The sequence below is a fragment of the Neospora caninum genome, chromosome X, assembly GCF_000208865.1.
Source record: "Neospora caninum Liverpool complete genome, chromosome X".
Lineage (NCBI taxonomy): Eukaryota > Apicomplexa > Conoidasida > Eucoccidiorida > Sarcocystidae > Neospora > Neospora caninum.
The window spans coordinates 4,778,629-4,915,502 of record NC_018396.1 but is presented as its reverse complement, the minus strand read 5'-3'; the positions used below and the strand labels follow the sequence as shown (position 1 = coordinate 4,915,502).

The 136,874-nt window shown below is 51.9% G+C and overlaps 23 protein-coding genes and 2 non-coding genes across 25 annotated transcripts in view; 13 read left to right on the top strand and 12 right to left on the bottom strand.

Moving 5' to 3' along the window:
• Positions 1–689: 689 nt before the first annotated feature.
• Positions 690–10,431, top strand: NCLIV_050460 (hypothetical protein; the record flags this gene model as incomplete). The annotated part of the gene is made up of 11 exons (XM_003884599.1): positions 690–1,287; positions 1,588–1,674; positions 2,232–2,305; positions 2,867–3,001; positions 3,832–4,040; positions 4,171–4,320; positions 4,860–4,976; positions 5,464–5,553; positions 6,158–6,215; positions 6,808–9,353; positions 9,633–10,431. The coding sequence occupies 11 exons, from the start codon at positions 690–692 to the stop codon at positions 10,429–10,431; spliced, it is 4,863 nt and encodes a 1,620-aa protein (XP_003884648.1).
• A 6,443-nt stretch (positions 10,432–16,874) lies between these two features.
• Positions 16,875–16,947, bottom strand: NCLIV_t120006. Its single transcript has one exon. It is a non-coding gene; the product is annotated as a tRNA-Arg (tRNA).
• Positions 16,948–18,061: 1,114 nt separating this feature from the next.
• Positions 18,062–18,134, bottom strand: NCLIV_t120005. The gene has a single exon. It is a non-coding gene; the product is annotated as a tRNA-Arg (tRNA).
• Positions 18,135–18,822: 688 nt separating this feature from the next.
• NCLIV_050450 (conserved hypothetical protein) lies at positions 18,823–22,499 on the top strand (the record flags this gene model as incomplete). Its single annotated transcript, XM_003884598.1, has 6 exons — positions 18,823–19,099; positions 20,375–20,505; positions 20,667–20,702; positions 20,899–21,342; positions 21,933–21,982; positions 22,286–22,499. The coding sequence occupies 6 exons, from the start codon at positions 18,823–18,825 to the stop codon at positions 22,497–22,499; spliced, it is 1,152 nt and encodes a 383-aa protein (XP_003884647.1).
• Positions 22,500–24,235: 1,736 nt separating this feature from the next.
• On the bottom strand, positions 24,236–26,989 carry NCLIV_050440 (putative signal recognition particle domain-containing protein; the record flags this gene model as incomplete). The annotated part of the gene is made up of 1 exon (XM_003884597.1): positions 24,236–26,989. One exon carries the CDS (start codon positions 26,987–26,989, stop codon positions 24,236–24,238), a length of 2,754 nt encoding a protein of 917 aa, XP_003884646.1.
• Positions 26,990–30,275: 3,286 nt separating this feature from the next.
• Positions 30,276–31,985, bottom strand: NCLIV_050430 (putative signal recognition particle 9 kDa protein; the record flags this gene model as incomplete). The annotated part of the gene is made up of 4 exons (XM_003884596.1): positions 30,276–30,322; positions 30,888–31,017; positions 31,349–31,417; positions 31,914–31,985. 4 exons carry the CDS (start codon positions 31,983–31,985, stop codon positions 30,276–30,278), a joined length of 318 nt encoding a protein of 105 aa, XP_003884645.1.
• A 2,538-nt stretch (positions 31,986–34,523) lies between these two features.
• Positions 34,524–36,371, top strand: NCLIV_050420 (conserved hypothetical protein; the record flags this gene model as incomplete). The annotated part of the gene is made up of 2 exons (XM_003884595.1): positions 34,524–34,767; positions 35,650–36,371. 2 exons carry the CDS (start codon positions 34,524–34,526, stop codon positions 36,369–36,371), a joined length of 966 nt encoding a protein of 321 aa, XP_003884644.1.
• A 1,379-nt stretch (positions 36,372–37,750) lies between these two features.
• NCLIV_050410 (putative autophagocytosis associated protein) lies at positions 37,751–43,420 on the bottom strand (the record flags this gene model as incomplete). Its single annotated transcript, XM_003884594.1, has 9 exons — positions 37,751–37,925; positions 38,327–38,451; positions 38,957–39,045; positions 39,658–39,718; positions 40,338–40,391; positions 40,932–40,945; positions 41,461–41,677; positions 42,439–42,565; positions 43,059–43,420. The coding sequence occupies 9 exons, from the start codon at positions 43,418–43,420 to the stop codon at positions 37,751–37,753; spliced, it is 1,224 nt and encodes a 407-aa protein (XP_003884643.1).
• Positions 43,421–47,333: 3,913 nt separating this feature from the next.
• On the top strand, positions 47,334–56,314 carry NCLIV_050400 (hypothetical protein; the record flags this gene model as incomplete). The annotated part of the gene is made up of 15 exons (XM_003884593.1): positions 47,334–48,040; positions 48,349–48,519; positions 48,994–49,087; positions 49,582–49,933; positions 50,217–50,355; positions 50,691–50,763; positions 51,248–51,316; positions 51,787–51,926; positions 52,215–52,323; positions 52,600–52,741; positions 53,562–53,674; positions 54,206–54,332; positions 54,734–54,806; positions 55,396–55,675; positions 56,144–56,314. 15 exons carry the CDS (start codon positions 47,334–47,336, stop codon positions 56,312–56,314), a joined length of 2,760 nt encoding a protein of 919 aa, XP_003884642.1.
• A 2,882-nt stretch (positions 56,315–59,196) lies between these two features.
• Positions 59,197–62,203, top strand: NCLIV_050390 (Pyrroline-5-carboxylate reductase,related; the record flags this gene model as incomplete). Its single annotated transcript, XM_003884592.1, has 6 exons — positions 59,197–59,221; positions 59,746–59,903; positions 60,315–60,669; positions 61,286–61,340; positions 61,549–61,730; positions 62,151–62,203. 6 exons carry the CDS (start codon positions 59,197–59,199, stop codon positions 62,201–62,203), a joined length of 828 nt encoding a protein of 275 aa, XP_003884641.1.
• Positions 62,204–67,136: 4,933 nt separating this feature from the next.
• Positions 67,137–68,723, bottom strand: NCLIV_050380 (uncharacterized protein; the record flags this gene model as incomplete). Its single annotated transcript, XM_003884591.1, has 2 exons — positions 67,137–68,091; positions 68,596–68,723. Coding segments are annotated over 2 exons (1,083 nt in total), but the record flags the coding sequence as incomplete, so codon positions are not given.
• A 1,008-nt stretch (positions 68,724–69,731) lies between these two features.
• Positions 69,732–71,652, bottom strand: NCLIV_050370 (uncharacterized protein; the record flags this gene model as incomplete). Its single annotated transcript, XM_003884590.1, has 3 exons — positions 69,732–70,711; positions 71,143–71,248; positions 71,650–71,652. The coding sequence occupies 3 exons, from the start codon at positions 71,650–71,652 to the stop codon at positions 69,732–69,734; spliced, it is 1,089 nt and encodes a 362-aa protein (XP_003884639.1).
• Positions 71,653–73,546: 1,894 nt separating this feature from the next.
• Positions 73,547–75,398, bottom strand: NCLIV_050360 (conserved hypothetical protein; the record flags this gene model as incomplete). Its single annotated transcript, XM_003884589.1, has 6 exons — positions 73,547–73,598; positions 73,979–74,038; positions 74,305–74,406; positions 74,682–74,729; positions 74,848–74,900; positions 75,177–75,398. 6 exons carry the CDS (start codon positions 75,396–75,398, stop codon positions 73,547–73,549), a joined length of 537 nt encoding a protein of 178 aa, XP_003884638.1.
• Positions 75,399–77,115: 1,717 nt separating this feature from the next.
• Positions 77,116–78,687, bottom strand: NCLIV_050350 (putative BT1 transmembrane domain-containing protein; the record flags this gene model as incomplete). Its single annotated transcript, XM_003884588.1, has 1 exon — positions 77,116–78,687. The coding sequence occupies one exon, from the start codon at positions 78,685–78,687 to the stop codon at positions 77,116–77,118; it is 1,572 nt and encodes a 523-aa protein (XP_003884637.1).
• Positions 78,688–81,131: 2,444 nt separating this feature from the next.
• Positions 81,132–83,009, top strand: NCLIV_050340 (putative prenylcysteine oxidase; the record flags this gene model as incomplete). Its single annotated transcript, XM_003884587.1, has 1 exon — positions 81,132–83,009. The coding sequence occupies one exon, from the start codon at positions 81,132–81,134 to the stop codon at positions 83,007–83,009; it is 1,878 nt and encodes a 625-aa protein (XP_003884636.1).
• Positions 83,010–83,998: 989 nt separating this feature from the next.
• On the bottom strand, positions 83,999–87,010 carry NCLIV_050330 (putative 2Fe-2S iron-sulfur cluster binding domain containing protein; the record flags this gene model as incomplete). Its single annotated transcript, XM_003884586.1, has 5 exons — positions 83,999–84,048; positions 84,726–84,769; positions 85,333–85,412; positions 85,918–86,019; positions 86,318–87,010. The coding sequence occupies 5 exons, from the start codon at positions 87,008–87,010 to the stop codon at positions 83,999–84,001; spliced, it is 969 nt and encodes a 322-aa protein (XP_003884635.1).
• Positions 87,011–88,358: 1,348 nt separating this feature from the next.
• On the top strand, positions 88,359–96,137 carry NCLIV_050320 (conserved hypothetical protein; the record flags this gene model as incomplete). The annotated part of the gene is made up of 9 exons (XM_003884585.1): positions 88,359–88,590; positions 89,314–90,821; positions 91,248–92,022; positions 92,419–92,515; positions 93,162–93,431; positions 94,053–94,170; positions 94,570–94,923; positions 95,302–95,418; positions 95,757–96,137. 9 exons carry the CDS (start codon positions 88,359–88,361, stop codon positions 96,135–96,137), a joined length of 3,852 nt encoding a protein of 1,283 aa, XP_003884634.1.
• Positions 96,138–97,801: 1,664 nt separating this feature from the next.
• On the bottom strand, positions 97,802–101,993 carry NCLIV_050310 (hypothetical protein; the record flags this gene model as incomplete). Its single annotated transcript, XM_003884584.1, has 7 exons — positions 97,802–98,225; positions 98,580–99,341; positions 99,768–99,830; positions 100,307–100,515; positions 101,053–101,134; positions 101,577–101,686; positions 101,778–101,993. The coding sequence occupies 7 exons, from the start codon at positions 101,991–101,993 to the stop codon at positions 97,802–97,804; spliced, it is 1,866 nt and encodes a 621-aa protein (XP_003884633.1).
• A 3,364-nt stretch (positions 101,994–105,357) lies between these two features.
• On the bottom strand, positions 105,358–111,020 carry NCLIV_050300 (GH18750, related; the record flags this gene model as incomplete). The annotated part of the gene is made up of 11 exons (XM_003884583.1): positions 105,358–105,465; positions 106,004–106,150; positions 106,311–106,536; positions 107,015–107,151; positions 107,785–107,945; positions 108,541–108,610; positions 108,908–109,091; positions 109,233–109,370; positions 109,585–109,712; positions 110,165–110,227; positions 110,985–111,020. 11 exons carry the CDS (start codon positions 111,018–111,020, stop codon positions 105,358–105,360), a joined length of 1,398 nt encoding a protein of 465 aa, XP_003884632.1.
• Positions 111,021–114,714: 3,694 nt separating this feature from the next.
• NCLIV_050290 (hypothetical protein) lies at positions 114,715–116,778 on the top strand (the record flags this gene model as incomplete). The annotated part of the gene is made up of 2 exons (XM_003884582.1): positions 114,715–115,330; positions 116,213–116,778. 2 exons carry the CDS (start codon positions 114,715–114,717, stop codon positions 116,776–116,778), a joined length of 1,182 nt encoding a protein of 393 aa, XP_003884631.1.
• Positions 116,779–119,071: 2,293 nt separating this feature from the next.
• On the top strand, positions 119,072–121,002 carry NCLIV_050280 (hypothetical protein; the record flags this gene model as incomplete). Its single annotated transcript, XM_003884581.1, has 2 exons — positions 119,072–119,665; positions 120,427–121,002. 2 exons carry the CDS (start codon positions 119,072–119,074, stop codon positions 121,000–121,002), a joined length of 1,170 nt encoding a protein of 389 aa, XP_003884630.1.
• A 2,399-nt stretch (positions 121,003–123,401) lies between these two features.
• On the top strand, positions 123,402–125,137 carry NCLIV_050270 (SAG2 related antigen SAG2D, related; the record flags this gene model as incomplete). The annotated part of the gene is made up of 2 exons (XM_003884580.1): positions 123,402–123,898; positions 124,621–125,137. The coding sequence occupies 2 exons, from the start codon at positions 123,402–123,404 to the stop codon at positions 125,135–125,137; spliced, it is 1,014 nt and encodes a 337-aa protein (XP_003884629.1).
• Positions 125,138–127,467: 2,330 nt separating this feature from the next.
• Positions 127,468–129,078, top strand: NCLIV_050260 (SRS domain-containing protein; the record flags this gene model as incomplete). Its single annotated transcript, XM_003884579.1, has 2 exons — positions 127,468–127,803; positions 128,533–129,078. 2 exons carry the CDS (start codon positions 127,468–127,470, stop codon positions 129,076–129,078), a joined length of 882 nt encoding a protein of 293 aa, XP_003884628.1.
• A 2,106-nt stretch (positions 129,079–131,184) lies between these two features.
• Positions 131,185–133,143, top strand: NCLIV_050250 (SRS domain-containing protein; the record flags this gene model as incomplete). The annotated part of the gene is made up of 2 exons (XM_003884578.1): positions 131,185–131,731; positions 132,671–133,143. The coding sequence occupies 2 exons, from the start codon at positions 131,185–131,187 to the stop codon at positions 133,141–133,143; spliced, it is 1,020 nt and encodes a 339-aa protein (XP_003884627.1).
• A 2,134-nt stretch (positions 133,144–135,277) lies between these two features.
• NCLIV_050240 (SRS domain-containing protein) overlaps positions 135,278–136,874 on the top strand; it is a gene marked incomplete at both ends in the record, with an annotated part of 2,113 nt that continues 516 nt past the window's right edge. The window contains one exon of the mRNA XM_003884577.1: positions 135,278–135,827. Within this exon, the coding sequence (XP_003884626.1) occupies positions 135,278–135,827 (550 nt within the window). The remainder of the gene's footprint in view (positions 135,828–136,874) is intronic.

The window sequence follows — 136,874 nt, the reverse complement described above, 5'->3', positions numbered from 1 at the left end:
ACGCGACAGACACACGCGAGCTCGCTCGGTGTGCGTGTGTTTTGCAAGCAGTCGATTCGCGGGCTCTGCACAAACGAGAAAACCTCCACAGAGGCCTCCGTCTCTCGCCGAGCCTTCAGTTTTTTCTCTGGTTTTTCGCTCGCGCCTTCAGCGTTTGTAGTCTGACCTCAAGGTCACGCCGTCCAGACGCAGAGAGAGACAGAGGGAAGGAGAGAAGGAGGGAACGGGAGAAAGAGGGAGAGAGAGAAAGGGGGAGAGAGAGAAAGAGGGAAGGAGAGAAGGAGGGAAGGAGAGAAGAAGAGGGAGAGAGGCGTGTGCAGTCGCGTCTGACGAGGCTTTCGTGGCGCTCTACCCTTGCTCGACGAGTTGAGCGAGACGGCGAAGAGGGGAAAACGGCGAAAGATCGAGGGCGAGCTGACAGCGAGAGGGAGGCGAGGCAGTCGAGGTAAAGGGAACAAACCACGAAGGAGAAGACCAAGGAAGAGAAGAACAAGAAAGAGAAGAACAAGAAAGAGGAGAACAGGGAAGAGAAGGAGAAGAACAGCAAGAAGGGAAGAAGAAGGGGAAGACAAAGAAAGAGGAGGAGGAGAAGAACAGCAAGAAGGGAAGAAGAAGGGGAAGACCAAGAAAGAGGAGGAGAAGAAGGCTGGTCGGCAAGTGGAAGAGGCGACGACTTGCGGAAGGGAGCCATGGAGGCGGAGGCGCCGAGTCAGGTGTCTCCTGGAAGCCGACTAGGCAGTCCAGCCAGTGACGACAATGGATCGGAAGACGACAACGGAGCGGAGAATCGGATCCAAGAGGCAGAGCGCAACCCAGGAGAGTGTCGACAGACAGGGGCTGCGTCGGAAGGACCGTTTCCAACAGTCTCTCCTGGCGTCGATCCCAGCGACGGTCGAGACAGTCAAACACACTTCGCGTCTGCTCGCAACCCTCCCGGCTGCGCCGGTGCGTCATTCTCTTCTCTCTCTTCACTTGCCTTCAGCCAGTCCTCCTCCGCCTCCACTTCTTCTCCCTCGCTGACCTCCACTTCTTCCTCTTCTCCCTCACTTGCTTCCGCGTCCTCCTCTTCTCCCTCACTTACTTCCGCTTCTTCCTCTTTTGCTTCTTGTTCTTCTGAGCGTGGACGTCGGGGGGAGGGCGAAGAGCTGCAAAGGCCGGCGGGCCGACTGCATGCGATGAGCGCCAGCGTGGCAGATGGCGTGTGCAGTCAGCAAGTTGTCCTAGGGTTGAAGAGCATTTGCAAGGAACTTATCGAGAACGCGATCGACGCCGGGGCGACAACTGTTGGTGAGTTGCGCCGGATTCGCTTTCGTTTTCCGTGAACTGTGTTTTCCTTGAGTCTTCCCTCCTCCGTGCCTTCTTTGCAAGCAGTCTGTTCTGGTTTCTAGCCAGAAAGACGTTTCGTCCACCGTGACTGCCTTCCTTCTCAGTCGCGAGAACCCGGCGGTTCTTGCCCTTCTCTCGCGAGCTGTCTATTCGCCTGTCTCCTCAGCCGGACCGGGGTGTCGTCTGAAACGGGGGCTGTTTATCAGACGCATGCACTGTCACTTTCCACGCGTGTCTCTCTGTTTCGTCTTGGCGCGGCAGAAGTACGATTCGTCGACGGAGGCATGGAAAGCATCGAGGTGCGCGACAACGGCTCGGGCATCGGTCCCCAAGACTTCCCAATGCTAGGTGAGGGAAGAAGAGAAGAAGAAAGCGAGAAGAAGAGAAGACAGCGCGAATGGGAGGATAAAGAGAGGAGAGAGGGGAAGTCGTAGGACAGTGCGAATAGGTCCCACTGAACAAAGAAACAGCCGAGAGCACAGAGAAACGCGGAAGGGGACACGAGGAGGAGAGGAGGAGAAAGAATCGTCTCTGAGGAGGAGGCAACGAGTGAGGAGACACCATCCGAGAGAAAGAGGGAGAAAGAAGAGCGGCACGTGAGCACTTCGCGCGAGAAAAGGCACACCGGGGGGTTTCAGCCTCACGGAGGCGCTCATGGAACCACGGACCAGAGAAGAAGCGGCGAACAACTCGATCGACGCACGCGGTGCGAAGAACAGTAGGGCGGAGGACGCCCGAAAAACAGCAAGCGAGGGCCCGCACGCCAAAAGGGATTGCTTCCACCGTCTGTGCACGTTTTTTCCTGTCTGGGGGTTTCGTGAATCTCTCTTGTTTCTCTCTGGAAATGCAAGTGGCGAACATGCACAGAAACAGAGAGGGCAAGCGAGTCTGTTTTCGGTCCGCAGGCCGCCGTCATGCGACTTCGAAGATCGATAAATTCGAGGATTTGTACAGCGCGCTCGATACAATGGGCTTCCGAGTAAGTGCTTGGACGAGTCGTGTTCTCTCGGAACGCTCTTTTCTTTCACTGGACAACACCGTTTCTGCGCTCCCTGTCCCCCTCGAGTTCTCCAACGCTTCTCGCGAATCTACCGCTCTCGCGTCACGTCGCCCTTCCCTGTCGGGTTCTCCTGTTTTCCTCCCCGTGTCCTACTGTTTTCGCCTCTCTTTTCGTCCGTCTCTCTTTCCTTCCGGCTCCAACGCTCGCTCTTCTCACTCGGGCTCAGAACGAGGATCAGTCGTTTCCTCACGCCAGAATCGACTGGCAGCTCTCTCGTCTTCTCTTTCTCTCTTTTTCTCTCTCTGCCTCTCCTTTTTTTTCTTTGTTTTCTCTTTTTCTCCCTTCCTTTATCTTTCTCTCTGTGTGCGGCCGTACGCACCCGCGAAGCGGAGAGGTCTGTGTCACTTTGTATCGTTGTCTTTCGCCTTCTCTGATGCGTGCGCGCCTGTCGCCTTCATAAGTGTCGCCTGTCTCCTCTTACTCGGGGTCTCCTGTCTCGCCTCAATCTCTCTGCATCTGTTTCCCAATATCCGTTTTTAGGGCGAGGCTCTGGCGTCTCTCTGTGCACTGAGCGACGTGGTGATCCTCACGCGGACTGCTTCCGAGCCTTTCGCGTCTCGCCTCGTCTTTGACCACCACGGCAACATCGTTCATCAAGAGCCCGCCGCAAGAGAGGTACATCAGAAAGGCCCCGTGTCTCCGATATGTCTCCCTGTCTCCGATATGTCTCCGATGCCGAACTTTTACAAACGTGGGCGAGTTTGCTGCTCTCATGGGGATCTGCAGCGGTCGGCTCCTTGCATGCAGAGCTGTCTCTCTGCCAGTCTGTTCTCTACAAGACCGTCTTTCCCCTGTCCGCCGTATGTTTGCCCACACGCCTTTCTCGGGCGCCCGCGTGTGCTCTGGCGATTTCGCCATTGATTCCGCTCGCTCGCCGTGCGTTGTTGTCCACCCTTGATTTGGTGGAAAGGCTGAGCAGTGCCGAGACAGGACGCACAGGCGCACAGCCCCCGAGTGAAACCCAAGAGACAGCGCGAATCCACAGACTGGAAACGGAGACACATGGAGCGTTTCGTCTTTGAGGTCTACCGACACCCTGGCGCCTTTCCATCCTCGTCGTAAACGGGAGCTCGATCGGTCCCCCTGCCTCATCCCACCCGTTTTCTCTTTACTTTCGTTGCTTCCTATCTTTTTATCTTTCGCCTTTGTGCATGCGTTGAACAAATGGGAGTCCTGCGATTTCTCCTGTCCTCCTCGCCCCCTATACCCCTTTTGTTTTTTCCCCGTTCCGTCGCTTCTCTTCCTGGCGAGAACACGACTCCGCGCCGCTGCTGTCACCTTCCTCCGCCTTCGACACCTGTCTCGCCCTCTCGCCTCCTTGCACTCGTCGGTTTTTCTCTGCGTTTCCTGCATTCGATTGGGTTGTCTTGTCTTTCTTCCGTGGCCGTTCATCATGGGCTTCGCATGCGCGTTTCTCCGTGTGCGTCTCGTGAATCGCTCTTCAGGTTGGGACATCGGTGACGGTGTCGAATCTCTTCGCCTCCTTGCCTTTGCGACGCCGCGCACTCCGCCAACAGCGACAGAAGCATCTTCAGGACGCTCTCGCGTTTCTCCAGAAATTTGCCTTGCTGCATGCGGCTGACTGTCGGGTGCTAGTCACTGACTTCATTCCCGGCGACGCGAATCGAACGGGCGAAGGGTCGGGATCTCAGAGGTACGATGAAGCAAGCGCGTTTTTGGTTTGAACGAAACGCATCCTGGCGAAACACCGCGCTGCCTCGCCCTAACGCGGTCTTGCCTGTCGCCTGGCCTGTGTGGGGTGTCGGCTCTTCCGTTTTTTTCAGACGCAAAGGCGGAAGCACAGTAACCCTGCTAAACACGCGAGGCACGGCTGCGCGCTTGATCGACGCTGCTGTCAGCGTCTACGGCGCTCGACAGATGCAGCAGTGTTCGCAAGTTTCTCTCAAGGGAACAGAGCCCGGGAGAGAGTGGAGGTGAGAGACAGAAGAAACAACGGAGCGGCGCCGAAGCGAGAGGCAGGGGAGATCGCCGGAGAACTCCACACCTTGAGCGAGTGCACATGAGTGAAACGTGGCGCGAAAGAGAGAAAAAAAACGAAGAAGAGAAAGAAAAAGAGACAGGGAGAGAAAACGAGGCAGCGAGACAGGAAAAAACAGAGAAGAGCACAAGGAGGAAGGGGAAGCAAGAGGCGTGAGAGAGTCGGATCGACCGACTGCGTCAATAAGAGGAAGGTGGAGGGAAACTGAACACAGCGGCGAGAGAGCGGGTGGGGCCTTGAAGCTGCGTTCGCGTTCGTAAAACTGCGAGAGGCGGCGAGAGGCATAAACGGGCATGGCTGGCGAGAAGTGAAGAAGAACGAAGAAAAGAGATCGAGAAGGGACAGTTTGCGCATGCAGAAGAGAGCGACGGCGGACTGGAAAAAGACAGGATGGCCGAGAGCGATAAAAGGGAGAAATGAGGTGTTTGTTCCGGAGGTTGCAGACAAAGACGTTGCGCGTTCCTGTCTCTTCAGCCTCGAGGTTTTGCTTTCTCGCCCGCCCCTCGGTGTACGGACGTCTTCCCTCCAGCTGTTCTTCGTGAATAATCGCGTCGTGGATTTTCCTCCTCTCTTGCAGAAACTCATCAATAAGTAGGTTCGTCGTGTCGTTGCCGGTCGTCGCCAACGTGCGCCACTCTTCCCGGCTTCATTCATGCGTCCTCTGGGATCCCGTCTTCGCCCTCACTACGGTTTCCCTGATCTCTTGCTCTGTCGTCGTTTTCCAAATTCCTCTTCTCTGTCGTTCCTCTTCTTTCAGTTCTTTTCTGCGTGTCCCCTCCCCTTCTTTTCCTATGCCTTTCCGTCTTCCCCTGTCCGGCTTCCCTCCCCCAGCAAAAAACGCTCGCAGCATCCTCAGTTGTTGCCTCTGTTTCTTTTTTCTCCTGTTCTTTCTCTGCCGTCTGTTCTCTCACGCGTGAGGTCTTCGCGGCGGGGCAACGCTGTTGCTGTGTGCCGCCGTTTGCAGCGTGAGGTCTCTTCCTCCTTTCATGGATTGGTTCCGCTCCACAGAGGCGGCTCTGTGGGTGTAGCACGAGCGTTGGAAGCCTCTTGCGTCACAAATGCGCACTCTTTCTTTCAGAAAATACCGGGAAGTCTGCAGTCGCCAGTGCTTCCCGATCGTCATCGCCTTCGTCGCCGTCGCGCCCCATCTCCTCGAAGTGAACTTGAGGTGAGAAAGAAAAGAGCTCGAGAATGCGAAGCCCCGAAGCCTGGGCGTGCACACAGTCGCAGCGAGAGCCCCATGGGAGAGACGCTGCGAGCTGGAGAGAAAGCAGCTTCCCGCAAACATCTCGACGCCTTTACATTCTACCGATTCTATACCGCTGCAGTCGTATTTTCCGCTTTACGGGCATGGGTAGGCGTGCGCTCCCGTGTGTGTGCCAATTTAGTTTCATCCCGTCGTTTCGTCATCACATTCGCCACACACAGTTACGCCTACATGCATATATATATATATATATATTTATATAAACATGTGGATATATCTCTCTCTACATATATATATATATATATATATATATATGGCATTGTGTGTATTAACAGATACATGCAGTTCAAAGTATTTTTTCTCGGGCTCTCGGGTTTAAAAATAGAACTGGCTTTCACGCGTGGGGGCGCATTTTGCGGCCGGTTAGGGGCAGATGACATGCACGCAAAAGGCAGGAGAACCTGAGACGCTTTTGGACCCCGATCTGCGCACAGAGGAATGACGCCTGTCTCCCTGCCGTCTGTGGGCCCGCGCTCCATTTCGTTCTTCTCTGTTTCTCGTCCAGAAAAGACAAACAGGAAGTCCTGCTGGCTGTCGAGAAGGAGATCACGGAAGCGCTCCTGGTGAGTGAAACGCGTTTAGGGTTGCGCGCTCTCTCTGCGGTGCGCGCCTCCTCGAATCCTAACTTTCGCTTTTTAGTTGCAGTGGCGGTTGTCCTCCAAAAAACTCTACGGCGCCTCCCACTGGCATCTTCGATGCCTTCCTTTCCTCACTCTTTGGCCGTTCTGCGTGGCTCTACCAGGCGCACATGCAAGGCAGCGGATCGATTCGCTTCTCTCAGCGGTCTTGTCTTTGCGGTGTTTTTGCGCTTCTATGCGAGCTCCGTTTCAGATCTCCGTCTCGAGTTCATTGCCGTTTCCTTCTGCTGCATTCTTCTTTCTTCAGAAAACCATAACGGATTTCGTAGCCCCTACCATCCCGTCGTTCCAGGCAGGCCTTGGCGATTCGCAGGCTACGCGCGACGGTGCCTCTCTCTCGCCGGCTTCAAACACTCAATCTCAGCTTTCCTTTTCCTCTTCCGCCTTCACTCAACGTTCTCGTCCTTCGCAATCGTCGTCTTCGCTTCCTTCTCAAACGTCTCTTCCTTCGCTTCCTTCGCAGACGCCTTCTCCATCGCTTCCTTCTCAAACGTCTCTTCCTTCGCTTCCTTCGCAGACGCCTTCTCCTTCTCTTCCGGAGTCCACGCGACTACTCACCTCGTGTCGGTCCCCTGGGAGTTTAGGGAGAAAAGAGACATGGAAACAGGAAGATGATGGAGCTCTTCGAAGGGGGGAAGACAGGAAAGCCGAGCCCGAGAAAGAGGGAAGAGGCGAGACAGCTGCCGGGAGGCATCGCGATGAGAGAGATCAGAAAGCCCACGAGGCCTTGGTCGAGGACCGACGCGCACCGAGACTGGATGCAGGTTTCCCTGAAAAAGAGAACGTTGCTGAAGACATGTTCTTGTGCACCTCTTCTTTTTCCTCTTTCGCTTCACCGCCTCCCACGTCCTCCTCCTGTGCCCCGTCTGGCCCCCCCACCGCACTCGCCATTCTTGAGGCAGAAAGCAGAGAAGAGGCCGTGTCAGACGAAGAGCGGGGAGAGAGAAAACAAAGACTCCGCGACTCGTGCGCGTCTCCACGTTCGCCATCAAGTGACGAAAACCTCCCCCTATCTGTGAGGCTGAGGAAGAAACCCAGAGACCAGAGCTGTTTCCCTTCCTCTTCCTCTTCTCCTTCCTCCTCTTCCTCTTCTTCTTCCTCCTCTTCCTCTTCTTCTTCCTCCTCTTCCTCTTCTTCCTCCTCTTCCTCTTCTTCCTGCTCTTCTGCCGCTTGTCTGCAATCCTCATCGTTCTTTGCCAAGAAGAGAGGGAGACACTCGCTCACCGGAAAACAGGAGGATGCAGACGGCGCAGTGTCGTGTTCTCCTTCCTCTTCTTCCTCTTCTTCCTCTTCTCCCGTTTCTCTCCCTTCTCCATCAGTCTCTCCCGGCTCCGACACTACGTCTTCATGGGCGGCGTCGCGCATGCGCGCGCACGCGAAGGAAAGGAGACAAAATGCCAAAGAGTCGGGGGACTATGAAGATAGAGACACAGATGCATGTAGAGATGAACAAGAGAGAGAAGAGAGAGACGAAGAGAGAGAAGAGGGAGACGAAGAGAGAGACGAGGGAGACCAAGCAGAGGGAGAAGCGGGACACGAAGAGAGAGAAGAGGGAGAAGAGGACAGTGGAGGACTAAGGAGACGAAGAGAAGGAAGGAAGGGAAAGAAACACAGGAAGAAACTGAAGGGCGAGACGGAGGTCGATCTCGTCAGCGAAGCAAAACTTTTGCGGGAAACCATCGCCAGTGCTGTAGCAGAATGCCACTGCACAGAAGAAGATCTGGCGGCTCTGTATGGAGCCGAGGGCGACTGCCGAAATGACGAGTCGAAACACGATCCTCGCCACTCGGTCACTTCTTCTTCCTTTCGTTTTTCGGCATGTCCAGCTGCGTTTTCGTTTGCGTCTTCGTCAGACACGCGAGTGATTGGGGCCTTCGATCCCACCACCAGCAGTTTTTTTCTTGACAAACAAGCTTTCAGCGAAATGAAGATTGTGGGTCAGTTCAATCGCGGGTTCATTCTCGGCTGTCTCGTCTCTCACGCGGCCGGTAGCGATCACACAGCTGCGGTCGGCTCTCCTGATTTCAGAACCGACACCTCCGATGTACAAACGGAACACGTGGGTCTTTCCTCTCCATCTTCTTCCTTTTCTCCTTCGTCTTCCTCCTTTTCATCTACCTCCTCTTCATCTTCCTCCTCTTCATCTTCCTCCTTTTCATCTTCCTCCTCTTCATCTTCCTCCTCTTCATCTTCCTCCTCTTCATCTCCTTCCTCTTCATCTTCCTCCTCTTCATCTCCTTCCTCTTCATCATCCTCCTCTTCATCTTCTTCCTCTTCATCTTCCTCCTCTTCATCTTCCTCCTCTTCCTCTTCTTCTGTTTCGTTTCCAGTTTCGCGTGCGAGAGAAGTGCGGTCTCTGTTTATCATTGATCAGCACGCCAGCGACGAGAAGAAGCGATTTGAAGACTTGAATGCGGCGTTCAAACCTGCAACTCAGCCGCTGCTTCTTCCGCTCCGGCTCCACCTGCCTGTGGACATGGAGAGGGCTATTTTCGATTTCGACGCGGAAATCCGCGCGAACGGTTTCCGAGTGAAAGTCGAGCGCAAGCGGGCGCATGCACGGGCCGCGAAAGGCGAAGACGACGAACCAGGCGCGACTCCAGAGGAGCCCGAAGACTCCGGCGAGGAAACATTGATTTCGCTAGCGGGTCTGCCGGTCATTGAGGGCCGCCAACTGAAAGAGGAAGACTTCATTGAGTTTCTCGCCTCGCTCCTCCACGACGAAGAAGGCCACGCCACTGCGGCGCGGTGGCAAAGGAAACGGCGAAAGACGCGGCCCAAGCGGACTGCGCCTGCGCAGAGAGGAGAAGGCGACGCGCCCGACGGTCCCGATGGTGCGAGCCTCGGAGAACGCGAACACGCGCTAGGAAGGAAAGACACAGAAGGCGACAAACACGAGAGCGAAGAAACTGAAAAGCGTGAAGAAGCGAGCGAAGAAGAGCGCGAAGAAGCGAGTGAAGAAGAGAGTGAAGAAGAGAGTGAAGAGAGAGACGACACACACGCCTTTCACCATCGCGTGCTTCAGTGTCGACCCAAGAAGGTTTGGGAAATCCTGGCGAGCCGGTGGGTGCCAGAGAGAAGAACCTTTTTTTGTTCGTGTTTCAGACTTCAGCCCGCCCAGTCTCCTGTCCCAGAGAGGTCCGAACCCGTTCGCAGGGTTATCGCGTCTGTCGAGTGGCGTGGTTCCGGTTTCGTTTTCTCTCCGGTGTTCGTCTACGTGCGCTCCTGATCGCGCGCTTCGATGTGGTTCGTTTCGCCTCGTGTGGGTCGCACGTTGTGAGACTGAGGCTGGGTTCAACTGTTTTTCTGTCGTTTTTTCGCGTGGTTTTCGTTTTTCTGCAGAGCATGCAGATCGGCCATCATGGTAGGCGACACCCTCAGCGTCAGTCAAATGCAGAAAGTTCTCAGCAACCTCTCGACCCTTCACCTGCCCTTCAACTGCCCTCACGGCCGCCCAACCGTCAGGCATCTCTTCGACGTGCAACTACCAGCTGTCTATCCAGAGGACGCGGAGGCGAACGCGGAGCGCCGGGACCGCGAGGAAGCGAAGCAAACTCTGGCGAAAGAAGAAGCGGAAACGCCGGACAAGAAAAAGGAAGAGGAAGAACGAGAGGAAGGGAACGACGCGAGAGAGCGACAGTGCAGAGAGAGAGTGGGTGGTGAGAAGCACGCGCAGGAGACAGGAGAGACGGAGGTGGAACGCGAGAAAGAAGAGGAGAGAGACGGACTGGAAAACGAAGAGTTTGCGCGGGAGAAGCGGCGAAGGCGCGCGGCGAGAACCGAACAAGGAGAGCACGAAGACGCGGCGGTTCGAGAAGAAGCATGCAGGGAGAAAAGACCTAGAGAAGAGAAGCGGAAGCGAAGGGAGAAGAAAAAGACGAAGCGGGAGCGATCTTCGAAAGGCCGAGATGGAAGCCCAGCGAGGGACGAGGATCTCGAGAAAGCAGAGAGTCCTCGGGAAGGGGAGAACGGAAAGGCCATGCAGGAAGATCGCGTTGAAGAAGGACAGAGATTGTCTGAAGAAGAGGAGACGCACGCGCAGAGAAATCTTTTTACTGTGAGGGACTGGACCGAAGAGGATCCGGGCGCCGCCCCTGCGGCGTCGAGAGCCGACTTGAACATTTATGAGCTCTCCTTCTAAAGGTTTTGCGGGCTCCACGGGAGGGCAAGCTAGAACTCTCGCCGAGGGAAACAGAGAAAACTTGTAAAGAAATGCTTGTCTTTCTCGATCATCAGATGGCGTTCATTTCCTTCGAATCGCTGAGGATGAGAGAGATACAGTTGGTGTGTGTTGTACTTTTTATTTCCGTCTCCGTTGGGACTTAGAGGCTGTTGGGGCGTCCGGAGACATGCCCAGAAATATACACTTTATATATGTTAAGATATATGCGTGCATGCGCTTGGGTTTAAGAATGACCGGGTTCTCTAGTCCATTTTCAAACAAGACGCACACGGCGAACTGCGTTGGTGATCCGGCTTTCAACGGCACGCCCCCGCGAATAACTATGTATGTATATGTATATATATATATATATATATGTATATACATGTAGATACATGAGCATCAGTGTGTGTATATATATGCAGAGGCGCCTCTCTCTATATATATGAAGTATATGTAGACAGAGACTTCCCTGTTTACATATGTTTATATATATATATATATATATAGGTCCAAGCACACGAGTGGGACTGTACATATCCGAGCTTGGTTGTGGCGCGTTCTACGCCTGTATCGGTGTATAGATCTGGTTAGAGAGGCGTCAGTTTGAACAGGTATCCCTTTTAGTAGGTCGGTTTCGCTCCGCCTGACTGCTGGTGTTTGTTCAGCTCAAGGGGGTCTAGAGGGGAGGCGTCCTGCGCGTTCTCGAACCTGGTTTTTGTTTCGGCTGTCTGAAGGTTTCTTTTCGCGCCTCGAGCGTCTGCGGTCAGGCTGCATGCGCCGCATGCGCCACACACTCCCTTTTCCGTCTCTATCGGAAGACGTCAAAGAAGGGTTTCTTCCCGCTCGGTCCAAGTCTCTTGTGCGTGTCCAGAGAAAGGCAGAGAGAGAAAGGGTGGCGAGGCTTTCGCTCGTAAAACAAATCGTTCACTGGAAACAGGCAACTCTGGGCCGATCCCGTCCATAGAAAACGTGGAAGACCAAAAGAACGGAAACCAACGCGAATCGCAGAGACACGTGCACCAGAGCATATCGCGCGAGAGAGAGAGGTCTGTGTAGACCCAAGAAAGGTTTTAATCGAGGGCGAAAAGACAAAACCGAACGTAATAACTCGATAGATTCTTTGCTATCCGTCAACAGAAACCGTGTCCATCATCACGCAACGGTCTCGCTCGACTCACATTTACACTTTTCGCTGTTTCTCTTTCTCTGTCGCTGTGTCGCTGCGCCCCTGCCTCCGACTGTTCCTCTCTCTCATGTCTGTCTCTGTCCGCTTTTCCTTTCTTCTCGCTTCTTCGCCCGTCGTCGGCCTTCGCACGTCTTCTCTCATCCGCTCTCACTTCTCTTTGCGTCTTTAGTAGAGGTTACAGAAGAGTCTTTTGAAGAAGCCTTCGCGTCGGAGACGGAAACGAACGCGGCCGCATGCCGTGAGAGAGACGTCGATGGCCAGCTGTTTGGATTCGATTAGACTGGTGTACAGACCCTGTGGCACAAACGGAGAGAAATCCAGAAAAAAGGACGACTCCTGGGGAGGACACTTTCGTTGTCTGAAGACAGACGCGCAGGCGTATGCGTTTCCTCAGCCGTCTCTTCTGTCGTTTTTTGCGGCAAATGCGTTGCCACTCACCGGACGGCAGGTGGAAAGAAGTGAGTCGACATGTGGCAAGCAGCGATGAAAAAAGAAGAACGCGCGACAGTCCAGGCAAAAACGGCCGTGCAGATCCAACAGCGAGACCCGTTTGTCGTGACGCAGCCCCGCATGACCGCAAGAGAAGAGCGAACTTCACCGAAGAGCGAACTTCACCGAAGAGCGAGAGAAATCCAAGTGTCCACAAAAGAGCCACGTTTCACTCTCACTTGGACGTGGGGCTTCACGATTCGCAGTCTTCTTGCGCGGTTGCGTCCGTTGCAGAGAGACGGGAAAAAGAGTCGAGACAGTCTTCCCCTGCCGGCGTTTCCTTGATCCACAGCCTGCTCGCGTGCGTTTCCGCGCATCCACACCACAGACGGCCACGACACGCAACGAGGCTGTGCAGGCGAAGAGAGACGAAAAGAAGGTGAGGAAGACGATGAAGGTGACGGACTTTCGAGCGGCGGGCTGGCTTTCACTTTCCAGATGGAGTAGGTGTTGTAGACGTCCATCAGGCCGACGAGAGGGTGTTTCGAAGAAGCCTGGTTTTCCCTTGAAACTTCCTCCTCGCTGCCAACCTTGTCGCCCTCGGGTGTCTCTTCTCTCCACTCCAAGACGGAGACGGCGGTTTCGTCGTCTTCGAGCGCAGAGACACAGCCGCGAGAAGACGAACGCAGCGCTCCCAGGAACGAGAGACAAGGCTGAGCAACAGGATAAACAGGCGACACAGCAGAGGAAGAAGAAGAGGAAGAGGAAGAAGAAGAGGAAGAGGAAGAAGAAGAGGAAGAAGAGGAAGAGGAAGAGGAAGAAGAGGATAAGAGATGCGGCGAGGAAAGCGGTGACGTAGCAGTAGACAAGGCAAACAAGGACGCACGAGGAGGAGGAGAAGGGGGAGAAGAATACGGAGACGGCGAGGAAAAAGGCGATCTTGTCACGGGTGAACGAAGGTGCGGAGACACGGTTGACGCGGCGGCAAGAAGGAGTTGTGGGATGGAAGAGCGGTGAAGAGTCGTAGCTTTTGCTGCCAAGTGGAGGTCGAGAAGGGCGGAGATCGAGGCAAACAGGAAGGAGACACAGACCGCGCCGAGACGCCACAGCGTTTTTTTCCTCTTCATCTTGAGTGCGAAAACAACCCAGACGCGAGGCAGGAGACGGGAAGAAGTTAGAAAAAACGAACGCACTCTTTGTGAGGCGGAGAGAAAAGGGAGAAAGTGTCGTGAAATCTCACGCTCTCTCGCTCTCAGGCGACACACCGGCGTTGAGCCCGCAGAGACATGGTGATCGGCGTGTGTGTCCAAATCTCTCGTTCCGCTGCAACCAGATATCATAAACGGCCCATTTAAATGTCTCGAAGTCAGAGCAGGAAACCTCGAGAGGCATCCACGGGAAAGAATGAGAAGGAAGGCTCAAGAAGAGAGCGACTTGTTTGTTTTTTGCCTTTCATGGTGTCTCGTTCGGGTGCTGGCGTATATATCTCTGCTTGTCGCGCGCATGTGTGTCTCGCAGCGTGTGATTTTCACGGAAGAAAAGTCTGCAGCAGCGTTCGAATCAACTCCAGACGCGACGGTTTCCGTTTCTTCTTCTCTCACTTCTTCTGTTTCCTTCTCGTAAGCGAGCGTGCAAGAGGGACTGTCTCCGGCGTACCTCGGCTGAAATCGCCGCGGAGAAAGCCTGAAAGTCGCTCAGTGGAGACACGATTCTAAGCTTCTTCTCTCGCTCTCATCCGTTCCTCCGACGACGGTTTCCCTCTTCTCTCACGAAAGTTCTCCTTTTTTATCAAACGAGGAGAAAGAGGGACACTGGACTTCGCATGCAGATAGGACAGGTGTTCGGGTGTCTCTCTTTCTCTCCTTCCCTCTTCTTTGTCTTCCGCTCCGTCGAGAGAACCCAATGAATGCTTCATCAATTGTCTTTCACTGAAAAAGAACGTAGTTAGGACACAACGCCGACAACCCCAGACGAGGCGGCATCTGCAAAAAAACGAATGAACGCGAGAAAGATGCGCGTGAACACAGCCAAGACAGGACGGCGAGAAACCACCCGACACTCGACGGAGCGTCCCGGGGGAGAGACAGCAAACGCCAGAGAGACAGTCGCTCGCTCACTTCTCTCCGCATGGCCCTAGCGCAGCCAGGCACAATGTCGGTCAAATCTCTTCCGCGTTTCCGTGCGTCTTCTCGCGCGCTTGCGGCCTCGACTTTCCCTTCCCTTTCCGTCTCCTCTTCCCTTTCCGTCTCCTCTTCCCTTTCCTCGCGTGCCTCGCCGTCGTCTTCGCTTTCTTCTGCTCCGGGTCTTTTCCCGGTTCTTCAGTTCCTCTTCGCTCGCAGAAAAGGAGCCGCCGTGCATCTGGAGGCGACTGCAGCGAGGAACTGTCCGCCGGTCTTCATTTCGAGAGGGCTGAAGCCATCGAACTGCCATGCTCAGGGAGGAATCGGCGAGAGCGTCGGTAGCCTCCCTCCTCCTACGGACGTCTCGGCTTTTCCTTCGCAGCCTCTCTCTGGCTTCACGTCTCAGCCCCCTTCTCGCTCCGTGCTCCCTTCTTCTGTCGCGTGGTTTCCTTCTTGTTCTCTTCCGAGTTCTCCCACGGCTTCCATCTCCGCCAGTGTGTGGCAGGGAGAAATGTCTTCGCTGCGGCGCCACGTGTCTCCGCTGTGTTCTCTCTTCCATCGCCGCGGCGTTGTCTCTTCTCTGAGGCGACCTCTTCTCTCGACGTCTTCCTCGTCCTCGCCTGTCCTCGCGTTCTTGCCTTTCTCCGGGTTCTCGCAAGTCGCCTCTCGCGCGCTCTGCGTTTTTCGGTTTCCTCGTCGTCTCTCCGCAGCTTCTCGTCAGCTCCACGAGCCTCGCGCCCGTCCTTCGCCCGCTCTCGCTTTCCTGGAAAGATCTGTAGCACGTCGCTCGCTCCTCTCCGCTTCGCGGGCCTCATCGCTGTCTTCCTTGGGACACTTCTTTTTCCGTTTTTCAAAGGATTCGGCGCCTCGTTGGAAGGCGCTACGCATCGTCCTTCGACTGGCAGTTTGAAGATTCGGTCCTTCTTCTTCTTTCCCTCTCGTGGATTGCCGTCGGGATTGCTCTCTTTGCGCATTTTCAATGGTAGGAAGCGCAGAGTCTCCACGTTTTCCTTGATCCGCGCATTTCCTCTCCTTCGCTCGTCCCTCTACATTTTTCTCGCCTTCCGCGCGGAGCCGCCTCGCGCGAGCGCCTTCTCGTCTCTTTTTTCGTGTCTCCTTCCCTTTCTTCTCTTTCGTTGTATGTCTGTTCTTGGCCTGTTCGGTTTTCTGCGTGCATGTGCTGTTCACGCGCGGTCGCGTGCTGCTCCGGGTTCAGTTTTTTTTTCGATTCAAAGTCGAGTCTCTCTCCTCGGCAACTTGCCTGTACAGAGCTGCTCCCACCTCGCATCGCCGCCACCAAAGATGTCCCTTCCGTCTCGAGCTGTCTCCTTGTGCCGCTCTCTGACAAAAGGACTGCTTTCTTCTCTTCTCCCGTCAGGAAAACAAAAACCCGAGACCAAAGGCATCCCTATCTGGGCGAGGCGCGTCGACTTGTGAGGGTATGCAGAAGCGAACGAACGCCGAGGTTGACTGCGCTCCTCAGGGGTGTAAAGCGTCCCCTCTTTCCATTTCTCCTCGCTCTACGAAACCTTCACCATGCATCACTGAGATGAGACCAAATTCGCACAGACAACCTGCGAACGTCTTTCTTCAGGCGACACCCCACGCCCGTGTGCACGTCTGTACTGCCATCTATACATGCATGCATATATATATATATATATATATATATATATATATATTTGTATTTTTGGAGAACAAGTCGAACTTCTGTTTTGTGTGGTTCCCTTGTGTGTTTGCGCTCCGGTTCGCTTTGTAGAACAATGAGACCGTTCGGCAAGTCTTTGGAAGCCCTCTCGAGTTCCAGAATGCAGAAGATACAACCGACTCCTCGGGTTTGCACAAACGCGCAAAAATGTACCTCTCTGGACCCAAAGCGACGGGTTCTGTGAGTTCCTTTCCTCCCAGAAAAAGGATTATTATTCGCTTCTATACGTCTCCCCTTCTCAACACCATATATATATATATATATATATATATATATATATATATATATATATACGCGTTTGATCTTGGTTTACCTGTACATGTGTGTTCGTGTATACAGCACATTTGTATGTTCTCGATTTCTCTCTGTATACACTTTTTGTCCACTCGCATTTGTCGAGATTCGTCTCCGGGTGTTGCACTTTTTGTCTGTCTAACGCTTCTCTTTGTTCGTCCCGTTGCAATTCGGTTTCTCTTTCTTCGTTTCCGCGCCCTTCGACTTCTCTCCCACTTTTTTCCCGTGTTGGAAACTGTCTTTCTGCGCGTCTTGCAGGTTTTTGTGACCGCCTTGCTCCCCGACACCGTCGGCGAGGGCGACGAAGAAGACTCGCAGGTGAGCCTCGAGAAGGAACTTCTTTCCTCGTGTGTTTTCGAACCTTCTCGCCTTTCTTTACTTTCCGGCAAACGCGCTTGTCGAGCCCAGCGCACGCTTCACCGTAAGGAAGAAATCTGCAGCTTGCGGTCGTCTTTTTCTCTTGTCTCCGCGTGTGTGCCGATATCCCGCCGTTCTCTCTATCTTTATACCCGGACCAAAGGGGGAAGTCGGTTTGTTACTCGGGGTGTTATCGAGAAGTAAAGTTTATGAACGGGAAGAAGGGAAGAGCCTCCTTTGGCATTAACTAGGAAAAGACAGGAAAAAAGAGACTGCTCGTGGGTTCGGGTTTCAGCGAGAGAGAATTTAGGCCGTTCGAAGAAATCACCCCCGGCGGGACTCGAACCCGCAACCTTTGGATTAGAAGTCCAACGCGCTATCCATTGCGCCACAAGGGCTGGGAACCGGCGTCTGTTCCGTGTTTTTCTTCAATCGCGGCGGTTTCCGACGTTTGTTGAACTTTCCGGTCGCTTTAGACGAATTCGTTTCTTGTCGGTGTGAAAACGAGGACGCATTCGATCGCGCGCCTTTTCGTGTAAGAAGAGGAGCCCCGCACACGAGATCTAGAGACACCCTGGGGGGGACAGAGAAGTGTCTTTTCTAAAGGAGACTCTGGGAAACGAAAAAAGAGGAAAACAGACACCAGACAGGGAGATTCTGTTCGCTTCCGGAAAGATCCAAAAACGGTCACTCGTGGTCCCAAGGAGGAGGATCTGGGGCTGAGATCTTTGGGAAACAATCTCGCGTGACGCGCGCGCCACTGTATAGTTGTCGGGCAAAAAAGAGGCATTGAACCCCGTTGAGACGCAGTCGGTTTTTTCCGGATCTTCAAGTGCCTTCGGACATGCCGGATGTTCATGGTCATGAGAGGAAAGTTGAGGATTTTAGGGCGCCTCGGGTTTTCTGCTCCTGCCGAACTCGAGCCTGGAGGTGCCGACGACGGGGCCGAGAGGCGAGGCTGTCATCGCTGGCTGGAGATCCGTGCAAGTCGGAGAAGAAAATGCTCGAGTCCCGCAAAGTTCCGTGATTTCCTGAGCCGTTCCCCGACTGATAAACAACTGTGTGTGTCGTTTCTCGGAAAGAAAATTTTTCCGGGGCGGCGGTACCCTCGCCTCAAATCGGAGACACCGATGTTTAGGATCTGAGGAGAGACCTCCGCCGTGGGTGAACTCATTGACGAGGGAGTTCGAATCGTGATAGATCCCTGAAAATGTGCGGGGGCGAGAGACAGTTTCCCGTGTCTTCACCTTCCGAAAAGGAAGAACAAGAGTATCGTTGTTGTGGCGGTTCCTTTCGAATCCGTAGACCACGCGGGAAAAAGGTCTGTGTTCCTCGCGGATGTCGCGCGCGGCGCGGCGCGCGAGACACACGCGCCCTCACCCCAGTGTGGAGGGAAATTCCGACCGTTTTGTGGATGGTTTTCTGAGTCGCCTTAGCGCGTTTGGTCCTCGTTGATGCATTGGAGATGCCTAAAATGGGCTGTTGAAGAAAAAGCGGCCGATAGAGAAAATCCACCCCAGGTGGGACTCGAACCCACAACCTTTGGATTAGAAGTCCAACGCGCTATCCATTGCGCCACTAGGGCATGCATTGTCCTCGATGCGACTCGCCGCGATAACCAATGCAGTTTTCTCTCTATGCTTTCCCGACAAAGGCGCGTTCCTCGTTTCAGAAAGAAAATCCTTCTCCACGAAAAAAGGATTGTTGCTGAGCTCCTTTTCGTGAAACACTTCAGGGCGCTGCTTCTGAGCCTGAAGCTTGTCTGGATTCAGTTTCTACACGTGTGCATTTGCCCCTGTTGGTGCTGTCTGTACCTCCTGAATCCTATTTTATATTATAGGTACTTTTTTTTACATATCTCTCTGTGTGTATATTCGCCTTCCCCCATTTATTTTTCCAGCTGCCAAGCCTTGGAGAAACATCCGGTGTTTCGCATGAGGAACGTTTCTGGCCTGTGCGTTCACATTTCCCCTCGCAGTAGTACGCACACGCACACTTCAATTTGTACCTCTGGGTAGAGCCAAGATCTGTGTATGTATCTCGCTCGGGGGGGAGACTCCGTTTCGTCACAAGATTGCAGACTCTCGCCAACATGCTCAAGGCGCTGAAGTTTGTCCTCTCGAGAACAGGGCGCTTGCGGATCAGTTGGTTCTGGATTCTTCTCCTCTTTCCTTTGGTGTCTCGTTTCGCAGAGCCTCTTCGCGGGGGATAGCTTGGACTGGAATGCTCTCCGCGAGCGGCCGTATCTCCTCAAGTTGTGGCTGTTCGACCGGATGCGAACCCTGTATCTCGCGACCCGCAGTGTCGTCCTCGGCGAAGTCTACGAAGACGTCAAACGCGAACGCGGGGCGAGCGCGTGGACAAACGAGAAGGGAGAGGCCGCGGGCGAGGAAGAGGAAGAAGCAGGAGCGAGGTCCAGGTGGGCCATCGACTCGCTCTTTGTGCATATCGAGAAACGACAAGGAGAGACGCGTCCCGGAAAAGAGACAAACGAAAGAAGCAAGGTGTTGATTGCCGTAAAGGGGAATCCCTACGACAATCCTGACATTGGTAAGAAGGAGGACAGAAAAGAGAGAGATGTTTCGCCGCTCGGGGCGTGCCGGGTCTCTGTTGCTGCACACGAGTCGCGCACTCGTTCCCCTCGAGGGGTGGGGGAGGGAACGGGGGTTTTGGCAGCATCATTATTTCTCCGTATTTTCGCCCGTGTTTCCTTCTCTCTTTTCTCGACACTGTGTTGTCTCTGTTTCAACGGCCTTCCGCTTTATTCCGCCTTCTCTGTCATCGTAATCACGGTGTCTGAACGTCTACGCGTTCCACCTTCTCTGTCGCCTTGATGTATTCTTGATCTCCTCTTCATCTCGCCGTGTTCTCTTCTTAATCTCTCCGTGACCTAGTCTTGGTCTCGCCGTGTTCTCTTCTTAATCTCTCCGTGACCTAGTCTTGGTCTCGCCGTGTTCTCTTCTTAATCCCTGCGTGACCTAGTCTTGGTCTCGCCGAGTTCTCTTCTTAATCTCTCCGTGACCTAGTCTTGGTCTCGCCGAGTTCTCTTCTTAATGTCTCCGTGACCTAGTCTTGGTCTCGCCGTGTCCTCTTCTTAATCCCTGCGTGACCTAGTCTTGGTGTCGCCGTGTCCTCTTCTTAATCTCTCCGTGACCTAGTCTTGGTGTCGCCGTGTTCTCTTCTTAATCTCTCTGTGACCTAGTCTTGGTCTCGCCGTGTTCTCTTCTTAATCTCTCCGTGACCTAGTCTTGGTGTCGCCGTGTTCTCTTCTTAAGCTCTCCGTGACCTAGTCTTGGTGTCGCCGTGTTCTTTTCTTAATCTGTCCGTGACCTAGTCATGGTGTCGCCGAGTTCTCTTCTTAATCCCTGCGTGACCTAGTCTTGGTGTCGCCGTGTTCTCTTCTTAATCTCTCCGCGACCTAGTCTTGGTGTCGCCGTGGCTCAAGGTTCCCTTAGTGGTCTTGGCGTGTTCGCCTTCCTGTCCTCGTTTTTGCTCCGGCTCTGTCTCCTTTTCTTGCCTGCAGATGCTTTCCGTTTATAGTTGTGCGGCGGCTTTGCTCGTTTGTCCGTTTCTGGGTGCTCTGCCTCCGTCAGGAGTCAAAGTGTCATGTTTCCAAACGTTTTTGCATGCCTCGTGCGCCAGTCTTGTTTGTGCTTTCCCTCTTTCGACTGCGTCGTGTGCTTCTTGTCCTCTCTTCCCTCCTCTCGACGTGGTCCCCGAGTTTCTCGAATCGTGCTGCGCCTCTTCCCGGCTCTCTCCGGAGTAGTGCCCAGGTCTGCGCCTTTGGACTTCTGTCTGTTTCCTCTCTTGCCTTGTACTTGTCAGAACCCTTCATCAAAAGGGAAGGGAGCACGAGAGGACGCAACCGTCACCCGATCGGCGGCTTCCTCCTCTTGGCGCTTCTCGCGCTCCTCTGTCGTCAGACCTACTCCGAAATTCGCGGCGCGATTGATCGGGTACGTTTCTATAGTCTTTTTTCCACTTGTTCCTCCCCGACAAACCTCCACTCCGACGACTCAGGGAAACCCCTCACGTTTCGCTCCAGGGCGCATCGCGCCTTACAACGCACCAGGTGGGCATTTGTCTACCGGTCTGTTTTTGCTGCGTTCTCTGTCAGGCGGCGTGTTACCAGTATCTCAACTACTTCACTCAGGTTCGTCGCATCAAACGTCCTCCCGTTTCAAAGAAAAAGAGACCCAAACCGCCCGTCGTTCCTCTTTCTTTCGGAGTCGTCTCGATCCCTTCGCGGTTCCGTTCTTCTCCTGCACGCCGCGCGTTCTTTCCTGGCCGTTTTCACTCGCTGGCCTTTCGCGCTTTCTCCCCTGTCTCACGTTCTTCTCCTTCCTCAGATTCGTCTCTTCCAGAAGATGCGACACGCGGGGCGTCTTGTCCCTCTTGACCCCGCTTCGCTCCTGTCTCCTCACGCCCCCGTCCGCTGCCTTGTCGGGTTCTCCCTTTCCTTCGTGCAGAACCACCCCGACCTGAGGCGCATTCTCTGCTCCACAGCTCAGCGGAACGCGGCTCGCGTCAAGGCAGGGAAAGAGCAGTCAACGTCGACGGCAAAGGCGAGAGAGGACAACGCAAAATCACGCGAAGACCCCGCTGTGGAAAAACGCGTCAACATCCAGGTGTCGTACTTTGCGGGGAAAATGACTCCAACAAGCATCAAAGGCTGCGCGTCCTTGACCTTCACTCCAGGCGAGCACGGGGGTAAACCGGCAAGCGACGGCAGACAAACGCGCCAGCAAGACGTCGATACAAACGAGGAACGCATTCCAAACATCGCGGAACTTGTAAGTGGAAAACGCCACACACATCCGTTCGAATGTAACACTCTTCCCAAGAAACATGCCAAATCTTCGTTTATATATAGATATATAGATATTGACAGATAGATAGATAGACAGATAGATCTATGTATACGGTGCATGATTCTGTGGTTGTGTGTGCAAGTGGGTAGGTCTTCATAAATCGATATGTATCTAGGTACCTCTGTATTCCATAAAGTGGTTTCACATGCCAGGAGATGTCTCTACTGCCCTCAACCGCCACGTTCACGCATGCACAGAAGTCGGCATGCGTGTTTTTACACTAAGTTGTGAATATATCGATATAAACGCTTTTTATATAGTAGCACGAAATGAGGAGAGCCCACGAGTGGTGTCTATGTATTTTATTGCATGCAGAGATAGCCGGATGTTATAGGGCCGCAGATTGCCATGAAGCAGACGAAGGAAAAGACTTTTCGCCGTAGACGGTGGAGTGTATGTTTTCAGCTGGTATGACGTGCCTGCCTCAGACCCCTCGGCGGCTGGCCAGATTGCGCGGTTTTCTTTGGTTCATTCTCTCGTCTCTCCTGCGTTTCGATGGTTTTTTCATGCAGCGAATCGAAGCACTTCGCCCAAACACGTCGGCTCCGTTCAAGGCTCTCGTGTAAGGCCTGAGAAACGAATTTTCTGCTCCGTTTCCCTGCATGTGTACTCCACGCGGTGTGCCTGTCGAAACCGGTCTTTCTTTTACTACACCCACCTAAATTGTTATTTATTTCTCTACAAATATATATATATATATATATATATATGTATATATGTATATGTGTGCATACATATGTATATATTCATTTGTGTGTATAGGGTATGCTCACGTGGTGCACATTCCTCTCGTGTATACATGCACAGATAGGAGTTTTCTTCTGAATCGGTTGGGTTGGCGCCTTGGCGAACTTTTTCTTTTCAGGAGTTCGGTGCGGGTCATCCGGGAACAGAGCGACGACGACGTGGCTGAGGGAGTTCCCTTCCCGCTCCTTCTGTCGTATACGCTTCCCCCCACGCGCATCCCCCCGTTCAGGCCGTCAGTCTCCTGGTCGTCATTCTTTTCCGGTCCTTCGCTTTTCGGGAAGAAGAAGCGGCCGACCTCTGGAAAAGACGAAAGACGGGAGCGGAAAGTGTAGTGCCGGAGCGTGGCGACGACGAACGCCGCCGGATGTGTTTTTTAGGGTTTTGCCTTCTCTGTCGACGGGCTTGCGTTATTAAAGTGCTCCGACTGGTCTTTTCTCGCGGGGGCAAAGCAAATGCACTGTTTGCGTCCTTCTCGGGTCTCTCGCAGAGTCGCCTCGCGGCCGCGTCGTGTGTCCTTTGCATGCGTTTTGTCCCGTTTTCGCCCCGGTGTCACCGCTGTCGCCAACTGCGCCGGCTCCTCTCACGGAGCCTCGTCTCGCCTGTCGCGCGTTGCTGCAACTTGGCAGTCTCTCCTTGAATCTTGGACGTGTTTTCTCGCGCGCGAACGAGGCTGACGGCGTCTCTTTTGGCCGCTCCGCTGCGCTCGCGTGTACCTCGAAAGCTTAGCGAATACCTGTCTTCTGCCTTCGCAAATCCAGCTCGGTGCCGAGGACGGTGCAAAGGAAGGAAGCGGGAGAGAGGTTCACGCAGCACAGCGAGAGGCAGGCGTGTTGTCCTTTCTTCGCGTGCGACACAAAGGTGGAAAACCTCCTGGCGGCGCCAAGACCAAGCCCCGTTGATTGCTCCTGAACGTCGCGAAAGGCGTCTCCTAAAAACGCCAAAACGTCGCAAGGGACTGATGCCCAAGGCGGGTTCCACAGCGCGTCCGCACTCCAGGTGGGCTGTGCCGTCCGCCCACGCATGCATGGACATCTACAAGTCCAAGAGGCGATAAAGAGGTGTGCAGGCCTGCATCGCTACGTAGAAATACACGCGCATGCGTGTTTAGTGCCTGGTTTTGGTGAGGCTGCTGTCCTGTTTGCGTGGCGCTTTTTGATGCGGCGAAACGCGGGAAAAAGGCCACGAGCGCAGATTGACAAAAAACCAGACAGTCGACACATCAATCGTGCACCCGGCTCTCCCCATACCAATTCGCGAGAGTGCCCAAGACCGAAACTTCGTGTTTCCACAAGTTTCGGCGCCTGTGCTCGTGAACAACAGCAGCCTCTGTCTTCGCGATGTATACGTTTCCACGTGCACAAATCTCCGACACAGACTGCTTCCGCACAACGATCGGGTACACACGCGCACACATTTCCCATCGAACGGCGCGCACACCTAAAAACAAACCCACATGCTTACGCAGCACGGCTCCAGTGTCCTTCTACCCAACCAACCCTCTCGGAAGCTCAGCAGCCCCTGGCAAAGCGGCCCCGTCCCTACACTCAGGTTTGCAGAGTCTCAGCAGAATTGCACTTGAACACCCGATATAGCGTTCGGTCGCCCCCCACAGTCGCCAGATTCGGCCTCTCAGTTGAGAGTCCGTTTTGTCAACGACTCATTTTCGTCTGAAAGAAAAGTCGTGCGACGTTTCCTGCCTCCGGTAGATCGCCTTCTCATTTTCCGCCCGTCTCCTTTGGTTCTCCATCCTCTTTCCGTCGCGTCTGTTCTCTCCGGGTCGCAATTTTTTGATCCGTCCCTTGTTTGCTTGGTCGTCTATCAGGCTTTCTCGGCCTCGCTTTTCCTGGGCTGGTCTCACATGCCTCTCTTCTTGAGTTCTTCTTGCTTCTCGCCTGTCTCTCTCTGCGAAGGATACTCTCTCGCTTGCTTTCCCTAGTCGCCTCCCCTGGCTTCCCCGCTTTCTCCTCTCTTGCTCTTCTTCTGCTCTTTTCCTCCTCTCTTTCTCCGCGTTTTGCTCCCGCATTTCCTCTGTTCCTCTCTTTCTTTCTCCTGGTCCCAAGCTTCTCTTCTACTCCTCAGCGGGGGGGCTCGTGAGTGGCAGGAGGCGGCCCAGCGCCAGCAGGCCTCTGTCTATTTCACCAATCAGCTGAAGCAGTTCTGTGACTTGTTTGTCCAGTTCCGCCTCTTGTGTCTCGTCTTGCAAAACGAGATTCGCGCCCTGGCTCGCCCCCAGCCGCGCGTGCGTCTCCGCCGGCATCGGGCCCTGGTGAGCCCCGTCGCGAGCGAGATACGCCACGAGTCTCTGCCACACAGTTGGGTGCCTTTCCTGGAAGAGCCCCAACAGGCTCTCTTGAAAGCCACACACGTCCGCGAAGGAAACGCGATTTCGGTCTTGGCCGACAAACCACGGCAGTTTGTAGCTGGCTGGTCCCGCAGGCGCGCTGGGCGCTGGGACGCCTGCGTCGTCGGAGACCGGCGAGAACAGAAGTGTTGCTGCAGCGCGAAGGAGAAGAACCTGTTCAGCGGAGCTGAAGACCCGCCCCGGCAGTTGAGCTGTACATACACTTGATGCGATGTGCAGACTGACGAGGTCCTCTTCTTCCCAGATATCCACAAAGAGCTTCAACGCGGCCATCATCTCTTGCCGTTCCCTCTGGCTCCTCAGCACCTTTTGTTGCCACGCAAAGGCACTCGCCGCAGCAGAAAGGAGGGGCGAAGTTTCGAACCCTGCACAGGCGTTCTCTGGGTGTCGCGCCGCCTCGGCGTGTTTGCGGCAAAGATCTTTAAGAGCATCGGAGAGAAGTTCCGGCGGCGGAGGATTTTCTTGGAACGACGGAGAAAAACAAGAGGCAGATAGGGCGGCGCAAGCGTCTGCAGAGAGCAGTGCTGGAGACGACGCCAGGAGAAAGTCCAAATCCACCATCGGGTACACAGACCCGACACCTCCCATACTCTTTCGTTTCCCCCCTGAGGACGAGCGAAGCAGTGATTCCTCGTTTTGACTGCTCCTGCCCTCCGCCCAGGCTCCTTGGCTCCGCCGCCATTGGTACATTCGGTCTTTGTTCAGCTGGTCCTTGCTTTGCCTGTCGAGCTGCGCATCGGGGTGGAACACGACCGTTTTGTCAGCAGAAGAAATCAGCACTTCCTGGGCCGCCTCAACCACTTTCCGGAGAGTCGTTTCCCCCAACGACGAATCTCCCTGAATGGCGGAGCTTATCACACGATTCCACTGCTTCTCCTGTTTCGTCATATCCGCCCCAGCCCCTGACGCCGCCGAGCTTCCAGGTGTACATACACCTGGAGGCGTGTCCAGGACACAGACAAGGGACAACGAGGCTTTTCCCTCCTCGCCACCAGTTCCTGCCTGGCTCGTGAGTTGTCCGTAATAACTGCCTATGGAAGCAAACGGCAGAACCGGGAGTGTCCCGCTGTCGCCTCCGTCCGTCAAGCACGAACCTTGGCCGCCCAGCGACACCCTGCCTCCAGGTGTATGTACACCCCAACCGCCCCGGGGCTGGTTCCCTCCGCGAGACCCAGAGGCCGGAAGAACAGCGCGAGCACAGGAAGAAGCGAGAAGCTGTCCTAAATTCTGTTTCAGCTGGGCAGCAGCAGCTGCATGTGCGTCCATTCCGTCGATAACAAGAAGTACGTTTTGGCCAGCAGCTTGACTCGCCATAGCGGCCTTCAGAGCCAGCATCGGGGCGGTGTACATACAGCAGGACGTGGAGTGTGTGTCAGGGGGTACGTGGAGGAAGAGGACTCCAGGGGGAATACTGTTTTGAGACTCGGCATTTCTTCTGGAAGGGGTATCTCCTTCGACGTTCGGACCAAAGGATTCTGTTTCGTCACGTCGATTTGCAGCCGCCTTCGATTTCAGCCGCTGTTTCCTCTCTCCTCCCCACCCCTGCGAAGCTCCAGTCGCCTCAGACGCGGTTGTCGCCCGAGGAGACGAAGCTGCCGCGGACGGAATGGCAACCGACCGGAGGGTGTCAAGCCACTGCGCGAGGGCGGAAGGTGGAGACGTGCCCAGGGAGAGAAAAACAACAGACGGCGGAGTACTGTGTGCTGTCTCTGCCTCGACAGACGACGCGCTCGCTCCGAGGGAGGCGGAAGAAGAGACAAGGTGGGAGGCAATGAGAGGTAGGAGGGACGTCGACTTGCCTGTCCCCAGAGGCCCGACGACCGCAGTCGAAGAGCCCAAACGAAAAGGAGACAGGCTGTCCAGCACCGTCGAGCCGGTGTGGAGGACCGCCGGAGTGCAGCTCTGAGAGGAAGGGAAGGCGCCTCGAGTCGGCAGAGAAAAGACATTCCAGGTATCGGAGGAGACGCAACTTGGGATGGCGTTCTTTTCGGGAGAGGAGAGAGAAGAGAGAAGAGAGAGAGGCGAAAGCGGAGTGTCGGGAAGCTGAGCCAAACGGGTATGAGGGGTGTCTGCATCTCCTGTCTCCGACACGTTTCGAGCACCACCGCCTACAAGAGTGCAGATATCTCCTACGAGGGGGGATGCAGAGGACGGAGACAAAGGGAAACCTCCCGACAACGTCGCGTCGCCGCAGCGACCGAGAAGGCCCACAATGGTTAACTCTTGATCGAGGAGCTGAAGAACGACGCCGACGTTGAAGGCGGGAGTCGGTACATGCGACGCCGCCGTGTGTGTCTCCTCATCACAAGACAGCCGCGCCCGCGGCTTCTGCCCATCGTCGAAGCAAACAAGACTGCCGACAGAGGCTGCGCCGAGCCCGCGCACCAGCAGGACGTCCGCTGCATCGAGAGCCAGGAAAACGAGAAGAAGAGCAGAGCGACTGACGGCAAAAAGGTCCATGAGTGAACGGAGGAGCGCGGAGGCAAGTGGAAAAAAAGGAAAGACGAAGCAAGAAAGAGTCCGCCAAGACATGGTGAAAAGGACAGCCATCCAGTGTACGGCTGGAATTTCCCAAGTGTTTACCGCAGGAACTGGCTGTCAGCACCACTCTCTCTTTTGCCTTTTCTAGGTGTATATACACTTGAAAGGCGTTCCAGCATCTCCTCGCCTCCGGTATCTCTTCCTCGCCCCTCCTTTTCCCGTGAAACAACAGAACGATGAAGTGCGTCTACACCGAATGCTTTGAGTGCCTGGATCTCCGTTTCTTCCTAACTCTCCACAGCCCACCTGGCCAGGGGGCGGTGTCCATATATACACCTGACTTGCCACGCTCTCTGTTTCAGCACAGGGTGAAGATCTCCCGAACGCTTTCTCTCACCTGTTGTCGTGAGGACTTCGCCCTGGAATCTCGAGTTGTATCCGCACGAGAACCCGCCACTTGCACTGTCTCCCATTTCCAGTCTTTTCTCCAGTTCCTCGATGCTGGAAAGTCGTCGTCCGGATGCCCCGAAGCATCTCGTCGCACAGCGAGACCCGAAAGGCCCCGGCAGGCCGCCGGCTCCGGGGCAGTGTCTGTACACCTGAAACACGCCGCTTCGACGGAAATCTTTCGGCGCGGACGTGTTTCCGTTCGTTGCCTGCGCAACTTCTTCGACAGTAGCGGCGAGGTGGCGCCTGCCGGCTGCGATGGGACCTGCCGTACCCTGCAGTGGAGCATTTTCCCGGAAAGGGAACGCACGCTGAGAGGGGAGGCTGACGGAGACGGAAGAGAGGCGAGTTCGTTGAAGAACGAACGCGCTTGCTGGAGTCAGACCCGAAACAGAGAGAAGCCTTCGTCGAGTCAACATCGTTGAGGACGGATGGCCTCTCGGCGACAAAGGAAAAAAAGGTAGCACTGCATGCACACAAAAGGCGGCCAGCGAAACTCTGTACTGATCTCTCGCTCGGGTCTTCCTCCCTCAGGCCTGACAAACGGTTTCCTATGGAGTTTTAAGCAGAGCGGAAGACACGATAAAGTTGAACAGCAGAAGATGCATGCGCGGCGCGGCTCTCAAAACAGGCCGTCTCGTGCACGCTTTGCCACGCGCGAGTTGGCGACTCGTAGCGCCGTCCAAACGCTGGCATAAAAAAAGGCGCAGTGCTTCTGGACCGGTCTGTGAAATGGTTTCATCCCCAACGCTGCACGCAGCATCTGTTGTAGAAGCTAGTGTAAATATATAGTCCTTGGGTTTTCAGAGGATTCTCGAGGCGCGAATCCTCAGCGGTTTTGCCACGCTTTCTGCACTCGCCCTCCCGCGTCTCTCGCCAGCTGCGCGCACGGTAGACAGCGCACATCATGCCGGGGCGTGTTCTCTTGAGGCTGTTCACGGTTGACAAGGAAAAGAGAGTTCCTCGAGATTCCGCGTTTAAGATGTCCTCGGAGTTCCCCCACGCCTTTCGAGGACGGCTCATCCGCAGCTTTCCAGTTTCAGAGAAGCAAACTGTCCACACAGAGAGAACGAGAGAGTCGGACCGAGACAGTGAGACACGGGGTAGTAAATGGAGGAGAAGCCCAGTTGTGAAGAGAGACGAGAATGGACAGGAGGCGGCTCGAGGTACTGTTTTGTGGCGATGGCTTAACATTTGTGGAATATCCGAGTTGAGAAACCAGCGCCGTTTAACAGAGATCGAACGAGAGGAACCGCGGGTACTAAAGCGGGAGGGTCTCTCTTCTCTCCTTTCTCCTTATAGGGGTACGCGCTTTCCAACGGCTTTCTTAACGTCTTCGCCTCGACTGCAGAGCACGCACCTGACTGTGAATTCGTGATAGCATTTCACACAAGCAACTCTGGACCTTAAGACACTTTGCGCACTCGACCTCTGTGGCAAGGCAGGAAAGTACTTTTATCTGCTCACGTTCCGTGACAACCGCAGAGGCAAAACGTCGCCGTGTTGCCCACCTGGGTATGAAATATCCTAGTTCCCCTCAGGATCAAAGAGGGTCTCTAAACGGCGGCAGGCAAAAAATCATGCCCACTTCCCGCCAAAAAAAGCTCTGGGAATCCGTCCTTCTTTGTCTCTTTCCTTCTCTGCGTCTTTACACCACGCGCGCCCGAATTCGGGTGGTTCCTTTCTCGAGCTGGGCGGAGACACGAGAGACAGCGCACGGATGTCTAGGAAGGCGCCACGGGAAACCCAGCGGTTCTTCGGAAGAAAGGCACGCAGCGCGCCTGTCGCCGAAACGTGAAAACGAATAGGATCCTCGCTGATCTCTCACAGCAAAAAGTTACGCGACAGGGGTGCCGCGTGTCGCGAGAAAAAAGGCGATTCACGCGCAAGTTCAGGTTTCTCCTGGGTATCTCGCCGGCAGAGACAGTCTGCAGTTCGAGTGTACATTCTCCGCAAACACATCGGGGGAGTGGAGAGACGACTGGCGTTTCCAGTCCAGTGCCTACCGCGCTTGCGGCTATCAGGCGGTTCTCTGGAAGATACGATTGCTCCTGAACCTCGGCTGAAGGTGTTTCAAATGGCCTTTCTGCCGCGTTGTCTCATTCGCGGGCAACACACCAAACGCACAGTGCTACTGTCTGCTGTATCCTCTCGATTCTACCATTCAACCGAACATGTACTTGTTTTTAATGAAGATTCCGTAACGCACGGCTTTGCCCGTGTTCTTCCAAATTTAAACCCTGTCGCACGAGTGCCCCACATCGCACCACATGAGCCACGCTTCGCCGTCGCATCTGTTTCCGTTATCTTTTTTCTGCACTCTCTACTCACCCTTTTTCTCGTGGGTTTCTCATCCGTTTCTCATCAGCGGTTCTCCAGTTCTTCAATTCGTCCAGAGATTTATTTCGTCTCGTGGCTGAGTTTGTACGCCTTGGTAGAGAGAAAAAGTGAGCAAAACGAGGGACTCCAGAACAGAGTCAGTGGACATGCAGAGCCAGCAGAAAACCCAAAGTTTTTGCGAGAAGAGAGTGTACCAACAAAGAGCGGAAACGATTACAAGTGCGTTGCATGCTGCGCGTCAAGCGTCGTTACGCCCCTCGTCTTCTCCGTCGAGATTTCGCCTCTCGCTTGCCCGCCGCCGATTCGCTCGTGGCTGAAAAAACATTTATCACATGCATCAAGAGAACCGGATACAAAATCGCGGGAAAGTACAACAAATTGAGCACCAACATATATGTCGTTATACATAAATCAAAAGTGTGTAAACACTTCAGCGTGAAAGTATATGCATATGTAGTACCGGCGTTTTTAAGTAGAGTCAAAGAACTGCCGTAAACAAATAGTTACTCCTAGAGATAAATACATCTGAACTAAATTTTCCCATAACATATATATATATATATATATATATATGCATGCGCGCATTCACGTACATGCACTATATGCAAATACATACGTCAGTAGGTATGTTGAGACAACGAGTACATATACACGCATGTGCTTATCTACAGAGACGATCCCAAAGGAGATGCGCCAGGGCAGCAGACCCGATTGTTGAGTTAAACCCTCCGTTTACTCGAAAAAATCATGCATCCGATCATACGCGGTGAGGTTCATACCAGTCAAACCCGACCACGTATACATATATAGATTTAGCACAAGGCAGAGAAGGCGAAAAGGAAACACGGAGAAGGATAGAGATAGAGAGAGCGTGCGACGGAGAAACAGCAACATCGGCGCCGAACTATAGAGAACAAAACGGAGAGACACAGAGACCTAACAGACGTACGGCGAGAAAAACGAGGTGGAACTGGATAGGAGAGAGAGACGCAGACACTGATGTGTAGGTTCGAACGGTTGCTTGCGAGTATCCCACAAATCGCATGCGTTTTTCTTCGCAGGAATTCGAAAACGTGGAGGACTTTCTTACCGGACGGAAGGAAATCCAGAGGGAGGTTCCCCGAAGCCGAAGAAGGCTGCAGTGTCCACTGCATGAAGGACCGGCCAAAGCGGTCGACGTTCTTCAACTCCGCCGGATCTGTTGCTCTGTACTTGAGGCACTGAAAAGGAAACGAAAGCCAGGCGAATCTCGCTCCGTGTCTTCTCCTTACACAGACACGGAAGATCGCGTTTCTTCGTGCATTCCGCAGTTTCACACACAAAAAGGGATCAATTTACTTTTAGGACGGAATATAGAGATACAGGGAGATACAGATACGCGTAGTGATACAGGCTGATGGACGACACGGTTCGTAAGTGGACAGGAGCCATTTCAGCAGTAAAAAGGAAGAAAAAGATGCGGTCGTCACTTTTCTAAGAAGGGGTAGCGACAAGGACCCACGAGGGGAACGTTTGTGGATCAAAAACGCCCTCGAAGTTCTCGGTGCTCACCGTTACATTGTCGGTCACCTTCACGGTGAGCTCAGCGGATTGTCTCTTGTATTTCATCGTGCATCTCGTCTGAAGAAAACACCAAGTGCCCGTGGAAGCCGCGCAACATATTCTAAAGGGTCTTTACTCGTATGTCTGTATGTTTGTATGTATGTTTGTATGCATGTATGTATGTCTGTGTGCATGTCTAAGAAATATACAGATATATATATATATATATATAAAGTACGACCACGGATGCCTACATGCATAAATGGATAGATACACAGGTATGCAAAGATAGGTAGATGCAGATAGACAGGTATAAAACAGGTAAATATAGAAAACGACAGATAAGTACTGACAGGCAACCATACCGATATGGAGATAGAGAGGTGTCGGTATCTGGTCGCGGCGCGGCGCGGGCACAGGTTTCGTGCATGTGTACACCCAGAGCCAAGGTCGTGACACACGAAGGCATTTCTACTTGTTTATATTTAGATTTGTCTGTATGAAAAGGTATGCACTTCCGCTGTACAGGTAACGGTTTGAGGTGTATCGAGATCGTTTTGGAGGTTTTCCTTACCGTGTTTGGACTGTGGACGAACATGTCTCTGACTGCAAGCACGAACGCTTGCCAATCAGAAAGAAGCACCATGTCTGCGAAATGCACGTCGCGTTTTTTCTGGGAGCGCTCCCGTTTATGGATGCGATGCCGCTTCACGCCTAGGCCGAGAGTGTGGAGAGGACACCACGCTCGAGGCTCTCGCTTAAAGACGTGAGAAGCTCGAGCGAGGAGGGGGAGAAGGAAAAGGCAAGAGGAACCAAAAGCTACAAGAGAGCCCCTTCGTCAGACAGCAGCTGCAGAGGCGAGTGCATTCACCCGAAAGCGTGAAACAGAGCGACTATGCGAAAGATCCCATGCGTGCATGCAGATGTAGTCGGAGTTTCCGTCCCTGCGCCCACCTTAGTGGGAAAAAGGTCCCTGTGTGCTTCCGAAAAGACACGAAAAAGAGCGCAATAACAGAGAAAGAAACGTGGAAAGCGAGGGCGACTGGAAGCACGGGGTTCCTCCTACGCGCCGCGCAGATCAGGCTTCTCGACAAGCTGGCTGAGAGTGTTAACAGACGAAGGAGAGAAACAAACGAAAGAGGAAAAGGACGAGAAGAAAGAGGAGAAAGCAGACAGGGAAATGGCGGAAGAGAACAGGACTCTGTTACAACAGCGGCGCGTGACGGGCGGCGTCGATTGTTTCCGGACTGAACACCAGTCGAGAGGGACTCGCCTGCTGAAAAACAACGAGTCAATAGCGCAGCGGCCAGGCGGAATTCAATAAAATGAAATGATGTGGGGTTCCCGGCACCGATTGGTCAGGGCGGAAACGGGGCAGAGCAAGGCAGTCCCGTTTCCATAAAACTGGCACGAAAAAAGAGAGGCGAAATGCAAAAGATGCATGTGGGTTTGCGAAACGGGTTTCGCCGAAAATCGAGAGAATTTGTGTGGGAAACGCGGTGGGCTGTGGACCCGACGGAGACAGGAACGGCGGCAGTCTCGCGTTCACACTTTCACGTCTCTCTCTACTTCCCTTCGACGTGGATGTACACCCAACAGAGGAGGGAGGAAACCCGTTTTCGCCTGCGCAGCTCCACCAGAGAAAGGAAACGACCGGACTCAGTGGGTTCCTGGGAGTGACTTTCCAGTCGAATCCATCAGAAAACTCCAAAAACAGTGAAAGAATCAAAGTGGCATCTACGCCTGGGCACAGGGAAAAAGCACATGCATCTCAGCAGCCGCTGACTCTGCATGAGTAGAAAAAAACCCGCTGAACACACGCAGTTCGAGATGGCCCATACTGGAGGGGTAAGGTCGTCCAAGGAGAAGGAATCTGCCGTTGATGCAGAGTTGCCTTTCTTCGCCTTTTTCGCACAGAATTATTTCCCGAACTGAAAATTCACCTCCACCACAACCCCCATCGCAGTTTGCGATATGGCAAAAAAGGCACTTTGCTGAGAGCGCACCGCATGCTGGAGCCGGGAGTCACTAGGTCTTCCCTCTGCCGTAGTTGGAGATCATCTCCAAACCTACTCAGGATTCTTTCTTGGCTTTTAACCACCCAGAGCGGGCGAAGAGACCTCGGAGAGGCCAGGAGGCTTTCGAACCCCGTCGTACATTGCCTGCGTCTCTCTCTGTGCAAGCAACCGCCGACACAACGATCCCGGAGGCACGCAACCTCCAGATGTAGATCTGGTGTTTGTCTCGTTCCCCTTTAGCGCGCCCATCGTCAGTCCGGAAAGCCCTCAGCCTTTAAAATACACAAATGCGAAACCAGCTGACAGAATATCTCGGATAGGCACGGACTGCCTAATGTCTTGGGGGCTACTGCGCGACATTCCAGAGCCGTAGCAGAGTGATGGCGAAAAAGGGAAGTCGCCAAACTTGGGCGTTTTCTCAAACAGTCAAGCAAGAGTGGAGGAGGAAAAGTGGAGGATAACGGCGGAAGGCTACGGCGACTTTAGGATTTCCAGCTGAACACGTCTCGTTCAACTTTTCTGGCAAAGAAATGAGGTCGTGGCAAAGTGCCTAAACCCTGCGGCGGCCTCCGACTACGCAGGATGTTTCCTTGCGAAAGTTGGGCTGTTTTTGCCTTCCACAAGTTGTGCAGAACGAGATTGGAAAGATTCAGTAGTGTCTCTGCCTTCTGTAAGAAGTACACGTGTCTTGCTGTCCCTGCTACCGCGCGTCTCCCAGCGAACCCCCCGCTTGGTCGTGTTACCACTAGATTTTCTGTTGGTATACGCGCTTCTTCACAACTACCTTCCCTAGGTTGCTCTGAAAAACCTTTGCATATAGATGTATTCTAGTGGTGTATGTACACGGACACGCATCTACAGCTACTTTCAGCACAGAGCTCCCCGCAGGACCACCGTTCCCCTGTGGGACCAAAAAGAGGTTTTTGGATACGGGAAGTGGGCTCCTACCAAAACTGGAAGAGACTTGTGTCTGTTCGGCGCGGTGCTGGGCACAATTTTGTGAAGTCCTTGTGCACAAAAACGTCTTCTCCTTCGAGAGCTCGTCGTTCTTCTCGCGTCCGTTTACCTGCTGGCCCACAGGGGCACACACATTTGCCAGGACATCTGGAAGAGGAACTCGGAAACTGCGTTGTGCCTCGGTTCTCTGACACACCTGGAATCCCAAAATGGAGCGACGAACGCTCCTATGTCTGTTGGTTTGTTTACCGGCGTCGGCCGTGCTGCGCCCGGGATTTGGCGGTGTGTTCTGTTCGGCCATTTCTTTCCGAGACAGTGCGCTCGACAGCAGCCATGAGAGTCTAGACATTTCAAGCGAAGCAAGTCAGTTGTGGAGTGGAGAGGAGGAAAACGCACGCCGTCTCGAGGAATCGGGGGACGTGGCCGCGCTGTTGGACGCCGACTGGCGCATCCGTAAGACAACAGATCCGTTAGCACATGCGAAAACGCTACTTGCCTCGCTCAAAGATGCCGAACCTCGGGTGACCTGCATCTGTCTGCTTGGAGTGTGGAAAACAAGTCAGGGTGGATTCCCTGTTGAAGCCACTAGACAGGTTCTGTGTTTGGCGGTCTCCGGTGGTGATAGCACAGGCGAACAGAGTTGTCTTCACAGTGTCGCGTACAGGTCTCTGATAGGCAACCTCTCCGGGCGAACGGCATCCGGTAAACGCAGTTTCCTACCTGGAAATGCTTCCTAGTCGTAATATAAAATCTGCGTCGGAATCTCCTTTCCCTTTGGCGGTTCGGGTGGCGGCGGGAGTCCACGTTCCTTTCTTCCCTTGAATGACAGCGTCACGTCTTCCGGTCGCTTTCTGCAAAGAGACTCTCGCGTTGCCTCGTGTACCCTTGAATACGAGAGGATTGCTTACCTCCAGATGTGCAACCAGATACAGATCTATCTCGCGGTGTCTGTTTGGGACTTACTCTGTATGTTCTGAACGCGCCCGTCTGAAAAGCGAGGCAACCCATAGGTTCTGGATCCCGGAGCAGCGACGGATCCAGCAATCACGGAGAAGTGTCGGCGTGGTGGTGTGTCGAACAGACTCCGCCGACGCGCTTTCCGTTCTTGGCGTTCTGCCGTTTGAAAGCTGTGTCTTGCCTTTCTGACCTGTCTTCCTGGGTTCTCTGCTCCGCCTGGAGAGTCGCCGGCGACGAGGCGCCGCTCACGCGAGATCAAAAACCGTGTTTTTTCACAACCTCCGGTGCCCGCCTCCTCCACACACCCCCCTCGTACAAAGAAACGACGCTCTGGTTTGTCTTTTCACTGTGTCTTTGTCGATCTTCTTGTCTCTGCAGGCGGTACCTCTGGCGAAGAACCCGCTTCGCTGAGAGCGCTGCAAGACCTCGAAACGGCCGAGTCTGCTCTCCCTGCGTCGCCCGTTGCTGACGCTCCAGCGACCGGTGACGCGTTTCCTTCGTACATGCCCCTGGCGGAACTGAACAGCGAGGGCCAGCGCGTGTTTCCCAACGGGAGCGTTGTGCCGATTCCGGAAAAAGACTCCGACGGTCTTCCCGTGATAGGGTGGCGACCGAGCGAAGATGGCGAGGACTTCACTGTGACGCTGCTTACTGCGACGGGAGACCTGAAAGAAGTCAAGACGACGAAGCAAGAGCTCCAGGACAGCATCCTCAAAGGGACACCCCTCGATTTCAAGATTGTCGACGGCTCCGAAGACGAGGTGGTCTCCCCCCAACACCACAAATGCAAACTTCAGGGCTGTTTCAGTGCAAGTTTCAGCATGATGCCCATGCCAACCCCGATGCCCATGCCAACCCCGATGCCCATGCCGATGCCCGTGCCGATGCCCATGCCAATGCCCATGCCGATGCCCATGCCTTACCCAACTCCCGTTCCTACTCCGATGCCGATTTACCCGCCAGTCCATCAGAAAGTCCAGGGCGGCTTCACAAACCAGAACGCGTGGTTTTCGGGAGGGTCTTCGTCGCAGTCAGGGTTCTACGGAGCCTCGACTGGACCCGGGATGATGGGCATGGGTGGTTTCCCAGGCATGATGTAACGATCCGCAATGAAGAAGAAGCCAGGGCAAAAAGACGAGCTAGCGAACGCCACGAGGGTGCTACAGCTGGGCAAATGCTACAGTGTCACGAGTCTCTTCGAGACGTGGTCAACAGGGGAATGGGGCCACAGGTCCGACCGGATACTCTGGAAAATACACTCTACTGTGGGAATCGCTTGAGCCTCTTATCTACACAAACTCTTCGAGGGAGAAAACGCGAATACATGTATGTATCTTGATGTCATGAACGCCCTTGATTCACAAATCAGGTACTCGACGTTCCATCCTGTTGTTATTGTGTCAGAAGTCAACCGAGCGAAGCGAATGGCGAGTTAACTACAAAGAAATGCATATATCCGAACGTCTAAGTTTCCACAACTGCATAATGTATGCATATATATATATATATATATATATATATATGATTGCATGTCATGATATCTCGTGATGACTAGAAACGCTCCAACGTCCTTCGCACAGAGCGGGGAAAGAAGTCTTTTCTCTTTTTCTGGTGCCCAATTGTTTGAGGCCTTGATCGATTTGAGCCCGTCGCTCTCTGGCTTGTAACGCTTCTCTCCAGGCCAGTTGGGAAGGCAAAGAAGCGGAAAATGCAACTTCCGTCTACGCGGCTCTAGAGCGGAACGTGTGTTGATCTTGAGAACCGAGGCAACAGGCGTTCAGTGCATGCAGCGAGAACCTCCTTTCCTAGAGAATCGATCAAGCCCACACGAAAAGAGGTGTACTGTCGGATGTTCTAAAAAGAGGAAAAAACTGCCATCTTTTTTGCAGTACATATCTCTACTCTTTTGCAGATCTTTCGCATCGATGCTGGTCTCGTTCTTTTCAGCGTGAACACCCGGCCACGCGACGGCGAATACGGGTTTGTTGCAGAAACGAGAATTTAAGAAAACAGGAGCGCAGTTAAGTGAATAGCGACAAGCAAAGGGCAAATAAACGGCTCTGCCGATGGGAAGAGTGACACAACTCGGCGAGAAGCACCTAGGCAGTGGAGAATCCCGTTCCCCTCGTTTTCCCTTTTCCCTCTCTCGCTGTCCCGTCCCCGATCTCTCTTCTCCTTTCATTCTAGTGAAAACCCTCCTCTCCGGCACAAAAAGGGGAACTCTCAAACTGTTTTGTAGAGTCTGAAATGGTCCGTCTCTCCGCCTCGCCCCCTCTGCGATCTGACGGTGGGCAACCCCGACTCGTCTCTGGGAACCGAACTGGCCGCATCCCTTGCGATAAGAAAATGGTTCTTTTTGGCGTTCCTCTCGCGGCGAAGGGAGAAAAAACTGCCTTTCCTCGGCTACGCAGCGCGTCTAAAAAGCCCACCCCGCCGAGAGAGGCTTAAGGCCTTTTTGTGGCGCGTCTGTCTTCCCCGTCTACTTCTCTTTCGTGTGGTGAAAGAACATATCAACATCCATTGTGAAGTCGTACTCGATGGTGGGAATAACGCTCGACACAAATTTAAGCAGCACTAACAGCGCCAGGTCGTGGCGCGGTTTCATCCCACTCTCCAACCAGCTGTCCACCACCTTCTTCATCACGCTCGCGTGCCTGCACCGATTTCGAAACAGGAAAAAACGCCAAACAGCCAGAGAAATGCAGGCAGCAGCTCTTCCCTGTGCACACACACGCTAACGCACGAACGAAACACAGTGACACACAGGCACACGCGCCACTAACTATAGACTACGGATACAAGATACCAAACATACATACATATACATATATATTTCATACATATACATATAAATATATATATATATATATATATATATATATATATGCCTGTATGTATGTGAGAGAAGAGATGGATGGACGTGTTTGCTGTGGGAAGCATGCATACACATCCTTTTCTAAATCGAAACGCAGAGAACCGCGCAGGTAGGTGAAGAGAGACGCCACCGCAGTGCGTCGATGAGGAGCCTGAAAACAAGAGGAGACCTGAAACTCACCTGCAAGGGTGTATCGAGGCCGTGGGAATACCCGTGCACGGATGAGGGTCGACGGTGACTGTTTTCGCCGCGTAGTCAGTCAAAATATCCTCAAAAATCTCCTCGGGAAGCAACGGCACACCATTCTGTTATTCCAGAAACCAGAAAAACTTACGAGACACTCTTCCTCTTACTCAACGCCTACAAGCGCACAGACATATTTCCTGTCGATCTTATCCTAGCTGTCCTTCTATCCACATATACATATATAAACATTATACGCCTATTGCGGGAGAGCTAGAGGCGTATACACACTTTCAGAAGTGCCTGTAGATGTGCATTCCACATCGCGGTAGCCAACTTTGAAACAAAACGTCCCGTGCTTCGAGTAACAATCCGTGCGTATACACATGCATATACGTGTATAAATATAATGTAGATAGATGTGTTTAAATACATAAATATGCGTAGGTTTAGTTAGGCATACGTATGTGCACAGATGCATGTATACGAATGTATATGCATATTTAAGTATGCTTTTATATGTATATATGTATATATATATATACATGCATGTAGGTCTATGTGTCCACACGAATAAATATGTGCACAGGCGAAACAAAGAAGCATGGAAAGACTCTGAGGCCTCACCTCGCTGTAGCCGAAAAGCCAAATGCGGGGTGTCTGGAAGTACTTGTCGTAAGTAATACTCAGGTCGTAAGTCCGGGCGGCGACGATCTCTGCCACAGTTGGAAAGAAAGGAAAGTTACTACACATCTTTGCATAGCCCCTTGAAATTAGGCATGTTTTTCCCCATACGCAGGTGCATATGGATAAGTATATACATATCTACATATATGCAAACATATATATATATTTTATTTATCGTACACGTATCTGTATATCTACAAGTATATATGCGTTTGTGTAATACTATGATGAGACCGAACACCATCCAACTAACGACGGTCGCTCATACACATGTTACGGATATTACGGAATCAGAGTCTTTCTTACACAGTGTTCACGTGCACCCGTCTTATATAAAAATATGCACATGCAAATATCGATAGACATTTCTTAATAAACCGAATTGTGGATTCGTTCATCCTGCCTTTGTCTCCATCTGAAGAAGCAGTGTCCCCTATGCATGCAATCACCTTTTTTAACACACACATTCACCCAGATATCATATATATATATATATACATACATATGATCACACGCTCCCATATATCTATCTATCCCTATCAATATATATGTAGTTGTGTGTATATATTTTTGCAGAGAGGAAGGGCTGCGCTGTAGACTGTCTGAGTCGAAGAACTGGCGAAGAGTGAAACACTACGCACCGGCATCGGCGGAACTTCGCACAAAGGACGAAGGTGCCTCGGCTGCGGCTGGATCGTCGTCCTGCAACGTCGAGGGAGGCAAATCACGGAAAGGCGTCGCAAGAAACGAAACACGAAACGAAAAATATGCACGGCAGGGCCGAAGGGAAAAGTGACAAGCGACTTCCTTACTAGGACGAGCAACAAGTCGTCACACACGAACGAAAAAACATGCGTAAAATCAATATATATATATATATATATATATATATTTGTTTATATGTTGCGTCGACTACCTCAGAGTATGGTGTGCCATACGCCACGGACGCGGGGTGTACGTACACTGTCCTTCCTCTTCATTTTCCCTCTCAACACATTATACTTTGGAACAGATATAGCCACAAATAAATAAAACCAAGGGCATGCACGTGTAGGATTTTTGTCGGAATTGTGGAACGCAGAGAAATACCGGCAGAAGCATGGAGACATCAAAACACTTGCAGAGGGAGACCCATGTCGGCACCTGCATGCATCAGTGCGCATGCAGCTGCACTGCACACACCGCTTTGGTTCGAAGAAGGGGTGTAATTCACAGAATGGCACTGTTTGTTTGTCTTCAGTAGTGCACGTTGAAAGTGCTAGCAAAGAAGCCTCTTTCCCAAGCTTTCTTCCTCTCTGTTTTTTGCAAGGGAGATTCTCACCTCTTGCACGAGACCGTCAATGTCAGAGAAGTTTATTAAATCCGGCACGTCGTCCTGAAAAAAGAAATGGCTGATCACACAAAACAGCCTCAGACGAGGACTCCTAGGACTCAAGCAACGCACACCCTTGCAAACGATCCTTCCTGAAAGATATCTAGTTAAACATACACGCAGAAATGGAAACGTGCATGCAACAATCTCCGCTGAGAAACAAAAATGAGTCAACCCGAACCCCATTTCGACATTCACTTGTGTAGATCCAAAAACATGCATGCATCTCTTCGTCAGCAGGGTAATAAATGTGCATGTTTAGGTTTGCATATCGATATACATATATATACACGTATACTGATAGACAGAGACACTCAGGTCCCGTCCCGCGAGAGTTGCGTCTTGGAGCATGCAAATCCAGAGAAACGAGAAGTCACAGAGACACGAAAGACAGAGCGAGGAGAAAGACGAGGACAGGCGTGGAAATTGAAAACGCGAAGGCGGGCAAGGTTCTTGCGGCCTCGTGCATGCAAATGCGAAAATTTTCAGGGGCCTTCAGCGGCCATCGCTCTCGTGCCTGGAGACGCGGGAGGGGAGACTCACCCGGAGATTCCTTTCTGAAGGAAGGATAAAATCACAAAGATGGGCGCGCAATGAGAACGAAAGACCGTCGAGAAAAACGAGAACTGCTCAACCGGCTGAGAAAGTGGAGCGAAATGCACTGTTACATCCATAGATGCACGCGTGTGCATGATGTTTACATACACATAATCACATTCAAAACCACATATGGATACGGACATGCACATATAGACACTGTTATACTGGGTAAAGAGGGGAAACATTGCAAGACTTTGTCACATGAAAGCGACGAACGCTGATTGCGGCGTCGTTCTCCGACATGCAAGCACTCAAACATGTATAGATGTAGCCGCGTGTGCAAAACGCGATGTACATTTGGGGAAACGTATACCTCGTATGCATATACACCTGTGCATGCTTATACATAAATACAGGACTCGCCACCCGTGTATGCGAGAACATTCACCTGCATGAACGTGACAGGACGAAATGGAGCCGGGCAGATCGAGAGACGGGGCGCGACACGAAGCGTCTTTTTTTCCGTCTTTACCTCGATCTGCCGCGGCAGTTTCTTGTCCAGCGTGTGCAGCCACGGAAGGCGGGGTCTTCCGGGTTGAGGCTTCGGCTTCTCGTTCACACTCCGCATTCAGTCTGAGTCTCTGCATGCTCTGGGTCAGGTCAGGCGCCTCGCCGGTGTCTACTCTCCCCTCGCGTTCTTCGTCATTTAACAGAGGCAGCGTCCATCCGCCTTCTGCGTCGTGACCGACCTGCACGGAAAGGAAAGACAAGAAGCGCGGCATTCGGAAGTGAAAAGAGAAATCAAAACTGCGACAAAATTCAGTGACGAGCACGCAGTCTCTCCCTGCCAGCCGAATGAATAAACATGCGTCTACGCACATGCAACCGTACGTCTACATGCAGAAAGGACCGCACACGTGTGGGTTTTATGCATGCATATAAATACATATAAATCTATATAAATGTGTTCGCAATTTAGTTATGTATGTATATATATACATATAGGTAGGAAGGGGCGAGATACGCAGCACTGCTCAGTCTGACGATGTAAGAATGGAAAGAACAACCGCTTGCGGAAGTCTTAGGGAAGTCTCCATCGTAGGCGGAACAACTTGAAACTGCCTATTTGTGTCTATGTTCACTGATACCCCGCATCCGGCACATTGGTACACGGATAATTTACAAAGCAGAGACCTGTGTGTCACAAGAGTCTTGCTGGTGGTGTGTGAACTGCGAACGAGTTAAGTCTCTCATCCTGACGCAGACTGGACAACTATCGATCTACCCCTATACATCCACATATAAAGCAATACATATATATAGACACACATATATATATATATATATATATAGATATATATGCGTATATGTATATGTACATTTAGGGGTACATGCTGGTCGTTCCCTGTACACGTGGCACAGATAGAAAGATGAAGACAGATATGCCTTGAACGGACGACGCGCGTGTGAAAGTGTGTCTCGGTTTGGTCTCAAGTTGGGATGGGCGTACTCGCGAGTTGAGAGCATCGTCCATGTCTCTGACGCGGCGGTAGCAAGGCACATTCTTCGTAATCAGAAATTGCTTGTCTTCTGGAAGCCAGGTCGATGCCCTCTTCCCAGACGGACCCGCACCGCTCCTGAAGGGGGGGAACTTCCACACAAAGCGCTTTGCTGCCAGAACGCAATTCCGCGATTCCAACGCGTAGACTGCGTCACGAAGACGGGAGAGAAAGAGAGAAAGCAGGCGAGGGGAAAAAGAAAGTCACAGAGGATCAGCACTGGATGGACAGGCACAGGAAGGTGAGAGAAGATGGACGGTATCGACCTCCTCGACAGGCATGGCGGCGAGTGTGTGGGGACCTTCCCGGCGTAACGTTGTGCGGTTGTTTGTTGCGTACATACTCTTTTGGCTTCTCAGTTGCACTGACATTTGTACGCCAATAATTAGAGGTATCCCTCTAGCACGAAAAACCGAACATCTGCAATAAAATGTATCTTGGACGATTGTATCTTCGCGGCTACCCTGAACGCACGCGTTTCGATTTCTTTATCTGTGACTGGGACACCCTCCTCGGGGGCTTCGGAGGCAGTGCAGGTTCTCTCCTCAGAGCCGTGCGTTTCTTCTCTCACCACTGCCAGGTGGGGAATTTGTGGGTGAGGAGGTCACCAGCGTCTACGAATTCCTGAGGCGTCAAAGTGCCCTTGGAAAGGAAAGACGACTCGGTCGGTGCTGAAGTGAAACTCGCGACGAGGTGTCTGCCCATATCCGCCAAGCGATGGGTTACGTTGCTGCCGCTCAAACTCGCGAGGCTAGTCAACCTTCTCGACACAGAAGAGCCTGGAGTTCTCTCTCGAGCAGAGACGCCCTCGTCTCCCGAGGCGTTGGTGTTTTTAGAAGTCACAGAAGAAGCAGGCTGAGACCTGGGACTGTCTCGCGTGGGGGAACGGCTCGCACCCGCTGCTGCGGCGGGCGCGTTTTGAGGAAGCGCCATCTTGCTTTAAAGGAAAGAGGAGGGAGTTCGGGCGAAATCTGGAAAAAGCTGGAAAGCTGACGCAAAAAACCGATGCCTATCCTCCAAGGCAGTCGCCTTTGTTGCTCTGTGGAGAAGGCCGTGGACGGAGAGACAGCAAACGAAAAACGAGATCGCAAAGACACACAGGGTGGCTACAAAGCGGAGGGGAGAGATGGCAGAGGAAAACGAGAGACGAAGGAAAACGGAAAGAGGAAGGGAAAGAAGTGGAAGAAAAGGCGGCAAGAGGCAGGCCAAGAAAAAAGAGAAAAAGACTGAGGAAAAGTGTTGTCTTTCGGAACTGTGAGGCATGAAGCGAGACACGGAAGGCGGAGCGTGTGCAGCCGACACAAAGAGCGTTGCGTCGCGGTTGTCTGAGACACTACCTTCGGTGTTTTTTCAAAAGATGAACGACGGAGAGAGAAAAAGCGAGACGCTGCGGGGGTGGCAGAAGCCAAAGGGGCTTTCAAGAAACGAAAGCATCCGCGATTTCTTTAAGAGAAAAAGAGCCTTTTCAGGAAAAACTCGAAAACGCGCGACCGTGCCTCGTGGAGCAGCCGCGAGGTTCTCGCCTCGAGGAGCGAGATAAGAAAGAGAAACGAGAGAACAGAGAGGAGAAACGAAGAGAGGAAAGAAAATGAGAGAAGAAAGAGAAGAAAGAGAAGGACGCGTGTCTCGGACACGAGAGGAAAAAGCTTTGCTTTGAGAGGTGACGAAAGAAACGGGGCCAGCTAACCAGCGCAGCAAAAAAGAAGACAGAAAAAAGGCGTAAAGCTGCCGCCGTCAATACACCGCAAAGTCTCGCTGCAGTTTCTCTTTTTTAGAACAAGTTTGCAAACCGAACTCCTGGAAACTGAAAAAAATAAACAAAAAGGAACACCCTTCATAAATCGATACATATGCGCGAGTTTTTGTAGTGTTTTTATTTTTTTCAACTGAGGCAGCCGACGTCTCCTGGTGTACACACAGGAGACACACTGGAGAGACAGAGAGATGGAAAAGATCGACTCTTCTGTGTGGGCGGAGAGGGAAGTTTTTGAAAGCAGTGCTCGTCTTCTCTTTTTCCCTGATAAAGATGGTCCCAAAACTTTGAGGAAGGCAATCTATAGCTTTTACCTTCCTTCTCACGGATGAAAGAAACGACCATTTCTACCTCAACAGGATCCTGTTTTTCCATCATTGCTCTGGTCTTCCACAGACGGTCAAAAGAAACCTTCTGTCGGCCACCTGTGCCGCTCTCAGGAACTGTTTCCTATCTCGATATTTTACCAAAGGCCAGAAACGAAAAATGTGAACCTCTCACGTCCACGCATAACCAGCAAGCACTGGAAAGAGGTAACTTTAAAAAGTGAAAGTCCTGACGCAAGGCATAGCAATCCACAAATACATACACAGGAATATATGTACATATATACTTACACGTATATCCCTACACGTAAATACGTATATATATATATATATATATGTTAAGGATAAGTGTATTTTCCTCGATTAGAATCAACGTGCATATATACATGAGTATATGTGTATTTGCATGTATACATGTATCTATAAATAGGCATATATCTATGCACATCAACAGCCACTGCGTGAAAATCCGCATCTTCTTTGGCATACAATTTGTGGGGTTGCCTCTGGGGGGTCTTGAACACCTGGGAAAGCCGCGAAATGGGGGATTGGGAGGTTTCAAATCTCCCAGCACAGTGCAACTGGCGTGTCCGCCAAAATAACAGAACAATTAAAATGCATGCATCTTTCCCTCAAAACGCTGTCTATAAATAACAGAACAATTAAAATGCATGCATCTTTCCCTCAAAACGCTGGCTAGCGTGATACACGTATCAGCCTCTCCGAGAGCTTCACTGGTCTCTACCAATACATATGTATATATGTATATATCTACATACACCTATATCTACAGATGTACTTCTATATATAACTATACATATATATATATATATATATGTACTGTCTACGCCTGCTTTTATCTATGTGACATAAAGGTATCGAAAGATGTGCTTAATTCTAGTTTTTTCGTGTCAACACAAGGGGTGGAGAGTACTGGGCGTGGAAATGGGATCCTCTTTTCTCTATTGCCTGGGATTGTCATTTCCAGTAGAAAGCAGATAAAAGAAGACAGCGTCGAAAGCACCGTGCGGCTCACCGTTAAACACATGAGGAACACTTTTCTGGAAATGGAAATCTACAGGGAAGCATAGCCACTTCCCGTGACAAATCGCCCACCCTGTGAACGCTGTCGCCATTGCTGTCTCACGCGCAACAAAAATTCTTTTCCATCGTCCAAAACAGAGAGAAGCAGAAATATTGAGTCCGACACAAAATATATTCCGTATATATATACATATATAATGTCGGGATACACCTGTATCTATATTTGCATGCATCCACATATATGGACAGAATGAAATATGTATGTATACGCATATATATATATATATATTTAGAGAGAGAGAGAGTTATGTGAAGTGGATAGAGAGATGAGTTATCCCACCACATTTTTCCATACATGTGTGTGGTCATTTCTCCCCCTACTTTGGGTGTATCTCTCAATCTGTGTCTACGCACGCGTGTATACATGTACACTTGTTACAGGGAGACTTGCAGGGCCGTGACACTGGGCATTCTTCCTGAATTTTCCCTTTTTTAGATCCAACACACTTGGTGCCGAGAGGTGACCCGTGCAGAGCCTCACGAACAGTCCTCGGTGGCGTCAATGTGGAAGCGCTCTTGAAAATGTTTTGTAGTGTCTGTACAGCTGTCCATATATGTCTGGGATACGAACTTTTCGTTCGCTTCTTTTTCCACTTTACGTATTCCAAACGAAAAAAGATTTACGAGACTACCAGGTCTTCTCCAACGACGACTTCCGCGAGCTGGCCAGACTTGTCGTTTCTCCGTTCTTCATTTCCACCAAAAAAGGCACGAAAGGAGACAGTCTGTCCTTAAAACCGGTAATGGAAGGCCTGTCCTTCTCCGTTGCCTTTTTGCCTCTCTTGTTCTGCGTCGAAAACACTCGTTTCTCCCGAGAAAAATCAGGCATGCGCCCTCTCACTTTTCCCGGTGTGTGCTGCTGTTCCACCCAAGCCTGTGTGTGTGCCTTGTCTTGGTTTCTCGCGCTTTTTTCAGGCTCTTGTTTTCCTTTTTCGCTTCTTTTTCCTTGCTCTGTCTTTTCTGGGCCTTCGTCTCGCCTTCTCGCGGGAAAGCTTTCTGCCCGCTCCTCGCCGAGCTCCGACAATCTTTTTTCCACCGAGACACACTGGTCTTCTCGCCCCCCTTCTGCGAACCGCCGCGCGCGCTGGCCTTTTGTCTCGAAACAGGATGGCGGATCTCCGAGGAATCTTTTCTTGACAAGACAGTCTCAAGAAAGGCAAAAGAAGAGACAAAGAGACAGAGAGAAGAAGTGAAAAGGAGGAAATGTCATTCACACTGAAGTTCGGAACGTCGAAACCTCTGCCGAGACCGGCTTCCTGTCTCCGCCTCCTGTGGAAAATCCGGGGAGGCAGAGAAAGCACACAGATTTTGCTTTCCAGATGCCCGCCGAGCCCTCGGTGTGCGTATTTATCTGTTTCTTCCGTCGTCTCGCGCCGTCACACAAGGCTCACATGACAGACTGGGGGTGTTCTTCAGAGACAAGCGCAGATCCTCTCTCCGCGCGAGAAACAAGTTCCCTTGGCAAACTCTCTCCATTGGCTGAGTGTCTCGTCTCGGAGTCTCTTATTTGCGTGTGACAAGGGTGTTTGTTCCCCACTTTCTCCTTCTTCTTTCGTTCTCTCCTCTTTGTCCCCCTTGGCTCTGCTGTCGTGCTCCTTTCTCTTTTTTTTCGCTTCTTCTCCTGTGCTTGGCAATAAAATTCTGTCTTCTCGAGGTCGCCATCATGCCGCCTCTTCACCCCTCTAGCGGAGCTGCAGGAGGCAGTGACATGAATCCTCCTTTCTCTTCTTCGTACAACCAAAACGCAGTTTCCTACGCTTCTCGTCCTTCCTCTTACAATCCACAACCTTCGTCCTCTTACAATCCACAACCTTCGTCCTCTTACAATCCACAACCTTCGTCCTCTTACAATCCACAACCTTCGTCCTCTTACAATCCACAACCTTCGTCCTCTTACAATCCACAACCTTCCTCCTCGTACAATCCACAACCTTCCTCCTCGTACAATCCACAACCTTCCTCCTCGTACAATCCACAACCTTCCTCCTCTTACAATCCACAACATTCGTCCTCTTACAATCCACAACATTCGTCCTCTTACAATCCACAACCTTCCTCCTCTTACAACGCACCTCCTTCCTCGTACAATCAGCCTCCGTCTTCGTCTTATCAACAGCCTTATCCGCCTTCGTTTGCGTCCGATCGTCCATCCGGTCACGATGCCGACTCGTCTTTTTCAGAAACCCCGCCCCCAGACTTCCCTCCGCAAGTCTCCTTCGCGTTCCTCGTGAAGTTTGCTGACAAGGCCTTCGGTCTCCAACGACAGAAGGGCGGCGTCTGTCCTTCTGCGCAGGAGCTGCTGCAACTCGTGGATCCTGTCGAGCCTTGTCTCCTCTGCCTCGCCGCTCTCCACGCAAAAAACAAAACCATGTGAGACATACGGCAGACCTGGAAAACACGAGTTCAAAACCCACCATGCCAAAACGAAAACTGGAGATCTGCACATACCCAATGTGCACAATGCCCATCTACATACATGTACATATATATATATATATATATATACATATGCATATATGTGTGTATATATATGGATATATGTGTATGTATATATTCGTACGTACGTGCCTTCGACACCTGTTCAAGACATATACTTGTATATATGTATATATATATATATATATGCATATATGTGCATGCGTGTGAACGACGTTTCCTGATTTGCTTGTCCTTTTCAGCATAACCGTTTCGGACGGGGTCAGTTGGTGTCGGATCGCCTCCACGCAGCTTCCACCTCTCCCGCCAGGCGCTTCGGAGCCGCCGACTGAAGAGGGCCTTAACGCTGCCGCTCTCGCCCTTTCCGGCTGCGTGATTCGTCTGGGAAATATCAGCATCACCAGAACACCCCGGTCAGTTCCGCAACACATCTTTTCCCACCACTGTCCAACGCATTGGCCCCTAAATATACATATATACAAATATATAGATAATATCAACAAGCCCATAGTTTCATGTATATAAAGTTATATGTATGTATCTCAAACCGACACCTATAAACTTAATATACATTTTTATACATGTTTGTGCTCCCAGATGCAAGGTTCAGCGTTTCAGCAATTCCTGTGTCTCTGGTTATCTCCTCTCTCTCATCTGACACAATCTTTTTTATGTAATATACGTCGATGCCGAAGACTGAGGATATGCATTGCATCTGGATGTCCCCTTCCATGTCTCTTTCTGTCTCTGTCTTCTGCTTCAGTGTACAGACAGACGCAATCTCCGTAGACATGTCTCGTGTGAGGCGTGCGATGATCGTGTTTGTTTTCGTGCTGAATTTCTGCCCCCCCTTTCTGGACCACTGATTTTTTCGATTTGTTTTTCAGAGGAAAGCACATCATTCTCGCTCGGGCCTTCCAAGTCATTTCCCACAACTTCCAGGCAGTTGCGGAGCGACTGCAAACGCAAAGGCGACCGGAGGTGCGTTCCTCCGTGCGGGATCTTGAGACGCGAGGCTGCGTGGCCTTCTCGGCGTTTTCAAATTTCGGCTAAAGTGGCGATGCGAGGTTTCCCTACACACAGTCGCCTTGCGCAACGTCTCAGGCGATCGCGCTTCTCCGCACTCGCCTTCTCTCTGTTTCCGGGACACCTGTTTCTGCCTTTTGCTGTTTCGTCTTTTCTCGCCGTCCTCTTTCTCTCTGTCTTCTCTCTTTCCATCTTGTTCGGCAGCTTCCGTCTCCCTTCACTCCGGTTTCTGTTTCTTTTGCCAGAGTTTGCTCTGTCTTTGGACGTCGCTTGTTCTTTGCACAGATCGCTGTGTCCCCGTGTGCCTCCCGGAGACCTCGCTTCGCCTCTGTTCCCAGGAGGGGATACACCGCATGTGGGAACAGACGACTCCGACACTTTCAAAAGATGTCTTTCGGCTCTGGAGACATCTTGCAGTGCTCTTCTCGCGTCTCGTTTCCTCTCTTCAGGTGGTGTTTCCTTCTCTCCCAGAAGGAGGAGCGCCTCCTCCCTCTTCGCATCAACCGCCTGCGCATCAGCCTCCTCATCAGCCTTCTCATCCGCAGCCGCATCCTCCTGTTTCTCGAGACGGCTGTATATCGGCAGAGACTCCGTTTCCGCAGCCGGCGGGTGAATCCGAGGCAGCTACTGGAGCTCTCAGAGATTCGCGGAACCTCGCAAGTGGACAGGATCCGAGAGCCCCCGAGAAACAACTGCAGCCCGCAGGAGGCCTTCCTGGCCGCCAGGTGTATGGACAGCACCCCCACGGCGGAGACAATCAGGCAGGGCCGCAGAGACACCAGAGTGCGGCGAGTCACCGAAGTGAGAGAAGAGCGCGAGCGAGAGACAAGGGGGGGACGCGCCCTATGACTTCATCTGGAGAGGGCGAAAAACAGGAGAGGAGGGAAACAGAGAGAGAAACAGAGAGACGACGGGAACGAGTGCTTTTTGAGAACGTAGGGAAAGCGCGAGACGGCTGCCATAGCAAAGAAGGCAGCGGCCAGCATGCGCAGGGACGCGAGGGAGGGGAAGAGCCTTCGAAACTCGAGAAGGCGCGTGGCTAGTCCGCGACCCTTTGGTGATTCGTGTCCTCTTTGCGGTGTAGGTACACCCTATCCAGTCCTCGGGCAGCCGCAACAAGGCCACCTCGGGCTGCGGCCGATGGGGGCAGAAAGTTTCATTCCTCTCAAAGATTTAACGGCCTATGTCGCCAAATGGACGATTAGGGCTCGCGTCGATGTCAAGTAAGGCGCCGCAAGACCCTGAGAGACAGGGACGCGAACAGTGTCCCTCTCTCTGGCTCCCGTGTTTCCTCTTTCTCTCTTTCTCGGTCTCTTTCGCGGTCTCTTTCTCGGTCTCTCTCCTCTCTCTTGTCTCTCTCTTGTCTCTCTCTCTTGTCTCTCTCTCTTCTCTCTCTCTCTCTCTCTCTTGTCTCTCCCTTGTTCTCTTTTTCGCTCTTCGTCTCCCGGATTGAGGGGAGTATCAGGAATTCTCTCCAGTCTTTTCCGTGTGTTGAGTTGGTGAATCTCTCCCCCGAGCGACGGTTTTCCGCTTTTCTTCCGTTTCTTTTTCCGTCTAGGGGAGACATTCGAAAATACAACGGCGCCCGCGGGCCTGGACAGCTCTTCAATGTCGAGTTGAAAGACAAAGACGTGAGACGCTGACGTCTTGTCCTTTTTCTTTTCCTTGTCTCTCTTCTCCTTCCGCTATTGCCGTTCTCTCGTGGGGCACCTGTGATGTGCCACACCAGACATATCCACCGAACCTGACGCTGCATGCGACAGACAAAAATGAGATTTCTCTGGAAGCTGAGCCGGCGCTACACAAAGTTGTGCGAGTACCCAGACAGCGCACCCAGGCAGCGCAACGCAAAACTGGAGGAACGTGGAGAGGGAAAGATGAAGCACTGGAGGGAGAGAGGCAGACAGGAAACGAAAAGGAAGACGAGCGTGTCCTCCATCACCCCTGTTATGAAAGGAGGAAAAGCGCGAAAAAGTTGCGTATTGCCTCGGAAAACCAGATCGATTGCATCCCCGTCTCTATCATTCTCGTTTCCAGGCGAATCGCGTGCCGAGACGCGAGAGAGTGTTTTTCTTTTTCTCACCACCTTGGGTGGCTCTGCCGTGGCGCATGCAGGGCGAAATTCGAGCGACTTTTTTCAACTCCGCAGTCGACAAATGGTACAATGTCCTTCAAGAGGGAAAGGTAAACAAAACGGCCATTCCTCAAGTGTCCCGCGGCCTCAAGCGCGTCGCGTTTTTCTTCTCGCTTGTCGTCACCCATTTGAAAATGATCCTCTCTATCCACAACAGCAACGCTTCTACTCATATCTGCCTCTCCCTGTCTGTATATGTCACCATCTGCCTATTTTTGTCTGGGAATGTAAATATATATATCTATATATATATGTATAAACCGATATCGACCTATCTATATCTATATATCTATATATACTTAGAGAGAGATACTTACATGCGCATGCTTTGTTTATTTGGTTGGGCTCGGGGTGTTTGCCTGTTTTATCTGGCAGGAGTCTCCGGCGCAAATCTGCTGTCCAGTCGTTGCCCCTGTTTGCACGCTCTTATAGAAAAATCATCTTTGCGGACGTCTCGGTGTGGAACTCTGTGCCGATTGTGTCTCGTCTCGCTTCTCTGGATGTGCATGCGTTTGCTCAGGTTTACTATTTTCGTGGAGGATTAGTAAAGCCGAAGAACCCTCGTTTCAATCATACACGCCACGACTACGAGCTCACGTTTGACGAAAAATCTTCGATTGTCGAGGCGGAACCAGGCGCGGACATCCCTTCCATCTCCAGGTATTGGCCTTCCGCGTCGTATTTTCAACTCTTTTGCCCCGTTTTATAGTCTCGGTGCTGGCAAACCCCTGGAAGCTTCAAAGCTATAAAGAGACAAAGGTCTACCTGTGAATGATCTCCCTCATCGCGCGTGCGAACGTGTAAAGCTACAGATCCCCAACTTTCTAACCTTGCTTATACGCACATGTATAGATTTCACATTTATGTAGATTTATGCATTTAGATATATTTTCGTGTTAAGGCGGGTGTGGAGGGCCGGACGCACTCTCTGTTTTTGCGTTTTCTCAGGGCAGACTTGGTGGACATTCGCGGAATCGAGGAGAAGGAGGTGAACTCGACAGTCAGTCTGATTGCGATCGTCCACGACTATCGGCCTATTCAATCGATTACCATCAAGGTACGTCTCAGCCCCGCATTTCTCAAAACGTGGCAGCGAAGAATACGGAGCGCTCTCCCATCTCCTGGCAACGCTCCGGATGTTCTATACACATAAAAAAAACACATACAGATAAATATATATATATATATATGTATATGTGTTTATTTGTGTCGGTTTAAGTACGTATATTTGGCGAGAGGAAGAGATTTAGCTGTGTCCGCGTGTGCGTGTGTGTGTTGGATCTGCGTGCTCACTCGTTTTGGTTCCTCTGTTTTTTGTGTTTCTGCCGCTCAGTCCACAGGCCAGCAGAAACCGAAGCGAGATGTCTTTCTTGTCGACGAAGGCGGCCGCTCTCTCGCCCTCACGCTCTGGGGAGACAAAACAGAAACGATTCCAGAGGACCAACTCAGTCAAAAACCAATCGTTCTCTTCAAATGTACGTCCAGGGCTCTCTTCCTGCATGTACCCCAGACCATCAAGAAATAGCTCCAGTTACGTCTATGTTTGTTCAAATGGACACAGATATCTTTAGATAATATATATATATATATATATATATCTGTATATTCGGAGATGGATAGTAATGCATGCATTCGGACGGAAAGAGAAAGAAAGTTATGCAGAGAGCAAGAGACAAGAATTCGAGTCTCCGCTCTCGAAGGCTTTTTCAGGGCCAGGGAGTGTGTAGTTGAACGCTTGTGTCAACCGCATTTCTTGGAAAACACCTGTCCCACAAACCAATGAGGAGATACCCTGTAGGCGCTTGCCTGATTTCCGTTCGGCGCCGGTATTCATTTATGTAAGTCTATTTGTTAATATGCATATGCATAATATGTGTATGTATGTATATATATATGCATATATAGAGAGACCGATAGATGCGTGTCGTTGGTTTTTTTGGTGTTGATGTGTTCACATGTTTTCAAGGATCCTGCTAAAACTCTGCCGCTGCACGCATTGCTCTATATATGTTTTTGTAAAGAGAAGGATGTTTCTCGCCCTATAAAACTGCCTTTTGTGTCGGGTCCCTTTCCGGCCTCTTTTCTTCAGTTGCCGCCAAAGGGGGAGGGATCATCTTCCACACACACACACACACACACACACACACGCCCCCAGGGATTTTTTTCTCTTTTACCTTGTCTTTGGTTTCCCGATTGTCCCTCTTCTAGTCCTGTACATCGTGTGCTTCATCTCTCCAAGGGTGTGTATTTGGGTTCTTAAGCACGCCTACGACGTCCTCTTTTTCTTTCTTTCAGCTGTGAAGGTCGGAGACTGGAATGGAAAGAAACTGGACTCGCAGGGCAACACGCGCATTGAACTCTTCCCAGACGGCAACCGATCCGCCGAGCTCCAAGACTGGTGGAACCGCGTAGGTTTTCTTTTCGAAAGAACACTCGCATATTTACCGCCTTTTATGTAGGGCGGTTTTGAGATCGTGCTAGAGAGCGATATCTGTAGATAGAGCGATCGGCAAAGATAGTGATACATACATATATACAGACGTATATAAAGACATATATAAAGACATATATAAAGACATATATGTATATGTATATAGGTGTATATAAATTAGATACCTAGACAGACAAAGATCGTGATAGATAGCTCGATCGCGGGAGAGACAGAAAAGCATATATCTGGAGGGATACAGGTGCCTTTAGATGCAGGCTGTAGGTTGAGAAAGGGCTTTGAAAATTGAGAAAAGAGTGCGGCGCCTTTCCGTTCCATCTAGCGCCTAGACACGTTTTTTGCAGAGACAAAGTGTGTGCGAAGGACCGGTGCGTCTGTGTCCGTTCTCTGTGAGTATGGGGAAGGTGCGTGGCGGACGTTTTGTCAGGAACGTCTCGCGAAACATTGTCTCTCCCTGTCGGATGTGTGCCTTTTCCGTCTCCCCGTCCAGGAAGGAAGTCAGCGTGGGAGTTTCGCCTCCATTTCAGGCGGTGGGGGCTTGGGCGTCGGTCGCAAAGAAATCCTAAAATCTCTTGAACAAGTTGCACAAGAAGCGGCTCAGGCTGAAGCTTCCGTCCGTAAGTCTGCTCTCCAACCGTCTCCTTGAAATCCATGCATGCACTTAACAGCGACTCCCACGGACTGGCCCATCTGACCGTGCGCGTGATTGTACTCTTGTATATAGATATAAATGCATATAAATAATTAAATATCATATATATATATAGAGAGAGAGATAGATAGATATGGATCTGCGTGTGTGATATTCGACTACGAAGTCAAGTGTATGTACACGCATTTGTAGACACGTGTGCACCGGTGCCTGTCACACACAGGTGTGCATCTTTGTCTACTCACAGATGTTGCGTATGGGTAGATAAGAAACGCCGGCTCGAGAGAAAAATGGAGTCGAGTAATGAGAATGCTGAGAAAGAACAAAAGATTTCCTTTGCTTCTTCGTTGGCGCTTTCCCCCGCAGTCTCTGACAAAGGCGTCTACGCGACTTCCTGCGCCCTCCTAGAGCGCATTGGAGACGACCGTTTTTCCTGGCCGTAAGAAGTCGCCGGGGAAAGCATCTGCTGCTTGTCCTCTGTGGAATGCTCTGTGGAAGAGTCTTCTCGTTTCCATGCCTCTGAAAACAGATGCAGTCCTTTGGACTTCCACCTGGTTGCCTTACCTTTTCAAAAGCAAGCAGCCTGCATTTGAATTCCTGTCTACATATACCTACGTGCTTGCCTGGGAAAATATGTGTATATGTATATATATATGTATATGTCTGTATGTATATGTCTGTATTTATATGTCTGTATTTATATGTCTGTATGTATATGTATATATGTATGTATCTATATGTATATATATGTATCTATATGTATATGTCTGTATCTATATATCTGTGTCTGTATCTATATGTCTGTGTCTATATGCATATATGTACATATATGTATGTATGTATGTATGTATGTATGTATGTATGTATGTATGTATCTATATGTCTGTGTCTGTATCTATATGTCTGTGTCTATATGCACATATGTACATATATGTATGTATGTATGTATGTACATATATATGTATGCAGATGGAGATATACATGTGTATATGAGCAGGTGTGAGACGGTGGACCCGCTGTGTTTTCAGGGCGTGCCCCGACTGTCGGAAGAAGATGAGCGAGGAGGTGACGGGTTGCTGGCAGTGTCCAAGTTGTCGAAAGCAATGCGAGCAGCCGAACCACACGTACATGCTGAACATGTCGCTGATGGATTTAACGGGTTCGCTTCGGTGCAGCTGCATGGGCGAGAAAGCTGAAGAATTCATGGGGAACACGAAGGCGGAAACGGTTCTTCTTCTCGCCGAACACAGAGCGCTCGATGAACAGGGACGTTCCTTTCAAGACATTTTCGCCGACGCAAATCTAGAGGTATCGAGCACATATCCACCAATCATATACATATACGCATATATATATATATATATATATATGCATGTGTGTATCTATACATGTGTGTATCTATACATGTGTGTATATATACATGTGTGTATATATGCATATATACCTATATACATATATACCTATATACGCATATACCTATATACACATATGTATGTATGTAGGTGTGAATTTGTGTGTCTATAACTGTGTATGTGTGTGTAAGCATAAGGGGAATGTGCCTTCACGTTGCGGTGGATTTGAGGGACGGTATCGGAGACGGAAAAACGAGGGGGGCGTTGAAGTGCAGAGCCTTGTTCACGCGTCGCGCTTCAAGACTGGGCAGTCTCTTTTGATTTGCCTGCAACGCGACATATGGGCAAGTCTGCGCGTGCGAGGCGCATTGAGGGAGAGACGTTTTTTCGCAAGCTGTGCTCGTTTCCTTGGCTGTTTCTGTAGGAGTGGATCTTCCGCATCTGTTCCAAGTACGACTCGTGGATGGACGAAGTGTCGATTAAACAGAGAGTCGTCGCGGCTGCGCCTCTGTTTCGGCGCGTGGGAGAACAGACGCAACATCGTCTCGATTTCGTCCGAACTGCTTTTCACCATCTGAACATTCCTTTCCCCTGAGTCCCCTGTAAACAACGTATTCCGACTCTCCCATATCAAAAATATAGATATCTTGGTGCATGTATATATGTCGATATACATGTATATATGCCTATGCATAGTTGTACAAGCACTCGGCATGGGAAGATGCCTCTCTCCTGGGTCACATGCATCTTGCTTTTGCCCAGATCTCCGTCTTACTGGTGGTTTTAGTGAAAAACGTTCTCTACGTCTACATGCATGTATAGGTGTACGCGTATCCTGATCTGCATGCGAACAAATCTGGATCTCTCTGCGATCTGAGGGGTCTCTCTCGTTGAGTGACACACAGCAAAAGACCAGAACGTCTTCGCGCGGATTCTCTTTTGTTTGTCGCGGGTTCCTTTGTCTTCCTTTCCTTTCTCGGAGTGGCAAGACTGTGCTTGGGGGGGGAAGTCCAATCACGAACTGCGTGTGGTTTTTCGTGGTTTTCCGCGACGCGTATAGATGCCTTTATCCCTAGCCCCTGCTGAATTCTGGGTTCGGGAAAACGTCGTGTCAATGCTTTTTGCCACGCAAACTTTGGGATTCTGGAAAATGCAAGACGCCTGTCGCGCATGTGTGCCTTTTCGTCTTCCCTGATCGACGCCAATCTTGACTCCGGGCTGTGTAGGTGGTTTTTTAGTAGAAAAAGGTAAAGACCAAGCTAAGCAGATCCATTTTCTTTTCGTCGACGTGACAACGGTCTATGCAGGGAAAGTGTGAACTTGTCTACGTGTAACTTTGTACGCAAAAATTCGTTTACATCGCTTTGAGGGATATCTGTCCCGGCGCGAGTCTTCTCTCTTTGCCACTGTTTTGAGACCTTCGCTGATGAGACACTTCAAAACCTGAGGAACCTCCGCTGTTTCCTCTCAGTATTCGGCAGCGTTTCGGCTGCGTTTACCCCGCCGCCGCAAAAAGCGGAAAGAATCGAACGAGGACCAGACATGCGTTCACGTGTTGGGTTCGAGGCGAAGAACGAGGAGGATCCTCCGGAGAAGCCACGTTCGAAAAAAAAAGGGAAACGTTTTTCTCCCTCGTGGTGCGAGGGTGTCCGATTCCCATCGCGAAGAGACTCTCTGGAACACGCGTCTCTGCTCTTTGCGCGGCAGGCGATCTCGGGAAACTCGTTGTAAAAAGGGAGGCGTTCACCAAGAGAAGGCTTCACGGCGAAGCCCGTAGAGTCGCCTTCTCGCTGTTGCTTTCCGCAGTTTCTCGTCGCCGGAACACCACGATAAAGCTTAAGAAGACCTTCTGGCGGTTTCCTCGCGGGGCCGGAAGTCGAACCTTTTCCACTGCAAACGGTTCGGCGGCTCTGTTCCTAGCTTCTTACCGATCTCACGTGACACGGATGTGCGTTCGGGAGCTCTGATGCTAGAGTGCGGAAAGGTGTCAAAAGCCGCACTGGAAACTTTAGTCCCGATTGCGTTCTTCACGAAACACGGACGCTCTCTGTTTTGCTTGTCAAAAGGCGGAGGCGAGCCCTCGTCGACAAAATGTGGCCCGGGGGTCGAGTGTTTGTCAAAACGAGCGAGAAGGAACGGGAGACGAGAAGTCTAACTTCTGAAAGTTCGGTGCAAACGCACACCCTGCTCAGGCATGCGGCCCACTGCAGAATCTCTTGCCGTGATCGGTTGACAACCACCAGAGGAAACTCGAGGAAAGTCGATCTCGACTTCTTCTCGTTCGTCTCGATGTGCGGCATCCGATGACGAGGGAGTGGATTCGTTCCTCACCTGGAAAGTGCCCTTAGAGCAGGGTGTTGTGTCGGGTCGGTCATCTCGAAGGGAACGCGCACAAACGCACCTTTCCCTCGAGTTTCCTATTGTTCTACGGGTCGTCAAAGAAGGACGGAATGAAATGCTTTTCTTACCAACTCGGAAAAACATCCTAAACTCGTCAAGTTCCGGTGTAGGTGCTCAGTACAAAACTACTCTCCGGCTTGTCAAGGCGACCGTTTTCGGCTTACCAAAAATCCCGGAGTTGACTTTCTGCGATCCTTTTCTTCGAGTCAGGAAAGAAAACAACCTCCTCCCTTCGTTATTGGCTCTGAGAAGTGAAAACCCGCCGTCCAACTTTTTTGCGTGTGTCATTTTGTGAAGGCTGAGAGCACCGCTGTTCGGCGTAGGTCGATATCCCGAGGCTTTCCAAAAATCCGTTCTTTCCATACGAATGCCTTTCTTCCCGTGTTCCCCGTTGGAACCCGCAGAAGTAAGAAATTTCCCGTTTTTTAGTGCTCTTTTTAAACGACGCCTTCTCGGCTGGCCGCTTAACGCGCGCGTGTCGCTGTCTCGCGCGCTTTTCGCAGCTCCAGAAAACACGAGTCCAACACACTCGTTCTTCCCTTTCTTTCCTGCGCAGTCGAGACCCCCTATATAAAAACCCTCTTTCAAAACCCTCTCTCAACGCGAAAGAAGAAAAGAAATGAGCGTTTCCGCCCCTCTCCACACATAAAGCGTCCGTGTGTGCATGCAGGTGCCTCGTCTCCCAGAGCTGTTTTTGTGCACTGGTCGCGACTCGACCAGCTTTTGTCATCCGGTTCTCTTTCTAAAGGAGCCTTCTCTGCTCTTCTTTCTCTCCGTTTCTGTGTTGCTTCTTAAATTCATTTCTCTCTTTGAAACTGAAACTCCCTAACACCCGGACGAAGAGACGAGCCAAAAGCCGTGACCCAAAAACAAGTCGATGTGTGACCGCGTCTCGCCCCGTGCTAGCCATTTTTGTTTGCATTCTCCTCCACGTGGCTGTTTCCCTCTCTTCGAGCCTCATCTGCCAACATCTGGCTGCTCTCTCCACGTAGCTACCCCTGACGGGATTACTCGGACTTTCGAGTCTCGAGACCGACTCTCCTGTTTCTGCGCTCGTTCCTCGCTGCGAAAGACACGATGGAGGCGCTCCACAAGAAAATCGGTATGTCCATACGTTGTACAAGAGGCGGGTGCAAAGGGATTTCGTTGACAGGGGCTCTGGACGTTGCACAAGAGTGCAAGAGACAGCCACGCGTACATGGAGCGACGGGAGTTAGGGAGGGCGATGAGGGGGGATGAAACGCACGCGTGAATTTTGTGTTGCGTCGTCCATCTCACCAACTTGGGGGTCAGAAGAGAGGTGACTCAGCGTAGCTGCGTGCTTGTCTTCGAATCGACAGGTCTCGATATCCCCGTCTCAAGCACTCGCCCTATCTGCATATAGATATGTATACATGCATATATACGTACATTGATAGCGTGTGTGTGAGTGTGTGTACATGTATGTCGATATAGCACACTCACATCTCACATATACATATACGTTTAGATATATATATATATATAGGTTTGTTGTATGCATGGGTGTATCTGCATGTGCATGTTTCTATGTAGGAATACGTATTTGCCTCGGGTATCTCCTCAGTAGGCTTTCACTGTTTTTGGTCTCTCTCTTGGTTTGTTTAGCCTTTGTGGGCGCTGGTGTCATGGCCTTTGCGCTGGCTAAAGGTTTCGTGGACTCCGATAGAGTGAAGAAGGACCAGGTGTACATGTTTGTGAGAAACGAGACGAAACGCTCTCTCGTCGAGGATCTCGGATACCGATCCTTCCAAAGCATCGCCGGAGTAGGTGTGCCACGAACGCACATGAGAGTTCCTTCCCCTCCCTATGCCGGTAGTTTCGCAAGCCGAGCGAATAGTCACCGATTCGACAAAGCTCGCGCGAAAAATATCGCTCCGAGAAAATCGACAAAAGCCTAGGTCCATGACCTGGGTCATCTATCAGAGGACTTGCACAGACAGTCACGATTGAACTTCATGCATAAGGGCGTTTACATGTATGTAGATGGGGATACGGAGACAGTGTTTCTATGTGGGTGTATATTTCGTAGAGCATGTGTAGGGAAATGCCATCATCTGCATAGTGGAAACGGAAGGATTTTTGGCATGCCGCAGCGTTTTCTTCCCTGTTCCATCGTTTCCGCAAGACTGCCGTTGTTCCCTGCCTGTCCTCGCCCCTCTGGTGTGTACGTACAGCTGGCCGACGTGGACATCATCGTCATTTCCGTGAAGCCGCAAGACGCAGTTCAGGTCCTGCACGACATCCGCATGGTGGTTGACAAGGACAAGCACCTGTTGATTTCAATCTGCGTGGGTCTCGACATCGAAACACTCGCTCGGGCGTTAGATCCGAATTCTCTGAATCGCCGAATCTGTCGAGTGATGCCCAATACGCCTTCGCAAATCAGACACGGCGTCAGCGTCTTCTCGATGGGACAGGACTGTACAGACGAAGATCGCACAACTGTCGAGTCGCTGCTGAGTGCTGTCGGCAGCTGCTACAAAGTCCAGGAGAAACACATCGCCGCCGCAGGCGCCATCAGTGGTTCAGGTAAAAACCGTTGACAGACGCGTGTCGAGATTTTGCGGCATAGAGATGTGAGCAAGTGAACAGATGTTCATCCCGATGCGAACAGTGCCAAAGGCAAACAGCGCCGCTGTGCTGCGTGCCTCTGGGCATCTGCCGGTTTGCAACTGTGTGTGTAAATGTAATATAGAAATGTGTGGATGCATCTGTGCCTCTCTGTGTAACTGTTTTTGTGTTTGTGTGGTTCTGTAGTTGGGTTTGTGTGCAGTTCTAGTTCATTATATAGATGTGTTTCTAGACGTTTGCTCTGTCGACTTCTGGTGTGGCGCGGGAAATGACAGGGGATCCATTCACGCGTGCCACGCGTGTGTGACGCAGACTTTTCGTGTTTGTGCGCGTGCGTGTCCAATCCAGTCCTCGTGTCCTGCCCACATAGGCGTCACTGTATCGGCGTCTCCTCACGGAAGTTTTGGGGATGCGTGAATCGACACACACGCATGACCCTCGGAATACCGTATCTACAGATATGTCAGGGTCGATGGTCGGGTGCGAGTTGTCTCGTGTTCTCGTCTCAAAACTGTGCATGCTTCCGTGCAAACGAACTGTGTGTGTGTGTCGGTGTGTGTGCATGAATCATCAGGGCCAGCGTTCATTTTCACCTTTCTGGATGCCTTGTCGGATGCGGGTGTGAAGAAGTAAGAACCTGAGAAACCGCGGGAGACGTTTTCTTGAACCTTTTCGCAACAGAAAGCTGTCGAGTCCGTTGTCTGGTGTCCTTGCTGGCAGCGCCACGTGCTCGCGTGTGTGTGTCATTCTTAGGGAAACACACAGTCGAGAAGTTGTAACCGATATCCAACTCGGCACACGCTGTCGTTGTCGTTTTTTGGGGTGTCTCTGCGCCAGCGGCTTGCCACGGAAACTCGCCCAGGACCTGGCCATGGACATGGTAGAAGGGAGCGCCGCCTTCGCCCGTGTCGAGTTCGGCAGGCGACACTTTGCAGAACTTAAGGATCAAGTGACATCTCCGGGGGGCACGACGATTGCAGGGATAGCCGCGCTGGAGCGCTGGGGATTTCGAAACGCCAGTAAGGAACGTGGGAGCGAACGAGTCGGACACTCGCGGAATACACGGGCTCTGGATTTCTTCCCGCACCTCACGTCAACAGGAGGTTGCTCAGATACACTCGTGAAACGCCTGGAGGTCGATAGAGATGCGTCCGGAGGCTTCTTCACTTGCAGGTCTCGAGGGGGACAGGGGCAGAAGAAACGAGCGTCAAAAAAAGAGGGACACAGCAGTGTGAAGGCCTCGAGAGGACAGCGACGTCAAGTGTAGACATGGATGTGGAAGACGTTGACTTCAGGTCGGCGATTTCGTTGTTCCAAGTTGAATAGGCGCGGGTAACTCAGGCAGGAATGTCGTTTGGAAAGACAGGGAAAGGAAAGAGGTTACTCCTCTCCATGTGTGTAGTGGGCTTCCCCTCTCTTGTCTGTTTCGTTCTTCGCAGTTATTCAGGCAATCGATGCAACGACAGATCGTGCAAAAGATTTGGGGTGCTAAAGTTGAGTGCGCTGCCGAAGGTTTGTATGCGCCCAAGATGTTCGCTTTTCGGACGCGTCTCTGCGTCCTTTTCCGTGACTCAGAGTATGGAGTGGCCATGACGCCGTACTTTTCAAAGGGAAAACGTGTTTTCGTTCGTCGTTCGCCCGCGGGAAGGCTGTGTGGACACGCGTTTCCCCGGAAAAACGCCACAAAGGCGACGTTCATCGTCGGTTAAGGTGATTTTCTTTGCCAGGCCGGCTCTTTCCTTCCTGTAGTGAGTTCTCTGGTGACCGAAATCGTGTTAGATTTGAGTCGCGACGCAGTACCAACACTACGGTACTGCGTGGGAGTCCGAGTAGCAAATGTGCAAGCAGCCAAGGTCGAACGTGGAATGCTGTGTATTAGTTGAAACTCAAAATGCAGAACTCGTCAAAGGATGGCGATGCACGCTGCCTTTGTCCCCGCGCGAAATTGTGCGGCGGTCACCTGACACCAACGAGAAACCACATCAGCCTTGATCCCACGGAACAGAACTGTGTTTGAAATTGGGATGCAGCATTGAAGGGAGCTTCATCGCTTGAAAAGTGACAGCCGCGAAGCATTCCGTTTTTTCCGCCCCCCCCCCCCCCCCCCCTGACACAACACCGGTCTTCACGGTGAGGTAACGCCGGCTTTCCTGCTCGACAGACACTGTGTGTACCTTCACTGTGACTGAGAGCACTAGACAAAGAGACACTTATGAGGCTTTTTTTTGGGAGACTCTAGGAAAGCAGGAAACGCAAGAAAAGCCGAGCCAAAAGAACGTGCTTTGCAGGAGTGGGAAACACCCCGCGGACAGGGAGGCTCCTGCGGGGCGGCGAAAGGGGGAGAGGGGCGTGACAGCCACAGGGCGACAGAAGGAGCAGTTTTTTTGACGATGCGACTAGACGTAAAAGGTGCCGATACCTGTGTTTTACCTCCTCGATCCATTTGGTGTCGCTTCTCGTACATTGGCAACTGTCCTACGATAGGGCTGTTAGACGGAGGCAAGAGTTTTGTCTTTTCCTGCCGTATATGTAAAGCGCCCTTCCTGGTGTGCAACGTGGAGAACGGCTAGCTTAGGAATAACTGTGCGGATTCATAACGAACTCTGGGTCGTCTGAACGCATTCTTCCTCTCTGTGCTTCTCTGCATCCTGGGTTTGGGGAACAGTACAGCAGGAACCAAGCGGCGCCCGATTGTGTGCGGTACTCGCATGAGATATCGCTTTCCCCGAGGCAATGTTGACAAAAGAGTCACGGCGGAAAACGCTATACAAACAAAGACGTCGACAGCAAAACTGCAGCAAAAGAGAATTCTTCCAGCGCGGACACTGACTATGCCAGAGAACTGCGCAGTGGCTGGTAAGCACGCCCAGCAAGAAAAGCACTTTGAAGTCCATGGAGGCGCTTCGTGTAGGACTCGAGACACCCGTGTCGGAGAAAATGAAAGGAGCGAAGCGACACAGCGGCAGCTGTCGCAAAGCAAGACTCACATCGACGGATCAATTGCGATTCCGTCGGCCGGATCTCGACTGTGGAGGCTGCAGCCGCTCGCTGCTTCCGCTTCTGTGTTTTTTAAATTCCTTCTCCCTACCATATTTCAGAGTCCTGCAGTTTTGTATTTGTCGTCATAGTTTCAGTTTTGCAACGAGCAACGGAAACATGGACGCCCGGGTCTTGTGCTAACGGGCAGCTAGCTGGCGAGAGCAGCGCTGCCTGACTTCAACCCTCCCTTTATAGCGCCTTCTTGCCGCGAGCATCGCAACGACCGAGCGCGGTTTGGCCGTTCGACAGTTTTTTTCACCCTGTGTACCCTCTCAGAAAGACTTTCTACGACGGCGTTTCGAGAGAGGTTCCAGGGGAGATTTTGTGTGCCTGGAGGAAACGAGGCGCTGGGGCTGCTAGCGTGACTCGATCGGTCGTGTCTAGAGTTTCCTTGCATCGGCGGGAGACTCACGCAAGACACACGGACTGTTACTGAAAGGCAACTGTAAGTTTGTTGTTTCGTTTGTGGAAATCCACGCTTGCCCCAGGAGAACAAGGGGAAAGTCCGCTGTTGGGCGAGAGGAAGTTTTACGCGCGAATTCAACATGTTGTTTGAGTCGCTCTCTGTTCAGTGTATGCGCGACTCTGGTTGTCGGTTGTAGTACGCACTCTGAGAAGTGACTCTCTTTGTATCGTTTTTTCTTCCGTTCCGCGAGCAATCACCATGAATATCCTTCCGCTGCATTTCAGTGAAGGTCTGAGAGAAGCGACGCAGGGCAGTGGAATAATCCAAGCAGCCAAGGAGGCTCGAAAGGTCGTCCAACCGGTTGCGCGGTATTTGTCGACTTCCAACAGCTGCGCGCTGCCGCTCGAGCCTAACCGCCTGCAAGTGAGTTTTTCTCTCTGAAATTGTCTCAGAAGGCGCGTGCTTGTCAACGCTTTTCCCATGACAACTGCTGTGCAGCTAACGAGGAAAAAACTCCCGTAGAGTCGGTTAAACCTGGGCCAGCGATCACACGCCCGTTTTTCTTCAGATGTCGCCCTCAGCCAAGGCAGCACTGCACTGATCGGAGGATCTCCGAACGATTTTTTCCCGTGGGTAGCTATCATCTTCCACAGTTTGCGAATGTAGACAACTGGTAAGCCTAACTACGCGCCAGCACTAGGCCGAAAAAGTCGTGCCCGTCGAGATATCCACAGCTGAACGTGGCCGGGTTCTCTACCGCACACGTCACTTCTCATTCCTGGGCCAAGCTTATACCGGAAGCAAACCGGGTTCATGCGTAACTACGCGCGTGGAGCGACTGTGTGATTTCTACCTGTGTTTTGTGAGTACAATCGCCTCTTCCGTCTGGAAGAAACGCGTTCCTGCGACTCGAAATGTGTAGGCAGAAACTCCTTGCACTCGGTTGTTCTTTTTTTCATCAGGGCTCGAGGAAATCTGATGGGAGTGTGAGTTTCTTTTTACCTGAATCCAAACGTTGGCCGATTGCCCCCTGATGTGTGTACCTTTTCTTACAGAATAAGGTTGGGCTTTTGGATTGTTTTCAACACACACTCGGCGTGAAAATCAGTTCCCAGTCTACTCCGCATCATGGCGAGCCTTCCAAAAGGCGAGCTCCGCGTTCCAGTAGCAGGGCCCGTACCAACACTCCTGGGCTGGTTCGCCCAAGTCTATCCTCAGTTTCACTGAAACACATCTCCGAAGAAAGCCGATGCAGCTCCACAACTGCCTCAAGCGAATCGGTTCTTCAATCAGACACATCGTCTCCGCCCACCAGCCGAGCCCCCAGACGCTGCCGTTCCCTCTCCCGCCCACGGGCCAAGGGTCGGTCAAGACACCCCCAACCCCTCGGGGAGTCCCCAGTTCGTCTGCTGCAGCGTAAGCCGACGACTCTCTGGGATGCCTTTTCCTCCGAGCTTGCGATCAGTTTTTCTAAGGCCTCGCCGCAGGCCACGAAGCCAGCAGCCAAGCCACATCGCGTGCTCAGTCGACCCACGCTGAGATGCCACGGTCCTCGTGCCCAGCAGGCAGAAGCGACCGTTGGGATCGATTCGGCGCCGCGAAGATCCCGCCCTGACACTGCGGCCACAGCGAAGCCTGACAGAACCCGGGGCACCGGACCGTGTGTCGACACAGCTGCCAACAGGGTTGCGAGGAAATCGAGCTCCTCTGCTGCGACGCCCGCATCTGTCCGTCGAACTGTGCGCGTGGGAGAAGTCAAGCAGAGAGATGAGTCCACTCCGGGAGTCCGGAGTACCGGAACGAGCAACCCGTGCACTTCGGGTTTCGGCTCGACTCAAGCTGGCCTGCGACAGGAGCCGTCCGCTGGGCAGGACAGGAGACGCGGAGAAACGCAAAATCGCGGATGCGGGATGAAGCCTTCGGATCGCTCCGGTGCTCTCGCTCGTCTTACGGAGACCGCACAAAAGGGTCAGTTTTTCGAGCGGAAGGCACCGATTGCGTTTGGCAGTCAGCGGTTCACGCTGTTTCCCCGGGGCGAGAGCGACAGACGGCACAGGCAACATCAGCCGCATGCCACCTGCCACGGAGGATTGGGAGGCGCTGCAACACCGAAACGCGAGACTCTAGGACGGGCTAGTGCTAACGTGGTATCGAGTTCCAGCATGAAGGACACGACTTGTGGCGTGCGTGCCAGGCCGCAACGCGCAACCCAGAATCCCTCAGTGTCGGTGAGGAGACTGCACCCTCAGGCGAAGGGATCTTTGACGCCCCACGTCGTTACGCACCAGTCGGAGCGGCCACCCGCTGCGGTAACCAGTGAGGGACCGGGAAGAAGCCGTGAGAGGGGAGTTCCTTCTGGCAGAAGGTCGGGATCTAAGCGGCCACCAAATGTTCCAAAGTTAGATCTCCGGAAGTGCATACAGTATCGCACCCGTGACTAGAAATCTTTTTTGCGGAGTGCAGACTTTTCTGTAGCAGCGAATTCAGCTTCTGATTATCGCGGGAGAAAAGAATCCTGCTTTTCAGCGTCTACGTCTGGTGTCTGACCTCCAATTTGTGTCTGTTTAAACAGCGTCGTCCGTATAACCGTGAACACGAATCCGAATTTTTTTAGATCCAATGCATACTTGCGCACGAACGCAGCACGCCTGTAAGCTGTTTCTATACACCCTGACGAGTTGACAACATGCGGTCGCAGAGAGCAGTCTGAGGTGCGGAGATTTCCTTTGCAAATGCGCGTCAAAAACAATCCTGTCACTGTCGGCACTCACCAAACACTGGCACGTTCGGGACGCATCTCTGGAGAATTTCGTCTCTGGGATGACGCTAACCACAGTTCTCGGGGTTTCCACGCTAAGCAGCTGGCAAAAAGGTAGACGGCACTAGCACGCCTTCTGTCGCCTGCTGAAAGCCATAGCGCCGGTGATGACGAAAAAGGCGCCTGTTTTCTGCACCATGAAACGCATGCAGCGACACTGTCTCAGTATACATAACGTTTTTCATACAGAGAAGAAGCGGCAGCAGCTCCACCAGCACCACCTTGGTATTTTCCAAGCTGAGCCTCGCTGTTTGCTTTTGCTCGTTCAAGAAGGACTTTCTGAGCATTGTCCTTGTTCGCGGGTTTTCCCTTCCATGCGTTGAGGCAAGAAGCTTGCAGTGCTCGGCCGTAAGAGAATGATAGAGCCCAGGGATGTGGTCCCATCATGTTCATTGCGTTCAAGTTTACAGAGGCCTCTTCCTCTGACTGGCCGCCAGAAAGAAACATGACGCCGGGCAGAGCGGGTGGCACGGTGCGTCTGAGGGCTCGCACGGTGTAGAAGGCAACCTCTTCAGGTGTGGCCTTCGTGGGACAGTCAGAACCCTGTGTCACCATGTTTGGTTTGAGCAGTGCTCCTTCTAGCAAAACATGGTGATCACTGAGAGCTTTGAAAACCGCCGCGAGCACCCGCTCCGTTACCTCCGCACACACGGAGATGTCATGGTTCCCGTCCGTTAGAATTTCAGGCTCAACGATTGGCACCAATCTGTTGGCTTGGCATATTGCCGCGTAGCGAGCGAGGCCATGAGCAACCTCGAGGATAGATAAGTTCGACGGTTTGCCTTTTGCCTGGTCAATACTGAGGACAGCACGCCACTTGGCAAAGCGCGCGCCGGCTTTATAATAGTCTTGGCATCTTTCGGCGAGTCCGTCTAGACCCAGCGTTGCTTTTTCGTCGTCTGTTCCTGGAAGTGTAGCTAGGCCTTTGTCGACTTTGATACCCGGAATAATACCTTCATTCTTCAAGAGCTGGACCATAGGTGTGCCTGATGGGCTCTTCTGGAACAGTGTCTCCTCAAACAGGATTGCCCCACTAACGTAGTTCCCAATTCCCTTGGATGTGAAAAGCAGATCACGATAAGCTGCTCGATTGGCCTCTGTATTCTCTACTGAGATACTGTCGAAACGCTTCTTGATTGTTCCTGTCACCAAACAGCCGAAACATCCCGAGGTACCCTACTGAACTGTTCGAGTCCTATATCCCCACGGGATTCCGGTTTTCTACTTGGCTAAGCTGCTCATGGTGCCAGAGCCCGCATTATGCAACAAAGCGCTAAGATACTTTCCTACCAATCTGAGGACAAGCTCTCTGTGCTTTATTTTCGGGGAAAAAGCCTGCACTCCAGCGGCAATTCCTCAGCTTGGACGAGCAATCAGCGAATCTCCTACTGGAAATCACGGTCTTGAACAGCAAACGCGTTTTGACGCCTTATTATAGCACAAAGCTATTCAGTGCCGGGGAACCATTCTCAATACTACTGGCCATGCAACAATAACTGAGTAACAGTGCTCCTTTATTCAGTATGAATGTGGTAACAGTCATCCAACTTCGGCAGCCATCTCCACACCATCAGGAAGCATAGATCGGGTAATTAGATTCTACTTGTTTGCGGAGTGTTACGCTGAGCAGATAGGCAACTGTAACCGCCCACCAGTTGATTCATCAGCGGCGAGAATGCCTTTTCCTGGCGAAGCGATAGCCTTCGCATTTTCCGCTAACTCCTTCGCGATTTCTTGAGAAATGTTCACCTGCTCAGAAAGGGACGACGCAGTGCAGCACAAGAGGCCGTACCCCATGTTGCTTTCCTTTTCGATGTCAGAACATGGCAGAAACAAGAGGCATTGTTCCGACGAGAGACCTCACTATGCACGCAGCGGACCCCCTGAAATTGCTCTCGTGAACCGTTAGTGTATCTGGACGGCGTAACCTTACCATCTTGTTGGAATAATTTCCCTTCCAATTTGTTTGCACCTCTTTTATCGCGCAAGTATTTGCTTAAGAAACACTTGTCTTCCATACATTTCCAGCTGGGCATAAGTAGTCAATTGATTCTCCTGACCGAGATCTAGGTGCAACCACATTGATTCGCCCCGCAGACAACCTTTCCCCACTCCCTCCGTTTCTGAGTGCGGGAGGAACAGGTAATGAATCCAGCCTCCATGTACGGCAGATTCATTTTAAATGTCTTGGTTGCTACAGAGTGACAGTTCGATTCAACAGATCGTACGTTACCTATGAACGGTAGATGAGCTGCCACGCAGCTGTGTGACCTGCGCTCACTCGTTGCTACACATTCTGGAATCCGTTGTCCGGAAACGTGAATTCTACTTCCAACAACTTCCAGATTAATTGTGTCAAACCTTCCATACTACTTCGCCGCAATCTGATTTCCGGTCCCGCTGCCAGGTCCGGACGTGACGAAAATCCCAAGGTTTTTCATCCACCACTAGTTTGCTGTCGGAAAAGGTTCCTTTATCACATGAGCATCGCGTCTGCATCGGGTACACATCAGGTACAGCGCTGAGCTACCGTGCAAACCGTGACCAAAAAAAAACTAGCGACATGACGCAATCTTCAACACACAATGAACTCTGCCTGAGTCACTGCGTCATCACTAACGAGTCGCGACTGCTGGCGCTCATTCAAAACGGGAAAGGGGCTGCGCATGGCGACGACAAAACCGCATCAGCTCTCATCCCTTGTACAACAGCACACACAATTAGACGCATCTACTCTCGTAGATTTTGGCTGTGCACTTAGTACACATAGCGCTTCTCGAAAAGGGAAGACGCTGCGGCCGCGCCGCCTGCACCGCCGCCATATTTACCGAGTTGCGCTTCGCTGTTGGCGCGTGCACGCTCGAGGAGCACCTCCTGAGCCTTAGCCTTGTTTTCCGAGACACCCTTCCAGGCTTTCAGGCAGGATGCCTGCAGAGCCCGGCCGTAGGAGAAGGAGAGTTGGAATGGGTGTGGGCCCATCTTGTTCATCTCATTCAGGTTGAGCGATGCGTCCTCCTCGGACTGACCTCCGGAAAGGAACATCACACCGGGGAGCGCAGGGGGGACCGTGCGCTTCAGGCTGCGAACTGTGTAGAAGGCGACCTCCTCGTGGGAAGATTGCTTTGGGCACTCAGATCCCTGAGTAACCATGTTGGGCTTCAACAACGCGCCCTCCAGGAGGACATGGTGATCGTTCAGGGCCTTGAAAACTGCGGCCAACACGCGCTCAGTGACTTCGGCGCACACAGAGATGTCGTGGCTACCGTCTGTAAGGATTTCGGGCTCAACAATGGGCACGAGTCGGTTGGCCTGGCAGATTGCTGCGTAGCGTGCGAGGCCGTGAGCGACTTCGATGATAGACAGGTTCGAGGGCTTTCCCTTCGCGGGATCGATGCTGAGGACCGCACGCCACTTGGCAAAGCGCGCGCCAGCCTCGTAGTACTTTTTGCATCTCTCAGAGAGGCCATCGAGACCCATGGTGGCCTTCTCGTCGTCAGTGAGGGGAATGGTCTCCAGGCCCTTGTCAACCTTGATACCCGGGATGATACCCTCGGCCTTCAACAGATCGACCATGGGGACTCCGGACGGGCTCTTCTGGTACAGAGTCTCTTCGAAAAGGATTGCACCACTGATGTACTGGCCAAGGCCCTTGGTGCTGAACAGCAAGTCACGGTAGAACGCACGGTTTGCTTCCGTGTTCTCCACGCCGATGCTGTCGAAACGCTTCTTGATCGTCCCTGGTGCACGCATCCATACAGAACACGAGCCAAAACATTTTCGGACCAACCAGGCGGCAAAATTGGGGAAAAAACGGGAAAATGAACGACAAACGATCGGCTGCACATGCATGCTGCAGACTGTCAACCTCGACATCCTCAGCTCAACCAGCACCCGAATCGCTCCTTCCAACTACCAGTGACGAAAAATGGAGAACATCTACCTTTCCCCTCGACCGGGGTTATTAGCTCTCGAGCACGCGTAAGCGAAATTCACTGCGACACAGCAGAACATTCACTGCGACACAGCAGAACAACACGGAGGAGCCATTGGGCGTTGACACGGAGCTGCAGACAACTAAGGTGCCGGCCGTGAAAGAGTCCCTAACAGTGGAAAGAAATCAAGGAAAAACAACTGGGAGCACAGTTGTGTCAGACTCTTCGAAGCCTACCAGTAGACTCATCAGCCGCCAGAATACCCTTGCCCGGGGACGCAATCTTTCTTGCGTTCTCGGCCAGCTCCTTGGCCACCTCCTGGGAAATGGGAAGACCGTATGCCTGTCCACAGATTCCACAAAAAGGCACAATTCAAGAAAATTGGAGCCAGTTGACAAGAGACGGCATAACCGTACTTGCTGCGGCAGCGCTGTCGGGCAGAGGCCGCTGTCTCCGCCAGCGGGGGAAAACACGTGCACCCACACAACACAAATCCACGAGCCTGATGTCCTATTGTCCGCTACTCAGCGCGAGCGTAAAATTCCTACACAAAATTTTTCAAACAATACTACACCGAGTGTCTGAAATCCTTGCAGTGCTCTACTTGCACACGTGCACAGACAGAGAGACAGGGATTCATACAAAACTGAAGCAGCCAGCTCTGCTGGTCTGTCGCTGGGAACGGGCACACCACAGCAAAACCCCGATCCTGACTCGCTCCTCTCGATTGTTTTGACGCTTACCATGGTGGGAAAAGTCGGTTAAACGCGTACTATAAAAAAGAAGAGGGATCGCACATTGAAAACGGCAAAAAGTAAGGATCTGAACTTTGGCGTCGGTTCTTCTGAGGCGCTGCAGCCGTGGCGGACCCGGTCAGTGGCGTGTGCTTGCTTTTACTGCGGAGGGGTCCGCGTCACGCGTTTTATTTCGCTCCACACGGCTAGGAAGTTGTCCTAGAGGCATGCGCAAACGATCCCACGCATTATACGAACACATTGCGGATGTGATTCCCCACTGTGTTGTCACAAAAACGGGGTGGCGCCCCGATGGTACCCTCTCTTGTGAATCCCTTTTTGGTGTGCAACGGCGGGCGGCGTCGCCACACAGTTGTACATGACGTTGCGAATTTGTTTTGCTAACGGCGCATTGTGTATGCCCACCTTCAAAATGTTGGGTGAGGCAGCCATCGAAACTGCCGGCTTTCTTCCGATGAGTATTCGCCCTCGTGTAGCTCCACGGGCACACCCCCAATGTGCTAGGCAACGTAGCGGTACGATTCATTGAAAGGATACAAACTGGTAGCAACTGCGCATTTCTGCGGGCAAGAGCCCAGAAGATCTGACTAGAATCTCTAAGACGGCTAAATCTGCCAGGACTTTCGGTGCTGAGCAAACGCGTAGTGAGACACAGCTCTACCGGTGTCCAGTGCGGAGATGGCTTTGAGCTATGCGTCAAGAGCGGACTAAGGGACGGGTTCGGAACACTGTTACGCGGGAGCGGTGACACCGTGTGTCCTCGCGAGGGTTACAGGAGAGTGTGTACGCATCGACCGTGAGACCAGTCCGTTACGAAGCTGCAAACGTGAAAAGATTGCGGTCCTACTATAGACGGACCGTGTCACTCCACACAGTCACCGTGTTGTTGCATTGCCAGCAGTTTGTGAACAAATTTGCGTATTCATGCTTCCTCAATGGCAAGCTGATCGCGACTCTGAGTGCTGCGGGTAATGTCATCGGAGTGTTACTCAGCCCACGAAAAAAGGCTAGGGCTTTTTCCAGCTAACTGAGCGCTGCATATCCGCAGCAGCATACGGCGCACTACGGCGGAAGGGTGCCTGCACCGACACCAGTCCGTACTTTCTGAGTCCGGTACGCTCGCGCAGCTTACTCAATAAGAGCACCCTCTTGTGAAAACATTGATTCTGAGGAAAGCGTAAGTCGAAAAGCGGAGTGTTGTGGTCCGCCTAAGTTGGTAGGGATAGCCGGGCGACACAGAGGTCATGCAGAACACACGGTGACCAGTAGATACTAGAACGGTAGCAACGGAGGAGGAATACATGGGCCGACAACGAGGACTGCAGTGACACTCAACAGTTACCAAACGACTGAGCATTCTCGCTTCGACTACCTATTGCGTCACAACAAGATGTGTAGCATCGGAAAATTGGGTTGGCACTCCAAAATAGAAGATTCTACTTCGTAAGAGGTTCCAGTAACAGAGGAAGCAATGAATAGAGAAGGAAAATTGCGCGGCCGACGCTGCCTACGGATTACACTGTTCACCACTGGTGCGCACACCAGACATTCGTAAAAAAGTCTCCGATAAGGGCTGGCAGTTTTCATCCCAGGTGAGGGTACACGCCCTATCCCCCAGAGGAGGGTGAGAACTTGGGGTGTTTCATGCAGGAGACCGGCGCCCCGGCTTTACACTTCCAATGGTATGTCCTGAACCAATTTTCTGGTCAAGCTCGTTTACACTGAGCACCGTCAGACTTTCCAGTCCGTCCTTCCGGGAGGATCTGCCACTGGGAGCAGTTCTCCCTGAAAGGAAACAGCGAAATGTCCGGTGTGTCACGCCCGTTTCGAGGGAACCCACACCTGTGGAGGTTCGTCAAGAAAGCACGAATGCTCAAGAGCGATGTCATTCACTCTTCATGACAAAATTTGGGTCTCGTTGGTATCGAGCTTCAAACCTGCGCCATGGACACCAAGGGGAGGATAAGTGTTCCCGCTCGGACTGTCTCCTTCGCTTTGACTCGGTAATGCTCGACACGCGCGCGTGAAAAAAGCGGGTAACTTCTTCACACGTGTGTTTGACGCTTGGGCAGCTACCACTGAGTGCAGCCGTTTATTGTACAACGGCTGGCGTAGTGCAAATTTTGAATGAGGGCACCTGGGATGCACAGCTGTGTAATGCAAAGGTGCCTGAATCCGTACTCCACTCAAAGATGCAATGCTGTTCGACTTCATAGGCACGAGGAGTACCACAAAGTGACTGCGGCCTGGTGGGACAGCTACTGCCCTCTTTTGCCTTGCCCAGCTGGTCCACTGCTTCGGAGGGGTTTGGACTCACCGTTGAAACCACTGATCCAGCAGAGGCATCGACGCACCGCCTTGAAAAGACTCGATGTATCTGAAGGAAAACAGGATGTCATCAGCATGCCGCTCCATCCGTGTACCCACGCGGTCAGGCTGCTGTCACCACACGCTCCGTTTCAGAGCAGTTCCATGGCCCAAGAAATCTTGAGGGACCGGCGTTGGCAGGAGCTCCTAGTGTCTCTGACTGCAAAGGGCTTTAGTACACTCTGGCAGCATAGTCTGCTCATCCATCACTGCAAGGGTCGGGATTGTCCAACTCCTCTTTCTAGCAGAATACTGGCTGCTGGGTGTCCAGCTCACCTATACAAGTTTAAGGCGACTCGGCGCGCGTATTCCTTCTTGACGTCTGGCGGCGGTTTAGTCAAAAGCTTTTCTTGAAGGACGCCAGCGCTTTCGACCGATCTGCCGGAACGGACAAACGCGAAATCCCTCATTCTGACTGACGCTAGGCGGTGCACGGGAAAGGACGGAACCCCGCCCCTAACAGCGGCAGCTACTCTTTAATTGTAGGGGCAGCCTTTCCGCGATACGATACCACCCACAAGCGTACCGTCCACCTCGAAGAGGCACTACAAACTGACATGCGTGTTTCGCTCTCCTGGGTTCCACAGCATGTCGTGAGAACTTCGAGAGATCCTAAAAGAATGGTCACCGTATACGAGCAGTATAGCACTTACACGCCGAGCTTTACAACCGGCTGTTGGTTCACTTGAGGCAAGAGCGACCTGTAGAGGCAACAGAGAGCACCAATGATAACGCACGAATGCACCTGCTGGCCACGTAAGAAAGAACCAACCTCCTCCACTTTCACGAAAAATCACTCACAACAGAGTGGCGCCTTACCAACCCGGAGAGAGTAGAATGCTTGGTTGATTGTTCGTGATGACCCCCATGAACTGCAAAAGATACAGCACACGACGCGCTCTGCATGGGTGCCTTTCGAGTGGGATTGCCAGTACACCGAAGGCGCTCAACATGTGTGACGCTGCGCCTTTTCAAATGTCTGGATGGGCGTGTCGTGCTACCATTCATCGTTGCCAAACCTCAGCCCGCCGTTCAGGCCGGGTACTCTGCGCGGCACTCGTCATTGACTCAAGCGTTAGACGAAAGGCAAGTGCGCCTGCGCTGCTCCGGCGCACTACGCAGGCGACGGAAAGCTCTACGACTCTTACCTCCCAGTCTGCGAACGGCGGGATGCTGTAGTAGATGCCAGCCCCTTCATTGTTGCTGGGCAGAGGGGAAGTCAGGAAACAGACAAGGTCGGAAATTTCACCTGGATTTACCAGGTCGCAAACCCACTGGCCAGACTGGACTGATCCGAGAGCTGCTTGACCGGTGACTTGGGTAGGCGCCAAGCACGGCCGCCCCGGTACAATGACGCCAAAGAGAGACATCGGTCTGGTTCAAAAAATCGCGGATCCGCTGGTCTCAGTCCCCCTATATCGACCAGGCGCCCTTCTGCGTGTCGTTCGCGAACGAACGCAAGTAATGCCGTTCCGCAGGAATTGGGGTGTCTGCTCAAGAGTGCAGGTCTCCCAAGAATGCCAGAAACGCGGGAGTCACTGTCGGGCAGAACTCCCGCTACGAGGATACGCCCACGACGGAGTCTCCAGCCGCACAAAATGCTGATTGCAGAGACAGGCTCTCTGAGATAATTACGGGATATCCAGGCGGTTCCAACGCGACGACGTCTTTCCGGCACAAAAACCGGCAGGTCAGTTGCCACAGGAAGCACACAGTGCTGCACGGAAGAGAAACGTGCTGAAGGAACGCATGAATCCGAGATGAAACAGTGGTGAAGGTATCTGCCTGCCGTGTGTGTGTCCGGATGAGACGGCGGTACAAGAAAACGATAGCTGAAGTTTAAAATGCATAACGATGCGTTTGGGGGACTCGAGAAGCTTCACAGGTTTCAAACCGCCGGTTGAGCCTGCGCCACACGAATGCCAGCATCAACAACGAAGGCTGCTGCCAATAGGAATGAAAATAGCCGTCATTCTCCCCTTTGCCCTACTCAACCCACTTTCTGCAGCCTCAGCGCAGATTAAGGCTTACAGGAGTCGCAGTACGAGAGACTTGCAAAGTCCGCCGAGGAACAGTGAAGACGAAGGTATTATAGTACACTAGAGAAAGAGCTTCTTAAAGAACGCTGCCGCGCCTTCTTTTTAGATCCAGATGGTGCATTCGGAAACATAATGGAGACTCCACTCGCTCCTCGTTTACGAATTGTCATTCTCCACACCAATCATTATTGGGTTGCAGCTGGTCTGGAATGGAGACAAGAAAAGCGGGAGAAGAGACGCCGCCGACAGCTCGCTCGCGTTGTTGCAATGCATGCTCGACTCTCCACGTCCCATTTGAGACTCCCATCACTTAATCCGGTAAATCCTGTCAATTGTGGCAACTTGGCCTTCCAGAAAGTGAAGGACTGTAAATGCATTTTGGACAGGTTGGCAAAATGTACGCAACAAGTTTGCTTTCTGCTGTCGTTTTGCCGTTGGTTTCAGCGAATAACTGAACCGCTCATCCTCATCGTTTTTATGGTACTTGCCACCAAGCAACAACTTGCTGTACGGTTCCCCCGTCGATACTACTTGAAAATACACGTTCACGAAGCGTTTGGGGAGCAGGCGAGCGACTACTTTAAACTGAGACCACTCGTGTGCTGCATCTGGCGATTCACTTTTCTAAAGAGTCATATGTGTGCGATCTTCCTGCGGTGGCGGGCACACATGATACGCATTACTATGTTCCGAATTCGTTCACGTCTTGGGATGGCGTTGAGTATATCATCTGTGTAGAATGAGAAAAGGGGAGTGAGGCACCTCATTCAATGCCTTCTTCTACAGACAGGGTCCCGCCCCGATATGTTAATATGGTACCACCGGAAAAGCGGACTGCCTTCACTTCCGACACTCTCCGTTCATGCTTTTCCCGATCCGTCTACAGAACCCCCGGGATGAACCACAGAACACCTTCTGGCACAACTGATACTGCCACCTGAACAATGGAAGGGAACTGAGGTAGCCGATGCACCTAAAAATTCCAGATGTCATGGGCATACGCAACACCATCGACTCCACATGCTCTATTTGGTAAAGGGTGTACCTGTCAACCATCTCCATGCAAAGAAATTGTCGTAGGTGTCGGCGAGTTTCGTTCCTCGGTAGCGGAGGTATCCCAAGTGTCTTTTGTGGAATGGTCCGGTTGGCGGGTATCCTCTGTTGGCAACGAGTTCGCGTGACGGAATGCTGGCAATGTCCTGGATTTGCCCCGAGCTTCCACTAGAGGATCTGAGGTAGCGCGATTGCAAACACGTTGATGCAGTACGTGGCTTTCATCCTCAACCAGTTCTACCGTACCCCCTGGCTCGAGCGCGCCTTGATGTTCTTGATCGTGGGGTGCTCTATTCACGACGGCAGGGAACTGCGCTGAAATAGGGACACGAGGAAGCAAAAGGAACGCAAACGGCGCAAGGAGAATGGGGGCAGCCACCTGTGTTGCAATGACGAGCGTCCCGAGGTTGGAAAAGTCGCAACCTTCAGCCTCCGTAGTGGCCACATTCGCTTTGCTTATTACGAATGCCCCTACTTGAGCTGCTATATTATATCCGGCGTAGCTGATGCCATCTAGAATGGCATAAGCGGTTACCTCCAGACCGCGAGGACAGAGCTTTGAAGTCAAAATATACCCTGGCACGTTATGAAGAGTACGGATCAGGTTGACGACAATCGCGTCACCAAAGAAGTAGATGGCAGAATCTGGAATGCCTGCCCGCACATTGAGCCGGCGTACGATAATATAGTCAAACAGAGCTGCCACCGCCTTCACAACAGATGTCACCCAAGCCATCTGGACATAGGTCCAGTCGAGTAGAAAGTTATGGAAAACCCACAAGGCTACCAGTGTTGCGACTGTCCCAAGCAATGCGGTGTACGTCGAGTAGTATTTGTAATCGAAGTGGGGGCCATCTGGCAGACATACAGGAGAGGCAGTGAAGAAGTAATCCAGAGCCCCGGATATGGATATGTTTCCAGCAGCCCAGCAAAAGAGGTACAGGTTACACCTAGCCATTTGGGGTGTAAGCGTGTGGAACAAAAGCACCGACAAGAATACGAACGCGAAAATACCGTAACAAAACGCCAACCACTCCATCGAAGTCAAACTCACGACTGCTAGACCTACAGAAACAGTGGCAACCATGAGGGCCATGAGAAACATGTTTCGGTTCTCTAGTAGCTTTTCAGTCGCCACACGGAAGGATCCACGTTTTTCTGGAATAAAGTTGAGTGTAAGGGGAATCAGCACCTGTGCAGCAAAAGGCAGAGCCACGCGATAGACAGTCTGGGCATTGGTCGCATCAGTGATAAAGCCGGAGATACCACGGCCGAAGAGGTTGCCGACTGTATAGTTGAAAAAGGCGAAAATGACGAAATCGGATTTGACTGCAGCATTACTTGACATGAGCTCGCTGTACATACCAGCGCACATTAATTCGCAAGTGGCTAATTGAAAGCATATAAGGAAGACAGAGACGCTAGAAAGCCAGACGTGTTCCGTGCTGAATGAGTCCGACACAAAAGCAAGAAGACACACTCCCAGCACACCTGCCGCCGTTGCTAATATCATGTAATATTTCTTTCGATATCCCCCGAGAGGAACTGCATCGCTAAGAGAACCCATGAGGCCTTTCAGACAGAACGGAATATTCGATATGGCGTCTACACGCTGGTATGCAAGTGCATCATAACCTCGCTCTCTGAAGTACGGAAGTAACGCGGCCTGCGCCATTCCCCCCACAGCTCCTCGAACTAGCATATATACGCTAACGAGCAAAACACAGAACTTGCCTCCCCCATGTTGAATGACCCGCGACAGGAACCCGACAAGACGCAGTGGATTCATTGCCGTCAGAAACGGCAGGCAGTGTTTGCCGCATACCGTACCAGCGATGCGCCCCACTTCACCACAACGTGCCATGTTAGATTGCCTGAGTCGAAAGCGAATCACATCCCAAACAGTGGAAGCCGAAAGACGTTCACGTGGAAAAGAAGTTCCTCGGAAGGAATAAGCCTCGCCGTTTACCGGCATAAGGCGCTTATGTAACGAATATCCACGATCTTCAGCACTCGCCTTCGACCAGCGTGACCTGATGCACGACAACTAAGTAAATGAGTAAAGAAGGGCCCTCCGAAATCCCCGGGCCGTCTGTTCGAAAATATGCTTCACTTACGCGTGGTTCATATGATATATATGCGATAAATATGTTCACTCATCGCGTTACCAGGGAATGAGAATCTGCCCGTAGCAGAGAGTTCAGATCACACGCAGATCTACTCTGGCAGGCTGTACCGCGCGATGCACAGACGTCCCTACGTTGTATCTACATATATGTCAGCATACAACGACAAAGGTACAGTTGTTACCCTCTGCCTTTGCAAATACAAGAGCTTTCATGATTTCCCCGAAAAACAAGTGACAGCCTGAGATGGTGTGCCACCGAAAGAATGGATCCTGAAGCGAGACGGGCACGTGCTCCACCGAAGAAAAAAACGCACCATCTTCCTCGCAGAAGCAATCTCTGCCCGATGTCCTCACTACAAAATGGCCTTGAAATATCGTGGTTCCTGTCGTACAATAAAACCCGAAATCAACTGTCGAGTTTAAGAAATCGCTGGCGACGCATAATTCAACTGGACTCAGCCGGTTGCGCGACAACGTAAAGAACGCCACCTGCTTGTTTTTTGGCCAGCTCAAAACGCGTTGCACAGGAGAGAGATTGGCCATTGATGACAAATTACTAGAATCATGAGACTGCCGCCCATGCATCCATTTCGTACGTGAAAAGAACGTACAGGTGGAAGAAACAAGATTCATGGAAAATTTGACGCCACACCGCTGGAAGAACCAGTGCTGTGGCGCACCAAGGCAAAGGTGTAGTGTGTCACTCCGTTCCCTGTCTCGGAGGAATTACATGGCTTTGTTTTGTCAACACCAGGCCCACTGTGCTGTTCTTTATCTGACGTGTGTTTTTTGCAGAGATTGCCTCAAGGGGATGTTTAACTGACCGCCACAAACGGATGGTGAACCATCGCGCAGTCGATTTGCTGTTTACTGTCTTTTGGACTTCGTGTTCCCTCGCAGTGTAGAGTTTCAACATTATGCGTGGTTCCAGAATCAGCTACGCCAAGTCTCAAACACAGCAGCGAAGGAGACTTGGACTCGACCGGAGACCACTGGCGCAATTGGCAACTGCAGGTCAGCACCCAGTGAACAGCGCACCACGTCTTCTCTTTTCTCTCTGTCCCGGGGAGAAAACGCCGTTTTTTTTTGTTGCGACGTTTCGATTCCTCTCCCAACGGTGAGCATTCTGTCAAAGGCGTGTCTGTAAGAACTACACCAACAGTTGAAAACGAGGTATACGCTGGGACAAGTGACCAGTGGGACCGAGCATCATGCCGCACTCCGTCCACTTGCAAACGTGGTGGAATTAGCGCTGGACGCTTCGAGTGTGCAAATTCCTTCGGAAGGATTGCACGCAGACGGCTGTGTTTGTCTCGCTTCCTTCGCTCGTCACTTTATCCATCAGGGACCAAAGGACAGCGTTGCATATACCGTAGGCGATGAGTCCACATGTGCGCCGTCGAAGGTCCGTCGGTCCAGTTGGCGACCAATCACGGTGAGGTCGCGTCGGCCGGATGGGGTCGGAGCCGTTTCATCGATTCTCTGCACCCGACAAACCACTCTCGACCAGCGTGAAAGGCATTCCAGAACCGTGTTCCTCTGTCGGCAGCGTTACAGAGAGGCACTACGCGAATGCTCACGTTCTTTTCGCTTCAACGTGGTGCGGGGGGAGCGTCAGCGGTGACCGGGAGTACTCGAGAGGCTTTCATTGCTCCGTAGCCGTCGATCTTCTGTAGTGGCTACCGTGCTTCCCTAGATTCCTCCAAAAGACCACCACGTGTGGGTTCGTGAAACCTGGTCAATCTCTCCTCAAGCGTAACCCTTTTCTAGTTCACGGTTTCTGCTATCTCAGTTGACGGATTCCCCCGTTACGGGAATCTATAGCCGTGTCTAAGGTGACAATGTGATCAGCTGCCTTCCGTCACTGCTTAGAATTCGTCACAATGCTCCGGTTTCGTCCCAAAACGCTCCTGTCGTTTATGGTGTACCTTTTGCACTCTCCTTCATTCTCAACTCTAGAACTGGGTACCCCCGTCCATGCTTTCAATAGTTCCTCCTTCTGTCGATGCCTCCTAAAGCCCTACGGCCGCGGTCTGTCGCCTGCCCCCGCAAAGGTGGCAATCATTGGGGGAGGAATCACTGGAGCTGCAACTGCAGCATTTCTACGCATGTTGGAAAGCGACCTGGCGAACCTCCGCCGTCCGAGACATGAGAACGGATTGCTTGAGCCGGACGACACGGCGACTTGTCGACATCTGGTTGTCGACATTTTCGAATCGGCAGACCGTTTAGGAGGACGACTGGACTTTGCAGAGCTGGAGGGCGCTTTTGTGGAACTCGGGGGTGCAGATATCCATGAGACAAACGCATGGATGGTGCAGTTCTACGATTTCCTCAACGCACATCTTTCAGAACGGGAACAAGGCGAGACACCGTATAGTGGACACGCTTCTTCAAACAAAGCGATCCCTCAGTTTGTCAAGAAACTCGAACCTCCAGACACGTCCGTTCGTCTTCTTGACGGAGACGACGTAGTAACAGTCGACTTTGCCGCTTTCAAAGGGCGCAGCGACACTGTTCTGTTTGCGGCGATTCTGCAGGGTGCTGTCGACGCGTGGCAGCGTCTATACCCGCTCTTGGGACTGCGGACGTGTGCGGATTTTTCCGGCCAAAACGCTCGCGTCTGCGCTGACTCTTCGACCGTCTCCGGAGCTCGTTGCCAAAGAAGGCACAACCTCCTTCCCGCCTTCGAGACGGCGACAGAGATGGTGCGTGAGGTGAACTTGTCGGCATTGCTCGAACAGAAACTGGAAGATGTCCTGAAGACATTCCAGTCACCCTCTCTTGTTAACGGCATCGTTGACGCCCTAGTCCGCGGAGTATACACGCAGGGAACCTTTGTGCATGCTCTGGCAGGAATGGTCGGGCTAGCGGGAGCGACTGGAAACCTCTACGCAAAAAGACGTCCAGGCCGCGAGTTGGTCGAGTTTCTCACGAAACTATCTGTAGACCACGTGTTCCTTAATTGTCAGGTGAAAAGCATTGAAGAACGGAAAACTCGGCGTGAATGGCAGTCGCTGTCGGGGAAGACATTCAGTTTAAAGGCATCGGAAACGCAGTGTCCCGTCGACACGAGAGAGTATCTGCAAAAACAAGCATACGACTTTGTTGTCGTTGCCACACCCCTCGAGTTGTCAGGACTTTCGTTCTTCCGCAGAAACGAACTGGGTGAGTTGGCTAACGTTGACCGTCCTGTTCCGAGGACGTTCCAGGAGATTTTTGTAACATTTGTGGCTGCGGAGGGAATACTGAGCACCAGTCCTTTAAACCCAACAGGGGGACCGACGCTGACGACGTCTCGAGAGAGTCGTCGCCAGTCAACAGGGCGAACTGATTTGTTGCTGTTTGCTTCCTGGTGTGGACATAGTTTGGCAGATGAGGGGAAAGACGGAAAACCACACAACCTCATCTGCAAACTGACAACGGGACGGGAACTGACGGATGCAGATCTTTCCCAGCTCTTTCGCGGCGTGCGCAGAAGCCTTCGTCGCAGGTGGCTAGCCTACCCCATTTTGCAGCCTATAATCTCTCCAACAGAGAAAGCCACGAATGACGGGAAAACGGCAAATGTGGAGGAGCCCGCTGAAGTCAGCCCCACGAGTTTTCAGTTGATGGAAAATGTCTTCTACCCCAATGCCTTCGAGGGAGTTTTCTCTTGCATAGAGGGGCAAGCAATGGCCGCGCGGAATGCCGCACACCTCGTGCTGAACGCAGCCACGCTAGCGTATGATGCTCATTCCCTTCTAAATTCTAGTTTGTAACGCGTACAAAGGAAGTGTCTTGCGAAAGGACCTGCAAACCCCTCTGAGATACCAGAAGAAACGTGTCCACCCTACCTTCGGGTCCGTGATCCCGATCGAAACTGACACAGAGTTCCGTGTCTTCGTGTTGCCTTACTACCGAGCCGCTCTTGCGGGGTGCATAGTTTTGGCTGTTGACTCACTCCTCAGAAGACGATCTGTTCACTGTGCATCTCACTCTATGAACTTTGGTGAAATAGCTCGCTAGCCTGTCAAACTGCTTTCCACGGGATGTGACACGGTCTCGCATGCATCACGGAAACACTTGAAGCGCCAGGGAAAGGAAGGACGGCGGGTATAAGGCGTGCCGCGTCCATTAAAAAGACACAAAAGCAGAGAAGCGGTTTCCGCCTCGAGAAAGACTCTACCGAACGCACAAAAACAAAAGAAAGCCATTTCTTCCCTTCTGGTTTTCCGTCTCAACCCTCTGCATCGTGAACATCGAGTTTTCCCTGGAAACGTTTGTTCGCCGTTCCTTGCCTCTGCACACGGGGACAATGCGAGTGTAACCCAAAAATACAGGAAACAGCGCAAACAACGGTCACCGGCATAGGTTGATGTTCCTTTCCGGTGACGCCATTGCTGGAAAACGACCGTTATGTACTTCAGAGGTAGAAGGTGCTAACAACGTTTTTCTGGAATCGCTACCCAGCGTCGGATGCGGGGCCGAAACACGAGGGACTAGGAGGACCCCAACAAGAAGAAGTCCTTCCGCTTCTCTGCGCTGTCAATGGTCCCCTCAAGATACAAACATCTCTCCGATTTAAAGACACCCCACCGCGGGGGACGGTTGGAAAGAAGATACAATGGTACCAAACGGAAACTTCCCATGTTATGTTTCCCCGTCGTCTTAGGCTGTCGATGAGGCGGCTCAATAGAAGCTGCCTCCAAATCTGAATTTCTTCACCAGGGGAACAAGCCGTGGAAGATCCACCGCTGGCGTTTCAACCCTAGCGGTACATTTGGTTGACTGTCGCCACTGGGAGCTGGAGCTCTAGACCTGCGAAAACGGGAGGCAAAAGGGGGGCACGGAGGGGAGGAGTCAACAGAGGGAATACACCCAGGAAGTAGCAGAAAGCGAAAAGGCGGCAGGAAAGACGGATGCACGTTCATCTGGCGTCTCAACTGTAAATCAAAAACGCCGTGAACGAATTCCGATTCCGCCTACACACGGCGCCGCTAACACGAAGGGTTAGGGCAGACCCTGTCGCTCGCGAAGCTTCTCTTCGCCTTTTCCGACAGGGGACGAAGAATCCGAGAAAAATCGAGCATTCCGCCTCCTTCTTTTCGGTTTCTCTCCTTAACGAGAACGACAGTCGAAAAAGACGCTGGCCACACACCCTGCAGTTTTCACTCCCTTCCCTTTTTTCTGTACGAAGACGACTTACACAGGACACATGCCGTGGAAGTAAAGGCGCACCGCCCAGTACGTTTGGGGGTTCTACTTACAGAGAACCAGTTCCCAGTTTGTTGACATAAAACCTACCTCGCGCGGTTGCTTTCAGAAATACATGCAACGCAGAATGTGTTTCTCCACTGGCCAAGGAAAATACGGAAAACCGACACAGACCGGGGGAGAAACGAACACACCGCAGAGACACGAAACTGCCAGAGGAAAGAGACAGAGAGACTGGCGAATGCTGGATGCGTCCAAACAGCCACGTGCTCCTGGCTTACCATTATGGTCTTCGTCGAGTTTCAACCGACATCCGAGGCGCGACCTGAGAAATGAAGGAGGGGAGCAAATACAACAGAGAAGAAACGTGGAATCAAAGTTGCATAAAAACTGGTAAAATGCAGTGTAGCACATGCCACAGCATGGAAGGAGACACAAAGTAAGGCGTGTAGCATTTCCAAGACTCCTTAACATCATAGCCATCTAAATGAACCGCACACGACGGGTACTAGGGTCGAGTAAACGAGGAAACTCAAGATCTGAACCATTCGTCCAAGTCGTCGCGGGGAACATAAGGCAGCGAGGCGTGAACTCCGCGCGGAAATGCAATCAAACAGGAGGAAGAAAAGCGAACTGCACACACGGCACTCTGCCTGTATCGAGGTGCCCGCAGGCGTCTCAGGAAACCTAGGTCCTCACCATGAGAGAAACAAGACGAGAGTGTGAGGCCGAGGAAAAGTAAAAGTAACGGAGGAAAAACCGCCCAGAGAGAAACAGGACGACTGTGACTGGGACGACGAATCGTAAAACAAGGACAGACGGAAAAAACGGAGAGACGAACCTACGTGTTGCTACCCCCTTTTTTCGTTCTCCTTGCGCTTCACTTACGTGTCTGTTGTATGTACAGCCAAATCCAACATGTCCTGTTCGTCGTCATCTGCTTCAGGGAACTTGGCGAAGTCCGCTTTCTGTCCACAGACGGGAAATAAGCGACACAACGCCTTTTTGCTTTTCCCTTGGTTTGCCTTTCCTATTCGTGGCTTTAAATCGAAAAAGCACCACAGAATCACCGTGTGCAAATACTTTTCTAGTTAGCAAGAGCACGCAACGAACTTCGAGGACTCAGATTCACATGCAAGATGAGTTGAACCTCCGGAGGTGACTCTAGGGTCATCTCCACAGGGGGAAGCGCGGCGCGAACGCGTCGGCGCATCTTGAAGGGACACGTAACCTGTCGGCCTGTCGGGCTTCCGCACAACTCAGAGAAAAGGTGAAAACACACCGAGTCGAAAACCTGAAAGAACCAAGCCGCGACAAAAAGCTGCAAGCGCAACGACTGGGCACATGCACTTTTACAGAAACTCGTGAACCTCCACAACACGACAGGAGGCACAATCGGCATGTACAGTGCGCACGTCAAGCACCTTTGTCGTGTTTTTTTTCCACCCCGTCAGCAGACGCACCGCTCCTTACACTCAAAATGACGTGGCATGTGCTGCATGCACACTGGCCGCCGCATGCGCCCTCGATTCCCACGTCGTTCTCGAAGGCAACCATCAACACGGTCTGTCCTGGCTGAGGGAGGAAACACAGAAAAGCTTGTGCCTCGTTGGTGCATTTTCCTTCCAAAGGTGGAGATCACCTAGGAAGAGAAAACTTTGCCGTCTCTGTCGTTCGCTGCTTTCGGCAGACGGAGGAGGCGCGGAAGGCGAGAGGCAGAAATCTCCCTTCTCTGTGTCAGGAGTGTACTGTTTTTTGCTTTGAGTGAAGACAGAAACCACAGCAACGGTGGGAATGTCAAGAGCGAAAGAAGAGCGAACCGGTTCGCCTCGCTTATCTGAGCTGGCGTGTCTCTCGTCTCTGCGCTTCTTACCCTGTACGCACACCGCAGCTTCGTCTGCCCATCGGCGCTGGTGAACGTCACGACTGGGGCTCCTTGCGTACGTGGTTCTTTGGCACCGTCGGCACTCATCTCGTCTTTCTCTTGGGCTCGGCCAGCGCCATCCGCCGCCCCTTCTCTCTGGGAGTCAGTCGCGTTTTGCTCGCGATTTGTCTGTTTTTCTTGGGTGTCTCTGGCTGAAAACCAGAAACGCCTTCTCGGAAAGCTTGCGACAGCGCGCGCGCTGCTCTGGGTCTCGGCAGAGAGAGAGGCGATTTTCGCTAGTGAGGGAGGAAGGGACACAACGAGAGAGCGAGACGGGGCAGCGAGCGGAGAAAAAGAGGAAGAGAGCAAGGAAGCAATCCTGGAGGAAACGTGAGACGATCCCGAAGGCGGAAAAGACAGAAAGGCAGCACCGGTCGTGCCTGAGGAAATCCTGGGGTTTACGGGCTGTACAGAAAGCCAGCGTGGGGTGGTCTTTGAGCTGCACGAAGACGAAGAATGGAAGCGCGAACGAGAGAGAAAGGAAAAAGACGACTGCACGAGTGGGCCAGCAGAAGGGCGGAGAGCCGCGACAGCATGGCGGTGGTGGCCGATCGCTGCCGTGAGAGCTCTCGGGCAGGCATGGCTGTCGGCTAGTGGGGCACTGTTCACAAGGAAGGAATGCAGTTGTCCCCTTCCTTTCATTTTGGCTGGTTCCTTTCGTTGGCGAACGAGGTCAACTTGGAGAGAAGCCAGAGAACTGGAGGGCGCGTTTTGAGCTCGCCGGCTGTGAATTGGCCACCGATTCGATCTCAAATAACAAACTGGCTGTCACGACAGCTAAGAGAAAGGAAAGAAACGGACGACAAACGCGCAACTTCTCGCTCAAGCGCGATCTGTATCTTGGCGTCTTGAAGGGCGACGCGTGGCACTGCCGAAAAGTGTACAGACACCGTAGCCCAGAAACCTTCGCAACGAAGGAGGTTCGCGAAAGAGACGTTGTCCGCAGTACAAACGAGACACGAAGCACTATGTTTGGGTCTCCGAGGCAAGCCTGCCTTGAAAACAACCAAAAAACGCTCGGGCGTCGATCTGTTTGCGAGGCTCCAAACACTCCACAGCAGCGAGCTGTATGTACATCTGATTGTCCGCAGGCACCGTCCAACTGGAAGCGCGGCCGAAGTCGGGCAAAATCGGAGCAAACTGAATGCGGTTGGCAGTTTCTGTCGCGTTTCCCGTGCAAAAGTTTCTTCTCCGGAGCGGAAAGAATCCGCGGCGGATCCAGGCGCGAAAAGAGACCGTGCTGACAGCCGACCGCTGCATGCAAAAACGCTGCATCACGGGCAAGGATCGCCAGCACAGCTGAATCAGCCGTGGAAAGACAACGCCCGTCCTTTCTCTTGGTTTTTCTCTTATTTGCGAGGCTTCTGCGGTCTTTAGAGAAGCCTTTCCTTTTTGTTTTCTCGTGGGCTGCTGCCTTTTTCCAGGACCCCTGCGTTCCACGCTGAGGCCCCACGACTCGCCGGCATGCGCATGCGAAGCTGGAGTGGACAGCCGTCGATTGTTACTCGTTTTTCGACGCCTCGCGTCTCCTTTCTGGTTTCTTTTGGCAATTGATTGAGTCCACCACACAGCGACTGTCCTCCCCGTGTCCATACTCCGTGTCCAAGGTGTCTGCTGCGTTCTCTTTCGAGTTCGCCGGTTTCTCCGTTTCGAGCTCAGTCGGCGGCAGAACCGCCGTCAGCAAAACCCTTTGCTCCCTACCGTCCCTTTCCTTTCTCGTGGCCTTTCTGTATCTGTCTTTCTTTCAAGTCCCTCTTCCTTTCTGCGTTCTGCCTGGCGCTCCGGGTGGCTGAGGCCGCTCCCTGTCTCGCTTCGAGCGAGGAGGTCCATGGCCAGCTTCGCTCGAGAAATCGCGTCGCGTGTTCCACCGGGCGCACAGTTCGCTATGGTCCTACACAGAGGCCTTGATCTGCTTCTTCGTGCTTTAACGATCTGCATTTTCTTTCCTTCACGTCACATCTTCTGGGTCTCTGTTCTGCTCTGAGACACGATGAGCGCTCGTCGACGGCATTCCCAGCAGAAGCCCGAGGCGGCGCCTCGAGCCTCTCTTCCGTCCTTTTCGCCCTCGAATATTTCTTCTCTGTTCGCTCCTCGGGGCGGGAGCATGGACGGAGGACGACGCGGCAAGAGACGAGGCAGAGAAGAAGACGGCAACGGGCACTGGAAGAGAACGAGAGGCGCCCGGGGAGCACGGCCGAACTTTCCCGATGAGGATGAACAAGGTTAGTCAAAGAGAAAGATAGGGCAGATGCATTCAAGGAAGCATCCCGGCTAACCGCTCAAAAGTCTGAACGCGTGCATCTGTTTCGCTCTCTGTAAATCCATCTCCGTATACCAGTTGGCTCCTCTGAATCATGTTCCGAATCCGTTCGACTGTTTCTCCGGTAAACAAAGACGTCGCAGATCTGAATTTGTCGTCCAACTCACTGCATCTGTTCCCCAGAAAAACTAATGCGGGCTTCGGTGTCCAACCTAGGAGTCTCCCGAGGGGGTGGATCTACCTCGTAGGCCCTCGAGTTTGCGGTTGCTATTCTTACAGCCCGAAGATTTTTGATTCAGTAGGTACCTATAGGATAACGTCATAAAAAATGCGAGCAGTAGATCTACGGGTGCCGTCGGTTTCAGCCTTCGATTTACTTCAGGAGGTACACCAGGACTCTGTGCACATTTCTAGCGTCAGCATGCAGTACTCTGCTCCTGGCCATTGACTGTGTACCTGACTCCTTTGGTGTGTCCCCGTGTTTTTCCTGTGCCTCTTTCGACTCTCTCGTGTTTCGGGGCAAGATAGATATACATAGGCAGGTGCGTGCATAGCTCTTGTGAGTTTCTTTGTTTTTCGGGCGGCATCAGCTTCATTCCTCCTTTGCCAGGGATCTTTTGCACTTCGCCCCCCTGGAACCCGAGTATTTCCGCTGCCCAAGTTTTTCTGCCTTGCCGTTCTTCAGCTGGGAGCGACGTCGACGAACACGTGTCGAGCGATGAAGACCGAGAGGCCAGCGGGAAGTCCTTTGGCGGGTCCAGTCAAAACGGGGAGGAGGAAGGTGGTTTTGGGCACGAACAAGAGCTGGCGGAGGATTTGAACAAGTCGAAGAAGGCCGTGTTGAGTCGCAAGCGACGTCGCCACGAAGAGCGGCGCCAGAAGAAGCAGATGCAGCAGAAACAGCAGCAACTGTGGAAACTGGAGAGGCAAAAGGCGCTCCTCGAGCGACAGCTCGACAGACAGAAAGCGGCGCTTTCTGGGCGCCAATCGGAGCCGGGCGACGCCCGCGTCCCGGAAGACCCCCGCGCGGCCTCGGGTGTACGTACTCTCCGCCGCGTACACCAAGCGTCGTCTGAAGAAGCGAGTAGTCGTCCACCGGCACGCGAGTCTGCTTCTGCCGCGAAGAAGATGTCTTCTCTCGACGTTCGCGGCAGTGTGCAGTCTGTTCTTCTTGCACGGGGCAGGGCGGCTCAAGGCAGGGAAGGCGACGCGTCTCTTCCTGCCGTGTCGTCCTCGTCCTCGTCTGAGAAGGATCGGAAAGCGGAGGAACGGCGCATCGCCCTCGACGCTGCAGGGCGTCAGCTGGACGCCGAGTTGGCCTTTCTAGAGGCGAAGTTGGGGATCAGCGCGGTGAGCCAGAAGGACGGCGAAAAGGGGAAAAAGAAGCTGGCCAAAGAACTCCTGGACGATGGATTCGACGAAGACCTCCAAACGCTGCTCGACGACATCCTCGGCGGGAAGGCCACAAAGACACGCACAGGAGAAAACAAAAACGATGAAGCCGAGGAAGAAGACGAGGAAGGCGACGAAGAAGAGGAAGAAGAGGAAGACGAGGAAGAAGACGAGGATGAGGAAGATGAGGAAGAGGAAGACGAGGAAGAGGAAGATGAGGAAGAGGAAGACGAGGAAGGTGACGAAGAGGAGGAAGATGCGGAAGATGAAGACGAGGAAGAGGAAAATGCGAAAGATGAAGACGAGGAAGCAGATGAACTGGATGAAGATGACGAGGAAGTTGAAGGCCGTGGTGAAGATGAAAATGGAGAGGGTGACGATGAGACTTCGATGGGCGGTTCTCGTTTGGCGCGAGAGAATTCGGACGTGAAAGCGGGGGCGCCTTCGGCAGCTTCTGCGGGGAAATATCTTCCTCCTCACCTTCGGAACAAACACGTGGCGCGAGGAGCTGACGATGCCGAGGAGGACAGAGATCAGGTCGCGGGGGAATCTTTTGATGAGTCTCTGAGACGGCCTCTTCGCACCTCTCCGATTTCTCCCGATACGCCCGAGAACAAGCGGCCTGCGTCGGTGTCTGCTTCAGTTCCTCTGTCGTGTCTTCGAAAGGCGCGAGAAACGGCGACCGACGCAGGGCGAAGCCTCACGCAGCGCCTTCGAGGCTCCTTCAATCGCGTCTCTGAGGGAAATGTCGAAGTGATTCTTCAGCAGATCTCCTCAGACGTTAAAGCTGCTCTGACGCAAGTAAGCGACAAGACGTTCTCAGATGGGGCAAAAAAAGCGCCCGTAGACTCGCGCCCCAGCGCTGTGTACACGCGAGTCGGTTCGGGTTTGGACTCGTGAAGCTCCCAATCTTTTGTCTTTCCCCAGCAAGGAAATCACAACCGACAGACCTTCCATGCGTTAGTCTGCACATATATATATATATATATAGATTCTTGTATGTATGTATATATAAATGTTGCAATCATGCATGTACATACATATGCTTATATAGAGAGCTATGTCTGTGTGTACGAATTCATTCACACCCACGTATTGATATGCAAGCTTGAATACAACATATATATATATATATATATATATATATATATATATGTGGATGTGGCAGCTTCATATGCCGGTGTCGTGCGGCAGGACTGAGAGATGGCTTTTTTTTCGTTTTTTCAGGTTCTCTCCAGTGCTCTCCCTCAGCCGTCCTCGGCGAGCTCGCCTCTGAATCCCCGAGACGTGCGGGCGTTGCGGCGCGAGCAAGAGGTCTGGTTTTTTCGGGAGGTGAACGCGTCAGTTGTTCGGCTTCTCATGCAGAGCGTCGTCGAAAGCAAATTTTCGACGGCGTCTCTCATCGCCACGCAAACCGCTGTGTGCTGCGGGCTGAGCTGTCTCCTCGATGCCAGTCTCTGTCCCGAGTTCCTCTCCGCGCTCGGTCGTGCCTTTCGCAAATTCTTTCCTCTCTCGGCTTCTCTCTCCTCGGCCGAGCCCCGCGAGGAGAGCGGAGCGTCCGTTGGGCTGTACATCCGCCACATTTTGATGGCGCTTTGCTTCCTCTTTGATTTCAACGTCTTCCGGCCGGACGTCTTCCTCGGTCTCCTGCAGCGGCTGTCTTCGCCACAAACCAGTGCGAAGGGCGAGACGGGCCAGGACGCGAGAAAAGGCAACCTTTCCGAGTTTCAGGTTGAGTGCCTGCTGCTGGTTCTTCGTCTCGGGGGCGGAAAACTGAGGAACGAGAATCCCGCTCTGTTCAAAGAAGCCTGGACGTTTCTGATGAAGCGCGTGCGGGACGGCGAAGGCTCCGAAGAGGTGCCGAGGGACCCGAGCCACGAACAAGAACAGCAGTTCGACGACCTTTCGCGAGACGAGCAGAGAGCGCGCCTCGCTGGTGTGCCGACAAACTTCCAGGCGGAAATGCGCCACAGACGGGAAAGCGAGCGCGCAGGATCCACAGGTGAGGCTCGAGGGAGACAAGTTGGAAGCTGGCGAAAGCGTAGGCATCAAGGCGGGCGGGGCTGCAAACCAGGAGACGCGAGAGGCAGGGCGGGAGGACCCGTGCCACAAACGTTCTGGAGGGCCGAGAGAAAGGAGCGCATGGAAGGGGAAGTACGCGCGAACCGCGGCATCCTGGAACGTGGCGTTTGACACGCGGGGATCTCTCTGTTTCGAAATCCATTGAAACAGTTGCCTTCCCCCTCGCTGTGCACGCAAAAACCGAGAAAACCAGCACAGGTCGACACAAGCGAGACGGCTAAAAAGCGGTGTTCTCTCTCACTTTTTTACAGCGGCTTTCTTCCAAGTTTTTTCTGGGGCAACAACCGGTTCGCTTTGTGTCGCTGTTCCTCGATAGGTCGCCTCCACTATCTGGTCCGTGAACTGGAGGAGTTGAAGAACAACAAAGCCAGCACGATTCATCTCGCTTCTCGGGCCTCGCAAGAAGCGATGCGGTAAGCGACAGAAACTTGTCTCGACTTCGAGATTCTCGGCCCACCTATCCAAACAGCCCCATACAGATTGCGTGCACATATTCTTCCACTCGTGCATATGCACATGCATATTTCTCGAAATGGAGGTAGACGGAGAGATACAGACACAGACTGGTGCAGAGAGACAGAGATACAGCGAGAAGGTTATCGAGAGAGAGAGACGTAGAGAGAGAGATATAGAAAGCGATAGATGGTTTTCTCGTTGAGCACTGCCGTCTGGACAGATTGGTTGGTTCGGTTCGGTTTCTCCTGACTCGGTGTCTGTTCATCTTCCTCTTTCTTCGGAGCCTGTGGTTCTGTTCGGATCCCAAAGGTGGCTGCAGCCAAAAGATAAAATGGTGATTTCTCGTTTCCAGCGCGGCCGCCCCTCCGTTTCACTTCTCTCTCTCACAGTCTTTCTGTGTGTTGCTCTTGCTGGGTTTTCATCACTTCCGCACGCGCCCTCCTTTCTCTCCCTTTCTCTTTTGTCGCTCTGTTTCTGTCTCCTCTCTGGTTTTTGCCGCTCGACCCTTGCCTGGGCGTACCCTCTGTTGTTTCCAGGTTCCTTCTTCGTGCTCGGTGCTCACTTTCGCTCGCTTTGGAGTCGCTCTTCTTTTCTTCTCCGCAGCCGCTGGCTACAGACCAGCCCTTTTCTGGCGCAGTCGCCGCTTCGCCAGTGCGGAGGAGACGGGAAGGCTGTCCTCGTCAATGCGTCCTCGTGGGAAGAAGTCGAGCAAGGCCTTCCTGCGTCTTCGCCGTCGCTTGCGGCTGTCTCTGCGTCTCTTCGTTCCGTTGGGTCCTCTCGCAAAACTCTCGGCGGCGTTGACGAAGAAAGAAAAACCTGTTTAGGCACTGCGGGGAACGAGAAGGCTCTTCTGGACCTCGCAACAAAGCTGCGGTAGGGGCAATCCGTTTCTGCGAAATGTCGCCTCTCGATTTGTGCCGTTTCTCTCTTCTCTCCCTGCTTCGCGTAGGCGCGTGTGGCGACTTGCAGATGCGATTCATCTCAGACTTTCCTTCCCTTTTATCCTCTCTCTCTACGTATACATGTGCATAGATGTATGCATCTCTTTTGGGGGATTGGCACTTGAGTGTGATTTTGGGGGAGTTTTTTTTCAGTGCATGCGTGCCTCTTGTGTCTCCTCTCTTTCCTCGGGATAGGCAGAGTTATGGAAGCGTAAATGCATCTCTCCGCATATAACCACATTAATATGGAAAAAATATACAAACATCAATAAATATAAATGTATATATATATATATATATATATTTATTTAGAGAGCGATGCACATCTGTGGCCATGTAGAGGGAGGCAGGCGGCAGCAGAGTACCGTGTGTACCACTGGAGCTGTCTGTGTACCTCTTTCAAGGCGTTTCTTCCTCTCTTTGTCCCATATATATATATATATATATATATACCTATATGTGTGTTTACATGTGCACGTATGCATATATAAAAATAGATATATGGATATTTATATGTGTATTGGTGTGTTGCTTGTGTGGGCTCTGCGCGCAGTTTGCATTCGGAGGAACAGAAGAAGATTTTTTTGGCTGTCATGAGTGCGGAGGGGCCCAACGACGCTGTCAAGCGCCTCCTCCAGATTGTGCCGCAAACCAAACAAAAGAAGAACTTCGTAGGTCTCCCTTTCTCTAGCAGAGTCTCTGGTGCCACAAAAGGAAAACGTTTTCAGTGCTAGGGGATACATGCATATATATATATATATATATATATATATATATATGTAGACAGATAGTTAGATAGAGAGACATAGATAGAGAGACATAGATTGATTGATTGATATGTGGGTTCAATCATATAGATAGAATCGCATCGCTTCAAACGTGTACACAAATTTATATATATATATATGTATGTGTGTACAGCGATGTGCATATGGGTATAAAATTCTGTTTTTTCCGAGCCGAGTCTAAGACGGACCAGCCCCGGACGTGCAGAGGCGGATGTCCCTCTGGAGATTCGGGCGATGAATGCGGTCTTTCCATGTCGTATCTTCGGTTTTTTCTTTCCGTAGGTCACCACGGCAGTCGCAGTGCTGCTGCACGTTTCTTTGCAGCAGGCTGCCTTCAATCCCTTCTACGCGTTGGTCCTCGCGCGTCTCTGTTCGCGGTGTTCCTGTGCGTCATGGCAGTCAGATGAGGAGGCGAAGCCTGAGAACCTTCTTCCCTCGCCTTTTCCGCCGCTCGGAGGAGCGAAAGGCGAGGGTAGAATCCGCGAGCGCGCTCCGTGCGCCTGTCTCCTCCTTCCCGAAAAAGAAGGGAAAAACTTTAGACGCGTCACGCAGCGGGGCGTCGCGGCGCAGAACTCGGCATCTCATGGATTCCCCTTGCGGCGCCTCCTTCACCTCGCGAGGCTCGAGGCGTTTCTGGTGCGACTGAAAGCCAGACAAAGAGACACGGAAAGACCAGAAAGGAATGTAATCAGAAAGCGAGAGGGAGAGAGAGAAAGAGAAGGAGAGAACCAGAGAAAGAGAAACAGCGAGAGAAAGAGAGAGACTGCGACGCTTCGTTGGCAGGGTTTTTGCGGGTTGGAACTGTGGATAAGGAGGCAGACGTAAGAGGAGAGAGGACGTCATGAGCTACGCTCTTTTTCTCTTGCCTCGCTCTCGCGCTTCGCGCGTATACGAAAGGCCTTTCTGGGTGGTTTTCGTCTTTTTTCCTGCTTCCCACAGCGCGGCGCGTGCACGAACTGTTCAGGCATGCTTTCTTCTGGAGTCTCCGCTCTGTGTTTCTGCATGCAATTGCAGATTCGCATCGGCGTCGTTGAGCTCCGCGTCACACGCTTCATCAGTTTCGAAGGCGAGAAGGGCCAGGCAGACGCCCACATGGGTCTCTCGGGGAAACTCGGATTCTTCCTGCGAGAGGTACGCGCGCCGAGACCAACGTTTCTCGCAACGTCTCGACTGTCTTCCATCGCTTTTGAAGGGTGGCCTGCTTTTTCTCTTTTCTTTCTGCGCTTTCCGTCGCCTCTTTTTCGACATTGAAGTCCCGTGCCTTCGACGTATCTCCTCTCGAGCCTTGTCTCTCTTCCTTGCGCTTCCGGTCTTTCTCAATTCCTTTTTCTCTCTCGTCCCCTCTTTTTCTCTGGTTTGCCTTCTGTATTGGGTTGGCCTTCTTGTCAAGGTTGTTGCCGTTCGTTCTCTGTCTCTGTCTTTCTGTTACCTTCTTCCTCGTGTTTTGCTTTTCCCTGATTCGTTTGCAGCTGTGCGTGGAGCTTCTGTGTTCTCCTCCGTTCGCATCCGTCCCTCTGCCCGCGCCTCCTTCCCCGTCTTCTCCCCTCCTGCCTTTCCTCTCGCTATCGGCTCTTCCCGATGTTCGCGAAGCGTTTCTTGTCGTTTTGGAGGACGTCCTGCTACCGGAGGCGAAAAAGGGAGCGCGCAAGGGGAAGACGAAAGGAGGCAAAACGAGCCTCGTGGCAGAGTGCACACCGGGGAGAAAAGGGAAGTGCAGCCGAGTCTCCGGGGCTGTATGTACACCCGTTTGCGGGCTGCGCAAGGAAGTGATCAACCGCGTCATTTGGTTTATGAAGAAACAGAAGCGATACGAAGAGGAGGATCCAAACACCATCACTTTTGAGGAGTAAGAAGGCGGAGAGACAAGAGCAACAAGATATACACTCCCGGTCGAAAGCAGAAGAAACAGCAGACGAAAGCTCGGAAAGAGAGAACTGCACGAGGGCGAGATGAGCACCGAAGAACACAGGCGGTTTCGTTGAAGAGGGGCGGAGGAAAGAGAAAAGAAGAGAAGAAGGTGAAGACGACATCATCTCTGAGCATCTTGTGCGAGGTAACGAACGATGGTCTCTGTCGAACGCTGAACGAGAATCTTTTCTGGAGCTTTCAGACAACTCCTGGCGACGCTTCGTGGCGACGACCAGCACGCGACGCGGAAGGAGCATCGCTCGCGGGCGCGGCGAGAACGCCCACGCCACCGCTTCAAAACGCAACAGAAACCCCAACGAGAAGTTACCACACCCATACATACATATATATATATATATTTGTATATACTCTTATATATATATATATATATATGACTATTAAAATACAGGCGCATTGATGGGGATAAGAAAGTATGACTGTTTGCCAGAGGGAGTCGCTTTCAAGGCAGAGGACATTTTTCACTGAGCAGGTAGAGAAGCTTCGAATGAGAAATCCGCGTGGGCTCGAGAAGGGCGAGGCCTCGTCTTCGTTGGAGCTCTGGTAGGAGTCGATTTTTTTTTCAGCTCAGATCAGGGTTCAATAACGATACAAGTAGATATCTGCATGCAGATATGTGTATACAGAACCGCCAGAACGCGCTGATGTACAGATGTACATATATATATATATATATATATATATTTACTTACAGATGTGAGTCTAGAATTCTACATAGAAAATTATAGAAGTAGGTGTATATACGAGCCCGTGAGTGTATAACTGTTTTTGTAGTCGCTTTCCTTCTCCTGCAACATGTTCCTCTTTCCGGTTAGCGCTTTGCCTTCCTTGTGGCATCCTCGTTCTCTGCCTCCGTTAATCGCTAGTGCGTTTCCGCAAACTCCGAGCATCTGAGGGCCTCGCGACTCTCTGCGCAGCGCATTCAGATTTTTCTCTGCATGCGGTCCACTCCGCGCATGCAGGAGAGGGCGAAAAATTCATGTCAGTCCTGTTCACATTCACCTTGAAACGATGAGACATCTCTGCATGCAGCCACACTCAGGATCTACGCCCGCAAATCCATTGCATGCACACATATTTCCACCTATATTCACATACACACAAATATATAGATATGTGTAATTAGATACATGTGTGTATACTTTGGCCGATGAATACATTGTGTGCACACCGGCCCGTGCCACCCTCGATTTTTTGCGTCGCACGACTGAGAGTCACACGTTCCCCTGCGGTTCCCTTTGAAATAGCTGCGTGCGAAATCTTGGTGTTCCGCATTGTCTCCACTGTCTCGACAAAACGCCGATCGCCGCTCTCTGCTGATTCCAGAGAACCCACAAAAACTCCCTCTCCCTTCTCTCACTGATCTCTCCCTGTTCTCTCCTCTCTCTTCTGTCCCTGTTCTCTCCTCGGCTTGTAAGAAGATGAATCCAATTAGATACGATGGAAATTTACCATCCGGCATTAACATATGAGGATAGAAAAACGCTCTTCTGTCCTTGTTCTCTGTCTGTTGTCTCGCTTCTCTTCTCTCTGTTCTTCTCGGTTCTCTCTCTCCTCCGTGTTCGCGTTTGCGCTTCGGGTTTTGGGTTTAGGTACAGAATTCGTCTTCGAAGACGTTGCAGATTTTCCGGAAGAATCCGCCAATGACGCGGGTAAGGTCGATCAGTTCGGCCTTGAACACGTGGAACCTCAGCAGACTCTCGCCGAGGAAGTCGTCAGCGTCGAACGTCTCGGTTTTCTCTTGCAGCAGATCGAGGCTGCGCTCCAGCTGTCCCTGGTGGTACTCGAAGAGGTGTTTATGGCGCGCTTCGGGCCAGTCTGCAAAGTACCCAAACGCGTAGGACCACTTCAAGATCCGCCGACACTCGATGATTTGCTTCACAGCTTCCTCGAGAAACTCCACTTCGGAAATATCCCGCAAACTCCGCTGCAACAAAATCCGCATCTGCTTGTTCACTTGCGCCATCTGCTTCTCCGCCGCCACCCGCTGGCCGTGCGAGTGGGCCCTATACCTAAAAACCGCGAACGGTTCACACGCATCCACACAGACAACGACTCATACATATATAAATACATGTATATATGTATATATATATATATATATATATGTATATACGTATATATATGTATATATGCGCATGTACGTGCTTTTAAATTAAAAAGAGACACACATCTACATAGAGATCCATTCGTGCATCTGCAATCATCTATTTATATATGAATGGATACACATATATGTTTATGTATACCTGTATGTGTATCTATCGACATATATGCATGTATCTATATAATAAATGTACATATATATATATATATATATATATATATATATAGGTTGACTGTGTGTGGGTTTTAGGGTTAGATACCTTTCGAAGAAGTGGGCATATCTTTCGAGCGATTCTTTGGCCTTTTTGCGTTTTTCTTCGCTGGGGTCGGGCGGTCTTTGTTCGTAGACGTTGCATCTGTAGAAGTTGCTGGTTTGGTGTTTTTTCCAGTCGCCGAGGCAGAGCCAGCAGAACTCGAAGCCGCAGCGGCAAGTCATGTGCATGCATCCCTGGTTCTTCTCGATCGGCTGCTTGCACTTTGGACAGTTTTTCGTGTGGACGAGGATCCACGTCATGTTATCTGCTTCGCTCTGGTTTTTCAAATTCCAGCTCTTGATGATGTTGCACGGCACTGGACGGTGCGGTTCCTCGCTGCAGTACAGGCAGAACCGCGTGCCGCACGAACAGCACACGTCGCCGCCTTGAAGACGCCCGCCGGAGCTACAGAACGCAAAGGAAGACGAAGAGAAAGAAGAAGAGGAAGGAGAGGAAGGAGACGACAAGGCGTTGGATTGGATGTTTCGGGCTGCAGCGGCTGCAGCATCGCAGATGTCTGGGTTGTCCGTGCGTTCGCAAAAAGACGAGGTCGGAGGAGACAGGAGCGGGGAAGCGACGCCCACGGTGTGCTCGCGAAGAAGTTCGACGGCCATGGAGCACCCAGGCGCCGGACACCAACTCAACGCCGGGTGTCTTTCCACCAGGAGGCGGATCTGGAAATCTTGGAAGCGCTCGAAACTTTGCGGCGACAAAAAACGCCGCCAAAACGCATCGCGCACGACCTCGCCACACTTGTACAGCGGACACCTGAGACCACACGTGCGAGCGAACGAGACACCCGATCAAAAAGGGCGCTTCACACAGCTCGCCATTCCAGGCGAAGACACCCAAATCTAAAAGTGGCGGAGCTAGAGAAAAGAGTCACAAAGACAAACAGAGCGAGGCAGAGCTGTGGAAGATTGAGACAGAGAATTAGAGATACATATCTCCATTTAGAAACGGATAGACCGACGAAACCAGTGGTAGATAATACACATGTAGCCATATATGTGTACAGTATAGATGCACGTGGTTTTTAGATGTGTAGCATACGTGCATAGTATAGATGTATCGGAGTTGATATGGACCATGCGAAGATGTATCGAGACACGCGACGAAAAACGTAGACCATGCCGGGAGAAGGCTGTGTGGAGGAGCAAAGAACACAAGGAACATGAAAATCCAGAGACTCACCGTTTATCAACGGCACTCTCCGGTCCTTCTAAGATCGCCGCTTCCAGGTACATCCTCCAGCACCTGAAGCAGGAAACGCATGCGCACAGATAGACACTCAGTCTCAGCATCCGCGAAGTTCCAAAGGCGACCTTTCCCCCAGTTCGAACGACCTTCGTTCTTTTTATTTCCTGTAGTGTCGATCGGAGTTCTGCTGTCTCGAAGAAAACAACAGACGAAGCAGGTCAGAACGCTTCCCCAATCCCGCGAGTGTGTCCTGTCATAAGGCAGCGAATCGACGTAGCGTGCGAATGCATCGTCTCTGTCCTTCGAAATCGTTCCTCTTTCGCCGTTTATCGTTTCTATGGAGAAGAGGCCACCGCATCTCACTGCACAACGGCGGGCGAAACTCGAACGCCCCCCCCCCCAGCTGCGGGCTCCTTCCCCTTTTTTTTAAACAAGGAGACAACTACGGCAAAGTAGAGAGAAGGAAGAGGAAGACGAGAGAGACGAGAAAGAAGAGAGACGAGAGAGAGAAGAGATCAACAAGCTCTTCTTACTCATTTGCAAAGCGATGGCCGCAAGGGAGCGCCGAAGTTTCGCTAAAGGGGACCACCAACGTCGTGATTGGGCACTCAAACATTTCGGAAGAAGAAGAGGAAGACGAGGAGGAAGAAAAGGAGGAAGAGGAGGAAGAGGAGGGAGAGGAAGAAGAAGAGGAAGGAGAGCAGTCCCCGTCATCTGTGTCCTGTGGGGGAGGTAGGCGCGACTGGAAGAGAAAAAAGGATAAAACGCATCAGTTTGGGAAAAGAAACACGGTGAGGGCGTGATAGGAAGTGAGCGAGAGAAAGTGAACAGGCAAGGAACGCTGGGCGAGGACGGGACCAGGAAAGAAAACCCCAAAGCGCCACGTCCTGTCCAACATGAAAACGCGCCGGGGGGTTGAGAAGTGACAGTGAGGTTGAACCGCATGCCTTCACCCTCGATTAGATTTCACGTGTGTCTATGCGGGTGTAAGGACTATTATAGTAAATAAATATCTATACATTTGCATGCATTGAGCTAGTATGAATATCCACATATATAGATATAAATATAAATATATATATATATATATATATATATATTCATTCTGTTTGTTGGAAGGTTTAAAGGTGCACGTAGAAGGCCAAGGGCGCGGTCTTTCTGAAGACTACGTAAATCGGCAGGTGTAAAGGTAAGAAGCGTTGGATGGAGACGGAATGAAAATAAGATCTGCGTTTTGTTTCGTGCTGATTCTGCGAGAGATTTGGGAAGCTTCGATTACCTTTTTCAAGACGGCCCCGCGATCGGAGTACCACTCTTGAATGAGGTCGTCGGCGTGCCATCGGTACGTTCTCAGCAGGAGCCTGACGCAGAGAGAGAGAAAGAAAGAGAGAGGGAGAAAAGCTCGGGAGGGGAGGATATCGCGGGAAGTGGACGCGACAGGAGAGAGAGAAAGAAAAGAAGGGCGACAGAGACAGCAGAACAGAGGAAGAAAGAGGACAGAGAAAGAGACGAAGAGCGAGAGGAAGAAGGCGGAAAAGACGGACAGGAAAGAAGAGGGAAAGGAACGAGGAGGGAAAGGAACGACGAGGGAAAGGAACGAGGAGGGAAAGGAACGAGGAGGGAAAAGAACGAGGAGAGAAAGAATGCGAAGAGCGACAGAGAGAAGAATGAGAGGGAGAAAGAGAAGAAGCGAAGGTAAAGAAGAGAACGACACAGACGCACGAGAGGAGGAACTCAAGAAACCAGTACAAACGGCCAAGCCAGAACGGGAAGGGGGAGACAGGAGCTCGAGGGGAGACTTACGAAGCAACCTCTTCGTCGACACCAAGGAGCTCGGTGGATTCCTGGAGAATCTCGTGCATGCGCAAGCGCAGCTCCTCAGGCGTGAGAGCTCGGAAGAGAACTTGAGAACCCTGCGACGGAAAAACACATGGCGGGAGACAGAGAAAGGTGATACACGAGGCACAAGACGAGAGGGGGTTGGGGAGAGTGGATGAGTCTTACTTTTCTTTGTTCGATCGACTGGACCTCTGCAGAGACGACGTCGACGCCGATGTCGCTCTCGTCATCGAAGACATATTCCTCTGAGAGTAAATCGTCATCCTCTGACGGGCTGACGTTTTTCTGAGACCGTGGACTCTGTTCGGAAGGCCTGCGGTTCTCGAGTTCGGACAGCTGACCGTCTTTTCCTCCACCGTTTGCGGGCTCCGCCTCCCCCATTTTCGCCGCCTCGCCCTCTCTAGATGTGCACGCGCGAAAGCGAGGAGAGACAGATCCGAAGAAGAAACACGCGAAATTCTCTCAGAGCCGGGCTGAGCAGCCTCTCGCGCGCGGGGAACCGGGACACCCGGAGGCAGAGGGAGGAGAGACGAGAGAGAACGACGGAGAGAGGAAAAGAAGAAAAGAAGGAAAAGAAGAGGAGGAGAGAGAGTGGAGTGCGGCTTCTAAAGAGACGGGAGACGCGTCAAGCAAGCGAGGGTTCGCACACCGGTTTGTGGACGGGTCTCATGAGAGAGGCAGAGAAGGTGAGAAAGACAACAAAGGAAAATGAGAAAGAAGAGCGGGGAAAGAGGAAGAAAGAGAAGAGAGAGGAAGAAAACAAAGGGGAATCGAGGGCCGGAGAGCGGCCAACGGAGCGTGCGTTTTAGCAACGACGAACCGCGGGGAAGACCGCCTCCCGCAGGGGCGAATCGAGATCCCTGAGGAAGGGAAAAGAGCGACACAAAGAAATGGAGTCTTTGCCTTTCCGTTATCTCTGCCGCTGTCCCTCTGTCTCTCCTGAGTCTTGCTCCCGGGAAAAAGATGCCGAATCATTGCGGCCCAGAGAAAAACGCTGTCGGGTGTGTGAAGAGTCGCACGCGGGTATACCGGGGCGAGACAGCGAGAAATCCAGCTTTTTAAACAGGACTCGAAACGCCAAAGAAGAGACAGAAGAGCGGACAAAACAAAGAAAAGAAACACAGTTCGAGCTGAAGCGAGCATAAAAACTCCCTCATATCGCACGCCCTGCGTCATTCTGCCGCTCGACGGCGACGAGACACATCCCAAAACACCCGAGAGAGAGTCCAGCGGGCGCGTGACTGCAATTTTCTCTCAAAAAACATTCCACGACTCCAACACGTAAATCTGTAACAGATACGGAGTTTTTCAGTTGACACCCGGATACGTCTCACCTGGACATATATACAAACATACGTGTAGCCTATGTATATTTGTATTTTATTTGTATACACCTCCGTTTCTATGATTCTTGATTTTTAGAGGGGGCTCATGAATGGAGGCACTCTGTCCTTAACCCAGATCAAATGCATGTATTTAAAGGATGTATGTGTATACATCTGCATGTATTTAAAGGATATAGGTGTATACATCTGCATGTATTTAGAGGATATATGTGTATAGATATGCATGTATTTAAAGGATATATGAGTGTACATGTGCATGTATTTAAAGGATATATGTGTATACATCTGCATGTATTTAAAGGATATATGGGTATACGTCTGCATGTATTTAAAGGATATATGGGTATACATGTGCATGTATTTAAAGGATATATGTGTATACATCTGCATGTATTTAAATGATATATTTGTGTATATGTGCATGTATTTGAATGATATACTTGTATAGATATGCATGTATATATGTATATATATGCAGATAGATGCGCGTGATGCTTCTCTAAACGACCTGGCATCTTGATCTGTCTGGCTCCGTGTTTGGGACAGATCGAGTTCCTGAAGGCGCGCTCGGACTGCAAGTTCGCGTTCGTTCTGAGAACTCGAGAGAAAGCGAAAAGTGGAGAAGCAAGGAAGGATCTTTTGAAGAGCGAGAGGTGGGAGGCTACAAACGTTCACTTACGAGCCTTCATTCTCGTCCCTCGTGGCACTGCCTCGGCACGTGGAAAAAGAAATCAGCCAGCGTGAGGGAAGACCCCTCTCCTTTTTTGGCACAGCTAGCAGACAGAATGGAAGAAAAAACAATGACTGCAACGTCGAGGAAGGCAGAAACAAGCGCAGAAGAAACACAGATCTTTTTTTTCAGATCCAGATGTCACGTGTTCTTCAAAAGTTTAAAACGTGTGACTCAACTGGTGGACGCATCGTGCCTCTGTCGCCTCTCGTGTGCGTGTCTGAGAAAGGCAAGAAAAAAGAAACAGTTGAGGAATCGAGAGACGATCGCGAAGGTCAGAAAAGGAAGTGCCGTTGAGTCTGTGGGTCTCTGTTTTTTCTCGCTTCGCTCTGTGTGGACGCCAAGTGTTGGTCGAGGTCCGACGGAAACGACAGAGAAGTTGAAAAAGAGAACTTGAGAGACAGAGCGAGAGAGAGAAACAGAGAGAGAGAAAGGACAGAAGAGCGTGGGGAGGGACGCGTTCTCTCCGCAGCGCCGGTTGCGACACTCGCAGACCAAGAGTGTGTTTTGCGGAAAACGTGTTTTCCGTAGAAGATTCACGGAAAAAATCCGCGTGCCTCGCGCGAACGAACCGCGGGGGTTGCATGTGTCGGACAAAACGGTCTGCTTGCCTGGAACACCAAACGTCTGTCGACGTGTGCGCCCCCAGGCCTGCAACTATTTTCTCTTTCCTGCGAGAACACGCGTCTGCTACGTGGATCCATGCACCGAGTCGGTATTTGTAAGAGGCAGCATCGACGGAATGCATGCCTGTCTCGCCATCTGGTCAGAGAGAGCTCGTGTGTAAAGCCACAAGTTTCACAGCGTAAATACACCTGTGTGTTCGGATCTATCTAGACGGATACCTCTATGTAGACGTGGACGCGGTCACAGTTAAGATATAGAGGCACAGAGAGACAGAGCCATACAAAAGTTCAGAGACAGATACAAGGGAGGCAGATAGGCATAGAGCTCCCGACAGCTAGGGAGATGCATTTGGCTAGATTTAGGGTATCTATTCGGATATTCTTTTCGAGGGTTTTCTTCACGCCAGCGGCGGTTTCTTCTGGCCTCGCATGTTTTTCCTTTGTCGCCCTCGTTGCCTCAACTGCGTCTTGGTTTCTCTCGACATTCGCACCGGAGCGGTCGACTCGGATTGGCCACGCGCCAAAAGTCGCGTTTTCGTGCCTTGCAATTTTTCAGCAATCGAGCGGCATGCTCGAGTCCTTCACACAGAGAGGTGTACATACACCAGAAAACCCAGGCAACACACGCAGTCGACGAGCGAAAGCAGATTTGGGGCAGAGCATCAGAGTTGCACCACCAGCTACAGTGCCTCGAGGGAAGAGGAAACGCACGCAAAGATAAGGTTGACGGAGACAAGAGGGGGACGAGAAGAAGCGAGAGGAGCAACACACGCACATGGTGCGAAGAAGAGGCGCTCACACACGCTAGAGAGGCAAGGAAAAGCACGAGAAAAAAGAAGACTGGAAACTCAAGAGACTCCACGTTTCGCGTCTCTTCCCGAGCGGGAACGAAAAGAAGACGCTGCCATTTGTCGCCGCTGGTCCCTGGCGGGCTCGAACTTCTTCGCTTCGCAGAGAGAAAAGAGAGAAAATGACGCACTGCGATCTCCCCCCTCTTCTGTTTTTTTGTCGCGTCTCGGTTCCGAACTCTCCACAGAAGACAATTAGAGCGACTCCAAAAGAGGGAGAGTCTTGCCCTTGTGGATTTGGCCCCACCCAATCAGACGCCAGTGCTTATCGACGCGGCGGCTGAGGGCGATTTTGTCTCCCACCTGGAAACACAAAACATGCCATGTACAACATTTTCTCAGCGATCGGAAAGGCCCAGGAGAGTCGCAACGCACAGCTTAACGGATCCGAAACAGAACAACGACGCACCAGAAAAGGCACTTTCTTGCTGGAACCCCCGCGAGTGGCTGGGATCAATGCCGGTCCAGTGTCTATACAGCCGGAAGCCAATTTTATATATTATATATGTTATATCTATATATTTTTGTATATTTGTTTAAAGACAAAGCCACCACGCAAGCCGCTGTGCTCCATGCCGCGAGACACTCGGGAAAACTCCGCTTCACCAGCACATGCTTATCCAGACACCATCCATGAAAATATCTCCAAATCTAAACACAAATATATATACATCAATTGGTGTCTCTACGCAGGTATATGGTATCGATATGTAAATAACTATTTACATATATATATATATATATGCATGCGTAGGAGATGTGCCGGCCGCTGAGGCAGTAAGTTGAGAGGCACCTTCGTGGGCGGATGCCTTCTCAGACTTTTTTCACTTTCCTTGCTTACCCGCGTGCACACAGGCCCAGTCAACTCCAACTTCGCCATCTCGGGTTTCAGGCCTGCAACGCGCGCGCCGACGCTCGTGCTGGCGATGTTCACCATGAGGAATTCGCCCTTTTTCAGCTTGGAGACCTTCGTCGACTTGTCTCCTTCCTGGCAACACAAAAAGGAAGCTCTGACACGCCGGCGCATCGCCTCTCCCCTTCTCTCTTTCTTCCTGTCACCTCTTCCCTTCTCTCTCTTTTCCTCTGTCTCTTCCCCCTTCTCGTTCGCGCGCCCCTTCGTTTCCCGCTGCCTCGCTGCCTCCCCTTACCTGGCTACGAACGCCGAGCAGTCGGCGCAGCAGGTAGTAAGACACCTCCATTTCTCCGAAGCAATCTGGCAGGTTTCCAGGGTGGCCCAAAACCTGTCCGACGAGACGATCGGCTCTCGTCAAGGTCGGATCGATGTTGGTGCCGACGCCAATCAGGCCGCCCGGCACGGCGTACTTTAGCGGATTCTCTTCCGCAAACATCGACATAATGGTCGAGACAATGGGCCTGAACGCGCGAGCAGAAACGCGAAACACCGCCGTCCACGCTGTGTACATACACTTCGCGACGGACGCACCCATTGACTCCGCCGCGTGCATGAATGCGCACATGCATGCATGTTCGAGGGAAACAAGTCACGCCCATGGGGCACGCGCATGCACGCAACGTGAACGAAGAGGGGAAACGAGCAAACGATGACGCCGAAAGATCAGAGGGAAGAACGTCAAAGCCGCGATGGAGAGATACAATCCGCATGCAGGCACCGAGAGCGGAGACCAACTGGCGATTTACCGCGTTCAACCATAGACAGCAGAGGCACGGCTGGACAAGCTGATTCCGCATGCGAAGCGACCTCTCAAGACCAAACTGGACGCGTCTTCTTTGGTGCCTCGTGTTCCCTTTCCCTTGCTTGTCTTTCTCCTCTCTTTCCTTTTTCTGCCTCCTTTGCCCTCGCTTCTCCTGTCCTTGTTGTGTTGTTGCTCACCTGCACTGAATGTTACCAGCTGAATCCTTGCTGATGATTCCGGGCCTCACTTCGATGTCGTCTCCGACCTTGAGCACTCCCTGGCTGATGCTTCCTCCAGCAACGCCACCCTGGAGGTTTGAAGCTTCTTCGCCGGGCTAAAAACGGCCGCATGAATTCACATTTATATAAAAATAAAAATCTCTAATTATACAGATGTGTGCATATATGTGAGTGCGCATCTAGGGACAAAAGGCTCTACACGCTCCGCGTGTTTGCAAAACACAGAATACACGTCAGACGAAGGCATGATTTGGAGCGCGCTTCGAGGTCGCCTGTACATGAATACGGATGTGGACTTGTGAAGGCTAGACATAACTTCGTGGTGGGAAGAGAGTTCATAGCATGTGGAAGTACTTGAAGTGCACACGTTTTTTCCTGTCACTCCCCCGCTGGCCCCCTGTGGTCACGCTGCGCGTGTACGCTGGCCTTATGGCACTTAAACCTACGCGTGTATGATACACCGGTACTTGTGGATGCATGCCCTGATGCATCGATACAGATAGGTGTTTACATCGATCAAAACCTACGTATGAGTGTGCATAGATACAATGTATACACACACGAATGTATAGAAACGCATGCGTAAAAATACATATATACATATATTTATAAATGTGCATCTGTGCACGCATGACTCGCATGTGCGTCGAGGACTGGACTCGCTTTTCGAGTGAACAGGAGAGAGACGGAGTCACGTTTGATTCTTTGAGTCGAGTTCAAAGGCTTACCTTGTTGACGTCGAAGGAGCGAATAATGATCATTTGCGGCGGGCTCGTGAAGTCGCGAACGGGAACAGGCACCAGCGTGCAGATGTACTGGCAGAGAATGTCGATGTTGAACTTCAAGACGGCGCTGACCGGGATAATCGGCGCCTTGTCCGCTGCCGTTCCTGGAAAGAAAACCAAAGCGAGCGCGAAAAATCGAGAACGGAGCATAGTGGCACCACCGGCTGTTTTTCCTCCCAGTTTTCCCATATTAAAGTATGCACGTGCAAAAGGAGGCTGATGTATACAGCCACATCTATAAATAAATGCGGAGATACATAAATGCGCCTACACATCATACACATAAATATAGATAGACGAAGACAGTTACGCACAACTCCACATACTGATAACAGGAGACCTCGACTGGCACAAGATAAATATCCACACATAGATGTCGATCGACGCATGCGTCGGTATATATATTTGTATCTAAAACAGTGAAGTTTCGAGGGCACTGGAGACGCGCAAAAGTGACCAAAAGTACGCAACCTTTCAGCTGGGAGAGTGTCTACCCAGTGTTTTTGCTGTGGCGCTTGTTTCTTCCGACAAAGAAGAGGCACCACACGGGACAGAAGAATGAAGTCGAGCAGAACGTGGAAGCGAGGAAATATCCCTCGAGCATCACGACGAAGCGTCACAGCTGAATCCAACGAGAGGTGTATGTACACTGCGCGGGATGCGCATGTGTGTGTGTGTGTGTGTCGAGCCGCAGCTCACCTGCGACGAACGCGCGAATCTCTTCTTGTTGTTGCTGAGCCTGCGACTCCTTGATGAGTTCGACTTTGTTCTGGAGAAAAAACGGAACGCACACATCCCCAGCTCTCTCGGGTCTCCCCCCACCTACAGACGTCGCCTCTCCACACCGACGACTGGAAACTCGCTGCGCGGTTCCCCCGCAAAGGTGCGCAGAAAACCGGATTCCTTCCTGTATATTCTTCCCTCGCAAAAAACCAGCGCCTTGTGCATCCATCGATCTTTGGACCGCGCGAACTTCCCCGAAAACAGTTTTCCTCTCTGTCGTCTCCAAAAACCCAGCTTTTTTTTTGAGTCGCGCGGCTGCTGTCACTCTCTCGCCGTTCCTCACCTGGAGAATGATGATGTGCTGGAGACGCATGATCTCGACAGCAGCGAGATGTTCACTCGTTTGCGGCTGGGGGCAAGGCTCGTTTCCAGCAATCAACAGTAGGGCAGCATCCATGACTGCCGCGCCATTAAGCATCGTCGCCATAAGAATATCGTGTCCCGGGCAATCGACGAAGGAGACGTGTCTGAGAAAGAATGGCGTGTCACAGAAGCCAAAAACGAGGCGCGTCCTCTCTTTGTCTCCCGCGCAAAAAAGCGACGCACTTCCCCTCTTCCAGGATCCAGTTTCACTCCGCCAGTTTCACCGTCTGCGGTCTCCGACTCACCGGAGCAAGTTCATCTTGTGGCCGCAGCCGGGGCGAGGGCAAGGCGGATCGTCTTCCTTCGAGCTTCCATAGCTCTTGTAGCACTCCGGCTCGGGGCACTCGGGGTTCGAGCACTTGTAGATCTTCGCGTTCGCGTATCTGGAGAGCAAGGACGGAGGTAGCGCCCAGTGAAGCAGACGCATGTGGGGGGAAAGGCCAGGCGGCATTTCAGCGGGGGCCAGAAAGGGGGAAGAGAAAAACGGGAGTCTTTCTTCTGCCGACTGTGCACAACACACTGTTCGACGGAAACTGAACGGGGCGACAGACGAGAAGAGGAAGCCACGGGAGAAGAGTTGTCGAGATGAAAACGTACCCTAGCTTAATGGTAATGTTTCTTTCCTTCTCGTGCTTAAAGCGGACAGTCTGTACACCCGAGACCGCCCGCACAATCGTCGATTTTCCGTGGGCGACATGGCCAATTGTGCCAAAGTTGATGGTTGCCTGAAAGCGAGAAAATCCACAGGAACACGGGAGAGAATGCAGGGACGGAAAAAACGGGGTCCAGCACACAGCACACAGACGACCTTCCGACACACACGCCGTGTCTCGACTGCTTCACGAGGAAAATGCAGATGCGAGGAAACAAATCACCCATCAAAAAGCGCGTAGTTAGACACACGAATGTGCACACATGCACGTGGTGAAAACGCCGCGCACGTGTGCAAAGCAGCCGTGAAGACGCAAACACTCCCATGATCTTTCTGCACGTGCATGCGTGTCCACTCTCCCCTCAAAACGGAGTGCGATTTCAGAACCCATCCAGATCCCCAGTTTTTGAATACCGCCATGTTCCGCACGCTTCACACCCGCCCTTTCCTCTCCGTTCCTTGAAGCCACTGCTGTGAGAAAACACCCCTTTCTGCTGTCTTTTCCACGAGGGAAAAAAGTCTTACCTGTCTGCTGATGACATCTGGAGACAGCGGCGTGAGCTTGCTGATATCCAGAGTCTCCAGATCCTGCAAGAAAGGGAGAGTGGTGGGAAACGCAGATGGGTCCAAAGGCACACGCTGGCAAGACGAGAAAAGCGTAGAACAATTATTGAATGCTGCGAGACAGCCGGCGAGACGAAGAGTGGCAACGAGCTGTTGCTCATCAAACATCGAAGGGTACGAAGCGACGCCGTGTTACATTCCGCCCCAAAAAACATCCGGGGTAGGTGGGAAGAGGGATAAGACGAACAAAGAGGGAGAGAAACAAGGAAAGCAGCCGCGAGGAAAGACACGAAGGAGGCGAAGACGCGAAAAGAGTGTGCGCGGGTCTTGAGCAGAAAGGACAGTCGCAAACAGGGGAAGGCTCGAAAAAGACTGTAGTCGACGGCACAAAAATCGGCGAGTATGCCTCCGTAAAGAAGCATGTGATGCCAATATTTCACTGAAAAAGCAGACAGAAGGGACTTCCACTGGCTGACGCCCTGGTCCGAAATGCTACGGTGTACAGACACCTCCCCGGGAAAACAAGTCGCAATCTGCACAGCGTCCAGGGACGTGAGAAACGGAGGTTTCCTTGATCGCCAAACCACGATGCCACGGCGTGCACAACACAGCTTGCCGGTCTCCTCCCGTCACTGTGGCAAGAGTAACAGGAAAGAAACCAGAATCCGGAGGGAAGAAACGGAGAAATGCGTCGAGGTAGAGCTCTTCACATGTGTTGACGGTTTTGTTGCATCCTCTCTGGACAAAGACGGGGGGGAAGATCGAGAAAAAGCGCACGAACCTGAGGCCTGAGATGGTCTGTCGTTGCGTTCGCCATTTCGTCGAGCGAGGAAGTGAGAAAAGCGGAGAAAGACAAGAAGGGAACCGGTCCGCGGGGGTGAGGAAAACCGAGAACTTTGCGGAGGATTCGCGCCAAGGCGGGTCTCCGCCGATCACTTGTCGAATGTAAAGTGGCAAGAAAGACCCCGAACAACCTCGAATCCTTTTCTTCTACAGCATGCAGTTCGCGGACGCCGACTCGAAGCACCGCGGTCTGCTGATCCAGTGAGGAGGGGGTATGGCTCTAAAATGGACAGCCAAAGACGAGATTTTGAATCCTGAATACCAAACCCAAAAGACGACTGATCCAAAGAAAAAGGGACAGCTGAGGGGAAACGCCACCAGAACCGAAAGCCGAGGAGGGCCACGGCGTCGTGAGTCTGGGGTGATTTGCAGAGAAAGCTCGAAAATGGCGGGAACGAGGTAGAGGGCGAGAAACCACTTTGTGGATCCAGGTAGAACTTCGAAAAGTGGTTACCCGAGAACCACAGGAAAGAAGAGACGAGGAGGAAGAGAATATCAGGAGAAAGGAAATCGGTTTCCGTACGCGGTTAACCAAAATTATGCCGGAGTGACTCTCGCACAGCTGCTGCTTGTTGTGAGGGGCCGAAGGCAAGAAAAGTTGGTTGTGTTGCAAAGTAAAAACTCACGAGAAAGGGAGACAGGACACACCGAGGCAAGAGAGGAGAGGCCAGCTGATGCAGAGAAAAGAAAAAGTCGCCGACGAATAATGCACGCAAGGATCCACGGGAAACCAAGAGCGAGCGGCCGTGAGAGTTGCTGCGACCCCGGAATTCTTTCCTACTTCATCTCGAAGTTGTTACGGCAACAAAACGAGGGGATCCATGCGCCTCCCACTTCCTGCGCTCCAACAACCCCCCAGGGTGTTCTCCGTACAATAGAGCGTACCATCCCGACGAAAAATCAGCAGACCAGGGACAGCATGCGGGCACACATTCAAGGTCTTTCTCGGCCTTCGGCTTCTTCCTGGCAACAGAATGCATGCAAGAGGGGGCTGGTCACTGCTCTAGGGCCAAACAACGCAGTGGAGGGTCTACTCTCGTGCCTCCTCGAGCAACTTCTTTTCCTTCGTTGGATCCGTTCTTCCGTGGTGAAGTGAGGAGCGGATAATTACGGTGGAGCGCGCAGAATTCAGCACAAAATAAACGCTGATGAGGACAGGCTGTATACGAGGCAGCTCTGTAGAATACTCGTTAGCAAACGGGCCCCCAACTGTGGACAGAGGACATTCCCAAAACAAACTTTGTAGGATTTCGGGTGTGTTTAAAATAAAACAGAGCGGATAAAAGTGTGGGTTGAGTTCAGTTACGTGGAACAGTGCCCACGGCAGTGCGAAGCGTTCACACGAGTACGGGCAACCACAATTTACCTCCAGCAGTTCAAGTTTGTCCCAGCAAAATGCCAAACACTTCTCCTAGGAAGGTTTTTGGTGATAGGTGCGAGAGAAAAGCCGTACGCCACTAAGCAAAACCTACTTACGTTTAACGAGGCAAAATTTTAGGATGGACGGGACGGCGGTTGGCAGCTTGGCCAGCCCTTGAACCAACTTGAAGTGGAATGGGAAAGTTAGGATGAAACAACACAGTTCGAATGCGGTCCCAAGTGGTTTTGTGCTCCCAAGAGGCAACCAGCGGTGTTCATACGTCCGTATTCCGCATTCAGAGACCACATCACAACACGGCCATGCTTCGGAGCTTCGGGAACCCTGCATGATACCATGTAAGACTTGTCCATGAATATCCGGGCCACGTGGTGGTATATGTACACAGAGACTGATCATAAAACTGCAGCTCAAAATGGCAGCGTTCAACATATAGTTAGAGAAGTAGCAGCAGGATGGATGGCACTTCGTACAGACAAGTCCCAAACAGAGAGCATTTTGACGAGCGACTCTTGCGCAGCATCTCACACAGGAACAGCGAGGTCGCGTACTTCCACAAAAGGCAGCCGTGGGATTCCAAAACTGAGGAGTGTGTTGGGTTTGTTTTCGTCTGGCGAGTTTGAATGCTTTGAGCAGAAGTTAATACCGAAGTAGAACAGTTGCATGTATGTATGCATGTGGGGAGTGCTGAGTGAACTACGTGTGGAAGTGCTGTACATCCCTCGGTGGCAAGATTGTGGATAAAAATAGTTATATATATATAAATAAATATGCATGTGAAAATATGTTCAACTACAAATGCCAAGCCGTCTCCTACACGGCTTCTCGTGAACTGCAAAATGTAACTTTCCATGGTGTCACCTGTTGCCACACGGCATGTACAACTGATTCTTCGCGGCATAACTGCGGAGAGTCTGTGGTGTTGGGAGGTATTCTCTCTCCACGTTTACGCGTACTCTTGGTTCGATTTTCTTGTGTTCGAAGATCCCATTTGAAAGTGTTTTGATCGGAAACTGGGTACTGTGACGCGTCAGGCAACCGTCCCGGAACTCTGCGCGAGGGCACGGTGGAAGCAAAACTGGATAGTGCTCAGAACAGCCCCAGAACGGTTTTCTGGGCAGATCACCGAGGTGTTGTGCCAGGAGTCTACTGTGATCGTGAAGAGTCGGTTTCAGCGGGCGTTAGGATGGCCAGATAGTTTCAGTATTGAAAATTTGCAATTCGAACTATAAACGGCTGCCGTGCCACGGCTGCAAGTGAAAATGCATCGCCACCAAACCTTCAACACCTGCCTCGACATGCGACAGTTCCTCTCCTGCTGATGTATAGTCTTTTGCCAGCTCCTAGGTCTTTCTTGCTCAGGTGGACTGCAAGCGCAGCTGCATGATATGGCAACGTTTGCTGACATGTGTTAACCCCTCTCACGGACAGTGAAATATGTCATCCCAGCAGGTGTGGCAGCGGTGTAGACAGTAGCACGAGGGTACACTCGTTTGCACCATTGTATCTTTAACTACAGCCAGTACCTGTTGTGTTTTCTGAAGCTGTGGTGGTTGCTTATCTTGCATCGGCTCGGAGAACCTCAATCAAGTGTGACGGAATGGGGACGAGAACGGTTATGTCTCTGCACTGAAAAACATCCATCTTGGCACGCGTGTTCCATTTCTGGGGGAGTGCTATCTGGACCACAGACACAGCGTTTCCTTGCGACAGAAAGGTTGCTGCCTACATAAAATATGCTACCAATCGGTGCTCCACACCCGCCAATGGCGGTGACCTGCCGCTTCTACCTGAGTCGCGGGTTTCTGGCGACGGACCTGGAAGGTGCCGCTGCGCACTGAAACAGAGGGGACAGCGGAGAGACAGGAAGGCTGCATGTTTCTCGAGGCAGCCCCGTTTTTCTGTATTTGGAAAATTGAGGAGCCGGGACGCGTGAGTTGATTTGCCATGCTTCACATCAAACACGAGAAGAAAAGTGGGTTTTTCGCGTGATGAGCACAATGAGCACTGCCCGTTTTCGGCGAACCACCAGGCGACAGCCGCACGGACGGGCTAGACGTTTCTCAGTACCTCTTTTTGGCGGCTACCGCAAACCCCGCGCTTCGCCCATTCCGCCTACAAGACAACCCACGAGTATTGCTACGAATTTCAGCACTCAGCTAGAGAAGTGAACTTGGTACGCAGCTCTCTGGTTTACAATCTACAAGAGGAGCACATCTGCCACGTTTTTGGGGCTTTGTTATTCAATTTTCTCGTGCGTCTCTTGTATCCCTTAGGAGGCAATATAACAATGACCCAAAATCCAGGGGTCTTCGAAACCGCAACGACGGTAGCTTCTTGCAGGCGGCCGGTGTTTTTTTGTCGTCCCTTGCGTTCAGGGCTGAGTGCATGCTTCCTCGTGGTTTTCCTTTGCAGTTTCCGTGTTCAATTTTTAGTTGCCGAACAAAACCAGTGTACACAGGCTAAGTCGGTTTTGCAACTCGATGCAAAAGACAACACGACAGTTACTTTTTCCTGTGGGAGCGGCGTCGGACATCTGTATCCCCCTCCCCCAGGCAACTCCGGTGGCAAGAAGGTCTGCGAGACGTCGGCTTGCACGGATGCCGTAGACGTCACACTCACAGGTGTTAAATGGAACCCGAATTCCAACGGCGGTTCGATTACCACCGCATCGGTTCCGCAAGCGAGCACAATTTATGTAAAATGCACCTCCACGCCCACGCAACAAGAAACAGTCACACATGACGCCAGGGGACCCGGCCCCCAGGGAACTGAAGAGAAAAACTGCACGGTTCAGATTTCAATTTGGGGACCACCGAAGCAAGGATCGGCTGATTACCCTGAACCCAGTAAGTTTGCGAGCAATTCCCTGCGACCACAACTCTTCACAATACGCCTCAATTGCAGTACTCCAAACACCTTGTTTCAGTTCTTTGTCGTTGGATTCGTTCTGCATCCAACCATGACAAACATTTCCTCTTTCAGAGAACGGGAATGTGTAAGGTCGGTGGCCGGATTTCGGATTTTCCTCGGGGACATTGGAGTCCACTACACGCCCCCATGCGGCAAGTCCTTTCTATGACTGGCATGTCGGTGGGGGGGGAGGGGTGGATGCAGCCCATTTACGGAAGAGGAGAGTTCAAGAGATTTACCCAGGTGTCGTTAGGGCGAGAAAAGGGCAACATGGATAGGTGGCGGATGGCAGAGAGGAAAGGAGTCGTGACACTCGACAAAGCTGAAACCAATGAGGCACACGAGTTTATCAGGATTACGAGGGCATAGTTGTCGCGACCACACAACTTCGTTCATTCGTCAGTGGACGAAACATGTGGTGGACGGGAAAGATGCCAGAGATGTGCTTAATATCGAGGCAGTGTTTCTCCATCAGCGATCAGGGACGAATCAGAGAAACACTCTTTTTCGATGAACCCAAGCCATCCGTACCAGGCTGCAGAGACGGATGGATTTGTCCCCCGTCAGCAGTGTCGAGGTGGAATGGCAGGTGTATTGTGGCGGTGTGGCGACGGTGCTTAGCATTCTGGTTTTGCTTTACTAGGCGATTCTTTGGGGGGCTACCATTTACCCCGGCACACGTTCCCAACGGAGTTCCTCTGCTCGTTTTTGGAGGAGGGTCTGCAGTAGGAATAGTAGGCGTATGTGTGCCACTGGGCTGCCTATGGGGTTGATCGTACATGGGTATTCCACAAGTAAGTCTGGTGGTGGGAGCCTGTTGTAGACGTCTTTCTAGCGAATAGAACGTGCTGAACAGCGCCGGTAGTCTCCGATAGAACGCGGGTGTGATTTCGCTATTGAGCTCCCATATACTGTTCTGGTGTTTGCTGTGTTTTTGCTTGTGGTCTTCTGTCCAGGCACCTGCAAGGACGGTGATACTCTCAATCTTCAAATTACCTCTGCCAATCAATCGGTAACCTTTGCTTGCGGAGCCAACCAAAATCTTACTCCACAACTTTTTGATAAGGTCTGTGAAACCGACACATGCGATTCCCAGGCCCTGCTAGCACACACCCTTTCCGGCGCCTCCATGGTGCAGCATGCCTCCCAAAAAGGAAAAACAGACACCTCAGCCTACACGCTGACAGTACCAAACCTTCCAGATCAAGCCAAGACACTTTACTATAAGTGCGCGGGCACCGCCAAGCAAGGTAGTAAAACGACAGAATGCAAAATAGCAATCGCAGTCGCGAAAGCAGAAGCCGGCGACGGATCAAGTGGACCGTCTTCTGAAACCACAACGATACCCCCCGAGGCCTCTGGAAGTAGCGCTGGAAAATGGAGCACGACACGTATCGCCTCTCTCTTCAGTCTTCCTCTACTGTTGACAAATATGATGTGAGTTGGCTTACATTTACACATCAATTCATGATATTTTTTCCGTTTCTGTCCATAGCACCACTTCGAAGGATCAACGTCTCCTGCAGAGCTAGACTATACATGCAGCGTCCCCAACGTGCAAAATAGAGTTTTCTCTGACTCCTCCGGTTCTTCTGGGGTGGAGCACGTGGTGACACAGCTGCATCCGGCGATTGGAAAGCCGAATCATGGTTTATGCGCAGACGCCTGGTCAGCCGGAGAGGTGCCAAACAAGGGATCACTACACCATTTCGGTTCACTCATCATCCAGAAGGATGGTCGGCTGCGCGGTGACGTGTTGCTGTCCTGCTTTGTGCTTGAGCGGGTTATCCGGGACGGACTCGCTCTGGCATTGAGGGGATGCCACTCGGTCTCTCTCGTTTCTTAATATCAAAAGCCATACAAAGATGTGGCGAGTTTTTTGAACTCGCGTTTGTGGCAACGGCTGCCGTGCTGGGAAAAAAGGGAAGTCGGCCGGCCGGTAAACACTTTATGGAGAAGAGGTTTCTCTGCAGCAAAAGACATCTAGATTTAGTTGTCCGCTATTCAGTTTTGCTGTGGTTCTTGGGCATTCCACACACGCATCCAAAGGGCGTTAACCAACCGAGTCTGTGGGAGGGAGTGTGGGGGGTCCGCCCACAGTCCTCCCTAACTCTCGCTGCCCGGATACGAGATGTGGGATGTCGGATGACAGATTTGTGAGCGCAACATTTGGGAAGATAGTAGTGTCGTGCGTGTCTCGACGTAAAAAGGCGCAGCCGGGTAGCCGTCGCCGAGAGAAGAGGACAGGCAGTATATGATTTCGAAAAGAAGGTACCAAGGAAACAGCACTGCTTGCCAGAACAGGTGATGCCAATCTGTGGAATGTATTGCAGTTGAACTGGTCGCCAGGTTAGGTTCCGTGAGTTACCATTTTAGGTGAGGACTGGTATGCTGTTCGAGACGAAATGGACTGCCATACGCAACAAGTGCATACCCAGATTTTCATGGGTGTTTCACTGCATGAGCAAGTTAGGTACGGAGTCGGCTTCTAAGCGTCTCCTTTGAAGGGGCAAAAATGACTGTGCACGCGCATTCATGCAACGAAGATTACCGTTGTCTGCGTGGGTCATCCATTTCTGAATAGACTTGTCAGCTCTTTCGTTTCCTGGTGGAGTGCAAGCTCGAACTGAACCATATCGATGCGTGCTGACACATGGTGAAAACTTACACGGACTGACAGCAGGTCCTACCCCAAGATGTATTAGTGTCAGCAGTACCACGAGAGTATATTCGCTCGCAGCCTTGTTCCATAAGGGCTCGGTTCTGTCGCTGGACACCACTATACTTAATGCACTTAACATGATGGTCATGAAAAGCACAATAGAACTTGGATCGGGTAAACAAAGACATTCAAGATCTAAACCAGTAGTCCAGAGGCTGTGGACCGGTGCGTACTTCACGTTTGCTCAGAGAACCTCAAACGAGTGAGGCGCCAGGGACAGAGAATGTGGCTCTTCCACTCCTGGAAACAGCTACGAGAACTGCTGTGTTCTCCCTTTTGGCAATTACCTCGGTATCTAACTCACATGGACAAACCAAGATGAGCATCGTAGGAAGATTTGTTGTCCATCCGAAATTTCCTACCCGTCGTCTGTCCTCACTCGCTGGTGGTAGAGACTGATCGTTGCTGCCATGCATACCGCTTTCTGAAATCGGGGCTGACATGCGAGACAAGACAAATACGACGAATGGAGGGTGAAGCCACAGACTTGTTTTTTCTAGAGGGGGGCAGCAACGTTCGCTCTCTTCAGAGAGCAGGGATGTGAGTCATGGGGATTGGATCTGACCGCCTCTCTAAAAACACGGGGGAGCTAGCGCATTTTTCCAAAAACCGACAATGCCTGTTTTCGGCGAGCCGAGGGGCGCCAATGGCACGGAGGCGCGAAGGGTTCTCGAGAGCATCGTTTTCTGCCGCCGCGACGGTCCCCCCTCCTCCCCGCCCCCCTATTTACGGATAGAGCCCGACGGAGCGACTGGCAGCAATTGTAGCTCTCATCTGCAGAAGTAAAATTGGGAAAATGTCTCTCAATTTTACTCCACACATTTATCACATCTTCCACGGTTCTGTAATTTGTTCCATTGAGTTTTCTCATGATTCTCTCCTGTGTCTGCTAACAAAGAGTAAAACGATGACGCAAAATCCAGGGGCCTTCAAGACCGCCACGACGGTCGCTGCTGGCAGGCGGACGGTGTTTTGTCATCCCTTTTGTTCATGGCTGAGTGCGTGCTTCGTCATGATTTTCCTTTGCAGTTTTCGTGTTCAACTTTCAGTTGCGGAAAAAAACGAGTGTACATTGCAGAAATCGGTTTTGCAACTCGATGCAAAAGGCAACAGCCCAGTTACTTTTTCCTGTGCGAGCGGCGTCGGACATCTGTATCCCCCTCCCCCAGGCAACTCCGGTGCCAAAAAGGTCTGCGAAACGTCGGATTGCACGAACGCCGTCGAAGCCACACTTACAGGTGTTGAATGGCAGCCGTCGGCCAGCGGCGGTTCGATTACCGCAACATCGGTTCCACAAGCAAGCACAATTTATGTAAAATGCACGTCCACGCAACAAGAAACAGTCACTCATGACGTCAGAGGACCCGTCCCCAAGGATCCTGAAGAGAAAAACTGCACGGTTCAGATTTCAATTTGGGGACCACCCAAAGAGGAATTGACTGATTACCCTGAACCCAGTAAGTTTCCGAGCAATTCCCTGCGACCAAAAGTCTTCACAATACACCTCAATTGCAGTAGCCGGAATAGTTGGTTTCAGTTCTTTGTCTGTGGATTCGTTCTGCACCGGCCCATGACAAACATGTTCTCTTTCAGAGACAGGGAATGGGTACGGTCTCTGGCTGGAGTTCGGATTTTCCTCGGGGACACTGGAGTCTCCTAGACCCCCCCCTGCGGCAAGTCCTTTGGCGGGGGGGTGGGGAGGAGGCAGCCCATTTGCGGAAGAGGGGGGTTCAAGAGATTTACCCAGGTGTCGTTAGGGAGAAAAGGGCAACATGGATAGGTGGCGGATGGCAGAGAGGAAAGGAGTCGTGACACTCGACAAAGCTGAAACCAATGAGGCACACGAGTTTATCAGGATTATAAGTGCATAGTTGTCGCGACCACACAACTTCGTTCATTCGTCAGTGGACGAAACATGTGGTGGACAGGAAAGATGCCAGAGATGTGCTTAATATCGAGGCAGTGTTTCTCCATCAGCGATCAGGGACGAATCAGAGAAACACTCTTTTTCGATGAACCCAAGCCATCCGTACCAGGCTGCAGAGACGTATGGATATGTCCCCCGTCAGCAGTGTCGAGGTGGAATGGCAGGTATATTGTGGCGGTGTGGCGACGGTGCTTAGCATTCTGGTTTTGCTTTACTAGGCGATTCTTTGGGGGGCTACCATTTACCCCGGCACACGTTCCCAACGGAGTTCCTCTGCTCGTTTTTGGAGGAGGGTCTGCAGTAGGAATAGTAGGCGTATGTGTGCCACTGGGCTGCCTATGGGGTTGATCGTACATGGGTATTCCACAAGTAAGTCTGGTGGTGGGAGCCTGTTGTAGACGTCTTTCTAGCGAATAGAACGTGCTGAACAGCGCCGGTAGTCTCCGATAGAACGCGGGTGTGATTTCGCTATTGAGCTCCCATATACTGTTCTGGTGTTTGCTGTGTTTTTGCTTGTGGTCTTCTGTCCAGGCACCTGCAAGGACGGTGATACTCTCAATCTTCAAATTACCTCTGCCAATCAATCGGTAACCTTTGCTTGCGGGGCCAACCAAAATCTTACTCCACAACTTTTTGATAAGGTCTGTGAAACCGACACATGCGATTCCCAGGCCCTGCTAGCACACACCCTTTCCGGCGCCTCCATGGTGCAGCACGCCTCCCAAAAAGGAAAAACAGACACCTCAGCCTACACGCTGACAGTACCAAACCTTCCTGATCAAGCCAAGACACTTTACTATAAGTGCGCGGGCACCACCAACCAAGGTGGTAAAGTGACAGAATGCAAGATAGCCATAGCAGTCGCACAGGCAGAAGCCGGCGACGGATCAAGTGGGCCGTCTTCTGAAACCACAACGATACCCCCCGAGGCCTCTGGAAGTAGCGCTGGAAAATGGAGCATGACACGTATCGCCTCTCTCTTCAGTCTTCCTCTACTGTTGACAAATATGATGTGAGCTGGCTTACATTCACACATCAATTCATGATACTTTTTCCGTTTCTGTCCATAGCACCACTTCGAAGGATCAACGTCTCCTGCAGAGCTAGACTATACATGCAGCGTCCCCAACGTGCAAAATAGAGTTTTCCCTGACTCCTCCGGTTCTTCTGGGGTGGAGCACGTGGTGACACAGCTGCATCCGGCGATTGGAAAGCCGAATCTCGGTTTATGCGGAATAAGCCTGCCAGCCGGCGAGGTGCCAAAAAAGTGATCGCTACACCATTTGGTTAACTCACCATCCAGAAGGTTGGTCGGCTGCGCGGTGACGTGTTGCTGTCCTGCTTTGTGCTTGAGAGGGTCATGCGGCACGGACTCGCTCTGGTATTGGGGGGATGCCACTCGGTCTCTCGTTTCTTAATATCAAAAGCCACACAAAGTTGTGGCGATTTTTTAAATCTCGGGCTTGTGGCAACGGCCTCCGTGTTGGGAAGGCAAGTCGGCCGACCGCTAAACACTTTATGGAGAAGAGGAGTCTCTACAGCGAAAGACATCTAGATTTAGTTGCCCACTATGCCGTTCTGCTGCTGGTTCGTGGGCATTCCACACACGTACCAAAAAACCGTTAGCCAACCGAGTGTGTGGGAGGAAGTGGGGGGGATCCGCCCCCCGTCCTCCCTAACTCTGGCTGCCCAGATATGCGATGTGTGATGTCGGATGAAAGATTTGTGAGCCCAACATTCGTCAAGATAGTAGTGTCGTGCGGTTCTCGACGTGTGAGGCGCAGCCTGATAGCCGTCGTCGAGGGAAGAGGACAGTCAGTAGACGGTTCCGAAAATAAGGTACCAAGGAAACAGCACTGCTTGCCAGAACAGGTGATGCCAATCTGTGGAATGGAATGCAGTTGAACTGGTCGCCAGGTTCGGTTCCGGGAGTCACCATTGTAGGTGAGGACTGGTGTGCTGTTTGAGAAGAAATTGATTGCCAGACGCAACACGCGCATACCGACATTTTCATGGATGTTTCATTGCATGAGCAAGTTAGGTACGGAGTCGGCTTTCAAGCGTCTCCTTTGAAGGGGCAAAAATGACTGTGCACGCGCACTCATGTAACGGACATTACCGTTGGCTACGGGGTCATCCATTTCTGAATAGGCTTGTCAGCTCTTTCGCGTTCCCCGGTGGATTGCAAGCTCCAACTGACCCATATCGATGCGTAATGGCACGTGGTAAAACTTACACGGACTGACAGCAGGTCCTACCCCAAAACGTAATAGTGTAAGCGGTACCACGAGAGTATATTCGCTTGCAGCCTTGTTCCATAAGGGCTTGGTTCTGTTGTACAGAGGTTGCAGACCTGCGCGTACTTCGCGTTTCCTCGGAGAACCTCAAACGAATGAGGCGCCAGGGACACAGAATGTGGCTTTTTTTCCGCTCTTGGAAACGACTACCAGAACAGCTATGTTCTCCTTGTCGACAATTTACCCGGCATCTAGCTCACACGGACAACCGAGATGAACACCGTAGGGAGATTTGTTGTTCATCAAAAATTCTTACCCGTCGTCTGTCCTCACTTGCCGGTGGTAGAGACTGATCGTTGCTGCCATGCTTACCGCTGTCAGAAATCGGAGCTGCCTTGCGAGACTCCACCCCAAGACAAATAGGACTAATGAGGGATGAAGCCAGAGACTTGTTTTTTCTGGAGTCACCGACGTTTGCCATCTTCGGAGAGCAGGGAGGTGAGTCATGGGGATTGGATCTGACAGCCTCTCTAAAAACACGGGAGAGCTAGTGGATTTTTCCAAAAACCAACAGTCCCTGTTTACGGCGAGCCGAGGGGCGCCAATGGCACGGAGGCGCGAAGGGTTCTCGAGAGCATCGTTTGCTGCCGCCGCGACGGTCCCCCCTCATCCAACCCCGCCCCCTGTAGGATAGAGCCCGACGGAGTGATGTCCGGAATTGCAGCTCTCATCTGCTGAAGTAAACATTGGGAGAAATGTCTCTCAGTTATACTCCACGCATCAAACACATCTCCCTCATGTCTGTAGTTTGTTTCATTCAGTTTTCTCATGATTCTCTCCTGTGCCTGCTAACAAAGAGTAAAACAATGACACAAAATCCGGGGACCTTCAAGACCGCCACGACGGTCGCTACTGGCAGGCGGACGGTATTTCGTCGTCGCTTGTGTTCGTGTCTGAGTGCGTGCTTCGTCGTGATTTTCCTTTGCAGTTTTCGTGTCCAGTTTTTAGTTGCTGAAGAAAACCAGTGTACGCAGACTAAGTCGGTTTTGCAGCTCGTCGCAAAGAACACTACGCCAGTTGGATTCACATGCGGGAATGATGTTCAGCATCTGTACCCCCCCTGCAGCCGCCAAGCCACGCAAGTATGCAGAACGTCGGCTTGTACGGATGTTGTAGACATGTCCCTTTCAGACATTTCGTTGACACCGCAGTCAAACGGCGTTTCGATTACCACAACCGATGTTCAACAAGCGAACACAATTTATTTCCAGTGCACAGACACAGCTACAGAAACACACTTATCCCGTCTGGATTCCAAACCACCCGCCGGCCAGAGCTCCTCAAAGAAAGTCTGTACGGTCCAGATTTCAATTTGGGGACCACCGAAGCAAGGATCTGGTTATCCCGTACCCAGTAAGTTTGCAAACAATTCCGTGCGACCACATCTCTTCACATCCCACCTCAACTGTACCCTCTGGAACACCTGCTGTCAGTTCTTTGTCTATGACTTCGTGCTGCATCCCCTCTTGAGAACACTTGCTCAAACAGAGGGAGCAAAGAGGAAGGAATGCGGTGAGAAGTTGGATTTTTCGCGGTTAAAACGGAGTCTCCTACAGCCCCCACTGCCCGGGGTCCAGTCATTCTGTACCTCGCAGAGTACGGTAAACCCACCTGCGTATTAGGGGTTTCCGAGAGTTGAAGGAATGCGCTGATAGAGTGAGGAGTGGCCAACGTGCATAGGCAGTAGACTGGAGTGAAGCAAGTAATAGAGACATGGGTCAAGCCTGAAACCAGTGAAACATACTGTTTCATCATGATTTCGGGTGCAGAGTTATCTAGTCCACACAGCTTCGTTCCTGCGTCAGTCGATGAAGAATATGATGGAGGGAAATGGTGGGTGGGACAAGCTGAATATAAAGGCATTGTTGCTTTAGCAGCTAACAGCGAAGAATGGGAGAACCAGGCTTTTTTTATGAACACATGTCGGCCTTGGTAACCGCAGATGCGGGTATGATTGTCCCCTGTCCAACATACCGAGGTAGAGTAGCGGGGATGTCGTGGTGAGGGTTCCTCATATTTGTGTTTCCCTCGCGGGGGCGTTCTATGACTGGTAACCGAAGAAGACCACACACGTTGCTAGCTGATTGTCGGTGTTCCTGTTGAAAAGATTGGCTGTTGGGGTCGTACTGGACGTATGTGCGCCGTTCCGGTGTCTGTGGAGTTGATCGTACATAGTTATTCTACGAGCAATTTCGGTTATCGACGCGTGCTGCAGACGTCTTGCTGGCGACTCGAACGCCTGACGGAGCCGCACCTGCGGTGCACTGTAGAGCTCGGGCAGGCCTCTCGCCTTGCGTGCTCCCGTGTGGCTCTCATGGTGTCTTTTTCTACTCTGAGGATTTACTGTGTGTTTTTGTCATTTCTAGGCACCTGCAACTCAGACAATGGTCCGCTCAGGCTGGAAATCACTTCTGCTAGTCAATCGGTAACCTTTGCTTGCGGGAACGACCAAAATCTCACGCCAAAGCTTTTTGATCAGATTTGCCAATCAGACGGGTGCGAATCCACAGCCCCACTGGCAGATACTCTTGCCGGTGCTTCGCTGGTGCAGCACGCGTCCCAGGAAGGCAATCCGAACACACCAGCCTACACATTGTCAGTACCACAGCTGCCAGACGAGAGTCAGACGCTTTTTTATAAATGTGCGACGGGCACGGACAAAGATTCCGATCCCAAAGAGTGCAACGTTGTCATCACAGTCGCGAAAGCAGCAGACGGCGACGGATCAAGTGGCCCGTCCTCCGACACCGCAACCATACCGCCTGAGACATCTGGAACTGGCGCTGAAAGGTGGAGCAAGTCGCTGGCCTTCTTCGTCTTCAGTGTCGCTCTGCTGTTGACGAAAATGATATGAGGTTATTTTTGCTTTCACAATCCCCCAGGGCGAAAACAGAGTTCCACGTGACGTCTCCCATTCTTCTGGGGTGGAGCCCGTGATGACTTAGTAGCAGCGGGGGTTGGCAGGCCGAAATTCGGTTTATTTGGAAACGATCGTGCCAGCGGGAGGGCGCGAAAAACAAAGACAACCCGCTGTTTCCCTTCCCTTCAGTTCCACGGTGGCCGGCTGCACGGTGAGGTGACTGGATTGCGTTCCTGGTTGTGTTGTTGAGCGGGTTGGGCGAGCCGGACTCCACCTCTGTTGTTTGAGGGTATCCTTCGACCGTTCCTTTCTTTTTATTCAAATGCCACACAAAGATGTGGCGATTTTCTTGGCACTCTCGTGTGCAGCAACAACCTCGGTGTTGGGAGGGGGGTCAGGTGAGAGCTGTAGACGTGAATGGGGAGAGAGTGCCTCTCCATGACAGGACATCTGGAAATAGTTCCCCAATTCTACGTTGTTCTGCGCTGCCTCCACATTCAGCCCACGTATCACAGAAACGTTAGCCGACCGGTTCAGCATATTGGCAGCATGGGCTGAAAGTCGGGGCAGCAAATGCGGGTGATTCACCCTGCCGTCCATGCTAACGCGGTCTGCCTAGATATATGCGATGTGTGAAGTCAGGTGATGAAAAAATGGCGATAGAGACGTTGAGGACGATAGTCAGCTTCCCCGTGTTTCTCGACTTCATCAGCCGCTCGCGGGCTGTGATTCTCGAGGGGAGGGGGCAGTGAATGTATAGTTTTGAAAATAAGGAACCATGGAGACACCGCTGCTGGCGAGAACAATTGACGGCAATTTATGGAAAAAATTCTAGGCAGTTGAACTCGTCGGCACCTTAGGTTTCTTGAGTTGCTCTTGTAAAGCCGAACGTGGTCGCCTTTTCGAGCCGAAATGGATTTCCAAACCGAGCGAGAGTATGTTATCATTTTTATGTGGACCGTAGTATGCGCATGTGTGAATGCGGTGTCATTTTCTAGGAGTATCCTGTGAAATGCGCAGAAATTGACTGTTCACACCGACTCCCCGTGTAATGTGAAATACTGGTAGTCTGCGTGATTTTTCTATAGCTGAATAGTCTCGCCAGCATTTAGCTCATTCCTCCTCAGGTGGATTCAAGCCCCACTGAAGCGCATCGACGCTTGCTGATACGTACTGAAGCTCTACCAGACACAGTGAAGCAGGTCCGTACAGCTGCTGGTGTAGCGGCAGTGTAGACGGTAGTGCGAGTGTATACTCACTTGCAGTGTCCATCTTTATTAGCGGCCTTTGTTGTTCTGAGATTTTGGTCTTGCGCGTGTGTGGGGATGGGTTGGAAAGCCTCACTCGACGAGGCCACGGACGGACGACAACGGTATGTCCCTGCACTGAACAACATCCATCTTGGCATGCGTGTTCTATCTCTTGGGAACGGCTAACTAGACCAAAGAAACAGTGCTTGCTTGCGACACAAAGGCTGCTGCCTACATAAAATCGGCTACCAATCGATGCTCCGCACCCGCCGATGGCGGTGACCTGTCGCTTCTACCTGAGCCGCGGGTTTCTGGCAAGGGACCTGGAAGGTGCCGCTGCGCACTGGAACAGAGGGGACAGCGGAGAGACAGGAAGGCTGCATGTTTCTCGAGGCAGCCCCGTTTTCCTGTATTTGGAAAATTGAGGAGCCGGGACGCGTGAGTTGATTTGCCATGCTTCATATCAAACACGCGAAGAAGAGTGGGTTTTTCGCGAGATGAGCGCTGTCCGTTTTCGGCGACCCACAAGGCGACAGCCGCACGGACGGGCTAGACATTTCTCAGTACCTCTTTTGGCGGCTGCCGCAATCCCCGCGGTTCGTTCATTCGCCCTACAAGACAGCCCACGAGTATTGCTACGAATTTCAGCACTCAGCTAGTGAAGTAAACTTGGTAGGCAGCCTTCTCATTTACAATCAACAAGAGAAACACATCTGCCACGTTTTTGGTGATTTGTTATTCATTTTTCTCGTGTCTGTCTCGTATCCCTCGGCAAGCAATATAACGATGACCCAGAATCCAGGGGTCTTTAAGACCGCCACGACGGTCACTGCTGGCACCCGGTCGGTTTTTCATCGTTCCTTGTGTTCATCGCTAAGTGGATGCTTCCTCGTGGTTTTCCTTTGCAGTTTTTGTGTTCAATTTTTAGTCGCTGAAAAAGACCAGTGTACATCAGACACGTCGGTTTTGCAGCTCGTCGCAAAAGATGCTAGCCGAGTTAATTTCACATGCGGGGATGGCGTTAGCCATCTGTATCCCGGAGTAAAGGGCAAGATCTGCGAAACGTCAGCTTGCATGAATGCCGTCGAAGCGACACTTACAGGTGTTGAATGGCAGCCGTCGGCCAGCGGCGGTTCGATTACCGCAACATCGGTTCCACAAGCAAGCACAATTTATGTAAAATGCACGTCCACGCAACAAACAGTCACTCATGACGTCAGAGGACCCGCCCCCCAGGAATCTGAAGAGAAGAACTGCACCGTTCAGATTTCAATTTGGGGACCACCCAAGGAGGCATTGACTGATTACCCCGAACCCAGTAAGCTTGCGAGCAATTCCCTGCGACCACTACTCTTCACAATACACCTCAATTGCAGTAGCCGGAATAGTTGGTTTTTCAGTTCTTTGTCGGTGGATTCGTTCTGCATCCGGCCATGACAAACATGTTTTCTTTCAGAGAAAGGGAATGTAAATTCCGTGGCCGGAGTTCGGATTTTCCTCGGGGACATTGGAGTTCCCTACACGCCCCCCTGCGGCAAGTCCTTTCTATGCCTGGCGGGGGGGAGGGGGAGGGGAGGAGGCAGCCCATTTGCGGAAGAGGAGAGTTCAAGCGATTTACCCAGGTGTCGTTAGGGCGAGAAAAGGGCAACATGGATAGGCGGCAGATTGCAGAGAGGAAAGGAGTCGTGACACTGGACAGCTGAAACCAATGAGGCACACGAGTTTCAGAGAAACACCCTTTTCCGGTGAACCCAAGCCATCCGTACCAGGCTGCAGAGACGGATGGATTTCTCCCCCGTGAACAGTGTGGTGGAATGGCAGGTATATTGTGGCGGTGTGGCGAGGGTGCTTTGCAATTGGGTTTTGCTTTACTAGGCGACTCTTTGGGGGGGCTACCTTTTACCTCAACACACGTTTCCAACGGTTTCCTCTGCTCGTTTCTGGAGGAGGGGCGGCAGTAGGAAAAGAAGGCGTATGTGTGCCACGGGGCTGCGTATGGGGTTGATCGTACATGGGTATTCCACAAGTAAGTCTGATGGTGGGAGCCTATTGTAGACGTCTTTCTAGCGAATAGAACGTGGGCTGAACAGCGCCGGTAGTCTACGATATAGTCTACGATAGAACGCGAGTGTTCTTTAGCTTTTGAGCTCCCATATTATTCTGGCGTTTGCTGTGTTTTTTCTTGTGGGCTTCTGTCCAGGCACCTGCAAGGAGAGTGATACGCTCAATCTTCAAATTACCTCTGCCAATCAATCGGTAACCTTTGCTTGCGGGGCCAACCAAAATCTTACTCCACAACTTTTTGATAAGGTCTGTGAAACCGACACATGCGATTCCCAGGCCCTGCTAGCACACACCCTTTCCGGCGCCTCCATGGTGCAGCACGCCTCCCAAAAAGGAAAAACAGACACCTCAGCCTACACGCTGACAGTACCAAACCTTCCTGATCAAGCCAAGACACTTTACTATAAGTGCGCGGGCACCACCAACCAAGGTGGTAAAGTGACAGAATGCAAGATAGCAATCGCAGTCGCACAGGCAGAAGCCGGCGACGGATCAAGTGGGCTGTCTTCTGAAACCACAACGATACCCCCCGAGGCCTCTGGAAGTAGCGCCGGGAAATGGAGCACGACACATATCGCCTCTCTCTTCAATCTTCCTCTGGTGTTGTCAAATATGATGTGAAGCTGGCTTGCATTCACACATCAATTCACGATATTTTTCCCGTTTTCTGGCCGTAGTACCGCCTCTAAGGATCAACGTCTCCTGCAGGGCTATAATACATACACATGCAGCGTCCCCAACGCACAGAATAGAGTTTTCCCTGACTCTTCCGGTTCTTCTGGGGTGGAGCCCGTGGTGACACAGCTGCATCCGGCGATTGGAAAGCCGAATCTCGGTTTATGCGGAATAAGCCTGCCAGCCGGCGAGGTGCCAAAAAAGTGATCGCTACACCATTTGGTTAACTCACCATCCAGAAGGTTGGTCGGCTGTGCGGTGACTGGTTGGTGTCCTGCTTTGTGCTTGAGAGGGTCATGCGGCACGGACTCGCTCTGGTATTGGGGGGATGCCACTCGGTCTCTCGTTTCTTAATATCAAAAGCCACACAAAGTTGTGGCGATTTTTTAAATCTCGGGCTTGTGGCAACGGCCTCCGTGTTGGGAAGGCAAGTCGGCCGACCGCTAAACACTTTATGGAGAAGAGGAGTCTCTACAGCGAAAGACATCTAGATTTAGTTGCCCACTATGCCGTTCTGCTGCTGGTTCGTGGGCATTCCACACACGTACCAAAAAACCGTTAGCCAACCGAGTGTGTGGGAGGAAGTGGGGGGGATCCGCCCCCCGTCCTCCCTAACTCTGGCTGCCCAGACATGCGATGTGTGATGTCGGATGAAAGATTTGTGAGCCCAACATTCGTCAAGATAGTAGTGTCGTGCGGTTCTCGACGTGTGAGGCGCAGCCTGATAGCCGTCGTCGAGGGAAGAGGACAGTCAGTAGACGGTTCCGAAAATAAGGTACCAAGGAAACAGCACTGCTTGCCAGAACAGGTGATGCCAATCTGTGGAATGGAATGCAGTTGAACTGGTCGCCAGGTTCGGTTCCGGGAGTCACCATTGTAGGTGAGGACTGGTGTGCTGTTTGAGAAGAAATTGATTGCCAGACGCAACACGCGCATACCGACATTTTCATGGATGTTTCATTGCATGAGCAAGTTAGGTACGGAGTCGGCTTTCAAGCGTCTCCTTTGAAGGGGCAAAAATGACTGTGCACGCGCACTCATGTAACGGACATTACCGTTGGCTGCGGGGTCATCCATTTCTGAATAGGCTTGTCAGCTCTTTCGCGTTCCCCGGTGGATTGCAAGCTCCAACTGACCCATATCGATGCGTAATGGCACGTGGTAAAACTTACACGGACTGACAGCAGGTCCTACCCCAAAACGTAATAGTGTAAGCGGTACCACGAGAGTATATTCGCTTGCAGCCTTGTTCCATAAGGGCTTGGTTCTGTTGTACAGAGGTTGCAGACCTGAGCGTACTTCGCGTTTCCTCGGAGAACCTCAAACGAATGAGGCGCCAGGGACACAGAATGTGGCTTTTTTTCCGCTCTTGGAAACGACTACCAGAACAGCTATGTTCTCCTTGTCGACAATTTACCCGGCATCGAGCTCACACGGACAACCGAGATGAACACCGTAGGGAGATTTGTTGTTCATCGAAAATTCTTACCCGTCGTCTGTCCTCACTTGCCGGTGGTAGAGACTGATCGTTGCTGCCATGCTCACCGCTTTCTGAAATCGGAGCTGGCTTGCGAGACTCAAGACAAGCAAGACGAATGGAGGATGAAGCGACAGACCTGTTTTTTCTGGACTCATCAACGTTCGCTATCTTCAGCGAGCAGGGAGGTGAGTCATGGGGACTGGATCTGACAGCCTCTCTAAAAACACGGGGAGCTAGAGGATTTTTCTAAAAACCAACAGTCCCTGTTTTCGGCGAGCAGAGGGGTGCCTCTGGCGCGGAGGCGCGAAAGGGTTCTCGAGAGCATCGTTTGCTGCCGCCGCGACGGTCCCCCCTCCTCCCCGTCCCCCCCTCCTCCAACCCCGCCCCCCTTTCAGGACAGAGCCCGACGGAGCGACTGTCGGCAATTGTAGCTCTCATCTGCAGAAGTAAAAACTGGGAAAATGTCTCGCTGTTATACTCCACGCATTAAACACATCTTTCACGGGTCTGTAGTTTGTTTCATTCAGTGTTCTCATGATTCTCTCCTGTGTCTGCTAACAAAGAGTAAAACAATGACACAAAATCCAGGGGCCTTCAAGACCGCCACGACGGTAGCTGCTGGCAGGCGGACGGTGTTTTGTCGTCGCTTGTGTTTATGGCTGAGTGCTTCTTTCCTCGTGGTTTTCGTTTGCAGTTTTCGTGTTCAATATTCCGATGCTGAAAAAAACGAGTGTAAATCGGACAAGTCGGTTTTGCAGCTCGTCGCAAAAGATGCTACCCCAGTTGATTTCACATGCGGGAATGGCGTTAGCTATCTGTATCCCCCCTACAGGTCCGAGGCGACGCAAGTATGCAGAACGTCGGCTTGTACAGATGTTGTAGGCATGTCCCTTACAAACGTTTCGTTGGTATCGCAGTCAAACGGCCTTTCGATTACCACAACCGATGTTCAACAAGCGAGCACAATTTATTTCCAATGCACAGACACAGCTACAGAAACACACTTATCCCGTCTGGATTCCAAACCACCCGCCGGCCGGAGCTCCTCAAAGAAAGCCTGCACGGTTCAGATTTCAATTTGGGGACCACCGAAGCAAGGATTTAGTTATCCCGTACCCAGTAAGTTTGCAAACAATTCCGTGCGACCACATCTCCTCACATCACACCTCAACTATACCGTCTGGAACACCTGCTGTCAGTTCTTTGTCTATGACTTCGTTCTGCATCCCATCTTGAGAACACTTGCTCAAACAGAGGGAGCAAAAAGGAAGGAATGCGGTGAGAAGTTGGGTTTTTCGTAGTTAAAACGGAGTCTCCTACAGCCCCCACTGCCCGGGGTCCATTCATTCTGTACCTCGCAGAGTACGGTAAACCCACCTGCGTATTCGGGGTTTCCGAGAGTTGAAGGAATGTGCTGATAAAGCGAGGAGTGGCCAACGTGCATAGGCAGTAGACTGGAGTGAAGCAAGTAATAGAGACATGGGTCAAGCCTGAAACCAGTGAAACATACTGTTTCATCATGATTTCGGGTGCAGAGTTATCTAGTCCACACAGCTTCGTTCCTGCGTCAGTCGATGAAGAATATGATGGAGGGAAATGGTGGGTGGGACAAGCTGAATATAAAGGCATTGTTGCTTTAGCAGCTAACAGCGAAGAATGGGAGAACCAGGCTTTTTTTATGAACACATGTCGGCCTTGGTAACCGCAGATGCGGGTATGATTGTCCCCTGTCCAACACACGAGGCAGAATAGCAGGGATAGTGTCGCTGCTTCTGTTGAGAAAGATTGGCGGTAGGAATCGTAGTAACCTTCTGAGCGTCAATGCGGTGCCTCTGGAGTTGACCGTACATAGTTATTCTACGAGCAATTTTGGTTATCCAAGGGTGCTCCAGGTGTCTTGCCGGCGACTTGAATGCGTGGCAGAGCCACGTCTGGAGTGCCCTGTAGAGCTCGGGCAGGCCTCTCGCCTTGCGTGCTCCCGTGTGGCTCTCATGGTATCTTTTTGTGCTCTGAGGATTTACTGTGTGTTTTTGTCATTTCTAGGCACCTGCAACTCAGACAATGGTCCGCTCAGGCTGGAAATCACTTCTGCTAGTCAATCGGTAACCTTTGCTTGCGGGAACGACCAAAATCTCACGCCAAAGCTTTTTGATCAGATTTGCCAATCAGACGGGTGCGAATCCACAGCCCCACTGGCAGATACTCTTGCCGGTGCTTCGCTGGTGCAGCACGCGTCCCCGGAAGGCAATCCGAACACACCAGCCTACACATTGACAGTACCACAGCTGCCAGACGAGAGTCAGACGCTTTTTTATAAATGTGCGACGGGCACGGACAAAGATGCCCGTGCCAAAGATTGCAACGTTGTCATCACAGTCGCGAAAGCAGCAGACGGCGACGGATCAAGTGGCCCGTCTTCCGACACCACAACCATACCGCCTGAGACATCTGGAACTGGTGCTGAAAGGTGGAGCAAGTCGCTGGCTTTCTCCGTCTTCAGTGTCGCTCTGCTGTTGACGAAAATGATATGAGGTTATTTTGTCTTCTCAAGTCCTTCAACGACATCTGCCCAGTTTTCTGGCGATAGTATTACTTCTAATGATCAGCGTCTCCGGCCGAGCTAGCCTGCACATCCAGCATCCCCCAGGGCAGAAACAGAGTTCCACGTAACGCCTCCCGTTCTTCTGGGGTCGAGCCCGTGATGACTTAGTAGCAGCGGGGGTTGGCAGGCCGAAATTCGGTTTATTTGGAAACGATCGTGCCAGCGGGAGGGCGCGAAAAACACAGATAACCAATGGTTTCCGTTCCCTTCAGTTACAGGTGGCCGGCTGCACAGTGAGGTGACTGGGTTGTGTTCCTGGTTTTGTTGATGAGCGGGTTGGGTGAGCCGGGCTCCACCTCTGTTGTTTGAGGGTATCCTTCGACCGTTCCTTTCTTTTTCTTCAAATGCCACACAACGATGTGGCGATTTTCTTGGCGCTCTGGTGTGCAGCAACAACGTCGGTGTGTGGGAGGGGGGTCAGGTGAGAGCTGTACTCGTGAACGGGGAGAAAGCGTGTCTCCATGACAGGACATCTGAACATAGTTCCCCAATTCTACGTTTTTTTTGTGCTGGCCGAACATTCAGCCCACGTCTGACGGAAACGTAAGCCAACTGGTTCAACATATTGGCAGGATGGGCTCAAAAGGCGGGGCAGAGAATCCCGGTGAATGACCCCGCCGTCCTTGCTAACACCGTCTGCCTAGATATGCGATGTGTGGCAAATCAGGTGACAAAAAAATTGGTGATAGAAACGTTGTGGACGATAGTCAGGTTCCGCCTGTTTCTCGACTTCATCAGCCGCTGGCGGGCTGTGGTTCTCGAGGGGAGAGGGCAGTGAATGTATAGTTTTGAAAATAAGGAACCATGGAGACACCGCTGCTGGCGAGAACAATTGACGGCAATTTATGGAAAAAATTCTAGGTAGTTGAACTCGTCGGCACCTTAGGTTTCTTGAGTTGCTCTTGTAAAGCCGAACGTGGTCGCCTTTTCGAGCCGAAATGGATTTCCAAACCGAGCGAGAGTATGTTATCATTTTTATGTGGACCATAGTATGCGCATGTGTGAATGCGGTGTCATTTTCTAGAAGTATCCCGTGAAATGCGCAGAAATTGATTGTTCTCACCGACTCCCCGTGTAATGTGAAATACTGGTAGTCTGCGTGATTTTTCTATAGCTGAATAGTCTCGCCAGCATTTAGCTCATTCCTCCTCAGGTGGATTCAAGCCCCCACTGAACCGCATCGACGCTTGCTGATACGTACTGAAGCTCAACCAGACACAGTGAAGCAGGTCCGTACAGCTGCTGGTGTAGCGGCAGTGTAGACGGTAGTGCGAGTGTATACTCACTTGCAGTGTCCATCTTTATTAGCGGCCTTTGTTGTTCTGAGATTTTGGTCTTGCGCGGGTGTGGGGATGGGTTGGAAAGCCTCACTCGACGAGGCCACGGACGGACGACAACGGTATGTCCCCGCACTGAACAACATCCATCTTGGCATGCGTGTTCTATCTCTTGGGAACGGCTAACTAGACCAAAGAAACAGTGCTTGCTTGCGACACAAAGGCTGCTGCCTACATAAAATCGGCTACCAATCGATGCTCCGCACCCGCCGATGGCGGTGACCTGTCGCTTCTACCTGAGCCGCGGGTTTCTGGCAAGGGACCTGGAAGGTGCCGCTGCGCACTGGAACAGAGGGGACAGCGGAGAGACAGGAAGGCTGCATGTTTCTCGAGGCAGCCCCGTTTTTCTGTATTTGGAAAATTGAGGAGCCGGGACGCGTGAGTTGATTTGCCATGCTTCATATCAAACACGCGAAGAAGAGTGGGTTTTTCGCGAGATGAGCGCTGTCCGTTTTCGGCGACCCACAAGGCGACAGCCGCACGGACGGGCTAGACATTTCTCAGTACCTCTTTTGGCGGCTGCCGCAATCCCCGCGGTTCGTCCATTCCCCCTACAAGACAGCCCGCGATTATTGCTACGAATTTCAGCACTCAGCTATTGTAGTACAATTGGTAGGCAGCCCTCTCATCTACAATCTACAAGAGAAGCGCACCTGCCACATTTTTGGTGCTTTGTTATTCCATTGTCTCGTGTCTCTGTTGTATCCCTCGGCAAGCAATATAAGAATGACCCAAAATCCAGGGGCCTTGAAGACCGCCACGACGGTCGCTGCTGGCAGGCGGCCAGTGTTTTGTCGTCGCTTGTGTTCATGGCTGAGTGCATGTTTCCTCGTGGTCTCCCTTTGCAGTTTCCGTCTCCAATTTTTAGTTGCCGAACAAAGCCAATGCACAACGGGTAAGTCGGTTTTGCAACTCGATGCAAAAGGCAACGACCCAGTTACTTTTTCGTGTGAGAGTGGCGTTGAGCATCTGTATCCCCCTCCCCCGAGCACCTCGGGTGTCAAAAAGGTATGCGAAACGTCGGATTGCACGAACGCCGTGGACTTCACACTTGCAGATGTTACATGGGAGCCGCAATCCACCGGCGGTTCGATTACCGCAACATCCGTTCAACAAGCGAGCACAATTTATGTAAAATGCACCTCCGCGACACAGACCGTCACACTCAGTCGTGACGGCATAACGCCCGTCGCCCAGAAGCCCTCAGAGAAAAACTGCACGGTTCAGATTTCAATTTGGGGACCACCGAAGCGAGGATCTGGTTATCCCGAACATAGTAAGTCTGCAGACAATTCCGTGCGACCTCAACTCTTGACATCACACCTCAAATGCACAATGCACCGGCCGGAACACCTGCAAAGAGGTCTTTGTCTGTGGCTCGTTCTGCTCCGCAACTTGCAACTATTTTCTCAATCAGAGGAAGGAAAGGTGGAAGGACTGGGGTGGGATTTCGGATTTCCTCGGCAACACCGGAGTCTCCTACAGTCCCAATTGCACGGAGCCAAAACTGCATCTGGCGAATAAGGGTTCGTACCTGCGGGCGGGGGGTTTTCAAGAGTGGCACGGAGGTGTCGTTGGAGCGTGTAGCCGCCAAGGTGGACAGGCGGTGCGTTGTAGATAAAAAAGTAGTCGCGATATTGGACAAAGGCGGTGTTTGTGAAGCAGACTGTTTTGTCACGGTCACGAGAGCCGAGTTGACGAGGCCCCACAACATCGTTCGTCAGTCAGCGAACAATATAATATTGGGCGCAAAAGGTACCAGAGAGATGTTAAACGTAGATGCTTTGTCTCGTCAGCAGCTACAATCGAAGTATAAGAGAAGCACCGTTTCTAGTGAACCACAGCCGGTCCCACCAGCCTCTAGGGCCGGTTTGCGAGAGTCCCCTGTCAAACATATCAAGATAGAATGGAGGGTATATTGTGGTGTTGTGGCGGCGGTGCCTCGCGGATTTGCTTTGCTTTCCTGGGACGTTATTTGGAGCAGCTACCGACTGAACCGATAGAAGCTCCTGGCTTATTTCCTTTGCTGTTGTTGAGGGAGTACTGGTTTAGATCTTGAATGTCTTTGTTTACCGGATCCAAGTTCTATTGTGCTATATCGGCGCTTGGAATAGAAGGCGTGTGCGCGACGCTGCTCTGGCTCTGTAGTTGATGGTACATAGTTATTCTACGAGCATTTTTGGTTATCCAAACGTGCTCCAGGTGTCTTGCTGGCGACTTGATGGCGGGGCTTCGCAGCGCCTGGAGTGCAGTGTACAGGTCGGGCGGGCCTCTCGCCTTGCGTGCTCCCGTGTGGCTCTCATGGTTTCTTTTTCTGCTGAGG